Source organism: Pollicipes pollicipes, unplaced genomic scaffold (genome assembly GCF_011947565.3).
Source record: "Pollicipes pollicipes isolate AB1234 unplaced genomic scaffold, Ppol_2.1 Scaffold_5724;HRSCAF=6776_pilon_pilon_pilon, whole genome shotgun sequence".
In the NCBI taxonomy this organism is placed as follows: Eukaryota; Metazoa; Arthropoda; class Thecostraca; order Pollicipedomorpha; family Pollicipedidae; genus Pollicipes; species Pollicipes pollicipes.
Genome location: NW_023596746.1, coordinates 27,171,234 through 27,314,772, shown reverse-complemented (window position 1 = coordinate 27,314,772; position 143,539 = coordinate 27,171,234). Strand labels below are relative to the sequence as shown.

The 143,539-nt window shown below is 52.2% G+C and overlaps 4 protein-coding genes and 2 long non-coding RNA genes across 7 annotated transcripts in view; 2 read left to right on the top strand and 4 right to left on the bottom strand.

The window, feature by feature from the left end:
• The window catches only part of LOC119103501 (kinesin-like protein KIN-14I), a 23,030-nt gene extending 2,282 nt beyond the window's left edge, over nt 1-20,748 (top strand). The window contains exons 2-9 of the mRNA XM_037227076.1: nt 1,505-1,626; nt 11,660-11,858; nt 13,684-13,936; nt 14,708-15,622; nt 17,141-17,404; nt 17,811-18,181; nt 18,865-19,060; nt 20,149-20,748. Coding sequence (XP_037082971.1) covers nt 1,505-1,626; nt 11,660-11,858; nt 13,684-13,936; nt 14,708-15,622; nt 17,141-17,404; nt 17,811-18,181; nt 18,865-19,060; nt 20,149-20,214 — 2,386 coding nt within the window. The 3' untranslated portion in view covers nt 20,215-20,748. The remainder of the gene's footprint in view (nt 1-1,504; nt 1,627-11,659; nt 11,859-13,683; nt 13,937-14,707; nt 15,623-17,140; nt 17,405-17,810; nt 18,182-18,864; nt 19,061-20,148) is intronic.
• A 2,253-nt stretch (nt 20,749-23,001) lies between these two features.
• On the bottom strand, nt 23,002-78,716 carry LOC119103792 (LIM/homeobox protein Lhx3). The gene is made up of 8 exons (XM_037227445.1): nt 78,605-78,716; nt 37,192-37,366; nt 31,750-31,961; nt 31,181-31,349; nt 28,645-28,790; nt 26,207-26,308; nt 25,603-25,728; nt 23,002-25,338 (listed from the first exon to the last, which is right to left on the bottom strand). The coding sequence occupies exons 1-8, from the start codon at nt 78,672-78,674 to the stop codon at nt 25,196-25,198; spliced, it is 1,143 nt and encodes a 380-aa protein (XP_037083340.1). The 5' UTR covers nt 78,675-78,716; the 3' UTR covers nt 23,002-25,195.
• Nucleotides 78,717-86,815: 8,099 nt separating this feature from the next.
• Nucleotides 86,816-87,505, bottom strand: LOC119103421 (uncharacterized). The gene is made up of 2 exons (XR_005094763.1): nt 87,414-87,505; nt 86,816-87,027 (listed from the first exon to the last, which is right to left on the bottom strand). It is a non-coding gene; the product is annotated as an uncharacterized LOC119103421 (long non-coding RNA).
• An 18,783-nt stretch (nt 87,506-106,288) lies between these two features.
• Nucleotides 106,289-108,253, bottom strand: LOC119103742 (uncharacterized). Its single transcript, XR_005094805.1, has 3 exons — nt 108,112-108,253; nt 107,385-107,773; nt 106,289-107,018 (listed from the first exon to the last, which is right to left on the bottom strand). It is a non-coding gene; the product is annotated as an uncharacterized LOC119103742 (long non-coding RNA).
• Nucleotides 108,254-108,341: 88 nt separating this feature from the next.
• Jasper (JIL-1 anchoring and stabilizing protein) lies at nt 108,342-120,461 on the bottom strand. The gene is made up of 14 exons (XM_037226339.1): nt 120,437-120,461; nt 116,760-116,847; nt 116,493-116,563; nt 115,970-116,099; nt 115,312-115,434; nt 114,856-115,038; nt 114,119-114,323; nt 113,479-113,666; nt 112,564-112,757; nt 111,634-111,748; nt 111,258-111,383; nt 110,428-110,554; nt 108,838-108,912; nt 108,342-108,400 (listed from the first exon to the last, which is right to left on the bottom strand). The coding sequence occupies exons 2-14, from the start codon at nt 116,832-116,834 to the stop codon at nt 108,342-108,344; spliced, it is 1,671 nt and encodes a 556-aa protein (XP_037082234.1). The 5' UTR covers nt 116,835-116,847; nt 120,437-120,461.
• Nucleotides 120,462-124,590: 4,129 nt separating this feature from the next.
• LOC119103757 (exocyst complex component 8) lies at nt 124,591-129,964 on the top strand. 2 transcript variants are annotated; one of them, XM_037227398.1, is made up of 2 exons: nt 124,591-124,741; nt 126,994-129,964. In XM_037227398.1, exon 2 carries the CDS (start codon nt 127,091-127,093, stop codon nt 129,182-129,184), a length of 2,094 nt encoding a protein of 697 aa, XP_037083293.1. In that variant the 5' UTR covers nt 124,591-124,741; nt 126,994-127,090; the 3' UTR covers nt 129,185-129,964. The 2 variants fall into 2 exon arrangements, with proteins under 2 accessions (XP_037083293.1, XP_037083295.1); XM_037227400.1 differs by having other exon boundaries at nt 124,597-124,652.
• Nucleotides 129,965-143,539: the final 13,575 nt, after the last annotated feature.

Sequence of the window (143,539 nt, the reverse complement as noted above, 5' to 3'; positions counted from 1 at the left end):
CACGTTGGAGAACAAGTCCAAAGCGTTCTCAAATACACATTGATTAGGAATTCAAGCGTCAAAAGCACTTCCTTTTACCGAAGCTTTCCAATGGCGTGCTGTTTCCGCCAAAGGCCCCGTGGCGTAAGCTCTCCACAGCATCTGTATCCCACTACAGTGTGCGTGAGAGACGGAGGCGCTGATGGTCAAAACGGTTGCATTGATCTGGAATAATTCCACAAGTTACGTTTACAACTCTGAACTATCATAGACGTCTTAAGGTTAGGGCAGGGGCTAAAGAGCCTTTTTGATGCACGCATGCATAAATGCTCACTGCTCACCATTTGTTAAATATGATGCCACGGTTAGTTAAAAACGCCTTGTTTATATGCCACAAATAAAGATATGTTAACTTTTCCGACCCCCTTCTCTCTCTCTCTCTCTCTCTCTCTCTCTCTCTCTCTCTCTCTCTCTCTCTCTCTCTCTCTCTCTCTCTCTCTCTCCTCTCTCTCTCTCTCTCTCTCTCTTCCTCTCTCCTCTCTCTCTCTCTCTCTCTCTCTCTCTCTCTCTCTCTCTCTCTCTCTTCTCTCTCTCTCTCTCTCTCTCTCTCTCTCTCTCTCTCTCTCTCTCTCCTCTCTCTCTCTCTCTCTCTCTCTCTCTCTCTTCTCTCTCTCTCTCTCTCTCCTCTCTCTCCTCTCTCTCTCTCTCTCTCTCTCTCTCTCTCTCTCTCTCTCTCTCTCTCTCTCTCTCTCTCTCTCTCTCTCTCTCCTCTCTCTCTCTCTCTCTCTCTCTTCTCTCTCTCTCTCTCTCCTCTCTCTCTCTCTCTCTCTCTCTCTCTCTCTCTCTCTCTCTCTCTCTCTCTTCTCTCTCTCTCTCTCTCTCTCTCTCTCTCTCTCTCTCTCTCTCTCTCTCTCTCTCCTCTCTCTCTCTCTCTCTCTCTCTCTCTCTCTCTCTCTCTCTCTCTCTCTCTCTCTCTCTCTCTCTCTCTCTCTCTCTCTCTCTCTCTCTCTCTCTCTCTCTCTCTCTCTCTCTCTCTCTCTCTCTCTCTCTCTCTCCTCTCTCTCTCTCTCTCTCTCTCTCTCTCTCTCTCTCCCTCTCTCTCTCTCTCTCCTTTTCTATTGCTCATCTATATCCTCGCGATTGCCCGGCGCATACCCGCAAAGGCGTCCCCGCGCAGCTAAGGCTCGGTGGTTGGCTTCCCGGGCGTGGTTAGTTCCTCCCCACCGCTATCGATTATCCTTCATCCCATAGCCCTGAAATTATCATTTCTGTTCGAAAGGGCTCTAGTCCGAATGGGCAGCCAAATCATGTTCTCATTTTTCAAGTATTTTCGGACCCCCCCCCCCCCCCGCCACACACACACAAACACACAGCCCTGGACCCAAACGGTCAGGCTCTCAGGCCTCCCAGTAAAACCTGGTACATGTGTCACTGTGTGTCTTATCAGGCATGCACCGCTAAGGTCTTTGTACTCCCAGAGTTTTCACATAAACTCAGTATTAACGTGGCTGTGTTGTCTCTCCAGACCAGAACTGCTGGAGTCCTTGTACTCCCAGGTCTCCCACTTGGACTCGGTTCTGACGTCGCTGGAGGGACAGATCCAGGTGCTGGAGGCTGTGCAGAAGTCGCTGCCACAGGATCTGATCGGTAAGTCACCTGAAGCAGGTCGGTCGCATGCGTAGCGCCGTGTGTTGGAGCTTCCTCATGAGAATCATTGACTCCTGTCTACCATCAGCCCTCTTTATCTATCCATTACCGCCTCTTGCTGCTATTTCCTAGGTGATAGACCGCTAAGCGGCGCCGAACTCTTTCTTGTGTCGGCCCAAGTAACAGACAATGGGAAAAATCGGTGGAGCGAAGCGTTATTGGGCCTGATGACTATCTCGATGTGTCTAATTCACGCGAGCTCTTTACATCGGTCCGGGATACTTATCTCGGAATGCTGCCTATTTCTGGAGCCTGAGATGTATCGTCAGCTTGGGATCGTTCTGTGCACGTTCATTTCACTCAAGCAAACACTTCAACAGCCCAAGTCTGACTCAGGCAGGAACAAGGATGAATGAAGTACTTATGCGTACAATACACGGTAGCAGAGACGCTAAAACAAACATTCCAAGCTCAAGGTCTTCGTAGCCGATAAACATGTATCACGTCTTAAGGGGCAACGTATGTGAGGATGGTGCAAGGTGCGCGGCATACGTTTTTATGTCTATGTTTCCACTTCTTTTTCCACGCCCAACGCGTATAGAACTGGACATTGAATAATCTCGCTGTTTTTCACATCGAACGGTGGCCTGCAGCTAGCTTGCGAGGACGTGACCCCGCTTCCATCGTGATGCTCGTGGTGACTGGCCGACGGCGGCCCAGTCAGCGTCTCCGCTGTGCTGTTCTGTGCGTTCTCTAGTGGTCGTTCCAGCCCTGGAGTCGAGTGGAGCGGAAGACACAGTGACCTCGAGAATGTCCCAAGGTCAAGGTAGCAGTTCGACAAAGCGGATATAAAAGTCCGTTCGAGATGTTTGCAATACTTTAAGCGGTGGTCGTTTGCTGTGCATAGTTTGCTCATGGACAATCCCCCCCCCCCCCCAATTGAATAGGAAACCATAGCCATGTAAGTTAATTATTTTAAGTGTGGCTTCATCTGATAATTGTATCAAATTAGTCTCAACCATCATTTAGTGATGGTTGATGACTGATGGTGGGGGGGGGGGGGAGGGGGAGGAATCGATGCGACCCTCTCCTCATGGCGTTTCGAAATTAAGGAAGATAGAGGCTCACGAAAAATAATAGTAGATTGACCTCCACTTGAGTGTTATTTGTTTAATGCTAATGGCAATGTTGCACAGTTTAATGTGTTTTCAGCATACGTTTTCCTCATGTAAGTATCCTTTAATGTCACGCTGTTGGCCCGCCACCCACGCCGTCTGTTGACCACCGTGTAGTGTTTCTAAAGAAATATCGCTTCCTAGAAACCAGGAATGCTAGGAAAAGGCCTGCGTTCGCCACAAATTTTTGGGACCCGCTCAGGGCCCCTTCACAAATTTTGGGATCCAGTGCAGCCCATGACTCACAGCCGCACCATTTTTTTTTCGGATGAGCCACATGATTCATTCACAAATGTGCATAAATGTACTATACCGCAGCATGCAAAATATATTCAAATAGCCCACAAGCGAGTGTGTCATTTAATGATGGTTGATGACTGATGGTGGCAAACCTAGCAGATCCAGTGCGGCCAACGTCACCTTTCTTGTAACTTGCTACCAACCAGCTCCCTCAAGTCTCAGCACTAGGCTAGTACATTCTACCTGACACCTATGATTATAGGTACTAAACAATATTTCGCTGATTTTAGCATACGGCATAGGAATGAATAACGGTTGTGCCATGTGACATCCTTTGTTTCCTGCCTGGGATTTGGCAAAGCAAAGACCGGAATCAGCAATATTGCGCTTGCTGGTTAGGCATTACAATAGCAAACTTTGTGGTGATGTTGCAAATAGCTGCATGAGGTATGTTGCATGCTGTTTATTTTAACACTCTGAAATGGTCTGTTAATTTGTCTGAGGAGAGCCGTGTTTTCTCTTGTTTCCATTCTAATTTGAGCCATATGGCTCACTGATACGACCTTGTTAGAAATGACTGGGTTCCGATAAAGCTCATGTAATTTACGACAAATATGGTTCAACTCATCGCTCAAAGCGACATTTTTTTCTAAAGAGCCCACTCAGCTCGCTGCTCACCCCGAAATGATTGGCGCATGCGCAGTTGAACAATTCAGCTCCAGCCGAACGTAAGTCTGGTTGGGGACAGGTCTTCGGTCCTCTGTTTTTTTGTGTCAAAACACACGCAATGGATGCCTCAGAGGCTGCCAAAAATTGGGCGGGATCGCAGGACATGCCGTAGAGGTGTCCTCAGAAAACTTCAGACGGAGCCAATCTCCAGGTTAGCGAGAGGGTTAAGCTCTTGTTTTGTAGGATGATTGTCACTCCACTGCCACATGATGGATTAATATGTCACAAGATATCTTCATAAAAGGTCAGTAAGCCTCATGGACATGATCCTCCGCTGAGCTAATTCCAGGCTTAGATTGTTGGTGAGTGGCACACATATCAAGGGCTTGCGATATCTGCATTAAAGAAGCTCTTGTTTGGTGCGAGGGTAGTCCCCATCGGGATTCAGTACAAAGGCTTGCAGTCCTAATAATAGGTTTCCGAGATGATTATCGGCCTATTTCACCAGATAATCATATGACGCAATCAACTCTAGGTTTCTCAGATAATGAAAGGGTCGTCTTCACAAGATCATAAAGTCATAAAGTCCGCATAAAATGTATTAATCCACTGTCGAGAGACGGTGATGAATCCCAGTGCGTCAAACTCAGGTCTCGAGTGCGGCATTTGAGTGCGGGTCACCACGACTCTGGCATGGGCCAGATCAACAGTGTTACAGCAGTTACCAACTCCGCCCTGGTCAGGTCGACGTGACTGGTGGCCTGGTCCCAAATCGTCACTTCATTGGCCAGGCAGTCAGCAGCTTCGTTCCCATGATTAAACTGGCACAACCCACTACCCAGTGCAGAGTCAGCTCGCCAATCTGTCGTATAAGGCACACACCAGCCTCTGCACTTTAGCAGAACGGATAAGGATCTGGCCGGATAGCTCGTCTGCAGCAGCTGATGACGTGATTTTGGGTCCGCGATGAGGCGGGTCTCATGGATGCGCTTTAGGTCTGAGACCGGCAGGCTGTATGCAACCCCCAGCGCTTCCAAAGAACAACCAGCTTAGTAGACGCCGCCCCTAAGGTTTTCGGAGGACACCTCCCCGGCATGTCACGCAATCACATCCAAACTTTTGGAATCCTCTGGGGCATCCCTAAGACTTGTCTTGACATCAAAACGTGCCCCTAGCAGCTTTGGTTACAGGGAAGCGGTCGCCTTTTAGGAACGCTGCACGGCGATCCACGGCCGGCGCAAGCCACGGGCGATAATCGGGGATTCCGCGTCCAGGCGCCAGGTGCCGACACTGTTACATTAAGGGATCCTTGCATCATAAATAGGTAAAGAAACATGCCTGCTTCAGTTCTGTGTCGCTGCACGCTGCACTTCAGTTCTGTTCTCATGCACGAAGCCATGCCTAGTCACAATTTAGATTTTCAGGACAATTTGACCTTTCATGGGGTCCATTACGATCAGTTGTTGACCAAGTAACATACAACGAATTGCTAATCACGAGATATTTCTGAAGCCCTTCCATCGGCTCGTTTTTCGTTGTGATGCCCCATCTTTCTTAGTTTGGAAACTCCAGATGGATCGCATGAACCCCCTCCCATCAGTCTCCGTCCGCGCTATGTGAAACGACTAATCGGGGTGACGGTTAAACGATGCGCAGCCCGGTGCGAACGCCTCCCAGCCCTGCGTCTGACCTGCGGCTTCTCCTGCGCCGGACAGCCGCCCCTAGCTCGGACACGCGGCTCCTCCTGAGCCGGACGGCCGCTCTTGTCTCGGACACGCGGCCCCTCCTGTGCCGGACTCGCGGCCTCTCCTGTGCCGGACACACGGCCTCCCATGTGCCCGACGGCCGCTCCTGTCTCGGACACGCGGTCCCTCCTGTGCCGGACACTCGGCCTCTTCTGTGCCGGACACGCGACAGTTCCAAGGATCGAATAGTGTTGCTCCAACGATCGGTTAGCCACCGCTGCAATAAGGTACTGTCGCCGCATGCTCCGTTAAGATACAGAGCACTAAATGCACCATGCGTGAATGTGTTCATAACGGATTAGAGGACAAATGGTAGGGACAGTTGCGATACGTAGCTGCCCAGATGCTACTTTGAAAGGTCGCAATATGTTCCATGGGCGGTACTGAAATTAGAGTTGTGCTAAACACTAAACAAGTTTGTCATAAAACGAAATAGTCGCAGGCCCGAAATCCGACATTATGTATATATATATATATATATATATATATATATATATATATATACATGATTATTACAATACAAACAATCAACCAATATCGCTAAGCACGGCTCGTTACTTGGATAGTGACCCGTCGTCTACTTAACCCATGCAACGAAACAGGTTATACAGTTTTCGATTTTTGGTTGGTGGTTTTGGATTGAGGAGTAAGTATTTCTTAAGCGTGTATTGTTAATGCCGGAAATCTGAATTTTAGGCATTATCTTAAAAACACAAAATTTCAGTTAAGACGCTGCAGTTATAGACAGCAAAAAAAACTGTGATATGAAACAGCATAACAAGTTTCAACCCAAGGTAACACATTTTGTAACAGACAAGGTGTGTACAACTGATAGCAAAGCAATGGAGAGGGATTTTCTGGATGGATTAAGCCCTGTAAGAGCTCTTTCTCCAACACTAGCGTTGCCAAGCACGGCGTGGAATAGTACAGTTGTGATTATGATACAGAGCTGACCAAACATGTTCTCGCTTTTCACTGTGCATGCAAAGCCTTAGGCTTGAACAGAACCAATGCCTTAATCCGTGCTTACGAAGCCTTAGGTTTGAACCGAGACAGTGCCTTTCTCCGTGCATGCGACACCTGAGGTTTGAACCGAATCAATTGTGCTCACCGGCGTTAAACTGGCCTCATGCACTAAGACCCACGCCCTAACCACCGATACTTTTGGTAATGCCAGCAAATGCTACTTAAGTACAAATGGAATCCACGACACGAAAACATTCATGGTGCTTATGACGCATTGCACATCATGCATCCCTGTTTTGTGTAGTTTATGGCTTTCAAAGCTGTATTGCAACGGTTTCTGATAGATTCGGTTCCAGTTGACAATTAAGGCTGGTCCAAATTTCGTCGCTGACCGAAAAGACACCTGTTCATCACAGGATAGGCCAAGGGTAAACGTCGCCAGGCATATACTCGGTCGGGTCAAGGCGCCCGCAACGAACCTTCAGGACACACCATTCATCAACCCCCCCAGAACAATCGCAATGACACCCCGCTGCTATGAACACAGCTGCAAAGTAAATGTCTGCCTTGTAACGTTCATCCGATGGCGACGGTCCGGTCCATCCGATCCGGTGGCGCATTTTAACACTGAGTCACCGCAACACATGTCCGTCATCCGGTCTTTTGTGCGCTAAATTTTCTATCGTATTTCATCACCGAAACATAAACGCATAGCAACAATTATTAAACTGCCTTGTAGCTGCGCCAACCTAAGCTCTCAGAGAGGGCCCAGTGTACTTCACTCAGCGGTGATCCTTAAAGTGTGTATCATCATCATGGGATCCACGTGTGGATTTCCCACAAATCGGATGATTTGTAATCAGTCATAAGCTCCTTGAACAGATGAGCTCACCATCACCAATGCGTAGAGCAAACAACGGAGTCAAATACCGCGGACGATTTTATCCACGCAATAAAATACAGCAGGTAACCGGATAAAAGCCTTCCACGACCACCGTGCGGCTGCTGCCGAGTAACCAGCTATCTTCGATACCACGGGCCAGAGATCAAAGTTGTGAATTCTATAATACCTGTGCTACCGACGACGCGCCGACTCGGCGAAGTTGCCGTGCATAAACAAAACGTTGTCTATGTTCATGCAGAGTGGTTTAATAGGGCATCACCGTACCACATGACGTCATTGGTCGGTATAGAAGGCCAGGTTCGGTTACGATATCTCTCTATCGGGTAATATCCAAACCAATAGTTCAAGACTTGCCAGGAAGTGGTAACTTCCCAACCTCTGGACGCCATGGACGCTGGCTGTTATGACCTTTGAATGTTGCGGTTGCTACTAGCTTGGATGTTGTGGTTCTCTTCTGTCCGGGGACATAGGGCGACTTTTGGATTTTATGAAAGCTGGATGCTGCGATTCTGGGTGTTTTACATTGCATGTTATCAACTCCGGATGTTTCAATACGCATCCGCGCCTGTTAGTCGCTGCATGTTGTGTTCCATCTAATCCATCAACCACAACCCACTAGCACACGTCTGGCACGTTTGCTGAGCGCCTCATCTAGAAAAATAGCGTGCACCCCAAAACGGGAGCCACAGATGTGCGTGGCATCGTAGTGAAAGCCGTGCACGTGCTCCCATTACGCGTGTCGTGCGGCGGCGCAGCGCTCCAGTTGGTGTCGGACGGCGGCGGCACGCTGAGGTCGGGCTGGGCGCGGGCCGTCCGCCGCCGTCCGTCCGTCCGTCCGTCTCCGGCTCCGTGAGTACTGTTAGCTGCCGGGCAGTGGTGCCGGGCCACAGTCGGCCGGGCCGCCGGCCTCTGCCCGCACCACACGTCCGGCCGTCGCCACCGCGAACGGTGGTGACGCATGTGACGGCGGTGCCGACAGTGGATTCGTAGCGTGGTTGGGACACGGAGAGCCCAGTAAGCCCAGTTAACAGATCGGTGGGAGTCGCGTTGGACTCGATGCTGGCTAGCTACTTCGCCTCTCTCCGACCTGGTAAGGTTTTCAGGCTCGGCGCTCTCGTTCTCAGTATGGCCGTCGTGGTAGTTTTTCGATATACTGCATCGCCTCCACACAGAAGTTAACGTGCTTGTTTTAAATCCGCGTGTGCTGTTTCAACAACCACGAATCTCCGTCAAAAGTTAAGGTGATTAGCAAAGGAAATTCTGCAAAGCCTTGCCTTTTACTTCACGGAAGGATTAAGACGGCGCGTTAGTATCTGACATAGAATATTGCTCGGACTTTTGTATTCGACTAGTGTGTTAGCATGCATAGCCGCTTCTGCCAATAAGCTTTCCGGCTGCTGTCAGGTGTTCTTGAGTCCTGAGAAGGTCTGGATGATAACAACACCTGACGACGGCTGAACGTTGGATGTACGCTAACACATCAGAACAGGACGATACCACACGATACGATACGATAGCCTAAGCAATCCCCCCCCCCCCAAGCGTGCTCAATGTGTTTGTACGCTTTGGGGGTTGGACGTAGTGCAAGGGTATTGAAGAAGGCAAAATATTCTAAGGGCATTTATTTGCCCTTGTCGCTCGGAATCTTTTTCAGAAGTTGATGTCGCACAAAGTGTTCCTATTCCCGTCCAAAAGCCTGTCATTCACGTGCTGTACCAGCGGCAATGTATGCGCATGTCATGCTCCCTTCGTTCAAAAGATTAACTTCTTAGCTGATTTCCAAGCGGTCGGTTAAATTGTGTTCGCCCCGTTATTTGCTCGTATAGCCATATGTTTCTGCGTGGGCGACAAAGTCTTGACACAGCTTAAAAATTGTATGGTCGCTTCAATAGAATGTCATGACAACGGGGAAAATAAGCCAACAGGTCCGTAGGAGCGCGCAAACAAAACATGAATCCTACGCTCACGCAGCCACATGCCTCATCCATCCTAAAAATAGAGCACGCTCCAAAATACTTCCACAGACCAAAGCCAACGCCGCCATTGTCTAGTAGCTCGCAGCCAGATGTGACGTCCTGTCCGCGGGCGTGAGACCGGGCACGTGCCTCCCGCGGCGTCGCGGGAGATGCCCGCTGCGGCTGGTTCCCCTAGGCCGCCGTGGCCGCCGTCGGGCGGCGGAACTGGGCCAATTTGGCGCGCCACGCCGCCGTCGGGGGCGCGCGCGTGACGCGCAGCTGGAACGGGCAGCGGCTCGACACTGGCGGTCCGCTGGAACGGGTCACGGCCGGCGGCGCCCGGTCGCGGCGCGAGCTGCCGTGTCACTGACCCGGCCGAACGGTAACTAGCGCAGCCAAGAGAGGGCGTTAGGGGTAAGTGCTTTTCCTGGAGTTCCAAGGTACTGAGCTGGGTCCTGGAACTCCAGACACCTCAAATATTTGTTTCCTTATGCTTTCAGGACAGTTTTCGGCAGGAAGGAATTGGAAATAGGCCTTGCAAGACCCCTGCCAACATGCCACTGGCAACAGGCCGCTGGCAGCATTCCTTGAAGGCCTCTCGGGTTTCTGGCCCTCCTGTTAGGACCTCAAGGCAGGACATAACAGCAGGCATTCCGGTGTAGCTGGAGGATGATATCTTATTACCACTGCAGCTGCATTGGGGTCATGACGGCTGAGGGATGCGATGGTTTCCTAAACAAATATTTCTGCCATAATTATCTCAGTAAAATGCCATAAGCCATAAGTTCAGTCAACACATTTTGTCCATATTAACACTAAAACCAGTGCCTCTTTGATGTTGCAACCACTTCAGTAACAAATTTTCATCGACGAACGTTGCACACATTTAAAGTAAGGCCTATTTGCCCTTTTTCATACAAATGAGCTGGTATTGAGAGAACTAGGGGATAGCTGATTTCATTCCTCCCCATCAGTACGCGTCTTAAAGGAAGGATCCTCTCATTTGCCTGCCAGGACCGGCGATGTTGTCAGAGATCCTTCGGGAAAGCCCTCCTCTTCCCTGAACCCAGCACCAAATCTCGTCTATGCCTCTGCAAGCAGGCCACGGGTTCTTTCGTCGGCCTGACGTTTCCATAATGTCAGCGACCGGGTGCGGTTCCGCCTGTGTTGGTGCGCTGCGACGGGTGTGGATTTTACCTCGATTGATGACCTAGTGGAACGGCACACGAGTATAACACCAGACGGGTATGGATATGCGCTTCGGAAAGTGACTCCCAGGTTTGGGCTGCGGATATTAACAGCATCCATACTAGGAATATCCGTTGAGGACAGCGACACTGCAAACATGGCAGCGACGTCCCGCGCTGCTGACTGAGCCCTCGGTCAAGCCCGCCACTCGCATGCGACGTGCATCTTCTGAAAGCAGACAAGTGGAACTCCCATTCAGGAGCCTCACGCTCGTGAAAGACACGCCGCAGGAGCTAATATGGAGATGGCGGCCTGCAGGGGTAGCGTAATCAGCTGAGCGTTAGACATGGGGTGTCTGGTACAGCATGGCTATCAGTTCACTGCGTTAGAGCTAGTTTTCTCACGCACGGTGAAATGCATCACCAAACAACAGATAAGGAAAACGAATGAGCTGATAGAATTGATTCGTCACTATTGAGGGCCGTCATTTCCTTGCCACACCAATTTGAGGAGTTCCAGTTTTGTTTCTCTCTTTTCCGAGAAAGGTCATATTGGCTGCAAATGCCTTGAGAATTCCTGGCGCGAACGGTCACATCAAGCTGGAGTTGTTCCTCCGAACGGTGACGCGCAGGATGTCTCCAGGCGACCAGCGCTCATGCCACAGCCACAGGTCCACCCGAATACGTGCGACACACTGCGCGGCGCGAGTCGCCGGCACGCCTGTGTCCACTGGCAATCAGTATCTGTCGTGCTTCTGTGGAGAAGAGAAGCAATGCATTGCTTCAGACATGTGTGTCAGTCTGCTGGCGGCAGTCCGATGGGACACATATCTGACCCGCGCGTCTGACCCCATAGGGGACACGCAGCATGACTGTGTGGCGTGGATCCGTCCCGCGCGTCTGACCCCACAGGGGGCGCGCAGCACGACTGGGTGGTGTGGATCTGGCCCGCGCGTCTGACACCACAGGGGACGCGCAGCACGACTGTGTGGTGTGGATCTGACCCGCGCGTCTGACACCACAGGGGACGCGCAGCACGACTGTGTGGTATGGATCTGACCCGCGCGTGTGACCCCACAGGGGGCGCGCAATACGACTGTGTGGTGTGGATCTGACCCGCGCGTCTGACCCCACAGGGGACGCGCAGCACGACTGCGTGGTGTGGATTTGACCCGCGCGTCTGACACCACAGGGGACGCGCAGCACGACTCGGGCACGGCCGGCCACGAGCCCGATAGTCTGGAGGCGATGCGGACGGTGCTGACAGACGAGCAGACCCGACCCGGCTCAGGTCACTCGGTGGAGCTGGAGCCGGCCGTGCTGCTGCACCTGGAGCGGTGCGCCCACAGGAAGACGCGCCGACAGCTGCAGCTGCTCCAGAACGGCGTCAGGTCAGACACGGAGGCACTCACTCGCTGCCGGACTTTTCGATCAGACGCGGGGTGACACATTGGCCGCCGGACACAAGAGGCATACATTCCGCACAGAACATCAGCAGGTACGGAGATTACTCACTTGCCACACAGAATATTGCCAGGTACGGAGATTGTACATTCGCCACAGAGCGGAATTAAACACAGGGAATACACACTCGCCACAGAGCGGAGTCAGACACAGAGAATACACACTCGCCACAGAGCGGAGTCAGACACAGGGAAATGCACACTCGCCACAGAACGGAGTCGGACGCGGAGAACACAGAATCGCTGCAGAACGGACTCAGACGTGGAGGGAGCTCGCCAGAAAACAGAGTCAGATGCAGAGAGTACCCACGCGGCACCGAACAGAATGAGAATAAGAGTTTACATAAGCGTTACAGAGGAATCAGCCTGGACAGCTTGACAACCGATGCTACAAAGAGTAGCTCGGAGGCACACAACCGATTCAAAACACAGTCAGATAATCTGACCATCCATTTCGAAACTTTCCAGCCACATTTCTGCATCTGAAAGTGCGCACCTTGTCAGAGCAATGACTTCTGGTGATTCGAGCTTTCTCCGGCCCACCCTGTGGACGCTTGTGTATTATGACATCTTGGAGCACGCAGCGAACAATGAGGAAGTCATTTGTTTGAGGAATGTCTCCAGAATAGTCGATCGCATAATTCGCAACCACGGGCTGATAACAGAGCCTCATCTGGGATAACAGGCGTCTGCTGTCAGCAAAAGTAATTATGAACGTCCGTGAGAGCCAAGGTAACAGACTGCCAGCGACGAACCCCGCCCTTCACATGCTTCGCGGCAGGTTGTTTCAGTAGTCATGGATGACAGTCGTCACTACCCATTCATGAACATCATGATTGCTTTCTCCCCGCTGTGCGAGCGTTCCACTCACGAACTTTTCTATTCGAGAGCAAGAGGCACGTCACGGCCATCGTGAGCTCCCAGCAGAGCGTGACCATGGAAGGCGTCCTGCCCAGTTATAGACTGGTTTAGTCGATGTTCTGCAGTCATTTCTGGCGCGTACAGTCCTTTGTCTGCTCTAGGATGGTCGTTCTGGATTGTTTTGTTAAGATAACAGCTTTATCCGCGTTCGACTCATCAAATTAACAGATTAATAACACATTTGGATGAACTCAGACGTCTGAACCCTGGCCGCGCCCGTCCTCTGCTGGATCAAAGGCTTTATTGAACACAATTTTCCTACCCGAATGACAAATGTATTTGAAAGTCGCAGTCGTCATCACGTACTGTTCTGCCACTGCCACTGAATGGCACAACAAATGCAGGCAAACGCGACAGATCCATAAGACAAAACGGAATAGAGCGAGCTGCGTTTCCTATCCCGGGATAGCCGTCGTACTTTGAGTGAAGTGACCGTGTCAAGTGACCAAGTGACCGTGTCAAGTGAAGTGATCTGCCAAGTGACCGTGGCTGTCACACGCCGGCGTCGCCATGAATGGGGCTTGACATCGTGCGTGTGACACCGGCGGGTTGATTCTTCAGGACAATTGTCGGTATGCTTTTTTGAAAACTGCATGCTGCATAACGGTTCTGCGGTGCCTTAGGCGTTCTGTCCTCCCAATGTCCAAATCCGCATCAGGCTGTTTTATTTCACACATGAAGTATACGAACCACCAAACTTTTTCTGTCATGTTTCAATAAATAAAGTCGCGTTTTCGGAACTACCCGCTGAGCAAAGGAAAGATGTATGTGTGACTGTGTTACTCGTAGCGTGCAAGTGCTCTCGGGGAGATGCTTATCCGCATGCTTTCAGCTCTCTGGACACACCGAAGCGTCAACAGGTAGCGAGCGAGCTGGAGTCGCTGCACATCGAGTCGGAGCATAGCCTCAACTCGCTGGAGACGCTTGCCTCGCTGGCCAGCTCGGACCGGCTGCTGGACGAGCTGAAGCTGCGTGAGATGACCATCTCGCAGCTGCGCAGCCGCGTGCTGCAGCTGGAGCGGGCGCGGCTCGACAAAATACCCATGGACCCGGCCAGGGAGATCACTCGGCTCCAGAGCAGCGTGGTAAGCACCTGACGCAGGTGATGCTTTTATTCTCGGATCCATGAGCCAGACTGAGTCTTCCCCATATAATTTTATCAAGCAAAAACACGCGAAGCATTTTCCAGTCTTTGCTTCCGACGGCTCACCTGCCGTGAGATGCTCAGCCCTTACTCAGAACTCCGCGGACATACCAACGGCAACCAAACGGAGCTGGCATTTAATTAACTCCACCGCCACGTTATCCAATTTCTCCCTTCAGCTCCGTTTTGCCAATCCACCCATAATGACGCCAGCCGCAAGACTTGCTGCGTACACCATCACTACCTCACTGCGTCATCTGGAACGCGCGATCCGTGTTGAAATCGGCACAAGATCGGCCCCGCTCCGTCACTGCCCAGAGCTGGAGGGCTCCGCCGTTCATGCGTTGTCGTTAACGCGGCCGAAGCGTGCCGGGCGCGACGCAACTCGGGGCGTGTGACACAGCGCACACGCGGCTCTCAGTCAACAATTACCGCCGGCCGTCCGGGCGTCGCCGAACGGTAAAAGTGTGAGAACTTTCGGAGCCGGACGCTCGATGAGTGGTGTGGCGATAGCCTGGCGTTAGTCGCTTGGTGTCGTGGCCGCCTGCCGACGGCGCAGTCCGCAGTCTGCGAGCCATCGCCGCCGAGCTAAGTGGCCCGTCCTGTGGTGTCCGCTCGGACGGCGCAGTGAGGCGGGTTAGACTGGAGAGGCGCCATGACGCTCAAGTGGCGCGGTAGCTGGCGCGCCCACCGCTCCGTGTCCCTGTTGCAGGTGCAGCTGGAGCGGGTGCGGGACGAGCTGACGCTGCAGAACTTTACGCTCAAGTCGAAGCTGGCTGAGTTCACGCAACAGCTCAGCAACTCGGGGGTGCCGTTCTCGCTGGACTCGCAGCCGCCGACGAACGGTGTCGGCAAGCACGACACCCTCGACGCCAGCAGCCTCACCACCAACATATCATCCGGCTCTCTGGACGACGGCGGCGATCCTCAGAACAGTGGCAACCACAGACCGAACGGGGTGGACCACAAATCCACCTACAAAATCGGCACGGAAAGTGGTGAGCTTCGAAAGCTGCGCTTCACGGTGACGGAGCTGCGCAGCCGAGACGCCGAGCAGCGGCAACGCATCTCCGAGCTGGAGACGCAGCAGCGGAACCGGCGGAACCATGACGACCAGCTGCGTGCCCTGGAGGCCCGCCTGGAGGAGACCCGCAGCCGGCAAGAGGTGACGGAGCGGGATCTGTCCGCGAAAAAGGAGGAGTATACGACGCTGAAGCTGGACTTTGACAGGGTGAAGGAGGAGAACGGTCGTCTGAAGGACGACCTCAGCCGGATGATGATGCAGGAGATGGAAAACAGCAGCAAGCTGATGCGTCTCGGCGACTGCGAGAGTGAGCTGGGACGACTGCTGGACGATCACCGCACCCTGTCCGAGAGTCTCCACCATGAGCGGCTGCTGCGGAAGAAGTACTACAACATGATGGAGGAGCTGAAGGGTCGGATCCGCGTGTTCTGCCGGCTGAGGCCGCTGAATGAGATGGAGCGAAGACGGGGCGGAGCGGCGGCCATCAACTGCGCCGACGAGTTCACGCTCTGCGTGGACGGCGACAAGGGCCAGCGCGAGTTCCAGTTCGACAAGGTCTTCACCGACGACACGTCTCAGGAGAGGATATTCGAGGAGGTCGAGGTGAGTTACTGAGGCGACGCACCACATCTAAGCGAGTGCGTCTTTAGTGCCTAGCCTTGCTCACAGCTCTCGCCCATACACAGTCCCATGATATTACCAGCGGGCGTTCCATTGTGTCTGTATCAAACACCTGAAATTGACCCACAAGTATAAGCACCCCATTTAAAAAACACAACAGCAAAATAAGCATTAGCACTGCAGTGGGAATCCATTCTTAGCAGCCTCCCGTTTGAAGAACAACAGAGAAGCCAAAGGTGTCTTTGCGCCGCAGCGGTGGTCATGACAACAACAGTTGTAAACAGCGGCGCTTCCAAAAACGAAACGCAGTAGCGCGCAATCCCTTCGACGCCTTGTAATTTCATCAGCACCTTCAAGCCGTCATATCACCTCATGCGACAAACGATTAGCTGTCTAGCGGCGGCGCATCATCATCCTGATCATCACATACCGTGTCGTTGCCTCAGTCGCAGCATTTACGTTAAACGCCAAGCCCAGCTCCTCAGTGGTAGGACAGTAAACCTCAGAAACTATGTTCGTCCTACATTCGGGTAATTGCTGTAAATTCCTACCTCTCCATCCAATCTTCAGGCAATTGAACTGACATGAGCATGGCAACCACATCAAAGGACGGGATGGAAGATGTGGGGAGAAACACAGTCGCACCACGGATCGTGAGATGAGCAAATGAATTTGGTGTCACCGCTGGTGGCGGCCGCACACGGCTGGTGAGAAGTGAAGCCTGAATATAGTCAGGCGGGCGTGAAGTTAATGACGCCGCGGTACACGGTGCATGTCGCCTCCGTTAGAACAACGCGAAACGCTCCTGCTCCACCGACTTTGCACGCTCGTGTAGTGCTCCGTAACGTACGCGGAAGTAATGTCCGTGTTTTGGAGCTCCGCTGATATGCTGGCGTGTTTGAGACCAGCTCGCAATATGACGAAATTGGTTCTTCTTACAAATTTACAGATCGCGGAGTGCATATTCTTGCATCGGGGAACGGTCACCCATTTTGCGCTGTTTGTGCTTCTCAGCTTGCGCGGCACCAATACTGTCTCTCTTTTACCCGCTCAATGGCGACACCAGCCATCAGTTCATACCGTGCCGGACCCATTCTCAGCCGTGCGCAACGAAAATGCTATAAGCTATGACATATTCTACGGCGCTGTCGTTCGCGACGTTTTCCCTTAGCCTGCCAACTGGAGCCCGGGGGTTCGTACACATCCTCGCTCGCCCAGCGACGATTTATTTAACAAGTCGAATTTACAGTCGCAGGTGTTGCAACGCAGGTGTGTGCTGGCTATGATGCAAGCCGTTTGTGGACACATGTAGAGACGATTAATTGTCAAAACACTATTTTAGTAATGGGCATTATTATCAACTCGGTGCACTACTTGGCAAAACATTTTCATGCGTTCTTCGACGAGCACTCGCAACGCACGCCGCTGTACTCACTAACCTACTGCCTTGCACGTGAGCTAGAGCACTTCATCCCATTTCCCGGCCCCCACGCTCCGCAGTCTCTGATCCAGTCGAGCCTGGACGGCTACAACGTGTGCATCTGCGCGTACGGCCAGACCGGCTCCGGCAAGACGTACACCCTGCTGGGGGACGAGCGGCAGCCGGGCGTCGTACCACGAGCCTTCCAGCGCCTCTTCCAGCTGACGGAGGCGCGCAGCGGCCAGTTCAGCTACGCCGTCAGCGCCTACATGCTGGAGCTGTACAACGACCGGCTGCTCGACCTGCTCGCGCCGCCCGGCTCGAGGCCGGGCGATAAGTTGGAGGTTAGTGCGCCGGAGGTCTAGCATGTGATAGACGGTCGGCGGATCCACAACTGCAGCCACCAGTCCAGAGCCATTACAGCATTGCATATGGTTCAAGTTTGAATACTGTACCAGCAGGCGCAGTTTGCTATTCAAGCGGCTAGTGGAATCTGCTGGCAACAGCGCGGTCGATGCGCATGGAAGCGCGGAGGATTGCACTTGATCTGTTTAGATAATGGTCTTATTCCTTAATGCCTGTAATGGCCAAAGCAACTGCAGTTTTATCGTGTGACATTGGTTCTCGCTTCCAAAATGAAACGGGCACACGTAGACTGCATCCACGCTTACCCGCACACTGGCAAGTGTGGATACATTAAACGCAAAATTTCCGATAATCTAACACCCTGGCGCTTCCAATGTGCCTTAGGTGAAGAAGGACAAGCGAGGCCTGGTGCACGTGCAGGGCGCCACGGTGACGGCGTGCCAGGACGCAGCCCAGCTGCAGCGGCTGTTCCAGCAGGCGGTCAGTACGCGGCACACGGCCGCCACCCGGCTCAACGTGGCCAGCTCGCGCTCCCACCTGGTGATCGGCGTCACGGTCGAGGCCACCAGCCGCGTCAACGGCACCGTCTTCAGCGGCAAGCTCAGCCTGCTCGACCTGGCCGGCAGCGAGCGCGTCGCCAAGTCGGGCGCCACCGCTGACCAGCTGAAGGAGGCCAACGCCATCAACCGCTCGCTGTCGGCGCTGGCCGACGTCATCTCGTCCCTGGCCGCCGAGCAGAGCTTCATCCCCTACAGGTCTGTGACGTCATGACGCCATCCATAGCCGAGCAGAGCTTCATCCTATACAGATCAGCGACGTCACAGTGACGTCATCCATAGCCGAGTGTAGCTTCATAGCCTTCAGGTCAGTGACGTCATAGTGCGACAGTCGTGGCTGAGTGGAGCTTTATTCTCTACAGCTCAGTTATGTCGATCAAAGGTGGCCGGATGTCACCCCTACACAAAAGTAATGATGTTTATAGCCGAGCTTCATTCTTTGCGGGTAAGTCAGTTCATGATTACGTCATCCATGGTCGACAGTAGCTTCATACCCTATAGTTCAGTGACGTCATAGTAACGTTAGCCATAGCCGAGCGCAGCGCCGTGTGCTGTGTGTCAGTGACGTCATAATGACGTCACTCAGCGGAGCAGAACGTCGTGTCCCATAGGTCAGTAATAATGACGTCATCGGTATCCGAGCAGAGCTTTATTCTCTGACCCGTGCAAGCTTGTGACGTCATAGGGGCGACAGCTGTAGCCGATTAATGTTGTCTACTCTACATATTAGTTAGTAGTGGCGTTATCCATAGGGGAGCAGAGGTGAATATTCCACATGTAATTTACGTCATAATGAGCTCGCCTAGAGCTAACGTGGGCTTTGAGCCATATCGGCCTGTGGTTGGAAGTGAGTTGACGCTTGACGAATACGATGTCCACAGGAACAGCAAGCTGACGATGCTAATGCAGGACAGCCTTGGCGGCAACGCCAAAACTCTGATGTTCGTCAACATCTCGCCGGGGATCTACAACATAGACGAGACGATGGTGTCACTCATGTATGCTTCTCGTGTAAAACAAATCACCAACTCGGCAGCCAGAAACGCAGAGAACAAGGAAATCACCAGGCTAAAAAACGTTAGTATGGATTCGCACTTGGCAGGCGCAAGAAAGACCTTCAGCTCCCGTTTTTTTCGCTATTACAAGCATAGATTTCTCATTTTGAGATAATGACCTTCAGTTTACCAGGAGGTACTAATTGAACGATGTTATAAAGCAAGCATTGGTTATAAGCACGACTAAGCGCGGCTTGAAACGTCGAGTACTGTCAATATAGCCGATCTCTGTTTTATAACGTCGTTTAGCCGGTACCTCCCGGTATACATAGGTTAGATAACTCAGTATAGGCACCCAAAATATCGGTTGCTTTAGGTTTCCTCCGGCATTGGGGTACGGAACAGAACCTCGGGCCATCGGCTCCCGAACGTTAACCGTCCTCACGCCGTGACGTCATTACAGATCACTTTTTGTGGGAGCGGCAGACGGGGTGATGGGGTACATTGTGCCGCACAGTGCGGACCTGGAACGCTCTTTATCCAGTGAGGTTACTTTACTCACGTTTTATGGCTGGGTGTTGGCGCCGGAAGGTGAAACATCTAAAATGAGAGAAATCGAAATCATGCAATGTGACTGGCTAGCCAGGGGTGTGGTTTCCTACTCATTCTTCAGCCCACGATTTTGGGCTCCAGCCCCTAACGTTGAGAAGAACTTGGGATTACCCCGCGGTGAAATCGCTTGATTGGCGTATTTTGGGCTATGTTTCGGCATTTTTCACCGCTAAGCCCCTGTCCCTCATTTTGTGAAACTGCGTTCCTGGCCTGACGTGACTGTATGCCTTACTGATCGTATTTAGACGCATTTTTCCCCAATGTTTTTTTTGTATCTGAGCCATATTTCTAATATGCTCAGCGAGGTCACAAGTCTGACATATTTCTCCGTGTACTTTCCGCAAGTTATGATCATGTCTGTTTTCCGCCCGTTATCCCCCGTTTTTACATCATGTAATTGTAATTGATTGCTTCCCTTGTACCCATCGAGTGCCAGTTGTTACTTCCGACTTATGAATGGACATTTCTCGCTGGATCTGAGGAGAAGAGCTCCACAAGCATCTCCGATATCCAGCAAGAGATTTGGCTTTCACTTGGTGATACCTACCCTTTCCACAGATTATCGCGAAGCTGAAGCAGAAGTGCGAGACTGCCCAGTCCTGCGGCGAGGAATTCGATAGCTGACCAAACTGAACCCACGCTCAACTGAACTGCTAAAGATCTCAGTCAACCAAGTTCAGTCGAAGTGAGCCACCGATAATTCACTCGTTGTTTGCACACCAGTTCACGTTTAATAGGTTCACAACCGATTTTGCTAACATAACGGTATTACATATGTGATGACGTTTCGTATATTTCGGTCGAGCAGACTTGATGTGACGACAGGGCGTTTTGACACACGTGCAGCCACCACACTTCAGGATTACGCCCAGTAGCCACGCTTCGTTATTTGACCTCAAACGTGTGCACCCTCTATATCTGTCCAGGCTGGAGATTAAATGTCGATGCCTTGGTGACGGCTCGAGATGGACCGTCCTACCTTGCGGTCGAAGGGGATTTCCTACGCGTTCCTGGGCAATAATTGTGATCCACTGCAAATGAACCAAAGTGATAGCAGGTGTGTGAACGATTTAGATGTATTTTTGCGCCAAGTGACAATGTTTTCCAATGCGCACCTGTAGGAGACTTGTGATTACGGCTCGATGTTGCGTGCACACTTGAAATGATAAATAACAGTATATTTTCCAGCATGAATTCACTGGACAAGAACCAGCCCGAAGGGAATGCGGAACATGTCAAATGCACCTAGCAGAAACAGACGGAGAACACTGATTATATTACTATTTATCACGTTGATTGTTTTTTTTACGGTTCTGTTCATTGACAACGTATCTAGTTTGTGCTTCTTAGCTTTGCAGGCTGAGCATCAGTTCAAACTTGTCCGCAACTTTTATTTTGTCAGCATTAAAATTTTCCTTGAAAGATTGTTTTTGGTTGGCATACGCGTAGTTTGTAAAGCTCCTTATCAGTCCCACTTCACCGGTAATGGGCAGTGCTTGTTTGTATCTCTGAACTTTTTGCGGGCTCAGTAAGCTCTAGCTGTCAATTGGATCAATTATCCTGAGATAATCAGAGTTTAGAAGCCGTTGCTGCAAACCTCAACAAACCACCACTGACGACCTGCCGGGATGAAAAAAGCACCGATTTACGGGATATGATAGGTGCCAAAAATGAAAACATTGCGAGCTATGTGGTGGTAGAAAATTTGCCCAAAAATGGCAAGATATTTCAACAGAACAGCCCCTATTACAACAGACCTCAAAGTTTGGTATTGGTATGTACCCGATAACGTCTGCAGCGTAAGCTTGTGTATATCGCATATCGAAACAATTGCGTTTCGTTTTATGAGCAAGAAGAGCCACAAAATGTTGCCAAACATAGTAGCTTTAATTAGGACAGTGTATAGCAGGTGATAGAAATATGCTACAAAGTACACCACGTGAGTGCTGATGTCACAGATTAATGGTGACGCAGCGTTTTTACAATGACCCTCAGATTAGTTTTTTCGCAGATTATTCAGCCAAGATTCATTTTACCAAATAAAGAGTATGAAGTACCAAATAACAAAGCTTCTTACTAGTCGTAAGAATTGAAACTGGCATCAGCACCTTTCGACGGACATGATCAGCCCGCTACGCAGCATTTTATATCATCGCGACATTTGAGATCGATGGCTTCGAATGCTTCAAACTCGCCGCCGCAACGCGACTGTGAATCGGATTCAGTGCAAGGCTGTAGCCTACCGTTGGTTGTGTTTGTGTCGTGGGAAGCCCACTGGCTTCAAAGACCTAGCCATTCGTCAGTTTTTTTTTTAAGGTGCTCTTTGTTTCTCCTAATAATCCACCATTTTGGGCGTCCCTGGTAACAGCGTTAAAAAGTCCTGTCATGTACGTGACATTCGTGACTATTTCGCAGTGCAGGGATATACGTGACATTCGTCAAGTAAGTTGTGTTCTTTCAACATTCTCTTAAATTACTTCTCTCCACGTAGCCAACCACACCTAGACCCCTAGGCACCCTAAAAAACACACCTGACCCCCAACCCGCGCATTTTCCACCTGTCATTCATACGACGGGTAATATGGAAGGCACATCGCTTCTAACTGCCGAAATTGATCTGACAGAAAACATCCAATACGAAATGGCAACGACCCTGCCGTGACTCCAGGCTTACATCTGTCACTCGACCAGAATGCACGTGCTGCCAGCCGGCGCCCTACGCACCTGCATTCCTCACAACACCAAAAAGCAATTATTGATGAGAGCAGATTTCAGCCGAACTTTCCAGATTCAGTAAAAAAAAAAACAGCCTCCACGGACTTTGGGCCAAATTGAGGAATAGCTCAGTTCACTGAAAAACTAGCTCTTGGCGTATATTAAAACCATCCGATAAGAAAGTCAAACATAAGAAAAGTGGAACGATAAGGTTTAACATTGTTGAAAAGGAATGAAGGCATGATTATGAAACCGAATGAAAAATATAAAGGGCTGGTTATTTTGGACAAAGCAACGTACGTTGATGAGGTAAACAATAGAGGCAGGACGAGAACAGCTATATATATATATATATATATATATATATATATATATATATATATATATATATATATGATGCATAGTGGATATAGTGGATGATATCTTGAACTCTGTGACCAGTATGTGCGGCTCCTCTTCAACCGACGCCACGTTCAGCCAGTACAGTCCACTTAAGTGGTGCGGTGGCCCGCAGAGACCGGGCCCTGGACTCCCGGCTATAGCCGTGTATGCACTGATCCATGAAAGGAAAAGGCGCTGCACTATGAACACTTATTGCCTAGAACGCGTCTCGATTGATTTCTTATGATTTCAGATAAACCAGACAGTCAATGATCCCGCCGTGACCGCCACAGCAGAGAGCGATGAAAACAGCCATCACACATCCTCCCGCTTTATTGTTGGCAAGCATCGTGCGACAGACGTGGCTCGCTCAACAACAAGCTCATGCATGAACATTACACACACCTCAGTACACTCCATGAATATGCTGGAACAAACGCACAATTGACGTCCACTACAGGTATTGCCGACCCACTCATCAGGAATTATGGTGCTGCGAAAACAGAGGACCACTAGGCTACAGTCGACTCCTGTACCTCGGAATCGGTACATGATATGACAGCTAGAAATCAATAGGAGACGCGGGGCGGAGACGCTTGAACAGCGGTCTCCGTCGCACAGGGACGTCCCAATGTTTGCAAGCTTCAAAGCCCTGTGACGCTTCATGGCTACAAGGAGGCCGATGTCATAGTGAATCGATATAAACATAAATGAAACATGCTGATGCAGACGATGACGGAATTCAGGGTGAATGCTTCAGATCCATCAAGTTTCCCAGTTTGTGCTCAATGAATTCACAGACTGTCCGAAGAGGTCTGTTTGATGTATGTAGAAAAAGCTATACTTCCATGACGCACCGACCGCTGTGTAGTCGTTGGATGAAGTCATTCATGTTATAATATAGAGCACGTTATATACTCGTCTGAAACGTTAAAAAAAACAACGCCCACAAAAACATTGTGTCTTGGAAGATATGGCTTCCGTTTCTGACTCTTGCCATCCGTGTGTGCAAACGATGTTTGTGAACGCACGTCATTAAACAGATCGTGTATTTATTTGTTCCGGGCACGTCAGAGCGCATGCTCCGCGCATACGTTCAGTGTTCAATTATTTTGCGTTGTGAACACCGCTATGAGACCTCAGAGGCGATTTAGCTCCAGCCAAATACCATATCGCTGGCTGTCAAAATTCGATTTCGGCAGAAACAATTTAGCGCTGCTAAAATAGGATGTGGCGTTTAGTCACGAACCAAGAACTTGTTATTTGTATGTGGCTCTTAAATTCTATGAAAAGAGGGAGAAAAATACACCTCGCGCATCTTTAATATTAACTATATCTGACTAGACTGTACAGGTCGTATGGATGTCGTGATTGCCTTTGTGATGACGCAAATTGGGTGGCGTAATACGACGTGCCGAATAAGTCACACGCCCTTATCATCAAATACAACCTATAGATGAAATGGTTTCATGAATGAAATAAATAAGGCATTTAATGTAACACGCTTTCGATGACACCACTTTGTGGCAATCCGTTGCATTTCTGGACTTTGCAACCGACTGCAAATGTCAAACCAACGTTCTCTCATAGACAAATCTGCTAATGATAGATTAATTGACAACAAACATTATGTGGTTGTGCAAATTCTTGCGTAATACTGTGGCACTCGTGACTAGTGCTCCATCCCGTATAGTGCCAAATGGGCATTGTGTATGCAGCACGTTGCAAGCACATCTCAGTGTCTGTGCACACAAACGATCGCAGTGTAATGAAGAGCCGGCTAAAACAGGAAAAGATGCAGTGGGCAGCAGCCGCAGTTAACTTATATGTGCGTAGGGTCACACGGTATCAAAACGAAACTCGGCCACCGTGCCGCATCTCTGCGTCCCTGCCGACGGCTGGAGCGCCCCACCAGTGCCGCATGAATCCTAAGGCCATGACTCCGCGCCCGTACCCGGCGCAGCTGCCTGAGCAGGTCTAACACACGACACACATCACAAACAGGCGACAGGACATGCACCGGCTGCTGCTGACCGGGGACGGAGCTGGCAGGCCCCGGCCTCAGCGGGCTACTCCCGCCACGGCGCCGCGCACTTCAAGCGTCCCCTGTGCCGTTTCGCGCCGCCGCTGCCGTCGCCGTGGCAGCGCGCCTGCGGCACCGTTTGCCGCAGGCTGACGTCGGGCGTCACTGCCAATGTCTCCGACTTTTTGCGGCGTGCCGGACCGTGGAGCGCCACCGTCCGCGCGTCAGGGTCTGTTCGGGTGCTGAGTGCCGCGTGTGGCGGCGTCTCCACCTCCCACCTGTCTCCTCGGTGCCGCTGTCGCTCTCTGGAGCGGCGGCGGAGTCCGGCTGACCTGACCTCAGTCACCAGAGGCGGCCGGGGCCCGGCTGACTTGACCCCGGTCACCAGGGGCACGGCTGACCTGACACTGGTCACCAGGAGCTGGGCTGACCCGACTCCGGTCACCAGTTGCAGGCCAGCTCTCAGCGAGGTCTGGCCAGCTGGCGTCAGTAGGGGTGCGCCGGTGGCGCCGCCTCCACCTCGCCCAGCCAGGACTCGGGGCTGGGCGGGAACTCGGGATAGCCGGCAGTGCTGGAGGCGCTGCTAAGCTCGCCGGCCATGTGTGGCGGCGGCAGAGGGCCCGGCCGACCTGTCAATAGGGCTACCGTCAGACCCCTGACCGGCCACCGTCAGAACGCCGACCGGCCACCGTCAGACCCCCGACCGGCTACCGGCAGACCTCCGACCAGCAACCGTTAGCCAAAACCGATTTTGAAATCGCTTATCTCAGTTCTCGACATATCACGTAGGCCACGGTGGTTCATGCATCTCTGGTCCCAAGGGCTCATAGCAGCCGCGCGCCCTCCCCCATCTCGTCCTCCGTGTCCCCGCGCCGGCACCGCTGGCCACGCACCGAGGTGCGGCGGGAACTGGACGCCGCCGTCGCCGTACGACGGGAAGACGGCGGCCGGCATGGGCAGCCGGTGACCGGGGCCCGGAGAGCCGTTCCCGGGCAGGTTGTACGGCGGCGTGCTGGGACCTGGGGAAACGCCAACGCTCGTGTCAGCCCAGAGTGGGGGAGGGGAAGGGGCGACGTGAGACGTGTTGACTGTGGTCACGACGTGGTGCCGTTCGCGATCGTGGCTGGTGCTGACATTCACTCGGCGTGCAGAAGCAATCTGGACGAGAGGAAGCTGAAAGCCGTTTGATCTTGTCTCACGAAGTAGAACATTGGGGATTTTCGGAGCTTTGTCATGTTGCACTGTAGCTGCTCTACATTGATCCTATGTTGATCAGCCGCATTAGACAAATACATACCACTGCTGATGGCGGCTCCGACCAACACTTATTAACTGCGGTATACTCCATCGATGCATGAAGTTTCAAGATCACAAACGTCTTCCACCCTGGTGAAAACCAAGCCTTATGCAGATCAGCGGCGGGATCGAGCCCAGCCCTCCGACCACGAGCCGGCGGCTGAACCACTCGGCAACCGCCCGCCGCCGCGTGCCACTCACCGTGCAGGAAATGGTGCGGGTGTGGCACGTGCGGACTGACCACCTGGCCCGGCTCCATGTCGCACGAGCTGGGCGTGTGCGGGTAGTCGATCGTCAGCTCGTCTGTAGACGGTGGTCACGTGACGAGTCAGCCGACACGGCGGAGCTGCTGCCAGAGCAGCGCGCGCGGCAGCCGGACATCCCGGCAAGGAAGCCGTGCAATGAGCCACGTGCGAGGACGTTAGGTCGGAACTTTCCGCGTCTATGCGCGCGGTGCACGCGACTTCACGAAAATAACAGTAAACAGAAAAAAACAAACGCAAAAAACGCAAGATCCTCTGGTTTGTCGGCTAGCCTAGGGCGCCATATAGTTAAGTAGCTCCCGCTGCTGAAAACGTTTTCAAAGACAAGCTCGTGCAGCAGGCCTATCGACAGAGGCGGAGATGCACGTTCTACCCTGCCAGCTATACAGCCGCCTCCGATCCCCCTCCGGCGGGCCGATAGGCGGAGAGGCGTGAGGAGCTCGCTTGTCGCCCCACCGCCATCGTGCCTTACAAATGGACCAATTTACCAACGGCATCGCTCAAATGTTATACTCTGCTTTATTGGTCCACCGGGTGAAGGGGTTGGCCGAGCAAATCAATTCCACGCGCAGGAAGGCGGCAGCGGTAAAAGCTGCAAATCCCGCGGGACCTCTAATGGAGGGTGACTCAGTCGCTTGCAGGGAGAACCCCCAGTCACTCGTGTATCATTTGACTTAAGCGGGCCGTGACTTCCCTGCGGGGTCAATTGATTGATTGGATGGCCTACGTGGCATGAGGGTTTGCCGGTGCTACGTGCCCCGGTTAGACGTAGTTCTTGCTTTACGGACGTCTCCTGCTTTGTTTTGTATTATCTGTCGACTACGTTATTGTCAGCATGCATTTCCATGACATGGGTATCTATTGCTCTTATGCTTCTCACACCGCTTTCTTCTCGCGTTTATTGGCCTACGTTTCTATCCCACATGGTCCAAACAAAGGTGTTGGAGCTATATTCAGACTAGGGTGCCAACTATGATAAGCAGCCTAACTCGTGACTAGAATCCTACTTTAAATGTGATTTCCATCACCAAGTTTTGAATTTTCTGTGAGTGTTGGTGATTTTTGTTTCGTTGATTTGAACTTCCGTATTATCTTTCTGTTCAAGAGATTAAAATTCTGCCTGCTCTACACTACGAACCCTTCACCTAACATACTGAGGCCCCATGTTTTTTTTCCGCGCTACTGCCTCCACATATGCTCAGTAGCACACCCATTTCCTCTCGCGCATCGTCTCCTCTCCGCACCACCTGCCGCTCTGTTCGCGAGCGCGACCCCGTCTCCGTCGCTCCGCTCCCCTCCGCGGCACCAATGGCCTGGAAGCCCCGCTCCGATCCCGACCGGCTGTGCTGACGTCCCCGGCGACCGGGGCGACGGGCCGCCACGCGGGCGACGACGGCCGGCATGTGTGTCCGCTGGCGGCGCCGCTCGCTCCGCCGACCGGGCCCACGCCAGGGGCACCGGCATTGATCCCTCCCACCGCCCCAGCCCGCCACCCCGGCTGAGCCGCGAATTTATGATGCATCGCCACCATGTCATCCCAGCTCCCCCGGCTCCACCCATTCTGCGTTGCAGTCAATTTGTTAATAGTTTTCCTAATCCCGCGAGATAAAGAGGAAAGCGGCTGGAAAAATGGCCAAAGCCGGCGGGAAGGGAGGGAGGCTCAGGCGGCACTTAACGAGCCCTCGGTGCAGCGCCAGAAAAACGCTCCAGGGTAATCTAACCGAAAGCTAATGCCGCTATATATGGCTGCATTGCGTAGGGATATTAATTTAAGTGGCAGCCAACTAACAAGCACAGGTATAGCTGGGCGAATGATTTAGAGGACGGTATTTAACTGAACATTATAATTATTTTATCCAAGATGTTTGATTATGTGCGCAAATTTTCATAAATAAAACATTTATGTTAGTCAGAGACAAACAGATAAACACACATTTGTACAAACATGTATGCATGCACGCATAAAGACAGACCGAGATGCAGACAGACAGACAGACAAACAAACAGACAGACAGACAGACAAACAAACAGACAGACAGACAGACAGACAGACGGACAGGCGGACAGACAGAAATATTGAATTATCAAAACAAAACATGATACTTGAATGGACTGATGGCCCATTCCACCTGGGAGCATGGTGTAAGACAATGCTTCGGGAGGTTTGTAAGGCACCGGGCGAGAAACAGCACGCCGTCTCTCACCCGGTTGCATGCTTCGGAAGTACCTGTTTGCCCGACTACGTCGGTTCATCCGTCGCTCGTCAGAAGACAAGCGGGGGGACGGACGGGCAGACAATCAGACAATCAGACCATCAGACATCAGACAATCAGACAATTAGTCCGTCCGCTCAGGATGGCCACCGCGGCAGCTCACCGTCGTTGTTGTTGTAGACGGTGTCGTCGTCCGACTCGGACGTCTTCTCGCCCGCGCGTCGTTTGTCGCCCGGCTTCATGTTTCGGAAGTACTGGCCCCAGCGTGACCGGCCGGCATCCTTCTTCAGCCGCTTCTCCTTGGCTCGCCTGGCCAACAGGGACGCGGGCGAGGGTAACATGGGGCGGCTTTGGGGCCTGTCGTGTTCGGGTACTCATCGCTCTTATCTCTTCAGAGAGGCGAACGCTGAGCGAATCGAAAATCGCGTAATTGTCCTAGACCTATAACCATGAGGATCAAGGACAGCGACGATGCGAATGGTATACGAAACGCATTAAATATAATGGTAGGTACATGACATAAGCCAATGGATTCACCCAGTGGAGAATGTCTTTAATGGGATGCTCCACCTTTGGGACATATTACAAAAACGTGCTCTAGTGAAACCTCAGCACCAGTTAAGCCTAAATGATAGCACTGGGCAGTGCCAGTGTAGCGCCATCGAGACATAATAAGGATACAAAGTTCAATTATTTTCGAGCCGAAAGTACGCTGTCAACGCTTTGTAACAGCACTAAACTTCTACCCCGTGGTCGCGACAGCCGTAGTCATGACGACGGTAGAATCAGCTGGAGGGGTGGTTACTGTCAGGTGTTACTGAATGACGTCAGGAGAAACGAACGGTTGCGATTGGCACAGCGGACGTCGAGGGCCAGTTGCCAAGAAGCGCATTGGTCGAAGTTTCAACCAGTGCGTCACTACAGGCTATGTGCTACTCCGTTTCCATAAGCCAAAGTGTGCTTCGAAAAGAGCCACTGCAGTTTGATAGAGAAATCAAAGCCATCGTATAACGTTTCGTTGAACTTGCAGGATAAAAGCTTCATGCTCGCATACCTTTTTGTCTAAGAGAGTTTCAAACTTTCGTAACATAGATTATACAAACATTTGACAAAGAAGTGTGTTGCAAACATAACAGAACGTATTCGTTGGAAAAATCAACGCAACTTAAATGTATAACTTCCATAGTGATGATCAGAGAGTCCCATGAGATTTCTCCCGCAGGATCGGCAACTTCAAAATCAAAATTCTGAACTATTCAGAAGGATTCAGAGAAAACTGGTATCACTGATCAGATTGCACGCGTCTGATCTAACAATAAGTGAAAAGTACAAAAAGGTAACATGCTTCCTTTAACCTAATTCAATTGTCTCAAAAGCTAGAAAAAGCTGGTTCACAGGGCAGTTTTTTTCCAGAATTGACAACCGCAGGGAGTTTGTCATTCCGTTCTGCAGGTATGGCTCTTAAAAAGAGGCAATGCCGGAGCTCGGCGAGCAAGACGCACATGATCTGGCACAATTATAAAGATGAAGGTATTTTCAGACCATCAGACATTTTTTTTTAAATGGCTGTCTCCAATATACCAGCCCACAACGGAATTGCGAACCATACAACCAGAGGATTTTCTCAATTAATCAGTGGGTTTTCTACCGGTACATCTGGCCAAACGAGAGACCGCTCATTCAGCAGAGGACGGCGTTGCCATGGAGACGGATTCAGAGGGCCGGGCTGAAAGGCCGGAAGCCAGAAAACACGCCGCGGATTGATGAAAACGCAGCCGTAGGGAAGCTCCACGACCGGGCAGTGCGATTAGGCGGGCGTCGTTGCAAAAACATCGAGAGAAAATGGAAAACGCCGCCGACAAGCAGAACATCATGCTCGTAATGGTCGCCGAACGAGCGATCCATGTAAATGTACGGCAGGACCTTGCTAGACCTATTCGCTGAGTTCACCATGCGCCGATTGTTAGCTGCTGCCTGACAGCAGAGCCAACCAGTGCCATGCAGCTCTCTTACGTAGCTTAAGGGCCTGAAGGCATGCTTTCCGTTTGCCGCACCAAGCTGACCAAGGTTATGACGGCTTCTCCCGTTGGGGGAGGCGGAGGAGGGAATGGGAGGGGGGGGGGGGGCAGTATGCCGCAGCACTTCCAGGCTATCACATGGGCAGGGTTGCAAGCACACACGGAGTTGCGCCGTCACCAGACCATCGCGCCGTCATCAGACCACCGCGCCGTCATCAGACCACCGCGCCGTCATCAGACCACCGCGCCGTCATCAGACCACCGCGCCGTCATCAGACCATCGCGCCGTCATCAGACCACCGCGCCGTCATCAGACCATCGCGTCGTCATCAGACCATCGCGCCGTCATCAGACCATCGCGTCGTCATCAGACCATCGTGCCGTCATCAGACCATCGCGCCGTCATCAGACCATCGTGCCGTCATCAGACCATCGCGCCGTCATCAGACCATCGTGCCGTCATCAGACCATCGCGCCGTCATCAGACCATCGCGCCGTCATCAGACCATCGCGCCGTCATCAGACCATCGCGCCGTCATCAGAACATCGCGCCGTCATCAGACCATCGCGCCGTCATCAGACCATCGCGCCGTCATCAGACCATCGCGCCGTCATCAGACCACGCCCGCCCAATCCAGCCGGAAGCGCTGCCTGCGCTGGCCAGTCCCACGGCACACTGACCTGTTCTGGAACCAGACCTGGACGACCCGCATGTCCAGGCCCGTTTCCTGGCTGAGTTGTTCGCGAACGTGCCGGGCCGGCTTGCTGCTGTTGTTGTAGGCCACCTTCAGCGTCTCCAGCTGCTTGGCCGTGATGGTGGTGCGCGGCCGTTTGTTGGTCGAGTCGGTCTCTGTGGACACAGCGAGGTGTCAGGTGTGGCCAGCGGTCCTCGCCGCCGACCAGGTGGGGTGCCACGACAGGCGCGCGGCGGCCCAGACAGACGGGCCGCTGAAGACGGCATGAAGACTGTTCAGAAGCTGGAGAACAGCAGCCCACAGGCTACCGCTGACGGCTGCGGGACTGGTGTTCCGGTAGCTAAAGACATCGGGCATGGCCGCTCCGCGTGCTGCAGCTGATCTGAGCACGCGTATTATCTGCTCCGTGCCCGGTGCCTCTCCGTCCCATGCCCTCCCCGCGGTGAGCTGGGCGGCTCGCGGCGTGCCTGCCTGGTCTTCGCGGGAGCGGTTCGGAGAACCCCTCAGGTCCGGTCTGCAGTAGGGTCCCCTCTCCTGACCCGCGGCGCCACCCACCTGTGTCGCCGCGCTGCTTGGCCTGCTGGTAGTCGTCCTTGCAGACGAGCTTGCCGTCCTCGGTGAGGTAGAACTCATCGCCGGTGTTCAGCTGGCCGCTGCACAGGACGCACACGAAGCAGCTCAGGTGGTACACGTTGTCCTGGGCCCGACGAACCACCTGGTCGGGTGGGATGCCGGCGTCGCAGCCCGAGCACTTAGCCCCGTACCGCCTGCGGGCAGCCAGAGGTCAGGCCAGGCCAGGCCAGCTGACCCCGCATGTCGGAACGAAAGGCAGACGGTGGGTGTGAGCACCATGTGGCGAGCTGAGAGCACGCGTGTTGTCGGTGCCCATTGAGAGGAGTCACTTAGGCAAGCGGGCGACGATGATACGACCGTTCACCGTCGGGAACGCGAACTGCTCTAGGAATGTGGCGAGAGTTGAACAGTGCGGTTGCCTCCAACAGACTTAAGTAAAGTTATCTGTCAGCAGAAGATGCAAAATTACGCATCAGCAGATGATGTCACATCACGCATAAGCAGATGATGCAAAATTATGCATTGTCAGAATATGTAAAATTACGCATTGGCAGAAGATGTTAGCTACGCATTAGCAGAAGATGTAAAATTGGCAGTTAGCATATATGGCAAATCACAGGACAGCGCCACATTTCGTCGTAATTCGAATGAGTGGAGAAAACGATGATCGGCAATGCATTTCAGTATCTCGTGCGCACACTCAGTGCAAACTAACGTAGCGTCGTCTTCAGCTGCATGCGCACAGAGGCATGGCAACATTCTACATACAGTTCTGCTTTCGAGTCAGTCATCCCTCCAGAACCGCCTTAAATTATCCTTCTAATGAAGCGCGTACATGGCTAGAGAATACGACATGGCAGGCGTGACACCCTTAACAGCGCTTTAAATGTAGCGCGTACATGGCTAGAGAATACGACATGGCAAGCGTGGCAGCCTTAACAGCGCTTTTAATGTAGCGCATACATGGGTAGAGAATACGGCATAGCAGACGTGACAGCCTGAACAGCGCTTTGATTGAAACGATTTTAAACCGCATTATATTGCTCATTAAAAGAAGCCCGTTTTAACGTTATCGAGGGGCCATCTATTCTGAATGCTCTCCACCCCGGGCTGCATATCCGGTGCGCCTTGAACGCCTTCTCTCATTAACCACATGGTGTTTTGGGATACACTTACCCCAGAAGTTCAGGTGTGTACATAGTTACATGATTCACTGCGGCGTATCCCAACTTCGCATGCAGAATGCGTTGGTTCTGGGCATATTTTTGCATCCTGCGCATCTTCACTTATGCTCATATAAGTTGCTAACCAAGCTGTCGCACTGCCAAAACCGCACAGCAGTATCCACGAATGCGGCAAAAGTCGTCTGAGGAGGAAGTATGCAGGCGGATGCGGGCTTTGCTCCCCCGATTCAAACGTTTTTTCTATGCTTTCCTTCGGGCGCTGTGATAATTCTGTGAAACCCCGGTCCCTAAATGACGTAACTTAGAAGGATTCCTTTCCTTTGGACGCTGCGATAATTATGTGTAACTCTGGTCCCAAAATGACGTAACTTAGAAGGGTTCTGAATGATGTAACGGACCGCCGCGTCGCAGCGGCAGAAAACGAGCTTATGTACACCTCTGCCAAGCTATATCCGTGTGAAAGTACCGAACAGCAAAGGCACGCTATCGACTGAAACTGACACGCGCAGCTCCAATGCACTTCTTTCGTTACATGCATGGTACTACTAATATTACGAGATTGGGCCTATCGCAAAAGCCGTGCAGGCCGATGAGCAAGGATAAAATGATATAGCTTTTTGGTAGGTATGAATCTTTCAACTTGCCAAGCCAAACAGATGTAGCGTATTCTTCCTTATCTGTCATAGCACGCGGTACACCACTCAAGGCCAATTGGATTTTAAATGACGTTTGCTTGCGGACCATTTAAAGGCGAATCCAGTTGAGCTTTAACAACTATCAAAACAGCTTAGAAAGACGAGGTCGTTTAAAGGTTGTCACCGAAAAGCGCACATGGCAGGCGTAGCATCCCGCGCGACAAGCGCATCCCTTCAGAGGTTTGCGTCTGACCGTAAGGCCCAGCCGGCCATTGCAGGCTGTTTATTGATCGTCTTTGACACTTCACTAAGATATGCGCGTGGTTTGCATCCAATGGCCGTAAAGCAGCTTGGGTCATCTATGCAGCGAATAAAAAATGATTGTGTGACCGAAAAAATGACAATGACCGCTGGCGCTTTCACATCTTATACACGTATCATCCCTTTGCCGAAGGCTCTTGTGATCGCTTAAACTTTTCTTAATCTTATGAAATATTTTGCGATTGAATAGTCTGTGGCATATTCACCCACGTTAAGTTCCTGACCCTGTGTAAAGTGTGTTTGAATCTTCTATATCATTACAGGAGAACCACAGATATGCAAATGCAGTTTTGCCGTCGAATTTGTGCAAAGTTTATGCAAGAGGGAGCAGAATACAAGCAAGCAAGCAAGCAGGAGGCGAGAAGAACAGATCAGTTGAGATTGCATACTTGATTTGAAGCTGGTATAAACTCAGAAATTTGGCTGACTGACTAGGTTAACGGAAACTACAGTGTTGCTATCAAATTAACCTTTCTAACTAGCTCAGACAGCAGTTTGTATTTGAAAACTCTGTGGCGTACTTTCTACCAATAAAACGTGCTCTTGCCCTACTGGTCAGTTCTAAAATGCACTGTCACCCACTGGGTTTAAATAGGGTTGTTGACAAAATCAGTAGGAATGCTAGTTTTGTTATGATAAACTAGGGTATCAGATCATTCTATATTTTGGTTACCTTGGTGGAATGGGGGTTCTAGTTTTCATACCGGTATCTGAGTGTCACTCATTCAAGTCAAATCGTCAATGTGACCTGTTCTCCAGAAACCTTGTTTGTGGAATATGTAGCCCAGCGATGTTCTATGGTTTGTTTGTGCATTGCTTGGAAATGAAAGCACAGTATTGTATTGTTCTAAAGTTTGTTTTCTAAGTTGATGTCTTCATTAAGAGTTCGAGGGACAATTTAATAAATAATTTCCTTTGATTGATTTTTGGTCCGCTCAATCCATGTGAGCCGGCAAATTTGATAACCCGGTACGATCCCAATCCGTGTTTTGGTGGAAATTTTCAATCCGATTTAATCCGGCACGCGGATGGGTAAAGAATCCGTAGATTGATTCAACCCGTGAAGTGCTCTGTGACCACCAAACTGGGTGGCTTTAAAAGACGCATCATGCCTGCGATGCCCACATCGGACGTCGTTGTGATTATGAATGAGACAGCATAGGACGCACCTACCCGATTCGACCAGCACGCAAATGGTGCAGGGAGACAAAGCACGGGCACAAGAGCACGGTACTTATGATAAATTATGGACAGGATGGACACCAAGACATAAAGCCATAACGTATTATGACAAAGCATGCACCATAATGGGCAGAATGGACAGTTCATCCCTCACGGCACATGTCGTTGTGTGGTGTTGCCTGCATTACGGGTGAAACCACATTGCATTGGCTTGGTGGGTTGTTACATTTGAAGCCCAAGAAAACTTGTCTTCAACTCCGGCATATTTTCTGATGGCCATGCTACTCCGAGTCTGCGTTGGTCCATGCCGACTCAAACGGCTGCGATACTCAACGTCATTACACCTACGCTGCTTGTTTAGAGATCACATTTCCTTACGTGTGCGAAATTCGCGAGAAGCCGGATTTCTATTCGGCTCAAATTGCGTCACAAACAGCTCTCCGGAGACCAACACGACAGATGACTTCCAAACTTACTCCAAGCATTCGTTGGCTTTCATCAAATGTAAATTGTCGTCAAATGCGCAATTCGCTTAAAAGCAGCGTTAATTTCGGGTATTTCGGACCCAAGCTGCCTTTGCTAATGCACGGACTAAAAAACAACGACACTAACTTGCGAGCTAAAGCTGCCAGTTCCCCAACTGTAGAAATTTAGCTGTCAAAACTGTCAAGGCAAATGTCGCTGGAATTCCGCGTGAAGCGTCTTCGTCAGTGACAGGCTACGTAGGTTAGTGTCTCAAGGAGTATCACGTCACCAAAACCTTCAACATGTCAATTCATATGGAGCTATCGTTGATTTTTCACGTGGTTATCGCAAAACTATGGATCGTTGTGAGGAATCTGCCATGTTGCTAGGCCTTTTTTGACGTTCACGTCTGGGCCGAAGCACAATGGAACGACGTCCGCAAACTTGCAATGCAGCTCGTAAAGCAGCTGGGCTTAGAAAAGAAGAAAGAAACTGAGAGAATATGTAAGGAGCGAACTAATAAATGTCGGAACATACGCACTGCACACAGAACCATCAAATCGCTCGCCGCCCGTGGCGGTAGCAGCCGCAAGACCAGGAGCAGCAGTCTCCGATCCCGAGGAAGGCGAAAGGATCAGCTCTAAAACGCCTCAGGGCGCGCATCGTCAGCCGCGGGGCTGGTTTCGAGCATCAGCTGGACTGATGTTCTGAAGTGGGGTCAGGGACATATCTTCACAGGTTTTACTCCGCCGTACGCGGAGTAAAACATGTAAATGAGCGTGTAAAACGCAGGAAACGCCGCACGCGTCTCTGTGTTTTATGTTTTGATGTGAAGCGTTGCCGAGAGTCGCCATTGTGCCTGAACACTTGAGTACCATGCACAATATCAACGACTTTCGCTTGAGAGTTTGTGGCAACCACGCTTCGCACAAAACCGAATGTAATTACACTCATTCTGAAGGCCATTCGCTTCACTTTTAAACAACGTACCGTTCAATTACTCACCACTTCCAAGTCTTGATATCATTTTCCTAAGGTTAGCGTTGATACTTTTCAACAACCTTATGGTTACGGCCGCAAGTTCGACATATTTCGTGATCATTTCCTGCACGCTGACAGGGGTGCTTTAGCATGCGCATTGCAGGCGTTTAATTGTGTTTGGGTAGTACGAGGTTGAGTAGGCATTGAAATGCGTGCTGGTCACGAAAATAGCGCTTACCGCAGGCATTCAGCAAGGCTATGATGTCATCACATTGACATGGATATAGAACCTATCTCTGGAAGCTCATAGCTTAAGGACAGCATTCAACGCCCTTGTAAACACGGGTGACATGCTTGTTTGATTTGCTCTAAATGGAGCTTCAAGCAAGAAACGTGTGCTCAGACCCGTTGCAGAGCACTCACTCGGTGGGGATGGGCCGCTACCGACCTGAAAAGGTCCTCCATGCGCGAAGACCTGGCCGGAGCGAGCCGGCACTGAACTGAAGAAGTTCTCCTTGCGCGAGGACCTGGCAAGAGCGAGCCAGTACTAACCTGAAGAAGTTCTCCTTGCGCGAGGACCTGGCCAAAGCGAGCCGGTACTGACCTGAAGAAGTCCTCTTTGCGCGAGGACCAGGCCGGAGCGAGCCGGTACTGACCTGAAGAAGTCCTCCTTGCAGAAGACCTGGCCGGAGCGGACGAAGCACTTGTCGGCCAGCTTTGCGCCGCAGTCGGCACACACGAGGCAGGCGCTGTGCCAGCAGCGGTCCAGCACTTTCAGGATGTACCGGTCCACGATCGGTTTCTCGCAGCCGCCGCACTTGGGGATCGTCGCTGCAACGGAGAGGCGGGCCGTGGACGTGAGCTGCCGTCTGGCGGTGCTGCCGTCGGCTTATTCAGAGGGACGCTCAGGCGCGGTGCTGCCCTGGGCGGGTGTGGAGGAACGCCCAGGCGGTGCTGTCCTGCGTGGGCGTGCAGGGACGCTCAGGCGGGATGGGCAAGAGTGCTGTCCTGGGTGGGTGTGGAGGGGCGCTGAATCGGGATGGGCAGGGTTGCTGTCCTGGGTGGATGTGGAGGGGCGCTCAGTTGGGATGGGCAGGGGTGCTGTCCTGGGTGGGTGTGGAGGGGCGCTCAGGCGGGCTATGCGGGGCGGTGTCGCTGTCCCGAGTGTGTTTGAATGGACATCCAGGAGGTTGGGCAAGGGCGGGGTTTGCGTAGCTATCGGATGAGGTTCTGTTTACGGACAACACGGAATTAACGGGACATGCTGCGCTCACTCAGCAGAAGACCACGGAGTTCTGGCGAAATGCTCTGCTCACTGAGCAGAATTCAACGGGGCTTGCGGAATATATGGCGCAATAGATATAGGTTATGCATTTTCACCATCCGCCAAGCTCCCGCATGTTAACGTCACTACGCATGCCCCGCAGTTCACCAGCCACTAGCACTGGCACACGAGAATAGAACAAGTCAAGCATTGCTAATGGCCATCACGATCAGCTGTGCCTCAGAAAACAGCTTATCGGCAAAACGGCTGCGTCTCATTCGTTCAACCAAGCGCCATCTACGTCATCTCAGATATTAAGATGCTGGTCCTTCAATGGCTGGCGTTTCTGAGTGAATCCATCCCTTCAATCCTTGGTCAATGTTTGTACCTTCTTTCCATTTATATCTAGTGTACGTAATGATACATCCTCACAAGTGGAGATGGGTGACCGTATCATTGACATGCTTTAAATGGGTGTCTGATGGATACCATGGTCCGTTTATCTCATAGCGGATCAGAATAACACACAGACGGTAGATATTTACATTCGTCCTTGGATTTTAATGCCTCAAAATGCCCCGTTAAGAGATACCAGTGAAACCATGTGAAACGTCCGCGAAAGGCGTGGTCTTAGTCCATCACACTCACGGACCATTTCGTCGCGCCTTTTCAGCACACCTCCCTGAGTGGCGACACTTTCCTGCGATATAGTCTGACGTTTAAATTAATCAACTCCAACGCGCTTCAGGTACGCGTTCGGGCAGGCCGGCAGCCCCGTCCGGTCAGCTGACTCGACCCGACCCCGACGTCGGCTCACCTTTGATAACGTCGGGCACCCCGCAGCCGAGGTCAAAGGGCAGTCCGGCTGGTCGGGCCGGCGCCGGCGGCGAGCTGCCCTTGAGCGGGGAGGTGACCACGGCTCCCGGGCCGCCCGTCATCACGGTCATCACGGGATCGCCTCGCCGCTGTCGAGCCGCGTCTGGCCGCGCGCCGCAGGCGAACGCCACTGGCGCCGTCCCCGCACCCCTGCCGCTGCCCTTCCCCCCGCCCCCCGCCGCCGGCCCAGCCGGCCCCCGTTTTTCTATGGGGTCCAGGTGGCCGTAAGGGCGAGATTTGATGGCAGCGCGGCCGGACAATGAGCGGTAATGATAGCGTTGAACCGCGGCACGTGCCCGGCACGTCACCTGTCTGTGGGATCGGGGCGCTGTGGGAAAGCTTTGGCGGCTCGACCCGCGCCACAAAGAGCTCCGCCTACGCCTGGACCTCTATCTCCGCCTCTGGACAAGCCTGAGTTTCACGACCGCCAGCTGGCGGCGTTTGAGGGGCAAGGAGGCGCGGCGTAAAAGTTGACGACTGTGATGAGGCCACGTTTGATACGTGGGTGGGACGGAGAGTGCCGACAACGGCTGGACCCACCAGCAATGTTTTTCTTTTTCCATGTTCTAAAACGCTGCGAACATTGTAAATCCAGTGAGTCCATAATATGCCCAAACATGCGCAAACAATTTGAATATGGTCACATTCGAGCTTTTTTGTTCAACTGATCCCGCCCATTTAGAATGGAGAGCCTGCAGATAGGCAACGTTTTGCAATGAGGGTGCTGAGATCAATATTCACCCTATTAAATGGATTGATAGACTAGGTTCGTATTTTGCAGCACAACAGGCTCGACATGCACGTTTATGGAAGAACGTGTTGGGTCACGCACCCACTAAAGTAATATAACATGAGGTTATCGTACCACGTCCACAACTCAATTGAGCAGGACGGGTTCAAAACGGCGACAGCACTGCATTTTGTCCCGACGCAGGTATTTTGGCTTCTGTTGAGTGACGCCATGCAGCAAACCACAAAAGCATGCAAATCAGCATGCTATTATTACGCACATCATGGATGATTTAGCAATGATGCGGTAGGGGCAGGAGGCCCAGACACAGTTGGTAGTGTTTGCTCACGACCGTGTGCCGTGTCATGGATTGGAGTCGGCTGCTGGCCTGGGGTCCGTCATCCTCCGATACATGCGGCGCAGCTAATTGCCACGCAAAATTACCAGATAGGTTGCTGTACCATAAAGCAATTTAGGAAGGCTATAAAAATGACATGTTCAGTGCAAGAGATGAGCATATTTGCTACACTCTGACAACAACAAAACAGCGCTCACAATAGAAACCCTATTTTTGTAGTTTTCCCCTCTGTACGGTTCAAAATATAAAACCACACGTGCACGAAAATTCAGCTCTCAAAATGCTCGCGATTAAGCTACAACAGGAGCCCAGCTGTAAAAGCCCCACGTGACTGCGCTTTTACAAACAAAACGCAGACTGCACAACCACTATAAACCAAAGTCAAATTGTGATTGGCATGTAATGAGAGCTCGAGTGGTGATACGCATGCAAACACGTCAACCCATGATGCTGTTTATCCTTCATTCATTAGCGAAGCTGCACCTGTCCGCAGCGTGAAAAAGCCGCCTCTGTCTGGCGGCGCTGGAGCCTTGCGTGACAATGGCCCGCAATTTAGCGCCGCCGCAGTCGAAACGGCCGATCCGGCCATGAATGTTTCATGTGCGTTTAAAAATTCACTCTCTGATGTAATGTCCATTGTACTGTAAATGAAATATATTGCCGGCTATTACGGGGCTTTGTGGCGATTATCGTGGCGGCTTTGTCGGCGGGGCCGGTGCGACGGCCGGCGGCATCAGGCCGCCGCACGGTCAGCGGCCGACTGACGCCGGTCAGCCGCGCACGGCCGGTATTGCTGCCGTTGGGGCTATCGACTGGTCACGATGGACCGTTGCACGCGGTCAGGGGGCCGACGGGCGCCGCCCCCTCGGCTGAGCTGGGGCGCCGCCAGCGGCGCGGTGCGCGCTGCGGTGGGGCTGCGGCCGCCTCCCCGCCTCTCTGTTCAACTGTCGCGCTGACGTGGCTGTCGGCGTCTCGCGATGCCAGTGGAAGAAGGCAGGTCAAATCCGTGGGGATGTCCTGGCTTGTGGTGGGTTTCTTTAAATGTCGTCCATTTCTCCCGCAAATTATTTAGCCAAATTACTTTTGGAGGACGCGCTCTTAGATGCTTGGATGTCTAGCAGATAGTCATAAAAATGCATGACTTCAGGCGACTAAATGTCTGGTCCATAAACCCGGTCGGGCGTACACCGACATTTGCTTGTCTTTTGAATCATGTAATATCGTGATCCCCCCCCCCAAAAAAAAATCAGCAGGTTAACTGCTGTTCTTAAGGATGGCCTTTGATGTTGTGTGATATAATCAGCAAAGTAAACATAGCTGCGGTGGTGCAGTAGCATGGTTCTGACACGACATCCGATGGTATGCATAAATCAACACAATAAAAAGAGGTCACAGCGACCGTGGAGAGGCACAGGCAACGCCCGTCTCGCCATGGACGACTGTGTCATGTGTTTTGAGGTTGACCGGCCGCTGATTGGCTGTTGCAGCCCTGACGTAGTGCGTGACAGCTGCCTAGCGCGCCAGGCGCTAGCTCAAAACAGGCGTCCAAGTTCGAGCCACACACTCGAAAGTTCATTGCGGTTTTTGCAAATAGAGGCACACATTCTGAATTGTCATTTTCAGCCTTTTCACGTGCCCATCGCCACTTCGCACAGTACCTTTCTCGGCATGACATTGTTCCCGCATCGTCGCAAAATCCTCACGCCACCGCGACGTCAGAGCAAGGATCTATCTACTTCTCCTCTGCTGAACCGAATCCACGACAGAGTTGACGCAGCCGTCGGAGCCGACGGACCCGTCGGAGCCGTCGGAGACGTCGGACCGAAGGAGCCGCCGGAGCCGACGGGCGCGTCGGACCCGTCGGGGCCGTCGGAGCCGTCTCGTCGGCTGCTCTCACGGCCGGCTGCTCCGGCGACGAGCCGCGTTGTGACGCTGATTGGCCGCGCGTCAGATAGAGGCACGCACGGCGTCACTCGGCGCAACAGCGCGCCCGGGCGGCGGGGGACCCCCGAGCCGGGCGGACTGTCGCCGGCCGCCGGCCGACGCCTGGTCTGACGCGCGCTGACAGGCGGACACTGAGGCGGAGCAGGGCTCAGGGCCGCACCGGCTCCGCACAGGCAGCTGACGCTCTTCGCTCGGCAGCGCTGGGAGGCCTGTGAGACTGCTGCCATGCTTTTATTAGTTTGGTGGATGTCTGAGCTGTATTCATTTGCAAGGTGTGCACCCTTCCAGTGGAGTAAGAACACCCGGCAAGAATGCATATTAATGCCAACACCCACCTCAACCTTGAAAAAGTCTGCACGAAAGTCTGCACATGTTCGTGGGCGTGTAGCTCAGAAATAAGAAGGCTTTAGGCCTTAAAAAGAGCAGGGATGCAGGCTGCGGCAAATGATCTTTAATATGTCTATTTCAGCTCAAAAACCCATGAAATGGGAAACAGTTCTTTAAAGAGAATGTTCCACGTTTGAAAATATTGAAGCAAATATCAAACATGATTAAATTGGCTCACTTATTACTCTTTGTATCCTTTTAAGTAGAAAAGACTGCTCAAAATTACCCAACACTACTCAATTTATCTGTTTTGTAAATACGCCGCTTAATACATTATTGTTTGATAACATCATCGTGCCTCGCAGAGCATTGAATGATATCCAATTGACAGTTGTTATATTTGGAAATCGTGCTCAAGAACGCCAGACGTGAACCTCTCGGAGATTATATTTTTATTGGCTTTGGTCGCCGCATGGCTTATGGACAGACATGGTTTGAATAACGTTATTAAATATCATGGATGCCTGGCTAACCTTGATATAGTTTTCCCGGAAAAGTTTCCACATGTACGCTGGTGTGTAGCACGGAAAGCAGGGCGATTTAGGTCTTAAGAAAGGCAGGGCTGTGAACTGCACCAATTGATCTTCAAGATGGTAATTTCGGTGCAAACCCCCATACAAACATGGAGCACTCTCTCTAAGCCCTAGTCTTCACCCACCCCGCCGGCGGTACATCCGCGGCTCTTTCACATCACCGGCCCGGGAAGAAACACTCTGTTCAGCTCTACTCCCAGAGCGCCGCACCGCGCCGCCTGCCACTGCGCCCGTCTTCCAGGCCGTCCGTCGCGCTGTCCGCCGCTGTGCCGATGCAGGCGGGCCGTCGCCGCCCGGAGTACAGCTGGTGGCGGCGCCGGCGGCGACAGACCGACGCTGTTTACCACCACCGCTTCGCCTCCCCCGGGAACAGATGGCCGCCGGCGCCTAATGGACGAGTCGACTTTGTGCCGCGCGCTCGACTTTGTGCCGGCGAGGCCCAGGCCGTTTGGAGCGCGACCGCGCGGCGCGGCGCGCGCCCCCGGGCGCTCGTTACCCCCAGTCGTTAGAGCGCGCGCGCGGGCCGCACGCGCGCCGGTCGCGACGAGGCGCGGTGAGTCACGCGTCGGTTCCGGCGCGACGGCACCTGTTGGCGATCAGCCTGAAGCCGGACGGGACACGGGCCGGGAAGGGCGGCGGGAGGTTCAGACGGCGCCGCGGCCGCACCTGCCGCGGTGGTTCGGCGCCGCTGTCCCTGCTGCGAAGGCAGGCCTGCCGATCGCCAGCCGATCCCCCGTCGCGAGGGGAGGGGGGCGGGGCGTATCGGTGACGCGGCTGTCAGCGTGCTGACGGCCCGTTTTGTCCCCCTAATCGTCCGAATCCTCCAGTGGTCCCCCGTCGCCTTCCCCGGGTCGGCGTCAGATTCTAGATAATGTCCCCGGGCCGGCGATGAATTAAAGATGGCGCCGCCGGCCGGGCTGAGCTGATCCGGTCCATGATCGATGGCCCCGGGTCCGAGAGCTAGCCTGTCGCGGCTGCAGGGCAAGTACACCTCGGTCGCATGATGGATGGGCCGGCGGTGAAAATGCTCTTCACCGCTGGAGTCTGCGCGCCGTCCATCACATGGAAACGTTCTTTGGATCAATGGCTAGGTCTGCCATAAAAGTAGAGGGCAAAGTGTCGAGATAGGTTTTAAGGGGAATGTTTCACATTTGAAGATGATGAAGCAAACATCAGACGTGATGAAACAAGCTCACTTACTACTATTGATATGCTTTCAAGTGGAAAAGACTGCTCTAGGCACTGCAATTTCTCTGTCTAGTAAATATGCTCCTTGATGCGTCATTGTTTGAATACGACACCATACCTTCCATAACATTGATTGAGAGCCAATTGACGGTCGTTATATCTGGAAACCGTGCTCACGAACGCCAAAATATGAACGTCTCGGCCCGCACGCCTTTCTCGGCCTTGATCACCTGATGGCTTATAAAATAACAGGATTTGAATGGCATTATTATGATGTCATAAATGCCAAGGCGACGTTGAAATGCCCTCCCCGAATACTCTCTTCCACTTTCGCGGGCGCATAGCTCGGAAACTAGAGCGGCTTAGGTCTCAGGAAGGGCAGGACTGTGAACAGCACCGAAAGGTCTTCAACATGGCTCTTTCAGTTCAAAACCTGATATCAATGTGGAACACTTCCTTGAAACGTGCATGGAGGCTGGTTGTCAGGTTTTGGAGGCACTTGTATCATTGTCCGATCAAACGCAATTCAGCAGACGTCTCGTGTTTGCGTGGAGTTTTACAGAAGGACAGGCATATTTTACCTCACGATCAGCTAAGCCAGAGACAAATTTGTGTCTTTTATGTACCCCAAACGTTTTGAGTAATCTGACTTCTAAATTTGACTAAATTGACTAAATTATGTATTATTTAATTGTATTATTAAATTATTATTTTATTTGTTAATTATTATTCATTTTATTCATTAATTACTATTATTAATTTCATTACATTCTGACTAAATTTGACTCCTGGGATTCGCGTCACGCTAAGCAGTGGCTGTTGCGCGAGTCCTGACCGCCTACCATCCGATTGTGAGATTCCAGGTCAACGGCAAGATTGGCGGCAAAAGCTTAGCATGCCGCAATATCTGGCACGGTTCGTCCTGCCGCCTGACATCAACTGAATTTAATCGCAGCCGCAGGTCATCACATCATCACAGCTATGGACAAAAAGCCAGTGCTTGGGGCGATTCGAACTCACCCCGCCACGGGTGGCTGAGCCGGAAGACAGTTGCCTAAGCAGCTGAACTATCGGGACGGACCATTAATGTCATGATTTGTCCACAGTTGTCTTGCAGCTGGGCTCTAAAGATTATAGTTTCCTCAGACTTTGCTGCCAGCCTTTAAACCGTCAGAAAATCGCACTAGTATATCATAAGTTGTGGCAACATTCGACAGTGTGACCGATGTTGGAGAAGTCTGTCAAGTCAAATGACCATCCTAGCTCTACGCAGGGATTTATTTGAAAATCACGCAAAAGTTCTTACTGTAGGTAATTTGAATTTTTCCTGGACAAGCCCCCAAAATACCGTTTAGTTCTTCCGAAATGTTAATGTTTTTTTCAGACTCGTTCTTTGTGTATGGAACTTGGCAACTTACTGTTCAAGAGAGTCTTTGTCCAAAAATAGATATCGTGTGATGCGTCAGGGCTTTGCGTTTTTTCTTCAACCGTCGTCTCAAAATATTGCTGGAGTAATACCTTCCACGCCTTCAGTTGGAGCGTGGACCCATTATCCCAACTCTTGGTTCAGCATTTGTGACCTTGGAACTTCGGATATGGAACTGCAAAATCTGGGGGCGAATCCAGCTTTGGGGTAGTTTTGGACGAAAGTATACGCTCACTCTATCCGCAGATTTAACAGAACCAAGCACGCAATATCGACCGCTCTTTCTGTTGGAACGACGAAGCCTGGTGAAATGATTGGTTACCACTGCTGGTTTATCTCTTTGGGCAAGCTGAGCAAGTAAGTCATTCACAACACTTGATACACTTTTCGTTAGGATTTGGTATCATATATCATGCATATATGGTTTTGCCTGTTGCCAAGCGACCCATCAGAGCCTAATATGCTCTTCCAAATGGCCTCGGTTCTTAACAGACATGTCCTCTGCGACTGGGAGCAGTCAACAGCAACGCCGCGGGCAACTGCCACTCAAAACTGAACATCCAGCAGCACGCAAACACCACCCCCAACAAAGCCCGCCAGCCTCCGCGGGGGACGGCGCATCCCCTCCCCTTCGGACCGCCACGCGGCGTCAGATGCGATTGACTCGCGCCGCCGCCGGGCGCGCAGCACCTGCCCGCTCGGCCGTCTGCCAATCACCGACCGGCGCGCCCTTTCGCTCCCCACGCCGCGCGCCGTCCCGCGGCCGCAGCCGAGCGGAAACCGCGGCGGTCGACGCCTGATTAATGCCACCGCCGCCGCGCCGAGTGGACAGCGCCGCGGCCGGATAATCCTTCTGATGGATGGATCGCACTGGCGGCTCCCCGCGCGCCCGCCGTCGCCGGTGCGCGACAACGCGCGCTGCGACAGGGGCCGCGCTGTTAATCTCGGCGGGGCGCAGTCAACAGGCGACGTGGCTACGCGGCCCGCGGGGGCGCACCCGCCGAAATCGGCGCACTTGCGACGGGCCGCTCCCAGAGGGCGGTCGCGGCACTGGCAGCGCGCGACGGCCAACATTTCAGGCGTGCCCGCCCCAGGCGTGTTGCCTGATGCGCGTGCGGACATGGAGAGCTGTGATGGACAGTGATGGACGGTTTCATCGGCGCAGATGGCTCGGTAGCAGATAGCAGCGCGACATCTGGTGCCAGATTGTGGCGAATGCATTAATAATTCATCGTGTTTCGGCCAATAAGTTAACACCCCGCTTATTTTGCGATACGGCTATGGAAATCGCTGTGGCTAGCAATCAGCTAATGCGGGGAGCAGCCGGACCGTCAACGGATTTTTAACTTGCCAGTCACATAGGATTATAATATTCGACTTTCATGTCAGTTGAGTACACAATATACTGATGGAGTCAGCCTGCCCAACTCTCGAGTTTGTCATTGGTCAATTGCTGACAACGTCAGTCAGCCAGTATAGTGCAGTCATCCCCGGCTGAAAGAGCTGAACTCGGCTAAACAGTAGCATATCGAACGGTCCTGGGACAGCGAGGAACAGCTTTTATGCTTTTCCGCAAACCAGTTTCCTGACCGTCCTGGGGCGTTGTAAAATCGCTTGCTTTGCGTTGGTCGAGTGATTAGCTGGCGTGGATCAGCATGGATGGGAGCGGGGTGCTACTAAACTGCAACTTACACACACAGTGCAATGTTGCACTCTGGAACCTGGGGATCTGAACAAAAAGCAGGAGATACTCGCTACCAAAATTATACCTATACTTTTAATAGCAATCAGGAATCAAATTGGTGATTAAAATTGAGGACAACACAATTCTTTCGGAACATTACGCACCGGCTGCCAAGCAGATGTTACTCCAACAAGCTCGTGTAGAACGAGAGCGCATCAAAGCATTACGAGATCGTGCTCCGATGCCCTTCGTGAGTCTGCGGCGTTCATTCCAGAGCACGAGCATTTCAATGCGTGGCGCGAATGCCTCAATTGCCCGTTGGCATTCGAGATGATGCTCAGGGGCTCCAACACCTTAAAATGAGAGAGGCCATGACCTGTCTGGTCTCACTTGTGCAACTCTCATGATTGCCGGTGGACATTCGAATCATTCGAAAACATGAAGCGGAAGGAGGGCCCAATGCTGAAAATAGTAGCATCCCTTATTTTGGAGAGTTTGGTGACAGGCAGTGCGCCTGATGTGGCCCCAGCCGGCTGTACCCCCAGCCAGCCTGCCGAGCAGTGGCACTGTCACCGGACGGGGGACACTTCCTGTGGCCGGCCCAGGCGTGCGACGACCGGTCACGGCCGGCGCCGACACGTGGGGCCGATTACAGCCGCATTGTGCCGGCGGTTAGCCGTGTGATCCGCATCCGACCCGCAACCAGCACCGGAACCTCACCGGAACCTCACCGGAACCGCGGCCGGAACCGTGCCGGAACCGCGGCCGGAACCACGGCCGGCGCCGGCCCACCCGCGGCCGACCGTCGACACGTGACCGCGCCCGCCGGTTGATCACCACCTCACCGCACGGTCACGTGGCCTTGGTTGGCGCGGCCAGCGGCGCCGGGCCCCGTCCCCTTGTTGCGTCACGGCACGTGCGCCACAGAGGGGGACAAATCAGCGTGAAAGAGCCCTGACGGCGGGAGGGGGGAGGGAGCGGCGGAGGCGCTTTGGGGAAGGCCGGCAGGTGGCCCCGCGGTGCGCATGATACGGCTGTGCTCACGCATGGGCTTGTCTCGCCACAGGACGCGCCAGATGCGGTGCGATTCGGAAGGCTTGAACGGGTGAGGGGATGGTGTTCAAGCCCTGTTGCGGATGTTTTGTCGTCATCTTTGTCTTGCTCTCATCTTGTTACAGTCGCGTAAAAAGCTGTTGGTCTGCAGCTGTTGCTGACGGCTTCCTACTGTGTGTGCCTTATTGTCGGGACCGTCGAGGTGTTGAAGCTGTGTGGGCAAAGGCTCATTTTCACGGACGTAAGAGTCAGGCATACAGACACGGACGCACACCGAGACGGACGTGCCTTATTCAGAAAAGGAAACGATTTGTCAATGAACCTTGACATCTGAGAGGGCCTTTTCTCCTAGTCAAAATGTTCACGAACGTGATCGAACCGATAAAGGCCTATGGGAGAGATCCGCAACAATATCCCTAGCCGGGATATCCACCGGCAAGCAGGACTGGTTTGGTCGGCATGGTTTCTCATCATCTTGATTTCTCTACCCGGCGAATGTGGCGTACATTCATCTGGGCAGATGGGGTGAAGTATAGTGTCTGGTCGAATGCCAGCATGACCGTACAGAACCGCCGTTGCAGGAAGCGGCTTTGCGATTCGCGTCCGGTTTATGTGACGAATGCTTTGTATCACGCATGCTACCACTGCATCGCCAAGGTACATTTGCGAGCGCAACTTCGACGAGTTATCTGTAAAACTTGTGATTTGCCTTCCTTGGCCGGAAGTCGGTGCAGCGGTTACCCAAAGGCTTTCGGCTTGATGACTTCATAACTTACACAACCATCTCGGGAAATCTCTTCATCAGATTCCCACACGAGCCTCAGCCGAGCCACGAGCCACGCGACGCCGGAAACCAATCACAAACAGCTCTCCCTTTGAGCTGGGCTCGCCAGGCCGCCTGCCATTGTTCCTGGAGGAGCGGCGTCGTCTCTCGTCGTCACCGACGACTGCACTGATTGAAATGGAAGGGCCGCGGATAAGCAAACAGCTCCCGCGGCGAGCAAACAGGGCGCGCTCAGTCGCCGGCGGCCGGCTATCGTTAAAACACGGCCAGAGCTGGCTGAATAATTGAACGGCCCAGCAACAGGCCGCCGACACGACACGCAGCCCCCCCCCCCCCCCTCTCAGGTGGGCCAGGAGGGGGGGGGGGGCTCAGTCAGCCGTACCGCGCACCTGCATAGCCGCGGGCGCCGGGCCATAAACGGCCGGCAGAGCACGCGCCACTCGCCCCGCCGCCGGTGGCTGGCGAGGGCCGGGAGGGGGAGAGAGGTCCTCGAGCCGCCGGACCCGCGGGGTGGTGGCGATGACCGCGGCTGGTCCGCGCGGAGTCCTGGCGCGGACCGTGAACCGCCGAGCTCGACGCTCGCTGCGACGTCGATGGTTTCGGAGGACCGACTCGCGGCGGGGTAGTCCACGGCCGGCGAGCGATCGGCGCTCGGGGACACAAGGCTAGGGCAGCGACAGCTGTGACACGTCAGTGAGGGTCAGCTGTGACGTCGACAAGGCCATCTGCGACGTCAGCCCCGACCGATGCTCGGATCATAACGCTCACTTTGTGGCACGGCTTATGCAGCTTCAATGGTCATTAGGGCAGCAATTCCTCATGGCTCAGCACGTCATGTCAGCGTATGTATTTTTTTTCCGAAGTACGTACTGGAGGTCTAAAAAATGCGACTTAAAACAACCTATTGTTTGGCAATAAAAGGCAGGGAAGATGGTACAGCACCAAAGGTCTCTTCTGAGGTCTTCGTTGCCTAATGCCTCTTGTTCTTATTCGCAGTGGCGCTTTATTTTACCCCAAATGAATAGTTGCCGTGTTTTCGAACGAGGAGAGAAAACCGTACATGCCAGATGGACTAAACTGAATTCGCTTGGGAACAACGCTCTCAAAATGCCTTCGTACGACGTTTATAGTTTTGCTTATACTAAAAGCATTCATCCGGAACTTTCTAAATAGGTTAAAATGGTCAAAACAATCAAAGGTCAAAGAGCCGGAAAATTAACCCTGCAAATCCGATGCATGGCCATGCGGGATATCGAGGCCCCGGCCATGCCCGCGCCGACTTCTTTCAGCTGTGGGCCTTGTTATGCCTACAATCACGGTAACCATCGTCCTTTGATAACGGCTATGCAGCTTACCTGGTCACGCATCTGTTTACAGCCCCGAGTAACGACCTCTTCTTTCTCGGTCGTTACGACATGAAAACGGCAGGTCATTAGGCAGGCAATACCCTCCCCGTCCGAGTGGCCGTAATGAGATAGGGGGCATGAGTTACTGCCGCGATGTAATCGGCGACACAGTGGCGCAGGTCGAGGCGGCGCGTGGCCCGGCCGCTCCGCGTCCCAGATCGATCGGACCGGACCTGACCGAGGCATTAGCACATGGAACGGCTGGGCACGTGCGCACGCGGTTATTTTGCATTGGCTTGCAGGATTTAGCAGGATGTGGGCATGGATTTGCCGTGACTGAAGAGTGCAGATACATTATGGCATGGTCTATGCTATGTCATGGTAATTTTGGTAGAACATGATAGCATTAATCATTGCTTCCGGCGAGCAATGGGCAGAAAATTACAAATTGCACAATCCTTTTCATTATCTCACCATCTGATAGCATGCATGTCATGCACGATTTCGTGGTCCCTTAAAATGCTCTGGACAGCTAAGGGCTAGTGCATTAAGTATTTACTTGTCTATCGGGAAGGCCATGTAGTAATGGAGTTGAACTACATGCAGCCGCTGGCTATGCGGGGGAAATGCACTTATTTCTTTGTATCGGAACTGGGTCCGTTGCATAACGCGTACTGGAGTGCGGTTCGACGCCCGTTTCACCTTACCTTTTCACCGTTTCACCTTGACCTTTATCTACCAAAAATATTCGCGAAATAGACGGCGTTGAAACGTTCTGACATGCATGCAGCTGTAGTATGCACCGGAGATAGCTTCCCTCCCGGGCTTCCTTAGCTAGCTTAGCTTCCTACTATTATAAAAAGCAGTAGAACTGTCACAGCAACAAGCGCAGCTCCCTCATCTCTTAAGGCCATCACCATCACGTGCGGCAGTTGTGCTTCGGATAATCGCAATATAACGAGAGCAGCCCCTGACACGCACCATGCATCTCACGCCGACTGAAGCCTGTCGGCGCTCCTGGATGTATACGGCACAATTGAAACGCTCCGTATAATTCTCGTTGGGCTGGAGAAGGCGCGTGCCGTGGCGGCCGCCCCACCCGAGCGGCGTGGCGGCGGTCCCGGCGCCGGGCGTGGAGGCGGCCCCGGCGCCGAGCGTGGAGGCGGCCCCGACGCCGGGCGTGGAGGCGGCCCGGCGCCGGGCGTGGAGGCGGCCCCGGCGCTGGGCGTGGAGGCGGCCCCGGCGCCGGGCGTGGAGGCGGTCCCGGCGCCGGGCGTGGAGGCGGTCCCGGCGCCGGGCGTGGAGGCGGCCCCGGCGCCGGGCGTGGAGGCGGCCCCGACGCCGGGCGTGGAGGCGGTCCCGGCGCCGGGCGTGGAGGCGGCCCTGACGCCGGGCGCCTGACATAGTGGTCCCCGGAGTGCGGCGTCCGGGGCACGTCGCGTGACGAGCTCCCATCGTACCCGCCACCGTCCTGCGCTGGCCGCACCCGTCTAGTGCGGCTCAGCCACCATCGCACCCGCCACCGTCCTGCGCCGGCCGCACCCGTTTAGTGCGGCTCAGGCGATGGTCGGCCTGTGTCTGGCGAGGCCCCAATCATAAGTGATGTAAAATTCCCGGAAGACTGGAAGCAGGTTTGAAGTAATTCCGATTTCTATTCGAACACCTTAGCCACAACGCTCAACTTGGCAACCTTGTATAGTAGTGATGCCAAGAAACCATCAAGCGCGACACTGCACCCATGTTTTCAGTCTAAGACCACTCTAGTATGGTAGTTCATATTTACATCTGAACAAAATGAAGCACGTGCGATAAACAGCACATTAATCCTCCTATTAGCGGAAAATGTTCGGCAATTTAGACGATTTACGTCTCCTGCTAGTAGCTGCTCGATCTTCACACGGTTGGTCTTCTAAATCCCACTATCGTGTTTTGCTTATACCGCACTCCAAGAGACTTTCTCGCGGCGTGAGAGCATGAGAAGGCTGTTGTATTCTTCCCGACTTTAAATGAGCCCTTAGGCTTGATGTGAAAACTAGACAGTTGCTTCTAGTGCATTTGCATGGCTGAATATTACTGTATCTGCTCTGAGGCGCTCTGAAGCCCATCAGCCCATCATGGGCTGAGCATGATGGAAGCCCATCAGACACGGTGGCATTGGAGTGTAAAATTTCATGCACATGTGAATGCCTCTTCCAAGCGCTGTCTGCTCTCTATTCATTCCCAAACCTTCCCTCCACCTTTATCCTCACTGCATTTGGCTGAACGGGACGTCGATGCTGACAGAAATTGTCCAGAATGATTAATTCTTCCATTGCTTCACTCATCAGCCTGGTGTAAATAACGTTACCACTTGACACGCTCCTAAAGCTTAAATCTGTCTTTTTCCATGGTTTTTCGTTGGTTTCGTTCTGTTTGTCACCTCGTCTCTGCCAGTATCTCCATCGCATCACTGAAAATGTTTGCTTGTATCATTTTCACTCACCGCAACGGGCGTGTTCGATACAGTCGAGTAAGGCTGGCCCGCATGGGTCATACAAGTGCTGGAGCGACAATGACTTTTTCGTGATCTTTCACGCATAATCTTTCAGCTAACGGGAACGCGGTCACCGAAATGTTAAAGACACGTGTATGAAAAGTTGCGGCATCCCCTTTGATTTATATGGCATCGTTCTTTAAAGGGAATGTTCCAAATTTGAAGATATTGAGGTAGGCATCAGATATGATGGGAAAAGCTTTTTTGTAACTGTTGGTAAACTTTCAAGGTTTAAAAACGACGCTAAGTAGCAAAATTCCAAAGTTTTAAAAATGGGCCCCATTGCGTCATTTCTTGATGGTGTCGTGGAATGGTTCTGTCACGACAACAAAATCTGGCAGCATCTGGTAGCCAGACCTAAAGAATACCTCGAAACACACGAAAGCTGTCGCCAACCGGCCATTCTCATCGCGAGGCCTGTGTTGGGTGGCGGATTAGCGGGTGGGCTGTTCGTGGATTTTTTGTCCTGGTGCTGACTGTAAGAAAAGCTTTGGTGGACTGTTTGACATACGCAACGTAGCGATCGCCAGCTTTTATGGCAGATTATTCATATCAAAGCACGATATGCTGTTCTGCTGCTGTTGCTGCTATGCTGTTGATGATTTCGTTAATACTTTATTGTCGACCCATCGTTGCGTGCAGTGCTGCAGTCCTGGCATTGGTATCATGTGATGTGTACAGTACTTACTGTCCCTATTGTTTGTAACTGGAAATGTGGTGTAATGCGAAAATTAATAAATTTGTAACGTTGCTATGAATTGATTGTCAGACCATTCTTATTGCTATGGTAAAGATGGCAGGATTGGGCTATGAACAACGTTTTTTTTTTGCCTTGGATAATTTATGCAACAGTTAGCCCTGATATAACTATTGTGGTGCAATGACATTCTTGCTGTGGACAGTCTGTTGGCATTGTTAAATCAGTTGTTACCAGTCATTCATAAATTATGAGCTGCTGTCTCATAGGCTTGGCATAGAGTAGTCAGCCAATGTGATACATTGTGCAATGGCACTGCTCAACAGTTTCATTGTGTCACTACCTCAGTACTGCACTTTGGCATGACATAATGAACAAAGATATGGTTTTGTACTGCAATCCATACTGCTTTCATGATAAATTCCAGCATGAGAAGATGGGTCAAGCATGCGTTCTTGTATTGACTTCCCAGCTGACAAATGACTGACAAAAAACACATGATACAATATACAAACCACTTGCGGACAACCAATAAGTGGCATCTCTTGCTCAGCCTGTTTCGGGTCAGCCTGTTATCCACAAAACCCAGACGAGAAAGATGCAAACACATCTTCCACTTCCATAGTCATGCAACATGTTGCAGCCATCAGTCTGATTCACCAAAAAATAACAGGAAAATTTTACATGTGGTGAAATGGCAGCGCAAACACGCTGAGCTTGCACAAGGCTGGAGACATGACAAGTGGATGTGGTTATGGTTGGATGGGCAAAATGCAAGGAAGTGATGAAGCTGCCAGCGCACACCAGGCTCATGATAAACATATTACGTGCTGTCCAGGACACCAACAGCAATACTTTTTCACCTTTCTCAGACCCAGCATCCCACGCAAGTTGCAGTGACTATGGCATTGATTACTCAGGAGCAATGCTCGCCTGCATACAACATTTGTGAAGACAGTACAATGTGCATCAGTAACAATAAAGCAATATTTTCAGAATTATTCAGGGAAAGACAATTTTGCAAAGCCATGCAATTGAGCCTATACTGAGCATGCCCATTAGTGAGCTGCACACGCCAGCCCCTACTGCCAAAACAGTTGCTTATATAATGATATGCAATGGATGAATTGCACGCTGTAATACCTCAACAGGCTCACAATGTTGGTAAAATCATAATGAAGTACCAGTACCAGTATTTACCTTTGTACACCCTTGCAATTAAGTGCTAGTGTTTCTCTCAGTTTGCCAGCATTTCTTTGTCTTGTTCAAACACAAGCAAAAAGGTAGAGGCAGGTATCAACATATCACATTTTATTGAGTCATTAGACTTAAGAATAGCAAAACACTGTTCTCTTTCAGAAGTGCAAACTTTCCACGCACACTCCCCATCACATCAAGATCAATACAAGTCACTGGCACACACCACTAGTGATCACACACATTTCAAGCCCCCGATTCACACTCTTTTGTCAAATAAGTATGACCTCACATTTGCACCGCTCGCGGGACCGTCAACTGCAGGTTTTCTCGCAATTTCCGCACAGATTTTTAGTCATAGCACCGCATTTCGCCGTGACCTTCCTTCAAATCAAAGCCCCCAGGGGGTTCATGGTAATGCGGATCAAGAGGTTCTACTTGTAGAACACAATTTTGTGTTCAAGATTTGAACTTTTGATACCATATGTGTGAAATATTTAGTAAATATACATTATATATACATAAAATTACTTGATATACTGATGTTTCTGTAATGATATACTGATTTTGTGTGATATGATATACTGATCTGTGATGATATACTGATTTTCTGTACTGATATACCGCTGTAATGTTTCTCTTATTTCATAATGCCTTGCTAACCCATAAACCCGTGCAAGGTTCTGTGCTCCGGTACGCAAGGCGCCAACCGAGCTGTCTGTAAGAGAACCGGAGCAGCAACGGTAAGAACAGCAATGAGGGGGCTCAAATCAGCATTTTGGGAGGCGGAGGGGGCTCAGGCACACCGAAAATATACAAAATTACCCCCTATCTCCGCCACCAATCCATTGCCTCGTCGCAAACTCTCCGGGGGCTTCCATTGCCCATTGTAAACCATCCAGGGTTCATGTGCTGCCTCCTTGCAAACCCTTCAGGGCCGTTCGTTGCTCCTGGTAAGCCCTCCAGGGCCCATCCGCTACGCCAAGCTTCACCAGTCCCCAGCCTACGCGGCTTTCCCTCCAGGACCGCACCGCAGGGACGCCCAATTCCCAAAGCTTCCTCCGTATCTCGACGCGCGCCGCCACCGGAGCGCCCCGTGACCCGGCCGCCATTTCGTCGGCGCCGGTGCGGCCGGATCCGCGCCTCCCGCCGCTGCAATCAGCCGACGGCGCCGGCGGTGTCGGCGGTCTGTTTGCCGGGCACGGCAGGTCGGCCGCCGCCCAGAGACTGACCGTCGCCGAGACAGATCAATTCGGCTGGGCTTCGGCTTCGGCCGCTCGCGCGGGGCGCCGAGGAGAGCGGGGGACCTGCTCTGAAGTGGCCGACTTGGAGATAGGTGTCGGAAGACGTGGGAGGAGCGGGTGTCACGTGGGGTCATGCGAACGGGCATAGAGTCGACACGTCCAGCAATGCTGCGGTAAAGCCCGAGAGGTGTCAGAGTTTTCTTATGGAGTTTTGCTGTTAAAGATCGCGACGATGTTAGTGGGGTGACGATAAGCCAAGACTCTGTTATGCAGTTAGTACACCCGCAGCATATCATGTGTCACGTTGATTTATAGTTGTTGACCACGTGCAGTCTAAACTTTGACAACGGAAGCTCTCTGAAATAACTGAAAGCCTCCTGAAATACATGGAAGTGAATTGGCCTGATATGTAGCGTCTTTTTTGGATTCTGTATTCGCCTATGGAACCCTCAAACACTTTGCCTTATTACGTTCATGGAGAGGCTGATTGGGACTGCAAATAAATGATTTCGAACTTTTCTACGCAAGAACGGCGCGCACAGAACGCCGTAAGGACGGCGTCAAGAGCCTCAAGGAAACTTTGAGAAAGTTTAGTGAAATGGGCAGCTTTCGTTGCGAACCAGAGACGCAACTTTTCCAAAATGTCGGCCGGCAGTCCACCGCGCCCCAGCCAGCCAGGGATTACGAGCCCGCAGTGCTGCATGCTGACCCGGCCATGTGGTTCATCAGTAATGTGGGATGTATTGACCAGGGAGCAAGTCTAGGGCAATGAAAGTCACACAGCTTCCCGATCACTTCATAAACTATTGATATCGATTCCGAGTTATGGTTGCTGGATGAAACAAGAAGATTTAAGTGCACCTCACCCTCACAATAACAGTTATGCGCAGTATGTCGCTATGTCTACATACAGGACCCATCTGACTACTGCTCAATTAAATGAAGCCACGCTTGGAAAATGTGGGAAGCCATTTTGCAGTTTTGCAGTGGGATGTTTGCAATTTTGTGTTCAATTTGCGAACCCTGGTTGACTGGTGTGTCATGTCTGTCACGCCAAGCTCCTAACACTGAGGCCTAGGGAAAGAAGAATGTGACTTTGCCACAACCGTATTTTGCGCGACAGCGCACGCTGACTTTGGGAATGTTTTGAGACCTGAGCACTAGCAAAAAAATGCCTAATTTGGCTCGTTAAGTTTTTCACCCGCAAAAGCCCGCCAAACCCGACCCACAGAGCCCGGCTGAAAGCCCACGAGCTCCGGCCGGGTCAGAGGTGGCGGGTCGGCGAATTGAAAAGCTGTTTCTTCAGTGCGTGCCAGCCTCTAAAATCTGGTACAAAACAGTCTTAACGTCTTCTATAGCTGAAGCAAGATGCCCATGCGTCTGTATCTCGTCAGATCTCGACACCAAGCGCCCCTGTTTGAGAGCGACCCCGCATGGGTGGGACTGGGGTGGCGCTGCGGGGTTTTCCACGTGGTGCTTTATCCGAAGATTTAAGAGATCGTCTGATCAAATCTAACACGGTTCAAGCGGGTTAACTGACTGCAGTGCATGACAAAATGGTTTTAGATATGCATGGATTTAGAATCTAAGTTTTGCTGACAGAACGCGATGCTTTCACTGACTAGCCTGTTTTGACATGATTCGTTCTACAACGGTACCGCAAAGTTGTTGCAAAAGGAAACGCCAACTTACTGAACTGTGACCCAGAAAAGACTCAGAGACCCAGAGAATATCATGGACCTCGCTATCTTGACGCTGACCTGTGTCGTTGCTTCCTATCTGCTCAAAAATATTGGAGAAAATTGTGAGCGATAGCCTATTACAGGTTTGTCTACCCGACCTTCCCTCATCCCAGCACGGATTCCTTCTAAGGCGCTGTTGCATCACAAACCTTTCATGTTTTCTTGAACACTGCTGGACATCTGTTTCAAAAAGTAAGCGAACAGATGCAATTTACACTGATTACTCTTCAGCATTCACCAGCGTGAATCGCCTTCGTTGTTACAGCTTCGCTATTCTTTTTGCATCACTGGCCGTGCGTACAGCTGGCTGGAGCCGTACCTCAGTAATCGTTCACAACGCGTAGTGCTGAACGGCAAATAGTCTTACTGGATCCCGGTGCGATCTGGTGTCCCGGAGCGCAGCATTCTGGGACCGCCGCTGTTCGCCTGTTTTGTGGATGATGTTCCTGACCAAATCGAGAGTGAGTGCCCTATGTACGCTAATGGTGTGAAAACTTATCACCGAATCGACGACGTAGCAGACTGTCTTACACTTCAGGCGGATTTGGATCGCCTCTGTGAATAGTACAAAAACTGGGGACTGAAATTGAGCCCTGCTAAATGCCACTACCCATATGCACTACACGGTCACCACTTGGATAGCTACCAGCAGATTCGCGATCTTAGCGTCTTACTGGACACCAAACTCACCTTTGTCAATCACATAGGTGCAGCTGTCTTAAAGAAAAAGGATGCTTGCAAAAGCTGTCATGCCCTCGTCAGGCGCGGTTCAATCACAAGGCTTTGCTTTGTGCTTTCAACGCTCATGCGAGACCATTGATAGAGTACGACAGTGTTAGCAGGAGCGATGCTGCCGTTTCCCATCTCGCCCAGTTCGAAAGACTTTAACACCGCTTTCTCATATGGTCGGGTTCGGGTAGCCTGTGTCGGTGTCCTCCACTGGGTTATGAGCGTCTTCTCGCTTTGTTCAAAACAACATCTATCGAGGCACGCTTCGCTCAGTCTGAAATCTTATTTCTGTACAACATATTTCATCGCAGGCTTGGCTTCGTTCACCTGGCATCACTGTTCAGCCTGGCTACACCCGACCGGCGTTCTCGGCATATCGGTCTTTTCCACCAGCCATTTGCGAGGGTCAACACTGTTAAAGATGGATTTGTCGCACGACTGCCCGCTGTCTGCAATCAATTTTTGCAGCATTTTCCTTTAACCGACTTTTGCATCCGACAAAACCATTCCGATCCGATTTGATTTGCTTAGGTTCGCAGCCATGCGTGGAACATTTTCTTGATGACTTGATGACTTGATGCGCGACTGTGTGCAATGTGTATGTGTGTGTGTGTGTGTGTGTGTGTGTGTGTGTGTGTGTGTGTGTGTGTGTGTGTGTGTGTGTGTGTGTGTGTGTGTTTGGCTAGGTTTTTTGTTTTTGTGTGTATTGTAAATTTATTGCTTTTAAAACCGGAGTGCTTCCGTAATTGCGCTTTTGCGTATGCGGAATGCTTATGTTCTAAATAAACAAATATGCAAATAAACTAATAAAATATAAGTGCTCACTTTGCTGTTTCATATGACTCACTGCTATGTTACCATGGATACCCTGACAAACATGCACTCAAAATTGACTTATGGAAATAAATATGCATCAATTTAACTACAAAAGGTAAAATTGAACAGTTTAGCGAGAGGTAATTTTCTGTCTCGACACTGTAGCTGGTTAGAGAGACTGCCTTCCGATTTACCCATCCGTGGCGGGATGGTTTGGAGTCGGTTTAGGCGCTTCCGTGTTGCCCCCATCGGCCCACGCTGCCCGCGTTGTCCGTCGTTATGAGAAAACCTCTGCCCGGCGTTAACTGAGGAACCCTTCTGACCGGCGTCACTGGGAAAACTCTACTGTCCGGCGTTATTGAGGAGACTCTTCTCTCCGGCGTTACCGGAGAATCCCTACTGTCCGGCGTTACTGAGGAAACCCTTCTCTCCTGCGTTACTGAGGAATCCCTATTGTCCCGCGTTAGTGAGTAAACCATGCTGTCCGGCGTCATCTCACGCTGCTGGTCCGCTGTGGTAAGCGGACACGTGGACAGAGCTTTACCTGTGCCAATGCAGTGCAACTATATTGAAATACCTGAGAACGACAATATCAGGTATGTAATGTGAAAACGCTTGATGCATTATTGCACTGCTTTATTCGTATTTATTCGTATGCATCAACGATGCAGCCTTTGATGAATCTTCATAAATATTTCCAATATCCCTGTTTCCTGCATCTTCATGCCATCGTGACTGATGCATTAATGGACCTTGAACGGCGAGTGCACCGGCTGACGGCAAAACAAAATCCGGCAGCTTTCAAGTCTCACCCCTGAGGTTTGCCTATCACATTCGTGGTTCATGGTGTTATTTTTGCAGCATTATGCCGTTATTCCATAGGCCATTCGGTGTAGTTCTTAGGTATTTTAAAGGTGAGCAGCTGATAATTCCACGCCGAAAACTCAGTTTCCAAGAAACCGTGCTTAAACCAGATAGTTATAGTGCCAACGTCATGCGGCTAACAAAGCCCCGTCACCAACAACAAATCAGTTATACACAGTTGAACCTGTCGGCTAAGGTCCCCAGAAAATAGCTCCGAGCATCAACCACTTACTCCGTCCCGTCGCTGCGCCGACCGACCGACCTGCCGTTCGACCTGCCGACCGACCCAGCCGACACGGTGCCGTCGGTGCAGCCGCATCCACGCCTGTCCGCGTTTTAATCGAACCTTGTATAGGCGGCTGGCGTAATCGTGGCTGGGGAGAATGGTTCCAATCCTTACCAAATATCCTATAATTTACCACTCCTCGGACCGGCCTGTGTCCACATTGCGGTCGTATCGCAACATAAAATATTTCTAGTACAGCGTCGTCAAGCGTGATGGGGCCGTCGGCGCCTTGTAGTGCAAAATTGACGGCCCTCGTTAGTGGCGCGGCGTCACGAGAAACAGCCATCGAACAAACCTGCGTTCCACCGGAATACCCAGCTACGCAACAAGCGTAGGAGCAGGCCGAGAAGACCCACCATGGCCCACGCATTCTTCGCGTAACTTTAACGCCAGGTGTCGTCCCGGTTTGAGTGCCCGGAAAGACCCGAGTTTCGAAAAACACTAGCTCATTCGCTTTTGGAACGTTACTTCGTTTATGATGCTGCATACTATCGGCGGATTCGGAAGGCAAGCTTAACTCTGGCTCAACGGAAGGCAAGCGACTAGTGAGGATGGGTTGTGTTACTGCGTGACTGTAGGTGCGCTTGACTCAGCCTAACTAAGTGCACATGGCTGGCGAGTACCTACCTACCATCGATTGACGTTGTGCGGCATGGTGTGATGGCGTGTCCCAATCAGTTGGAAAGAATGCATTCGCGATAACTGCATGGTTGCTGGCAGAAATACCAGGAATGAAGTGAAATGAAATGAAATACTAGAAAGGTTACGATGAATTACTTGCGGCTGTTTCTCCCGGCTTTTCCTTCAATCTATAATCTTTCAATTTTTGGGTGAGATACATATTTGATATCAATCTCTCAAGTGGTACGTGTTCCGACCGACGGCGTGACTTGCGTGTGGTTTTTAAGGCCAGTACAACCGGCCGCGAGATGCATGACCCGTCTTGCTTCATCTATCACATCTCTCGGCTCACAGCTGCCTCAAATGCTTCCGGCTCACTTCTACCACTAACGTTGGTCAACTGCCATATTTAACGTTGAAGTCAACAATGGGATAAACCGGCTGTTTGAGCCTCCTATCTTCGACGTCGGTTGGTTGAACAGTAGTATCGGCCTCCATCCTTTGAAATTGGTCGGCTGAGCTGTAGCATAGGCCTTCCATCTTCAACATTGGTTGGTTGAGCAGTAGCATAGGCCTCCAATCTTCGACATCGGTTTATTGAGTCAATGGCATCCGCCTCTAATATTCGACTTCACCGAACGCCTCCCCGACATTGTTGGCGTTCGCTCTGGTCGCCGGCGCTACACCCTTATCTCCCAGCCCATTCCTATCACCCGCACAGCCGCCTTCCACTCGCTCTTCACGCCGACACCGCACCCAACCCTTTCGGCGCTGGAGCCGTTGTCGACGGCCGGGCGGCCACCCCTCTCAGCCCGCCATGACAGCCGATCCTCCCCGGCGCCGACCGGCCGCCGGTCTGGCCGGCCTCGGTCGCCTGGCGGCGCGGCAGCCCGCCGAGATGGATGGGGTGCCGTACATGGGCGCCACCGTGACCCCACCGGCTGACAGATGGGCCCGAGGCGGTCGCCGCAGGGGAGCGTCACAGATCCCGGCGGCTCGGTGATGCGCGCCTCGCGCCGAGCTCCCCCTCCCCCTCCCCCCTGGTGCGACGCGCACGCTTCAATGCCCGGCATAAAAACAAACACGGCGTGGGATAATGGCATAAAACCTGCTGCCCCTCCAATAAATAAGTTAAGCCGAAATGTGATATATTACGGTGTTTTGCATTAGCATGAGTGTTGCGTACAGGCTCATTGGACCCCGGCGCGAGCGAGCATGCGCTTCGCGGAGGGCGGATGGGCGGGGGTGCTGGCGCGCGGCGGCGACCAACCGCGACGAGCCGTCGCAGAATCAAGCACGCGAAACACTGCGCCGAGCTCTGCGATGTGCGACGGCTGCAGGCAGCGATCCAGTCACCGAGTCAGTCGGTGACGCCGCAGGCTCTGCGGTCCCGGTTGCCTGGCATTTGACTGAGCCAAAGCCGCGTGCGGAAATCAGGGGCTTCACACGCGTAGGCCACCGAGCACTGGCAGAGCTGGCTTGCGATAATAGATTGGTTAATTTGCGTGAGCCTGTTTCGGTCTACGCAAATAGGCTTGCGATTCCGCATCTTGCGGCGCACGTAAACGTGTTGGAGCATCCATTTCGGAGCCCGCGGGCCCGTGCAGTGTAAGTTAGTGAACATACGGAACTTTCAACTAGCTGCACTGCCAAAATGGATAGGTTTGGTTGACTTTTGTTAACGAAGTCCTGAAATGATAACTCAATATGGGCATCATGGGTGGTTAAAGTGTATTTTTTGTCGCCGACCAAATTTCTGGAAGACAAATTGTCGTCAGCAGCATGATGAGACATCATATGACGAAACGGTAATGAAGTCCATACCCAGTAGCGTCATCAGAAATCAGTCTATCACCGAAAGTCTTTTTCGTCACCGCAATTTATGTCATGCAAACAATCGAAATGTAAGCTGTGATAAAACCATAAGCCGTGAATGTTTACGCATTTTGAAACACCTTTCACAGTTATAAGTGAGCTTTTTGCAAAGGGGGCGATGATTCCCGCATTTCTCATACGATTGCTAACAGTCCTACCCCACACCAATTTTACTGACCCTACCTTGCTTAGGTAGGTATGCAAGAGGTGTTCCAGAATATGTGTTAGAAAACGTAATGCTTGGTCTTTGGATAGGAAGGTTTTTAAGAGTAATTTAACTTGAAACTTAAGCCGTCAGTACCTTGTCGTCATAGCGCGAGACGAAAATGAAAATACCAGTAATGAATCACGCCTTGCCTGCGACGTCATTATCATCAGCCAGGTTCAAAAGCGTAACCAAAAGTTACATAATTCCTCGCTCAATTTGCATTATGCGAGCATGCGAGCTGGTGGTTATTTGCTTTGGCCAATTCGACACATTCGTGACTTATTTAAAAAACGCAATTCAGAACAAACTGAGCCATTATCGGACCATGTGTTTACACGCCGCAAATTAAGCATGTTGTAGTTGCAGCATTGCTTTACAATCTTGGCAACATGTCAAGGCGTTGGATAATTGCCTAAGGCTGCTATGGTAGGGAGTAACACACGAGATCATGATATCCAAGATATGATAACCTGAGTTAAACGTAGTGCATTATAATCCGACTATGTCTCCCGAACAGAGCCAGGCAGCATCATGTGCACAGTGCAGCCACACGTATGGTTTCCATTGGTCCAACAGCCAGTGCAGCCACAACAGCCAGTGCAGCCACACGTATGGTTTCCATCGGCACGACACATGTAGTGAGTCATACATATAGGTAGGATGTACAGAGTCGCGTCCCCAGCCGCGACAGCTGGAGACGTAACTAGTTTAAGGAGGGCATTTGTATGCTTGTGTCGGAAATACCCGACGTGTCCGCTCACAAAAAGGATGTCCGCTGGCAGGTGCTGGCAAACCGACGCAGCCCACGTGCAGACAATCGAGCGAGACAATGCCGCCAGACTCACCCTGCTGGCTATCACCGAGCGGCCGCACTTATAGCGCGCGCCATGTGTGGCAATGGAGGAATTATGCTATCAGGACGGCGAGCACTGTGCACAGGACACTTTCCTCGCACCATTAGGTACCATTACCGGTGCACCGGCTCACAGAACCAGCCGGCCCCGGCCCCATTTTCTAATTCAATAATACCCTGCAATTATTCAATGCCTGTCCGACGCCGTAGCCTCCCATTGACTTTATGGGGGGAGGGGAGGGAGCGTGGGAGGGGAGGGGATCGGAGCGGGCTCCCTGGGGATTAGCGTGATGTTAGGCCACCGCTGTGGAGGCGGATCCGGCAGCCCATCGCCTTTAGCCCGGCTGGTGGGTCACGCGATCGCGGCGCCGGCCCGCGCCATGGACAACAGGCACGGGCGAAGGCTGGCTGGGCTGGGCGGATGCCAAGCGCGACGAGGTCGTTCCTCTGAGTGGAGATGCTTGAGTGGTGGAAGAGGAGGAAAGAGCCTGAGTCTTAGAGGAGGTTTAATTCATTGTAAAGAGGCGATGGAGACGATGCCACGCCACAAAGGACGCTACAAATGTGATGGCACTGATAGTGTAATGCTTAAAGCGTATGTGTTATTCGCTGGGCGTCGGAGAAACCAGAGGTACTGGGCTCGATTCCACGAGGTACCCTCCCTTCCTGCAGGGTGAAAGGCTCGTGACACTATAAAACCTTAGCAGCCGAGTGCGTCGTAAAGCCCTAAATGACGACGACGACGCCACAAAAAGCGCCGTGATCACGGATGCACAAAAAAAACACAATGACAGATGCTCCCTGACGCTGTGTGAGGCCTTGCTTGCTGGAAGGAACACAAGTGGACGTTTGCATGGCGGATATCACACAGAAATGGAAGTGGAATAAAAACACCTTGCCTAGTGCAAAATGTCAGGAATTTTATTTCGCTTAGTTCTGGTTATTCCCGCAGTGTATTTCCGCAGCTCATAGTGTAAGTGCCAAGTTACAGGGTAGGGAACAGCATCGGGAACATGTGTGAGAGCTTCACCTGAGGCTGGGACGCGGGTTAATCTGCATCCTGGAGAGGCCCCGTTTGCTACGATGACGAAGCGGACGTAACGCAAATTTTGACAAATTCGCAACACTCCAAACCAGACACAAGTTACTGGGTTATTCCACGAAAAGTCGACCACGGATAGGTGAATTTTAACACGACAACACTTCAAACCTGACTAGGACAGGGCTGTTGGGTAATCATACGGCCAAGATGCGATTCTGGAAGTTTTAGAGCTATACGCGTGCCGATAAGGAACTAGGGGCAGATGAAGATGCGCGATGACGTCACGGAGCCTGTTTTTCAACTTGTGGGGTATGATGTTGGAAAAAGCATCGGAAAGTTGAATGCCTATATTCTTTCTGACACCTGGGTCAATATAACATTGGTCAACTAGGTATATGCAATGACCTAGCTTGCTATTCGACCCCATTTTCTGAAATACATGGTCCTTCGATTGTTTAGCCGCTATGCAATTGAAGACCAAATTGCTGCTCTTCGGCTTAAAACGTGATATCGATGGGATCTCTTCTAGATCGACAGCAAATTGAATTTGAACATGAGCCGAATGGTCGATTTTGGGTGGCTGGGCGCGATTGGTTCACTGCGTCGGTACTGTGGTTGTGACCTTGAAACCAATGGAAAGTCTGGAACAGTGTCTAAATCGAGATTGCATTTTGATCGACCTTGCGTACTTGTCATCTATCTCAAGACACGCAGAACAGAGCCAAATTATGTTTCAACGGCGTGGTGCGCAGTCGTATGCCATCAGTTACAAATTCGGCCTTTGTAGCACGTTAGCCCATTGATCTTTGTTCATGTCAGTTGTTATGAACACAACAAACAAGCAGGATAAAATCATTGTTTTTGCTCTGCACCGTAGTTGTTGTACAACTAACTCCTTTCAGTAAATGTTCCGCGCTGCATTCATTCCTCACGGGAATACTTTCGTTGCTTGACCAGTTACGTGCAATGATGCAACTGCAAACTGGATTTGCTTCCCTGGAGTTGACAACTGTAGCTGCGCGTTCCCACCTGCGTTCGTGAGTTTTTTAACCGTCAGCCGATGCAGAGGCTGGTTGGCTGGTGGCGCGCCGCCGTGCGGCATCCGCCAGTGTTCAAATTAGATTTGCAACCGATCGAGGAAAAAATCCTATCGATTTCCTTTTGAGTCTGAACGGCAGTAGCTTGGTCTTCAATTGCATACCGGTTAAGGGACAACTAAGGCACTATAATGTTTAGGATATGCTATCAATGGTCCAACCAGGTCACTGTACGTAGCTACCTAGCCTTAAATGTTATATTGATGTATGTTTCAGAAAAAAATATCGGCATTCAGCTTTCCGATGCACTTTTGACCAGCATCGTATCCTGCAAACCATATTCCTATTCCTATATATTCAAACTATTCCAAACTATATTCCTAAAATAAGGTTCGCGACGTCGTCGCGTATATTCAGTTGCCCTAGTTCCTCATCGGTTCGTCGCACGGCTCTAACACGTGCAAACCCTGTTTTGGCCGTAAAGTTCCTCACCAGACGTGTTTTCGTCAAATTTGAAGTCATTCTGTGTCATCCTCCGGTCGATTTGTTGTGGAAACGGGCACCGTTTGTTGACGCCCACCTCCGTTGACATTGCGGGCCGGCCGCGCGTACCCAGGTCGGCGCTCGGGACCCGCCTCTGCATCGATTGCAGCCGGCGGTCGAGGAAGGGACGGCGCTTTCAAATAATGCATGTGGCGCGCGCCGGCTTTGACGACCGTCATCGCCCGCCGCAAGATATAAAGCGGCGGCCGCTGCAAACACGAGGCCCGGGTCCCCGGAGACGTCCTCCGGCGGTGGGGCCTTTACGACTCGTCGTCAGCGTGGGGCGCCGCTCGTAAAGGGCCGGCCAAGTCGCGCCGACCGCGGACGGCCCTTGAACGGTCCTGGCACGGCCAGGCGGGACGGAGGCGGGACGGCCGCGGAACGGCCGCGGGACGGGCCTAGAACGGTCTTGGCACGGCCAGACGGGGCGGAGGCGGGGCGGAGGTGGGACGGCCGTGGGACCGCCCTGGCACGGCCATGGGACGGAGGCGGGACGGAAGCGGGACAGTCGCGGGACGGCCGCGGCGCGGCCCCAGAATGACCATAAGATGGCCGACTGAAGGACAGCCAGCTGCAGACGATGATACAACGGTCGCAGAACAATGAGAAGAACAGCAATGTGAGTGCATTATTCGAAAGATCATTCCATCAGCTTCGCCACGGCAACGTTTCTCTCAGAACGGGCACAGAACGGCCCGAAGACGGCCAGGGCTGATAATAATTGCAGACTGAAGAACGACCAGCTGCAGTCAAAAAAATAGTCACGGCAGTGAGCAGCAACGGAACGGTTGCAAAACGGACACAAAACGGCCACGAAACGGCCACGAAACGGCCACGAAACCTTTACGGGACGGCCAAGGAATGGCGGGTTGAGGGACGGCCTGCCGCGGGCCACCATACAACAGTCACAGAGCAGTGAGCAGTCACAGAACGATCACAGAATGGGCACGGAACAGCCGCGGCATGGCTGTAGAGCGGAAGCGAAATTAATTTAGAAAGACGCAGAACGATGGCAAAACGGTAAGGGGACAGCATGAAGCGGCCATCGAATGGGCTCCTACAAAACGGCTGATCTGGGAAAGACGATCTGGGACTGGCTGAAGGATCAGGGAAAGGTCAGAAAATAGCTCAATGATCTGGGTGGAAATCCTGGGGGGAGATTGTCCATTCATTTTCGCATACACTCTTTTCAGAATTGCTGAGAAACGCGATTTTGCAGCTGAAGCAGCGGCCACATGTTGAATCAGCTTTATTTTTTAGTTTTCCACTACCGAAAAACCGTTCCAACAGTTTTATTGCGGCAGCCTTTCTAAGCATTTTCTACACTTATTTCCGGCAGGACATACATGTTGCTAGGTGTGAAATGCCATAACAGTATGATTTTGGCATTCTGACAGCAATAAATTTCCATCCCCGCGGTTCTGTCACCGCAACATTTCTCGCCATTTTCCACCAGCGCCTACTAGCAACAAGAACATATTTGCTATGAAAATTATGCTTCTTTTTCCTTGGGTTAAACCATATTCACGGGATGCTGTCCCTAGCAAGCCTTTTGGTTGAAAAGTTTTGTCACGATTGCCACCTTTATTTCGTTGTTTTTACACACTAAATTAACAGATGCCCTCGAGGGATTTTTGCCGTCATCCAGAAGTGTTTCGAAAGCTGTATCCAACGGCATTGCTTTTTACCGCCTGCTTGGTAAGTAAAAGGAGTAACTCTTTCAGCGTCCTGACATTTCTTTTTACCCTCCCATCATTTCAGCGCATTCACACCCGGACATTGGTATCTGTAAACCACCAGATACAACCGACCCAAACCAGCTATATGGCACAGGGCACGCTCCAGTGTCCAGTGTCACTCGCAACCTGGTAACAATGTCGCATCGACCGCGGCGGCGTGGTGCGCGGCGCGCTCGGCGCGCGGCGGTAATGACGCGCGGCACGCGCCGCGTCCGTCACCGGCCGCCGCGCGCCCGCGCACCAGAACTTACCGTCGCTGCATTATTAATGCCACTAAGAGCAACCCATCATTTGCAAATGAGGCTATTATTCGGGCGTGTCAGAGGCCCGGGTCGCGCCGGGGCGGGGCCGGGAGGTGCGACCGCTCCGTGTTGACTTGACGTCGCCGCGTCGCTCGCACAGTGATGAATTGAGCGGCCCGTTTTGTCGGAGCCTCCCGCCAAATGGCGCACGCATTACGCAGCCGACGGCGAGAATGCCGACTAACACACGCTAATTTTACGCCCACTTGCCCGCAGGCGCGCTGGTGGCTTAATGACGACCGCGGTTATGGCACTGTTTTATTCAGGATGTGATGTTTAAGACTGGTGAGGGCGGTAGTCTGCTGGACGGCGCGGCGTGTAAACGGAGAGTTCTGATATATCTCTACGGTGTTTGAAATGCAGTTTGCAATGTGCGAGTTTTTCTCAAGTATTTCTGCGTACTTTTTTGATTACAGCATCTGTACTCCATATATGAACCATTAAGCTTATTTTGTGTCACAAATGACGAGCAGAAGGGCGAGGCCTTTGATCACCATCAGTTTCCAGGAGCGAGTGTGTGACAAAATGTCTCAATACGCTGGCACCGACACAATTTCTTTAAAAAACCTAGGCGAGCTGGTTAGCGCCCTGGTTCATCGTATCTCTTTACACAAATACTTAGTTGTCACGCATGCTTAGAGATATCTCCTCACGTATTTCTTTAGACGCAAAGTAAACACTTTCTTCTCTTCATTGCGATAGCCTGCTTGCGATACCCAAGCTTACAAAGGCGATGGAAAGTAAGTTGTTTGAACACACAAAAGCACACAAGGCAGCGTTTTAATTTTCCTCATACCGCAAACCAGTTTCACGACTGACCAGCTAGCTTTCATGAAATGAGTCCTGTTTGAAATGAGGCTCAGCATCATGCCGCCGTAAGCCAACGAATGGAGCTTGTTTTCACATGGAAAATATTCGGTTATCCCATGTTTGCGCTTCCAAATCCGCCTCTTGTATCAAGTTTGCGATGATTTCCCAGCGCTGGCTCCCTCCGGACGGCACGCGCCCTGGGTCGAAAATGGAGCGCACCGTGCGTCCACCGCCGCCGCTCAGCGGCGCAACTTTACAAATCTGCTGCAACCGCCGCCGGGACAAAAGATCGTCGCGTGGGCCGCAATTACACGCGCGTTTCGCGCCGCTCCCGCCGACCACCGTCCCGACGCCGGAGGGGGCGCCAGGCGGGCGCACGTGACCGTCGAGGTGGTGCCACAGCGCGCATTGTCGGTCACGTGCCGGCCGGCCCCGCCCCGCGGCGCCCCCCGAAATGTGACCCGGCCGCCGGCCGGTGGGCCGACGCCTCGGCGGCGGAGGCGCGTGCCGCCGCGACCGTCGGGCCGCCTCCCCCCCCCCCCCCGCCCCCCAGGGACGCCGCGGGCGCAGCGGCCGGCGGCGGCGCGCCGGCGGAGATGAGACGATAAGTGGCGCCCGCGGCGTCTGGCACGCCGGTCGATGGGACGAGTGGCGCGGTATGCGAGGCGCCGACGGCTGGCAAGGCTCGGGCTCAGCTGAGCCGGCTCAGCCCCCTCCCCCACCCCCAACCACATTCCCTCACCTGCGCTGTTCCGTCTCGGCCGAGCGTCTGGAACAGCCGCCCGTGCACTCGGCCCACGTAACAACGAAAGCTACCAGTGATGGTGAAAACTTTGGTAACGCTGTGCAGGATGTTGTACGGGCATGAATGTGCTGAAAATGTGCAAGGGTGCAAAGGCCTGATGTGAGAAAGCAATGAAAAATAAGGCACATAACTTATTTCGACCGGTATAAACTTTTACATTGCCAGTCATCAAGTTAAACCCCTCGGCAGATTCGGCTTGGTAAATTTGCAACAACTAAACTGATCTTACGGCACCAAAATGTAGATTTGTTGGCCGCTTCTGAACGAATCGGAGACGATTGCGATTGGAGCTAAAACTTTGGCCTGGTCCAGCCATTCAAATCTTTACATAGAGGTTTTTAATAGAAGTATTTTATTCGAATGAACAGAATTTTGTATGCATTACCAAGTTATGTAATCGGGTAAGTTTGCGGTTCCCTGGCGCATTCTCACGCATTGCCAATAACATGCCAGGTGAAAGCATGTCAGGCCACGGAGGCAGTCATTGTCGAACGACAGCTCAGAATGCCCTTCATATTGGTACCACCTGCGCAAGTAACAGAACTAAGAGCGATAGGGCCCGGCAGAAACTGTTGTTAAAGCACTCACACCTTCGTAGGGAGCGGCGCAGAATAACAGCTCTACGTTTGCCTGAGTAGAGTTCCCAGAACGGCTCGCGCAGCATATAGTAATGCATAATAGCATACGTGGAGAAGGTTGGAGCCTTTTTTTAGCCAAAAAAAGCGGAGGGGGTAGAGCCGGCAGACCGACCACTTCGTAAAGGATAAGTGGTAAAATGAGCAAATGTCTGGGCAAGTTGGTGCGGCTGCTGCTTTATACGAACCATACCACATTCTCTCCCACGCGTTCTTTGATTTACCATAGGCGGGGCGACATTTTACGAATCACTGCAACGAGCATCGTGTGGCAAAAGCTAACGTAGGGCTACAGTAGATACACTAATTTACGGGGCGGATAAATAACATTTACGGGACGACTATGGCACGACTACGGCACGTCAAGATAAGTAAATAAGGAAGTTAGATAGGCTCGATAGGTAACTTGAGGAGCTGGGTGAGCACCATGGGGCCAAACCCTTACCCCCGGAACCGGACGCAGAACTGGGCTAGCTCCCTGGCTTATATCCACCTCATCAATACTGGGAACCCGGCCGCAAAATAGGGCCCTGTATGGATGAGGCTATGATAAGAATAAGTGAATCTGCACCACAGTCAGTCCCACTGTATTAAGCAACACACATTTGTCGCAATGGCAGTTGTTGCAATCTGATGTGAGGAGCTTTATTGTTTTACTGTTCATATGACATATGTTTTACTGACTGTTAGTTTTATAACAATTAAGTTTGTGTTCATGGGGCGAAACATTCATATTTAGTGCCAGCTCAGGAGGCTATAGTGAGTAAACATTACAATTGCATGATCCTGGAGTACGCACCACCGTGCACACCACCGTGCGCACCACTAACATACACCATGAAGCGCCGAGATTATCTTGCCGAGATTATCGATCGAGTCGGTTACCTCTGTCGTGGTACGGGCCAGGTTTTTCTGCCGTTCGTGAGCCGTCGGCCCGTGACACCGTCCGTCACGACATGACATTATGACGTCAGCGGCGACAGCTGACGCCGCCCACGTGACGGACGTCACGCCTTCCGGCTGGGGCGCTGCCGGCGAGACCGTGGGAGCCGGCAGACGCGGCGAGCGGGCGCCCGCCTGGCCGCTGGGACGTCACCGCGCCTGTCGCCCATCCACTGACGACAGCTGAAAGCTGTGATGTTTTGTACTGCCCTCAATGGCAGGAAGGGTGACTGTTGCCGCGTGCGCTGGACATGTTCGTGAGTGAAGGGAAATGTTAACCCGCATCTTAACGGCCACCTGAATGCACCCCTTAGTGCCGTGCATGTCACAGCGCAGCGAGAGCGGGGTGATATGTTGGGTGGCTTGGGTGGCGGTGGCTTGATACGTTGGATGACTCGGTTCGCGCGGTCACGTGTGGTTCCCACCTAATTCTGGTTGCCTATCGTTTGTGCTGATGCGCTAGGGGGGGGGGGGGCGGCGGTTGCTGGTGATCTTTGTCTGGTAAGATAACGGTGATTACTGGCGATCTTTGCCTGGTAAGATAACGGTGATTGCTGGTGGTCTTCGTCTGGTAAGATAACGGCGATTGCTGGTGATCTTTTTCTGGCAAGATAGCGGTAATTGCTGGTGATCTTCGTCTGGCAAGATAACGGAATGTCCGCGCGACCAATCGAGGCAATTTTCATCTAGTGTGGCGGGCGCACACAGACACAGGTACAAAACGTGGTGTGTGTGCACGACGTGTTGAATCCCCGTGCCATGACGGTTCAGCGGGCGGTGTTTGGCTGATGAAGTTTTCCACGTGTGCCGCGATGATGTCGATGCATGTAGAACGGGAAAGGGAATGAAAGCAGTTTGAGACATGATTCAGACCGTGTAGGGACTGTGAGTGAAATAAAAAGACGGGATAGCGACGATATGCTTTGATATCGAGCTACTTTTGGAAATGCGTCTCCAACCCACGCCCTCACTGGTGATGTCGTATATACGTGACATGATCATCAAACGGTGAACGTCGTGAAGCGGATTTCCGAATCTAATGGTTGCTTATAATGTGCGCGGGACCAACTAGTTGATGTGCGCGGAACTAACCAGCTGATGCTTGCGAGACCAACAGGCTGATGTTTGCGAGACGAACCAGCTGATGTGCGCGGAGCCGTTAGATGGATTTGAACTATGGACTGACCCGAACCAATGCTATGCGAACAGGGTACACGTGTTGGTAATGGAACCCTTCGCTTCGGTTTTATCTATTATACAGGGTGCGTCAAGGAGACGGCCGAACCATGCTAACCGCACACTGTGTATTGCGGCCCGCACGGCAGGGGGTTCGACTTTAACCCGGACCGACCACGACATGCTTATTTTCTTACAGTCGTGCGGCGGTATAGTTTCGTAAAGTTAGCTTTTTTCGGGGGGGGGGGTTAGAAAAAACAGCTAGAGTTACCTCCTCCCCAATACAATAAAAGCATGCTTCTGCCGTATTTGAACCACTTTCCTCTCAAAGCTGGGGAAGAGAGAAGGGAGATGGCCTCAAGTCTTTCCTCCCCACCACGCGCCAACTGAATAAGACACTTCACCTCATGCAGTCTTACATCGGTCCCATGATGCCTCTGCACAGCAAAACGTGACCTAGAATTAAATCATCTTCGTCTTGTCGTGGTTTCTGCGGCCATACACATTTCTATCAGGCATTATAAAGGGAGGCGTTCTTTTTATGGACCTCTTGTTAGCACCGCTGTCCGGGGGTCAACAACGAGCAGGGCAGCGGGGCGCCGCCGGGCGGGCTGCATGCAGTCCTGCTAGGCTAGCCCGCGTGACGGATGTGTATAGCGGCACAGTCTTTACGTACCGCGCAACGCCCCCCCCCCCCGTCCCCACGCGGCGACGCACGAAAAAAGTTGGGCCAAAACCCAACTGCACGCCAGTCCTGTGGTGCGGAAGTCAGCTCGCGATTGCTGACCGTGCGAGGTCAGCACGCTCTGAGGAATGCGCGCAGGTCGTGATGCACGACACACGCTTGTCTCTCGTAATTATACAGCCATACACACGGTACCGAGGTGAGGATTTCGCCCAGGAGGGGCCAAATCGGGGCAACGCGGGTCGTTTTAGACAAGAGACCCTCTCATTGTCGGTGCAGGGGCCATGTTTTTGGATTGGGGGACCTTTTAGGTTCGGAGTTCCATTGTGCTGCCTCAAGGTTCGGTTTGTAATGTTTTAGAAGACCTGCGACGTTTTAAAATGTCAAAACTTTACAAGGGTTGCCGGTCCAGAAAGGCGGCTCCTTTGGGTCTCTATATCTGTAGGGAAAATCGTAAGTCCAAAAGCCCGCTTGGCTACGTCATTGACTACACATGACCTCCGCGCTGTTCCCCGCATGACCTGCTTCACGTGTATTTTCACCCCTTCACCCTCTAGTGTCCTTATTATCGGAGTGGCACAGGCACACATTACAGAGTGCAACGAAAGGATTAAGATAGTTGCAAGGATCACCTTTATCACTTTTTCTTTGCCAGCTAAGTGGGGTGCTCGAGAGAGCAAACCACACAGGAGTAAACCACACAAATAATGAAGATGCACGCGTGATGGTTATGTCAACTGATCTTATGCCTTTTGGTTGTGTTGTCCCACGTCACTTTCAATGTTTGCTATACACCTGATACGTTTTAGTTTCAATGTGGGACTCAAACCACAAAAGATTCGCTAATGACTAGAATCGAACATAAACTGTCATGCGTCAGAACATTCTGGTTTTGGAACCGCATGTGTTTTATGAAGCTGCATTCTTTGTCAACCCCCCCCCCCCCCCGCCCTCACGGACTCATTCAGGCAATCGACCGATGCTGATCCAGGAGACTACCAAAACATGTGAAAAGGGTTCATTACCAGTTAACCGGGGCTGTTGTATACTGTCCTGCTGACATGAATGGCTCGTTATGAAACGCAGATATAATGTTCACCGAACGGGAAGGAACTGTTTGTGTTCATCACACGCAGACGAGAGAAGGGCTGGATGGAAACTATTCGTTAATTTGCCACTTTTGCAGTCATGAAGTCCCCGACGTAACAGCGGGAAGGTTAATTTTACATCGTTGGGCTCTGCAGAAGTGGCATGAGCTGCGGACTGTTACAGCACGATACGTTAAATAAACCGTACGATGACGTCACACGAACCGTTCAAGATTGTATAATTGTGTTTAAAATTGCAATTTGCAGCTTGTTGAGGGATATCAGTAATAACCGCAGCAAAAGTGACTCATGCTTAGCGGAATTATTAAGTGTCTACACAGTCCATACAGTTTTGGAGCCATTTGGGCCTAAAATGTATCTGCCTTCGAGCCACGGACCTTCACAAGTACATATATATAAAAAATGCATTGGTATAAGTTCGCGCATATAATACATGCCCACCCCTACCAATGATCATTTGCACATCCCCCCACCATCCCTTAAGCAGTGGTTTACGACACAGTACATTTTTCAGGAAAAAGGGTTCTCCCGCATCCGCACCAGTCCGACCGCTGCTTCCAATCGCTTCTGTACGCTGACCAATATCGACGGGCCTATTCTGTCCTGCACCCGGCCCTGGTCCTGCCCTGAATCCGTTCTGAGCTCACTCACGGTCCGTTCCCCGCTCTGGCGCCGCGCCCCTCTTCGGCCCACTCTGGCGCTGCGCCCCTCTCTGGCCCACTCTGGCGCCGCGCCTCCTTCCGGTCCGCTCTGGCCGCCGCGCCCCTCTCTGGCCCACTCTGGCGCAGCTCCTCCTTTCGACACACTTTGCGCTGTGCCCCTCTTTGGTCCGCTCTGGCCGCCGCGTCCCTCCCCGGCCCGCTCTGGCACCGCGCCCCTCTCTGGCCCACGTCTCTTTCCGCCTCACCCTGGCGCTGCGCCCCTCTCCGGCCCGCTCTGGCCGCCGCACCTATCTTCAATCCCCGCGTCCTGCCCTGCCCTGCTCGTGTCCGTTTGGCGGCCGGCCGGGTCGGCGGCCGGCCAGGTCGGCGGCCGACCCGGCCGGCCGCCGCTCCGGCCGTGGCCCGCCGGATCGGAGACGGCTGAATTAATCGCCGAAATGGCGGACCGACCCCGGGACACCGAGCGACAGTGCGACGCAGCAGCCGCCCGGGCACAATCAGCAATAGCGGCCCGTAATTCGATCAGGGCGCCTAATAGGCACGGATTCTAATCTATGTGAGTGCCGGCATGAAAATAATATGGTGGATTAAAAAACGAGCAATTGCAAGAATGGCATACAATTAAATTACGGGCAGGATATATTGGCGGGACGCTCTGCCGATGCCCCAGTGACATCCGCGGCTCTGGCCGGCTAGGTCCGGCGGCGGGGCTGGCGGCGCGAGGAGCGGCACAGGACCTGCCGCGGCCCACGGCCCGTCTCTGGTGGTGACGGTGGCAAGGTCCATCGCTCGTGGTGCTGGTGGTGAAGCAGGCGGCTGGTGCAGTGACTCCTTGGTGCGGCTGGTGCTAGCGTGTTTGACAGCGCCGGGATTGGTGGGTTCGCGCGTGACTGAATCACGTGAAAGAAGAAAGAAACAGTGCTGCCGGAATGCACGAGAAGAGTCTTCGAATTCCCTGTGACGCTACGGCACTCTTTTTGGATACTTTTTGGTGCAAATAGGAAAGATTACTATGGGGATGTGATCTGATCTGAGCATCTGTGTTCAACACTGCATGTGTCCACATCCTTAGCTTTCGCTCGGCCCGACACCAGGCTTCTTTTTGGCGGTCCGCGGTGCAGCATTGTTGGTTGCCTTTTTACGTCAGCTTGTAACGTAAGTAATGTCATTGGTAGTCTAGGATTATACAGCTATGGTCATAACTGGTTGGCACGCAGAAATATTGCCTGTGTGCATGCTTGATCAGGTTTTGTTGAATATTAAACATGCATCATAATTTAATATTCCTTTTGAAAGCTGGCTAACCTACGTAGCTGCCTGACTTTAGAATATGGGACGGACATTAGCTCATCGTTCAAGTATATAAGCACATTAACATCGACGCATCGGTTAATTCAGCACAAGGGGACAGGAACTTCATTGCACTGTCATTTGTTCAAGTTGGTTATCTTCCGATCCAAGTGATCCAATACAGCAATGTAAAAGCTGTCAGCCGATTAACAATAGCGACAGAAAGCATGCGAAGGAGCATCTTAAGATCTTGAGGCAAACATAGAATATCTGAGAATCTTAGAAGATAAAATCGCGTAGCACACTGAAAATGATGTCATAAAATGGCGGTATGATATTTAGCATGAAGCGTATCAGATCAGGCTATCGCCACGGCAAAAAATGTGATGCCTGAGCCCCAAAATATATGATATATATATATATATATATATATATATATATATATATATATATATATATGTGTGTGTGTATATATATGCATTGTAAATGTTAACAATAAATGGTTATCGCTATGATTTCGTGCCGACAATGGGAAAATCATACGATGTTATAGTTTAACTAAATCGAGGTAAAACTTAACTCTAAAGCAAAAAACCATGGTTGCAATAATAAAGCAAGGGCCACGAATGTGTTAACAAATGCACGGAAGGCTTCGAGAGTTAGTTGGCTCTAGACCACCGAATTATTGCCATGTTCTAGCTGCAAGTCTGCTAGCACTTGCGCCTCCCTGGTGTCAAAAACGGGACTCCCTTCCAATGCGGTGGCTTATTTGGTTCTAACAGTGGCAGAAATCCCGCAACGCAGTGCTGGCGGAAGGTGAGGTGGATGCGTCTCGCTACTGGACACCTACTCCGCACCAACCAGGCTGGGTGACCCGTGTCCGGCGGCTCTACCGGCCGGTCACGGATGGATGACCCGTGTCCGGCGGCTTTACCGGCCGGTCACGGCTGGGTGACCCGTGACCGGCGGCTCTACCGGCCGGTCACGGATGGATGACCCGTGTCCGGCGGCTTTACCAGCCGGTCACGGCTGGATGACACGTGCCCGGCGGCTTTATCGGCGGTTCACAGTTGGGTAGCCCTTGCCCGGCGGCTTCCCCGGCCGGTCACGGCCGCCATCACCTAGTACGCCGTGTCCAACATCCAGACGCAGAACGTGCAGTTGGTCTCGAATGGAGCGCTGAGGTTTGGCTGCACAGTGGCGCCGACTTGCAATAGGTGGACAAGTTACGCGCGGTGCCGTGTCAAAATATGTTTTAAAGTTCTGCTTTGTTCTGTTTCGTTTTTTGTCAATAAATGTCATATCTGTAATATATCGAACGATCGAAAAAACGCGCCTTTGTAACGGCCGATGTTGGCCAACCCGTCTGTCACCATGCATGATTGTTGAACTTATACTAATTGTTGAGATCATACTTATTGTCCAACGCATCCTTATTGTCGAGCTTAATAAACGTTGATTTAGCGGTTAGCCGCCTTGGGGGTGGGTAGGCTTTTATGGCTTCTGCATGCATTCTGTTAAGAGTCTTAAAATAACCCGGAAACATACCATTCCCGGAGTTTAGAAAGCGTATTCTCTGTCTGCATTGCCTATTTCGTTGCCTCCGTACACCAAAGTCTGCATGATTCGTCATGTCGTGGTCAAACACATGTGGACGGCACCCGGCTCCATTCCGGCCTTTTAATGGTCCAGGTTTTTAGCCGACACCGGGTGAGGTTTCCTTTAAATAACCAGTTCCGATGTGATCTGATTCAGCCCCGGTTTGTAGCAGAAAATGCTGATGCATCATTGCATGACATTGAATTAACAGCACTTACGTTAGCCCTTTGAAATGCCAGGTTTCCTAATGATGGGGTGTGTCATTCCAGCTATGCGCAATACGACAATCACAAAGGCGACCAAGCACCGTAAAAGCAGCATCGTTCCCCAAGTCAAACGGCCGAGCTGCGGGTGTCTCAAACCAGGCGGTCCCACGTCCGGTCCCAGAACGTGATGAAGTGACCCGTTGCGACTACCGCGCTTTGGTCGTACGCTCCTCGCCCGGCGGAGCTTACCTTCGAGCGCCTTGTTGCTGGAGAGCAGAGCAAGCAGCACGTCGGGTGGGGGTCGCTCCAGGCCCGTCATGGCCGTCTGCGGTGGGTCGGATCGCCCGCAGCGCGGTCGGGTCAGGTCACTGCCGCCGGCCGCTGCGCCGCCGCCGCCGCTGCGCCGCCGCTGCCGCCGCACCGACCACCGTCGCCGCCGGCCGCCGACCGGCCCCTAATTTGCCCGAGTGCTCTGTTGCGCCGACCAATAAAAATGGGCCTGTCAGGTCTCCGGCTGCCGTGCCATTAGTCTTGATTAAAACCGGGGAGAGGAAGGCTGGAGCCGGCGGTCACGTGGTGTCTTGGCCCCGCCCCCGGCGCCGGATCGAAGGCGCTACAAGATGGTCGCGCGCCGGCTGCGGCGCCGGCCGTCGCCGCCAACCAATGACAGCACGGCCGTTGGAGGCGCGCGCCGCCTGCGCCCATCGGGGGCCGGCTCGTCGGTGTCGACGGCGCCGCCGCCTGTGGCCGGCCGACGCGGGCGACGACGGCCGCCCGCCGCCACCCTGCCGGCCCGAGACGGCGTGGCTACCGCGCGGCGCTCCTCAGGCTCGCCGTGGAGGGTCACGACGCTGGGATGAAGTCCGACAGGAGATGCACACGTGTTGGGCGTCACGCTCCCTAGTGGTGATGCGAGATGTGACCAAGACTTTGTCTGAGTCGTTGCCATAGTGCATATAGGCGTTGCGTCCAAAACCTGATCAATTTGGTTCTGAGTGCAAAAGCCGAGAGTTGCGGAATGGTTAAGAGCGCGTTAGCATGTTATATGTTACGTCCGTCTGCGTGCTTTAACGGTGTCAAATGCACTTAAAAGCTGTTTTTTTTAAATGTCCATGATCCACTGACCACGACCGCTCAAGTTACCATATATTCTTTGGCGTAGAAAATTACGGTAGGCCGTTAAAGCAGCGTACTTAATGCCCTCTCCAAACATAGACAAACAAACAGCACCTACGTCACAACGGGGCACTTGCTCCTTACCAGAGCCCACTGGCCAATCATTGGGATTTAGCTGATCCCTGTGTGTATCAGCTAAATGCTGATCTGATGTGTGATTGATTGGGTGAAAAAATAGAACCCAATATCCGAAATTCATGAGCTGCGGAGGACATCGATATCCACCGGCAAGAGGCCAACAAATATGTGTTATGTAACCACAACAAACCACACGGGCGTCCTGAGATGCATGCTGCTTCTACAATACGTACTCATCCCAAAGAGGCTTTTTCATGGCTCTCTTGTGTACCCAGCAAAAAAAAGGGTGGAGAAAATTGGCAGACAGGGGAAGAAGAAACGACGTGCTCAAAACTTTGACTGAGCGCTAGTTGCCAACTTTCTTGCTTCTATTGACTTAACAAACACCTGCCAACGATATTTAATGTGCACCATAAATCGTTTAACAAGAGTTTATTATGTACAAGTTATTCGCGAAATGCATTAAACCTCGCACAACGAGGAGCTTCAAACGTCATCACAGAATCAAAAACAAAATTTGAGCGGTTTTGAGCGCGTCGCCAAAATGTTAGATGATGGTATGAGTTTTAACTGATAGATGAGTTTAAGTCATTTTTGTTTATGTAAAGAGCATTCGAGCTTCTGACATTGAAGTTTCATGGTGTACGTCCTCCTTTTTCGAGATAATTTCGTTTGCATTTGTGAAAAAGTGATGAATAACGTTGGGAACGTACCTCAAAAACTTTCTACGCTGTTTTCCTTAATGTTATTAATCTGAAGAGCACTATCACCACCCTGGCTGTTGTTTCGTAGTCATTTCATTCAAGGACCAGCAATAATAAAGATCCAGCAAGAGTTGATCTAAGGAGGGCTATGGATTTAAACCTTGGTGGCTCACATCTGAAAGTTTTTGAAGGCCTTTCTAGCGCTGCTTGCCCCTATGACAATGCTTGCCTAATTCTTAACATAGGCGAACGGAGCAATGCAACAGCCTTCACTTTTTTGATCTGACATGATCCATCACAGGCCATACGCGCCGGTATTATTGACCAGTGCCCATTCAATGGAGTTTTCTTATAGCTACCTAACGCCGTATTTCACATTGTCATAGCGTGGTTAGTTTAGGATGGGATCCATACGGAGGGGTCTAGCAAGTGATGATGCTATCCCTATCACCTTATATGTATAGTCAAAGATAGCATTCATCGTTGTTTAATCACACCTATTGGATGCAATTTGATAAGAGCTTTCCAATGCTGTGTTCACATGGCTCCAGCTTGCTTAGTATCCGAGATCTTAAGTGGGTTTCTCAAGCCCCCTGTTGGGAGACAGCAAAAAGCGCTCGTCGGGCGATAACTACGCTACCCACCGAAAGGAGCTTTCAAAGGGTCTCAGAAGCAGAGTAGACGATACCATGGCTGTTGAAAAGACAAGACGAAGTATAAAGGCTGCTCTGAACGTGCCATAACGGTTTTGGGAGCATACGCCACAACCTGTCGTATTGTTTTCTTGCTATCTTGGTTTGGCATGCGAATCAAGATATGCCGTCCCATATTTGACTATTGATACTCTTAATACGCATACACAGCCTGTTAAAAATTCTGAAGCATGTGGCTTTTGTACGCGCGCTGTGGAAATCGATGAGTAGTTAGATAGTGAGCAATGCTGCTCAAGCTACCGAAGTCTGGACGAAGGTAAAAAGTTAATCTGTTAATCCATCTGAAAACTCCGCGTGACTAGGTGGTGCAAAACGAGAATCTCGTTATGCCTTAATACATAATTCATGCAGTTTTCAGCGGTGCTCTCGAATTAGTGTTTATTTCGTCAATAAGGAAGGCTTTACACAGACTTAGCCTGCCCCAACACGTCCAGTGATGCACTGTGATCGAGGTTTCAGAGCTAAAAGAGATCATCTACAACTCATTTGCAATAGTCGTGTGCGGAACAAAAGAGGACTCAGGTGCGGCGTCCCAGATCGTTGAATAATAAGGCTGGGGGATGAGAGGCAAAAGTCTTATTTCCGCCAAAGATGTTTTGCTGTTTTAGTTGCTCTTGGGCAGTTTTAGCCTAGGTTTCAGTCCAAAATTGGTGGAGCAGGGGGCCGATAGGAACAAGAATAGCATCCCTCATCTGGCCAAACGGGGGGGGGGGTTGCTAAATAGGTATATTATTATCAATGCAATCTCTGTCGGAGTCTTGATAGCGCGTGTCTACGAATGGTCTCGGACAGGCATGCATTCGAGTCGAATTTATTTCAGATAGATATATTTCAGTTTTTTCAATTCCCCAATTTTTTCTCCGCAATGTTTTATTCGAAAACAATTTAATTCCTGGTCATGAAGCAGCTGGTAGAGTACGACATCATCTGAGCTGCACAGCCATAACAATGGGATGAACTGATTCCATCAGCAAGAGCATCGGTCATTTCATCATGTTCCTGACATTCAGAGGCATGCGTCACAGAAGACCAGTCACTAACGGAGGATGTCACAACTCAATGACGTGGGAATCAGACCCAGCTTTTTTGCACTTAAATTTGGTCTGCCCTGACCTTTGATCTCGTTCTTGAAGTGATTGAAATGTTCATATTTGCTGCTTAGCTAACTGTTAAGCTAAATCGTATCTGGGTTACCATATGTGACACGCATTATCTTGCATAATACAGGAACCAGAACGCTTCTTTCACGTTACTTGAAAACCCAAACACAACAAATTATAATAGCTTAGAAATGCCCTAAAAGGAAGCCGTCAACTCGTATGGCCCAAACTGGTGCATGAGCAATCATGCAATCATGCATCAGTTTATGATCAAAGCAGTCTTTCATCTAGTCACGCAAGACTGCTTGCGTGCCTGTGGGACCAGTCCCTCCCCCGTGATGACTTCGAGGTCGCTCGTGACAGACGCATGAGACCGAGCGTCTCCAGCGTGGACAAAGTGCAGCCCAGCAGAATATGCCCCGGGGGACCGGGAACGCGGCCACCAAATTGCCCGGCGTAATCTACCACGCGTGTTACAAATGACACCCGCTCTGGGAGGCTTCGCGCTTTCGCCACGAATAACGCTGGTTCCGAATCCGACGTCGACGATGGCGATCGGCGAATAGAGAGATTTTGAGCGAGGAATTGGCGGGAGTGAGACGATGTCATCGGCAGCGGTGCGGCGCGGCAGAGTCCAGTGCCCCCTCATGAAAAGCGTGCGAAGGTCCTGGATATGTGAAACAATGGTAAACTCGAATGCACTTCCGTTTCTGAAAACTCAGTCAGTGAAAACAGTCAGCTATTTCCATGCCTTTTTCTTCTCAGCCAGATATTTTTGCGCTGTTACTTGAGCGTTTCTAGAGCATGTGCTGCTAACACCCAACATTCTGCCTGCATACTCACCTCATATTTAACATTTACGGTGGCATAGGTGACACAAGATGTCCAAAACATGTCGACCGTCGTCTGACATCATCTCTTTCAGATGTTTGCCGCGGCTGTTCCCAAGAGCTATATATACTGCAAATTAGTATTACAAATTGGAGTTCAATCAGTACGGCGGCTCGGGAAATACAGCATCTGCACTAGGTACGAGTCACATAGCATGCGTTTTCGCATGAGCACCTGCAGGTAACACGCTGAGCAAGTAGGTTGGCAGGATACATTTTAGAGGCTTGAAAACGCTTAAGGAATTGACTTTGACATCAATTCCTATTTAATTTCTCATCCTAGTAGAATACCGTGGTGTCATATGGTCGGATAGCGTGGGATGGGCTTAGCACTTTTGAAACTTACCGGCACGGCCTTCTAGAATTGAAGGTGCGTTGTTTCACTTTTACCTGGTCGTTTCAGTCCTTACTATGGAGTGCGTCGTCTCACTTGAGTAGTTTCTCGTATACTAAATGACGAATATACTACAGTATTTCGGCTGCTTCGACTAAACTTTCCGTGATTGGTTGTTGTTTGTTTGTTTTTTACATATTCACCGTATGCAGTGGGTTAAGTGCTGTTTAAGGCGGAAAATGTGCATGAATAGCAGGCTTTAACTGTGTAGCCGGACGTGTGAATGATTCGCCAAAGCCTAGTGGGATTACTGGCCAAATGAGTTACTTTTACCGAAGCTGGTTCCATAACATCTGACACACAGGGATCAGACAACATTTAACACAGTTTCACCCGGGCTGAAACGAAACACAATTTCGTTCATCATAGGCCCAAAGCCACGTCTTTGGTTTCCGCAAAACCATGTTTTTGCCTCGTTCCAGTCGGGTAATGTGGCAATCTCTTCTGGAGACGCTATAGCTCACCTAAGAGAGCAATCCCGATATATCTAGACTTCTTAGCCACCAATCCATGCAGAGCTGCACTGTATTTTCTTACTCACTGAGAGCCTCGATGGCGCAACAAACCTTCGAACAGTATAGTTGACACAAGAGATGGTGGTAATAAAAGCAGCCGTCTACCGCTCGTGCAAGTGCTTGTGAAGAAATCGCCCGTAACGTGAACACCTTCTTCCGTTTGGCTCCTTAGTGAATTATAACGCCAAAAAGGGACAAGAAAACATTGATACGTGTTGACCATGAAACTTGCCTACATACGGCTTGACCACTTTAGGCCGGCCAGGGATTGTATAACTCAGATCGACTTCAACGGCCAACGTGGGATGCGCATCTGGCTGAAGAACGTGCCACAGTGGGAAGCAGTCGAAAGTACGATTTCGCTCGTTCATCGATCTTTGAAGGCAGTCAAAATGTACAGCGAACATGAAGCGAGGCACCCAAAAGCTGGGCACCTGGGATTTCAACCATGCATTTAATTTAAGGTGTTGTTGGAACATTTCGGCAACTTGCGTTTTTTACTTGCCGTTCGGTTTTTTGTGTTTTTGTGGTCCTGACCGCAGTGACACTGCATTATAAATCATGCTTTTGTATTTCCCAATCGCTAAGATTTCAGGCAGTCCGCTATCTCCGCGTGCACCTGTTGAAAAGAATGGGATGAAGCTTCAGCGATGCTTGTTGCTTGTCTGCTAGTTAGGTTTTCATGGAATAGCTATCAACGATTGCATTCAGTACGGTTTCTACTATGTTTTCTATGGCATGATTGCTACCGTAATTTCCCTGCATTTAGCCGTGCAGCAGCATGCCTTTGACACATCACGCTTACGATAGCATGTCAAGGTCAATACGGTTAAGTTTCTGACGCAACTCCTGCGTTTATGAACGCGGACGCGTTTTGCAGAGACAGAGAAAACCTACGAACATAAGCCACCAATGTCCCGGCGCTACAGCCCAGCAAGGACGAAGCTGAGGTTTTTCCAGGTCTACGGGAGGCAAAATGTCTTCGAGCAATGGCTGAATAATGATGCACAAAGGACTTTAACCTACTACGTAGGCTACCTACTACGTAGGTTACCTACTACACAAACTTACTACACAAAGCTAATATTTTAGCTTTGTCATGGACGCTAGGATGCAATGTGCTTGTAACCCCAAATTGTACGCGGCGAATTAATTTTCCGTTGCCTCGTACTTTGCCACATGCAGCCTCCAACCACGGCTCCTCAGATGTGAGGTGGCAGACTGCTGTGTTAGGACTTTCACTCTTGGGTTTCCACACTGGGTTATAGGCTTCCGGCGCGACCGGCTGGAGCACTCGGAAATTATCTATGGCAGTCATATATTTCGTTGAGACCTGATTGTAAGTTCAATATGGAAATGTATGCAACTAGATACGGAAAATGCCTCTACTGCAAGCCTATAAATCAAGTGTAGCTATCCGGGACGGCTTCCGAGAAAACAAGGGAGACATCGCGGCATTTCTAGCGATTTTTCCGTTCAGGCCCGGAATCTCCGCCGGTTACGCCCCAGCGTTTTGTGTTCGACCTTGATTTAGGAAAGCTGCGCTGGCCGCTCTGCGTTTCATTGCTACTGCATCTGCGGGCCAGCGTTAAGATGCGAGTCAGTTGTAGCCGGTGCCTGCGTCTGCATTGTGTAGTCCGTTATCCCCGTGCATATGCAATACCGGGTTGCTGGGCTCTGGATCCGCTTTCGACCCGCGTTTTTCAGCCGCTTCGCAGTTCGAAAATTTGCGAACGGTTGAATACACTTCCAGACAACCGGAGAGACCAGTTGGACGAGCAGTCCGTTACCCCGCCGATTGTCTGTTGCTACATACATTTTCATGAATAGACGCGGTCCATCTAGGCAGCAGCGGTCTAAGTCATGCTCATCATGCAGACGGCTCGCGGTGAAAAGGATGCCGATAAGTGACTTACTTGGATGGCACGGATTATTTTAAACCCGACGGAGTGCAAAGGCAAGGCGCATATCTTAAAGAATTACCACTCGTCGGCATCACCGTTGATCAGTAACATGCTAACCGCTTCCTTAGGAAAAATATATTGAAACGGATATATCTTAAACCGTGACCACACCTTAAAAATGTGCCACAAAATCGACCAGTAGCATGATAAACATTGTCATAAGGGAAACGAATATAGCTTAGAGCACTTTGCAAGCATATTGCATTTGGAAATGTTCAAACTATTTTGCAACGCAAATTGCTGTCGCAAATCTCTCGTCAATGACGCCAGGCTCGGTGTAGCCCGCGCTATGAATTTCAGGTCGCTTACAGTTAAATGCGGTGAAGCGAGAAAAACAAACGTTTGAGCGGCGCCGGAAGGCCTCCGAGTGGCCATCGTACCGCGCCACCGAGCGGCCCGGTGCTTGGCCGTGAGCCGCGATCAATGGTCACGACCCCCCAGCGGCCCGCCGATGGGGTCGCGCCGTACCGCGGCGGCCGTATTTCAGCGTAAATGCACGTTAAAGCCTCTCGCGCGGCGCAGAGAGCGGCAGGTACAACAGTCGAGCGGGTATAAAAGTCGCCGGGCGGCGGGCCGCCATCAGGCCGACCGCGGCGAGTCGGGGGAGGGGGGGGGGGGGGGGGCTCCATACCGACCGGCCACCGCCCACCCGTCGCCACACAGCGACACCACGCTGCGTCACGTTACATAACCGCGGGCACGCTAGCCCAATGGTTTTTCATGCTCCCGGCGTAAACGAGGTCAGTTTCATTACATGGTGCAGCCGACAGCGATGAGACGCCGGAGTGATAAATAACAGGGTTCGGCTGTACCCAGTGTGTACGGTTCGGCTGTATCGAGCGTGACCGACGTGGTTCTCATGCCCGCTTCCGTTCTGCGCACTGTAAGAACGGTCTCCAGGAGACCAGCGGACACGCAAACGCCAGTGGATGACCGCCAGCAATTTATTGAGACTAAAAGTCGGCATAGAAAGGCAGAGCCTGAGCCCAAATGACAGACGGGCCGCATCTATTTACACACAAACTGGCAAGCGAGTCTTAAACGACTCGCGCCAACATGCTCACGCCAATGATAATAACGCACGCGCACTTGCGCCGGACAGGGCTGGGCCGCCGGAGAACCAGCTGCTGCAGACGTCCTGAAACAGGAGGCACGTGACAGAACTGCAGAAGACGACGGCACTGAGTCAAGGTTGACCAATGGCTGATCACAGTTGGTTGTTTGTACGGTTAATACCGGGAAGCGAAACGAAAGCCAAATTTTTAAACGAAAGCCTTTTTAAGTCATTGGAACGATTTTGGGAGGTCTTATCCAAACTGAGGCTATTATTAGCGACCAATGGAGTATTGCACCGACCTGCAATAAGCCAGAAGGACCTGGTTAGAGCGGAAATCCGACCGAAAACATCTCAAAATGGGCCGCCACTGCAAGCCCATGACTGACAAAAGGGCACAAAAGAAAGTAACACGGCCGCACATACCTGGTTGCCGGACGAGATGACGCCAGACCGGATACTTTCCTTACCGCTGCTAAGAGCTGGACCTGTGACGTCGAGAGCGTTTACGGGAGCCGGAGTAGGACCGCGACCGCCGACTCTTCTTGCGGGACGCTGAGCGGGAGCGGCGTGACTTTTTTCGGCGCGCCGAGCTTGAGCAGCGAGTCCTTTTGCGCGACGTCGACCGCGATCGGCGCGACCTCTTGCGCGAGGTAGAGCGCGAGCGACGCGCCTTTTTCCGCGACGGGGAATGGCGCGAGCGCTTGCGCGACGAGGAGCGCGAGTGCCGCGAGCGCCGGCGCGAGCCCGAGCCCGAGCGAGAGCGCGAGCGTGAGCGGCGCGACTTCTTATGGCTTCGCGAAGTGGAGCGCCGCGAGCGCTTCTTGGAGCGCTCGTCGGACGACACGGAGCGACGCGAGCGCTTGTCGGCGCGCGCGCGCTTCTTGTCTTTTTTGGCGGGGGGCGGCGACGGCCGACTGCTGGACGAGTCGCTGGAGGCGCGGCTGGCGCGGCGGCCGGCGGCGCCGCTCCTGCGCCGCTCGCGGCTGCCGGAGCGGCTGCGGCCCGGCCCGTCCGGCGAGCGCGCCGGCGGCGGCCGCGGAGAGCTCTCGTCCGCGGCCGCCGCCGGCCGCGAGCCGGACGACGTGGAGCTGCTGTCCGAGCTGCCGGCGTCGTCCTCGGGGGGCACGGGGCTGGCGGCGGCGGCGGCGGCGGCGGCGGCGGCGGGGACACGGTCCGCCGCGGGCGGCGGTGTCCGGGCGGGCTGGCTCTCTGGAACACAGCGCACGGTGCGAACATGCCACATCACAACGTCAGCGCAGCCACACTGCCCGCCACACGGACCCGGTCCCAGGAAGACGTCGCGGCGGATGGCCCGGGACGTGACCTCACCAATACTGCGCAGCCGCAAACATTGCGTACAGTGTTCCGCTTGCAGGTTTCACCCACGCCACGGCGAGCCCTCACGCGGGCACGTCCCAGAGGACGCCCCGTCAGCCACACACGGCGGCCGCCCCCGGCCGGCCTTCCGCGCTCACCGTGGTTGCCCGCGCGCTCCCCGCCCCCGCCCGGCTCCTGCTCCTGTTCCTGCTGACGCAGGCGCGCCAGGATCTCCTGCTCGCGGCCGGCGAACTCCTGACGCCGGCGGCGAATGGTGGCCGCCAGCTCGGCGTCACTGTCGCCGGAGCCGTCGTCGTTGGCCGCCTCGTCGGCCTCGTCGTCCGACTCGGAGCCGCTCGAGTCGCTGCCGTACATGGCCAGGCCCAGACCTACACCGGCCGGCGGGCGAGGAGTCAGCTGGGGCCGCGCACCGTCGGCAGACGGACGGGCGGGCGCGCCGGACGCCACCGCTGCCCGGACCGCACCCCACCGGGAGCTCACCGCGCGCACAAACACAAAACGGCCGGCGCTACGGTGACAGTTACGTCACATCCCGAACATGGAGTTTGAACGCCGGCTCTGAGATAGGCGGCATGAGAAAACCTGGTACACCGTGCTTTGTTTGCTACTGCTGAAAGCTGAATAGACGGCGATGCTGCGATTCGTTTCGCTGTACAATCTGACCTAAGGCTAAGTCCGCGTTGAAAATTTGAGCGCTTCGGCTCGGATTTATGACGGATTCATGACGTAGTCTGCCTTTGTAGCCTATACCGGAGGGGATGCCCACCAAACTTTATAGCGGAGCTTAACAATGACAAACACGAGTCACAGGCCACAACTAATCCATCGATACGACCCCATATGTTATGTGCTCCAGGCAAACAAAACAGCATATACCATTTAAAAGTTACACTTACGGCGCCACAGCCAGCGCCAGAGATGACTATATTGAAATGGCATTAGAGGCAAGCTGCCAACAAGTCAAGCAGTTCCTGTCTACATTCAGCCCCGGAGGGGACGGGCGCTACCTAAACAACGGCAAAAACGTCGAGATCACTTACCAAGTGGACGATTTACAGAGGCCACAGCCTGGGCTTTCTTCGACGGCGCTTTACCGTAAGAACGGGAGGTTAAGTGCGGGAGACGACAGAGGGCACGGGCCGCTGTAAGACACGACCTCCACAATTACGGAGCAGACACACAGTCGGACAGCGCTGAAGATGGCACAGACCGGCCCAATGAATCCAGCCAGCGCCAGCAGGCGACAGGCACACCAACGCTCTGACAGGGGCGACGTATATTGTCCAAAATCCGATGTCCAAAGTGGCAGACAGTGACTTTATCATACAAGAGACAAGCACTTGCAAGCCAACCGGGTCCAGAGCCCGAATACCTTTGGTTTTCTCTCGTTCCAGCACCTCCCCGGCGATATCTTCCATCTCTGATGATGTCACATCGAGTAAAACCTCCGTCAGCACGCGACGCACCATGACCAGCTGAAAACAAACCACAAATCATCGCAAACTCCTTGCGATGACCACAGCGTAGCATGCGAGCCTTTATAGCACACAAGATATCCCCAGCGCCATCCGGCGGTTGAATTAAACACTCCAGCTTCTGCAAGCACTCACCATGAACCCTTGGCGCTCCTCCGCCGTGAGGATGATCTTGGGCGGCGCGTGGTCAGCGCTAGCCGGCGCGTCGAACCGACTGCGCCTGGTGGATGCAGGGACGGGGGCAGGAGCGGGGGCGGATGCGACGGACGGGGCGGCGGTGGGGGCGGGCGCTGAGGCGGGGGAACCGTCACCAGCAGCCGACGGAGTCTCCTGCTCCGCCTCCGACGCCGAGTCATCCGACGATGAGTCCTGTAAAACACGCCAGTGCGAGTGCCGGTTGAAGTTTTTAATGTCATTCATGTCAAACGAATAACGCAGATATGCACGAATCGTGAGCAGAAGACTAGTGAAACCCCATAGAACCGCAACGCAATAAAAGACAAGGCACAAGTCTCGCGCCACACGCCTCACCGGCCAGGCGCTTCACTAGAATCTACCAAAACAGCCATCCACACAGCCATCGGGCTCTGAGCATCCGACCGTTCACCCACGATCAGCTGGACCACTCGTCGCCGGGCGACTCACGAATTTGCTGCGGGCCGGCCGGAGCGGGTCGGCGGGCGCCTTGAGCGCCTCGGCCTCCTGCTGACGTCGCTTGCGCAGCAGCTCTTCGCGCGCCCGCCGCGCCGTTTCGCGCTCGCTCGCCTTCTTCTTGTCCTCTTCCATCTTCTCCAGTCCCTGGCGGATCCAGATGGGCAGCGTGCGCCGCTTGGCCGCGTCTGCGGCGAGCGCGGGACGCCGGTCAGACGGGGCGGCGCACGCGATACAGCAGGGGCCGGTACAGGGGAGACAGGGCCCTGGCACGCGAAAACCGACACGGCGGGAGCGTGCCGGTTGCGGCGGCATGGGACAGGAAGGCGGTGCAGGGGCCGGGGCGGGAAGGCGGTGCAGAGGCCGGGACGTGGGCCGGGGTAGGAGGGCGGTGCAGGAGCCGGGACGTGAGGATGGTGCAGGGCTGGAATGGAGAGGGGGGCCGTGCAGGGGTCGGGACAGGAGGGCGGTACAGGGCTGGGACAGGAAGGCGGTGCAGGGGCTGGGGCAGGAAGACAGTGCAGGGGCCGGGGTAGAGAGGCGGTGCAGGGACCGGGAGGAGGGTGGTGCAGGGCCGGAATGGGAGGGCCGTGCAGGGGTCGGGGCAGGAGGGCGGTACAGGGGTGAGACAGGAAGGCGGTGCAGAGGCCGGGGCAGGAAGGCGGTGCATGGGCCGTGCAGGACCGGAACTGGTGGGCGGTGCAGGGGCCGAGACAGGAGGGCGGTACGAGGTTGGAACAGGAAGGCGATGCAGGGGCCGGGACAGGAGGGTGGTACAGGGGTGGGGCACGAAGACGGTGCAGGGGGGCTATGCCTGGAGCCGGCCAGCAGCTGAGCACGTACCGAGCGCTGCCGGGTCGGCCACGTCGCCGCTGCTGTGGCGCGTGCCTGGCGCCGACCGCTGCGGCCCCTTCAGGAACGGCGGCTGCTTATCCACGTCGGTCCAGTAGCCCTGGTACTGTCGACACAAGTCCACGCTGTGCTCACGCTCAGCCTCCAGCGTCGCACCACACGCAGACGCCACGGTAACCTCCCCGACCCAAGACAAATGGCCTGAAGAGGCGTACCAGTGAAGGACAGCTAGCGCTGACATAACTGAAAGCTCCTGACTATGCAGGCATGACATTTGAGATAAGCCTACGACACTCCATCTGCCTGCAAACAAGCTTACTATCCGTGACACCAAACCAGCTACCGTGATTTATGGCCATACACCAATTCCTTGATCCCCGACAACACAATAACTGCGCTGATCGTTAACTGCCGTTCGGCGGCGGCGAGCGGCGGCCACACACCGGCTGGCGCTGCTGCGACCCGTGGTTGTAGTCGATGGTGAGCTGGTCCGAGTCGGCTGTGGGGCCCTGGCTGCTGTCGCTGTGCGGCTGGCCCCAGCCCCAGCTGGCGGCGGCCGGCTGCTGGCCGCCCCAGTCCCAGCCCCAGCCCGAGCTGCTGTCCGCGTAGCCGGCGTAGTCGGGCATGGCCATCTGCTGCATCGCCGCCACGGCGCCCGTCGCCACGTCCCCTGTCGACGCAGAGGCGTCAGCGGACGCGTTTCAGCCGACACCAGCACGGACTAGCCGAGGCAGCCTGTCTCCCCTCTTCCAACCGACTGACTTGTTCCCGGGCGGGCTGTGAGAGGAGATATCGGCGCACCCACACAGAAAGGGCAGGCCGGCGTCCGCCGCCGACCGCGGGGTCGAAGTGAAGGCAAGCACACACAAACAAGCACTGGCATGCATAGAGAAAAGGCCAGACCACTCTGCTGCCCAATCAGAGAAGCTGTACATCAATAGAATGCATACTAGTCAGAAATTGTCACTCAACACAGACAGCCCAACAGCATGCTGCGTTAACATCAACATGTTCTCAACATATCTGATTCTACAGCTTCCCTGAGACGTGCAGAGGAACTAAGCATATACTGCAACCCTCTCATTCACAATGGCCCGACAGGCCATCTAGTCATTGGGGCTTTACGACGCACCCAGCTGCTGAGGCTATATGGCGTTACCTGCCTCTCACCCTGGCAGGAAGGGCGGGCGCGCGGGGAATCGAACCCCGTACCTTTGGTTTCCCGACGCGCAGTATAACCACTACGCTACCGGCACCCCCCCAACAGGCCATCAACTAAATTTTTGTTTAGTTCTCCCCAGCCCGCGCTGTGCCCCACCCCTGCCGTGGCAGCCGGCGCTGGTGCTGACCGTTTCCGTTCTCCTCGCGGCGGTCATCGTCCAGCTCCATGTCGGCCTCGCCGCCGCCGTCCGGCAGGCCGGCGCCCTCCGGCGGTGCCGGCGGCGGCGGCGGTGGTGGCGGCGCCGCCGCCGCCGCCGGCTCCTTGGACGGCTGGTCCTTCATCTGGATCCATTGCTGGGCTAGCTGAGCCCAGTCCACTGGGGGCCACCAAAACCAGGCTGGTTTAGCCAGTTGACACTCATCCCATTCATTTGACGATGGCCAACAGCCGGCATGTGTATGAAGAAGGCGTTGCGCGAGACTTAAATGTGTTGAAAAAATTATGCACATAGTGTGACACTTGTAGCAATTAAATAATATGGGCATCATGGTGAAAAATATCAAAATGTTTACCCACACCAAATTACCATCAATGTAGCATGAGAGACAAAAATGCCTTACACCTCAACAGATGAATCTATCGGCAAACAGCTTGGGAAGTCTTGTTAAGGCATGTTGGTTGATGGGAAGTTTGATTTGCCTGCATGCATGTGGCAGCTGTGGCAGGAATCATTAAAGAGGAATCAGGAATTCCTGTCCATGTAACCAGGTAACACCAAATCACTTATATAGTTACCATCTTCTGTATTGTATTTCTGATAGGTGGACTGCTGGAATGCCCAGTGGGAGTTCCAGTTCTCCCCATCTCCCTGAGCACCAGACCACATCTGCAAGAGGCAGCACAAAAAGGCTGAAAGATTGTCCAGTTATGTCATGGACTGACAATACATGAAATCTTCCAGCATGACAGGAGCTAGGCTCACACAATTTGGGGGTAGTCATTTGTCTGAAATGATTATCATGGAATTGATCAAAATGCTTGATTTTGTGGCCTAAAATAACAAATCTGACTGCAAGATAGTGCCTAAATCTATGGAAGGTCAAAATGAAGCATATACCTAGAGATGAAATGACATTGCAAACACATCTCATTGGCACCTTTAATCTGTGTTGTTACAACAAGCCAGAAAAGACAAATGAATTCACAGCTAACATGAAAACTTACCATGAGTTCTTAAGGGAGGCTATCAAAATCTGCATACTTCCCACACAAATCACTTGATAGTGTGTGTGATGCCCTGAAAATCAAAATGCAAGATATGATTATCCTGTGATTTTTACCAAAAAAAAAACTGGGAACATTTAATCAAAGACACAGAGGACATCTGATTCATGTAAGTAACAAACACCAAAAAGGCACATGACCAACATGTACAAAAGTGCAATGCTTTAGAACACCTTTGCTAATTTTGTATGAACAGCAACACTTACATGATAAAGGACCACCATCGCTCTAATGTTTTTATCAGAGCTTATTATACCAAAATATGTGGTCAATTATACAGTAGCTGAGTCATGTCAATCCAAAATATCACTCAAAAAGTAACACCAATACCAGAATGCTCAGTTGAGCTCAGAGTACATCTGGAGAATAACTAACATATATTACAATTTAGCACTAATGAAAATAATCAATACAATGCATGTCATACTGAAACAATACAGGCAGGCACTTAATCAAATCCACGTGATGATATGAAGACCATGAACCAGCATCCAAACCTGAGGGGGAATTTCTGGTCATTTCCACCCAGTCCACAAATACTGCCCTCAGCATCCTCAATGTCGGTGCTGTGAATGTGACGTTACTGCACAGGACCTATCTTAAAGTGTGTTTGACCAGAAAATGTGTAAGAAGCATCATGATTTTTTGACACACTGGTTATCTATGCACAAAATTATTGACAAAACCCTGTGGTTTTCATGATCTTGGTTTGAGGTTTTACAGTGCACCACAAAGTTTCATGATCCAATACATACTACACATAACTACATTTCCTGCAGACAGGATTTCCATGCACAAATGTGCCATATCCCATGTTATCCATGACATGCCACAATGGCCCATCTGGGACTGGGTAAGCATACAGAGTGACAAAAACGTGCAAATCACTGGAAAAATCAATGGGGCTATAATTTTGAGGCTGACATATGCCCATTAGGTGAAATCCATACAATATGCAGGGGCCTCATGTCCCAACCCAACATCCACTACAAAATGATGTCATACTTCGTTGGTGGGCTCCCTCGAACCGAATCCTTTGACCAAACTCACAAACGACGCAACCTCCGCGCAATTAATCTCCCATTCCCCCTAACGAAGGCGGAACACGCTTAACAACCCGGGCTTGCCGACAGAGCGCCATATATGTCCAAAAATAGAGGTGGAAAATACTGGAAGCGAAAAGCAACGCAATAAACAAGTTAGAATTCGCAGCTTATGATTTCAGCCCAAAAGGGAATTTAAGCACCAAGGCGAAAAAACTATTTTTGCATGCAGAAAAACGCAATGCATTCCTATCACGTCACTGGCCGCATCAGCTGTATGCGGCTTCTGGGCAGGCACCTGGGAGCAGGGGTGCACGCATGCGGGTGTTCAGCAAACAGGACGTACCTGTTGCGCAAATTTATCAAAAAGCTTGTAATTCAGATCCATAGTGTCATTTCTAGTGCTCTTTTTTAAAAGCTTATCAAGTACCAAGTTTGCATTAATTGTTCTCGATTTCCTGAATGCGTGTTTTCCCGTTTGGAAGTTCCCTACTTAAAGGTAATTCCAACATTTCGAGGTATAGCTCGTCGACTCTAAGCTTGGGGTTTTTGTTCATTGGTGTTTTCGGGCGCGTCGACTGCAATGGTCATTTTGCGCGCAACTCTAAGCTCTGAGCGTTATTACGGATCGTTGCGATTAATTTGGCCAGAAAAAAACGAAGACCCGATGGCGCTTCTTAATAAAAGCATTGTTTCCGGCTAAAATGTGGGGTACTGAAAAACGCGGAAGTAATAGCTGTCTACTTTTCCGACGAGTAAAAGCACCACTGCGACCGGCTGCCGGCCGGCATTTCACCCACCGCGATTCGATGGGCAGAATATCCACAATGGCAATCAGTTACAACACTACGCTGGTGCCAACACTGGCGGAGATATCGCAAAAATCTGTGCCAAAATAAGTATATGTCGGAAATCAATGAGAACAAAAGTTAAACCGACTTTTTCGGTGCGGATTACATCGACCAACCACACATTTTTGGTCATTACGACTCGAGCCTACCGCGATCTGACCAGGGTAGGGCTGTCGTAAAGCTGTTTTGCTGAGGCTGTAGCTGTCGTGCCGGCCAGCGCACACGACGGCAGCTGCTGCCTCTGTTGTGGGTTTCTCGGCGTGCTGTTAACAAAGGGTGCAGATGGACATTGCCGCTTCCAAGACCACATTGAGGGAGTTCCTGGAGTTGGTCAAGATCCTTCGGCTATGTCAGCAACGTCACTCCCCCCCCCCCCCCGCAGCCTGTCTAAGCCCACCATTTCCGTGTAGGTGTTGGTCCTGTATTGAAATGAAACGCGTTTGAAAAACCTGGTTGGCGCCGGCCGGCGACACTGGTGGACGGCCCTGATCAGGGCGACTGCCTCAACCAAATCGGGCCGACCAGGATGGTGTGCCTGGTGGTAGAGGCACACCACGCTGGCCAGCGCCCGGCCGTCCAGCGTCACACGCAGTGTGCACGCAGATCTGACCCAGGCGCGCTGGTGCCCACCACTGGTCCATGGCAGATACTGGAGCAAATATGAATCAGGCGGAGCCGGCTTCACTTCTTAATGGCTGAGCCGTGCCCCAGCGCCGAGCTGACCATACCGCCAGGCTACATGGTCCGCGTGTCCGTGCCCACCGCAGTCGTTGCCAAGAGTCGGAGTGACCTCGAGGACAACCCGCGACACTTCTGTGTTTGGATGAGGCGGCAACACCAAACGCTGGCTGAAAGGTCGCTATGCACGGTCCAGGGCAGCCTGGTCAGCAGCGCATGCATAACGCATCAGAAAAACATCGTGGAGGCCAAGCTGGCCGACGAGGATGGTCAGCGCCGCCGACCCGGGCAACCAGAGTTTACAAATGCGCGTCATTTAAATACAGAGCCAACTCGTTCACAGAGATGGTGAGCTCAGGCAGGCGGCAAAGGGTGGGGGGGGGGGGGGGGGAGATGATAGTGACATACTGCATGTGGGGAGGTAAGGATGATAATGAATTCCAGCATTCCCGCCATGTGGGAATCCGGGAGCATAGCAGTCTTCTGAAGACGGCTATACCTAGCCGAACCCACTGTAAGCAGTGCGCCCAGGAGCCCACAACAGAGGCAACAGCTGCCATTGTGTGTGCTGCCCGATTCGACAGCTACAGCCTCAGCAAGATAGCTTTACGACAGCGTCAGCCTGCCGTCACCCCAGGCAGGTAATGGCAGGCCCAAGTCGTAATGCCCCACAAATGTGTGGCTGCTCAGTTTTAGCCCCACTGAACAAGTTGGTTCAGCTTTGTTTCCCATTGATTTCCAACATTTTGGTTACTTTTGGCACAAGCTATGCAAAAATTCCGCTAGTGTCGGCACTAGCTATTGTTGTAACTGTTCGCCATTGTGAATATCCCACACATCGACCTGCTGTGCAATCCATTTGATTAAAATGACAATGAATACCAACAGAAGACCATGCCATGTATTTAAGTTACATTTGATGCAATTGATCTATATGTAAGAATCAAGGCTATGGATGGCAGAAAAGCACATCTTGGGTGGGGGTTTGGGGGTACATAGTGGATGTATCACAACAGAAAGGACACACACAATTCAGGCATGTCTACTGACTACTCAAGCTGCCTTTTCGCCGCTGCTGACCACAATTCACCAATGAATTTCCAACAAAAAACACTATGCGGCCAAAGATCTGTCAGTCGGCTGCTGGCGGTGCTGCCGGCTTCAAGAAAATTGAAAACCATTGCTTCCGTATTTTCACCACTCAAACACTTCGGGCCTTGAAGCAAACTCAATGCTAACAATGTCAATGGAGCTATATATGTGTTGGCCAAAAGGCTGCAATGATTTGTATGTAGCATCAAAAGTTCCAAAATGGGTAAGCCTATGGGAGCAGCTACTTCACCCAAGGTTTCAGCAGCATATCAGAGGCACAGGTGCAGACAGATGGGAGACCCTGGGAGTCCAGCCTCCCATTAGTCCCCTTTGTTTTAATTTAACACATGGTTGGAACATGGGGGGGGGGGGCAAAGGGGTCACATCCTCCCCTAAATCTTCCACACATGGGACTTTCCCCCATCTAATTTTGCCTGTAGAATGCATTTTTCACACTAGCTTGTTCAAATGCCATTTTCACTGTTCAGGTTAGGTTGTTCCCTCCAGATTAAAGCTTGATCCCTCTAATTTTGGTTTGTCTCCTCTCCCAGTATCACGGAAGTTGTTACATCCATGTTTTAGCCTCATAGGCAACTCCTTTGGTTCCCTTCTGAGTGCCCATTGAACTCTGCCACCACCCACCATCCCCTTCCCTTGTAAAAATATTGCTGCAGCCCTGATCAGAGATATCAGAACATATAAGAAAAGAAGTCTACAAGGAAAAACCTCAAGATTATTTTACCACATGACCCTGAAGGGCAAGTGCTGTTTGTTTTTGGGAGTTGCCGACCAGTGGCTTTTCCAGCTTGGGAAGGTGGGGGGGGGGGGGGGGGGGGGGGCAGGCAGTTCCCATTCCCAGACATAAATGTGGAGAGGTGTTATATTTTTGGTCATTGTAGTTGATAACATTGGTTTTTAACCACACTTCGTTTGCATTTGTTCCCTGTTTTTGTAGCTTATAATTCAACAAGTAGCACAAGGCATTACTGATTTCATTCTCCACATCCCAGTTGCCACATCTGCTATGAACCAGGAGCTGTTGCGATTCATGACACTTCAACATCAAACTGGAGCCGCATGTTTGTGACCATGCTTGTGAATGTTCACTAACTTCATCCATAAATTTACCATTTGTTTGTACTGCTTCAGCTTTGGATGCAGGCAGATGACAACCCATACTGTTCCTGGATGGCTGCACATTTCTATACATGATGACTGAGATGAACTAACCAAAATGGTGCAGCAAGAGAAGACCTTCATTCAACTTGGTGGCAGTACTAAAAGCACATTTATATGAAAAAGATACTTTTTACCCAATTTATACTCTTTAGAACATTGATTTTCTTGTTTCATTTTTAATTGGGAGAGTATGAAAATAAGCATGGTATGTTAAAGAGTGTTCCACATTTCACCGGGTATTTGGATTGAAACAGACATCTTGAAGACTTTTTAGTGCTGCTCACAAACCTGCCTTTAAGACCTACGCCCCTCTCGTTTAACAGCTACACACCACCAAACAGGGAGAGAATTTTGAGAAGAGTATTCACAAAGTCACCTTGTCATTCATGACATCAAAATAACATTTAATTCCTGCCACCCCAAAAGTCATGTGTGACCAAGGCCAAGAAAAATATATTTGCAGAAGCATTTATATTTCATATCTGGCATTCTGCGCATGACTCCAAAATATAATGTGATGATGTGATCAAACCATGATGCTTTGAGGGGCATATTCCCTAAACCGAGAATTATGCTGTCTCGACCAATCCTTTCCACTTAAAAAGTAAAACAACAGTTTTAAATGAGCTTGTTACATCATATCTCATACTTTCTGTGATATCTTAAAATGTGAAAAATTCCCTTTGGGTTCACCAAACACCAACAATGACTTGCATTTTAGTCATACCATTCCCTCCATATGCCTTTAATAGCAGTTGTCAAACATCCATGTGACAAGGTAGGAGGACTGAGCTGCAAATGGGGAGGCCTGAGCATGCCCAACCATAGGGGTTCCTTAAGTTGTCAGGATTACTGATAGGCTAGGAAACTATCATGCTATGGAAGGGGAGTTCAAGGGCCCTGAGGTATCAGAAAAAGACACTTCTGGGGAATGTGGTACCAGGAGCTTTTGTACTCCAGGATCTTGGCTAGAAAGAATGAAAATCACTTTTCCCAATACAAATGATGCAGGCTGCCCCAGAGAGGACAAGAACCATCCCAAATGTATGTGCATAGTGCCTAGGTCTAGGTGCTAAAGCAGACAGTTTTGTTCATTGATGGCCAAGAGGGTGTTTGGCTTTTATAAAGATAACTTTGTCTGATTTCCAAGGAGCAAACACCTCAAGCACAGAAAACTCGAAACAAACAACTGCAGCTATGCCATAGCTGGTCAATTCAGGGAGTTTGTGTGGACATCCATCCTCAATGTTTTACACTGGTGTGGATGAACTTGTACAAGCCTATGCTGTTACAGAATGGTGGTGACAAATCATGTGAGCTACTTGTGTAGTAACAGCATATACTAAAACACAATATGTGATCGTTTTAAGTACCCACCACACGCCGAACATATAAATAACTCGTGGAAAAATATCTAACGCCCACCTTAGTGCATCAGGATATATTATTCCATGACGCACACCTGTACACACCTATGTATCGAACGAAAGACAAAGTTGTATGAACAAGTAATCGATTGAACATAAGGAGCCACACGCCACTTTCCACCTTAACCTTTCTTACCCTTCTAAAACAAGTATTCGCGCGCCGGGTGAAACATCCGACACCTCTCCCTCACCGCCTGATTGCACGATATCACTGCCAGCAGTTTATACGCGTCAATTTGTGCGTATTTATTCCAGCACGTATGAAAATTCCACTCCCCGTAAAAATGTGCTATAAAGCTACCAGATTAGAAAGTTTTTTTACCACGCACACGTATTGCCGTCCTGGAAGAGCCTGAGCTTGTTCCATGTCTCATACTAGCAGTTAGTCGGCATCTGATGTTCAACCAAACACTCAGGTCCAGTGAGAATAGCACTGTTGAGGCACTGCATGTAAGCGAAGAAGTTGTTAGTGACGTCATCGCCGGAAACATGTGCATATTTGACATCAGTACGATGATTACACTGGACCTCCAAGTAGTCAGCAGGTCAGATGTTCGTAACACCTTTAACGCCCACCTGGATCGCCTTGTCCGCGATCGCCACCAAATGCGTGAACTGGGCCATGACCCCGTATAAGATCCTCCGTCCTGTCAAGCAAGTAATGAGTGCTTTGCCTGCTGTCTTGCTCTTTGCTTGTGTGTGTTGTGTTTTTATACCTGTTGATGCCAAGATCATGAACCAACCTGGTAGTGCGAAATAAACTGTATCATTATTATTATTATCGCAATACCAAACATACATACCACAACAATCGCACACAAAAATGCTGCTGTGTACGCACGGCCCTCCTGATATGGTCTTTCAAGCTTGCTTGAAAAAGTCAGAAGTTCGCAACGATGGTAGGCACTGTGAGCAAATTTTATTTAGTCATTTTTCAAGTCCAATGGAGTGTGGGTTTCTGGTTTGGTTCCCGCCGGTCCTGATTTGTAACTAGGTTGTGACCAGGTCTTAGTCTGAAACAAATTTTAACTTGTAAAATGAATTATGTAAGTAAAGTAAGCATAGGCGTGGGGATGTCCCTGAAAGTGTGGAGTAAGACAGGGGCGTCCCCAAATGCTGGTTCTCCCTGGTGCCTTACCTCCGGCCCTGATGGGGGTAGGGCCGATGCGACCCACTAATAAAGTGAGTCACATCGACCCTGCTGGTTAAGCTCCCCTTCTATATCGTGATAGTTTCTTGAGGATACCTCTCCGGGTGTTGTGCAATCGCGCCCGAATTTTCAGTGGCCCATGCGACACCTATAGCGCGTGCTTTCACGCCAAAAACGCGCCCCTAGGGTTTGTTGCTACGGAGCCGGGGCGTCACTAAAAGTTGTCACTTGGCAACTTTTAATGATATTATGGCATGTATCTTCAGTTTGTGTTCCAGTATTTTTTCCCATTTAGCGCCGTATTCTGGATTAAGCAGCTTATTTATCAAGGCCATTTTAAGACCGTCTGCCTGTACTGATGGATCGCGCACCCTCAGTCCTCCGATGAAAAGACAGTCTTTCATCACCGACCGTTTAATCCTATCTCGAGATCGGCTCCAAGTGAACTGGTATGCTATTGTTTCTCTCTTCTTCAAGGAAGTGCGACTTGGCTTTTCTAAGACAGCCATAATATATATAAGCTGCGAGAGAGCCTCTAGCTTTATCGCATGTGCCTTCCCGTATACAGTTAACCCACGCCCGAAACATGGATTAACACGCGCTCGGGCGGACTCAAATTCTCCCCCCCCCCCCCTCTCGAAGGTTTTTCCGGAATGGTTTCCGAACGGCGTCGCAGAGTTGCGCCAAATTTTGCATACCTGTAGACAATTGAATAGCGGATCGTCTGGCATGACACATTTATACGTACTTCGTAACGTCGCTGACCTGTGACGGGTCAAAATCAGGCCATGGTTTCAGCGAAGGCCATTTCTAGAGAATCGTTTAATCTGATCCAACAACGGAGTGTTAGACGGAGCCATACATCTCTGAGTCACTTTCTTAGGCAACACGATAATTGAATGAGCAAATTACATTGACCTAGGGTCAGGTATGTTGGTCAGACCAAGATCAAAACTGACTTGTTTTATTTCTCTAGGGCGGTTTGTATGAGGCGGTTTCCGGTGTCCATTTCGAATTTACTGATAACAGAAACCACATTATGCACCTTCCATGGACTTCTTAAAGGCCACAATAGGCCACTGACCTAAAGTGACCCACGTCAACATTTTGCTTTTAGGAACATACTGCCTAGCGTAATCTTAGTCGCTTATTCAAATGCGAAACTCAAAGCAGTCTTGTATGATTTTGGTCACCATGACCCTCAAAACTTCAAACAAGTTTATTAACCTTGAATGAGCATGTGCATTTTTGCTTGTAACAGTGATCTAGGTCCTGGGGGTCCTTTAAAGACCAATCTGGAATTTGACCTTCTTTGACCTTATTTGACGCGAAGGTCATGACCTAGGAACCTCAAACTTTGACCAAAGTGAGCTCATGTACAGGTCAGTGCACCCTGTGAATTTGGTGTATAGCTCTTTTAGTTCCTGAGATCTCAGGGGGTCAAACTGACGCCCCACGAGCGAAGGGTATCCAACCGGCCACCCGGGCGTGTGCTAAGTTTGGCTTTTAACCTTCAAATTTTTCGGATAGTTGATATTTGCCAGGTCTACGCATGTCGGGGTGAGTTTTATTCCAAGGTAATCCAGTGGGTTAAGCTCCCACGATACTTCGATCTCTGGACAAATTTCACCTAGTCCGTTTCAGTGCTGACCCCTTGCCAGATGCCAGACCCCTTGCGTCTTTTGTCTGTTCAGGGATAGGCCCGATGTATCTCGATAAGTATCTAGACATTTCAAACATGCCCTAAAGGATTTATCGGAACTATCAATGATCATAGCTATATCATCGGTATAGGCTGTAGTCTACATTTCTGCGTCACCGATGGTAAGCCCGTTAATGTCGCTACAGCACCTGATTTTACGTACCAGTGGTTCAAGTGAAATCAGGAATAGCAAGCAGCTGAATGGACATCCTTGACGGAGGCCTTTGGCTATCACGGTCTAACAAGGCTCTAACATATGGCCGTTTATCTGCACGCGAGCGCGGCTTTGAGTGACTCCAGTTTGATCATACGTCAAGTTAATCCACTTTTTGCTATCACGTCCGAAACCTAGTGCCTTGACGTGACTTTTCAGATAACCCCAGCCGAATCATACGCCTTACACCAATTGCAGAACAATATCAGTCCAGGCGTATTGTCGATTTTTGCATAGCGAATTATATTGATAATTAGCCGCATATGTTCGCCTATACGCCTACACGGGAGAAAATCTGTCTGATCTCCGATTATTGTTCCATTCATTACTGTATTTGGTCTTTACGCCAAAGCTTTTGTTAATATTTTGTATGCAACGTACAGCACTCTGATGGACCGAAAACATTTAATTTGTCGTCAATCTTTGTTTTTTCGTGTTAAAACGGTTGTGCTGTTTTTAAGGATATTCGGAAAAGTTCCTACCCTAAACATTTTGATCATAGCAGAAGAAATGAGCCTTTTAAGTCATGCTAAACCATTTTGTAAAACCGTACGGCAAATCCATCTGGACCCGGACCTGTTGAGGTTTTCCTCGAGAGAAGCGCTGCTTCTAATTCATCTAGAGTCAGCTGACCCTCGCAGAGCGATGCTCTAAGGTTGTCCAGGTGTGCTATGCCGTCTAAGAATTGTGCACGTGCATTTAGGTTCTGGTCGGGAGCATATGGCGCTTCGAAGTAAGTACGACTCTCCTTTAACATTCTTCTTAACATCATCTGATACATTTCCTTCCTCGGTAAGCTCCAGTTTTAATGTCTTAAATGTTTGCCGTGCATTGTTCCTTTTGTTAAGGGCACGTGAGTATTTAGTGCCCTTTTCCGCGAATTGTCTCAAGTTGGTTCTGCAGCGGAACATGTTACTTTTAGTCAGTGTGGCAATTAAACTGTCACGTTTCTGCATTAGCTTAGTAACTATTTCAATCGTTAAGTCGTTGTTCACTGCGCTGTTTACTCGAGCCTCTATTTATTTGTGTCTTTGTTCGGCTTCCTTGTTATGACTAGCGTATTGTATCCAGCCCCTCAGAAGACATAGGAAAGTTGCGAGTAGTGTGGTCATTGGCATTTCTTCGTTTTCACTGTCACTTATTGTCTGCAATTTGTGACTTAGTTCGAGTCACAAACGTGTCGTCACCGAGCAGAGAATTGTTGAGTTTTCGTAATGATTTCCCGGCTGTCACGTGACTTACGCTGACCGTAAAACCACACATGCAGTGATCAGACAGATGCGCGTCTACTACTGATGGTAAAGGTGGAGGGTCTTCTTCCGTTAAAGATTTGCTTACCAATGGCGCCAGCTTGACAAGTGTTGTTTCTGGAGCGCCCAGACGTTCGCTATTATGAATATAATAGCTTGAAAGTGAGAGCGTAGGTGTACCTGTTTCATGATTATTTACGATATTTGCTACATTAAAGAAGACGATTTTTGCACAATGCTCTTTTGTAACATAAGATACATATGTCAAGTTACACCTCCACGTAATCTGAACTGACCAGACTGCCCCGCTGTGTAAAAACGCTTCATCACCTCAGATCATGTGAACCCTTAATCATTCAGGGCTCGTGGCCGTTCAGGCACGGTTGCCGGTCTTGACTAGAAAGCCAGCTCTCTTCGTGGGGAGAGCGTGACCTCCGAGCGCTGTCGTCGTTCGCGGGCGGCGGGTCAGTCTCGCGTTGTTTTTCTTCTAGCTGCAGGGTGGCAGCCATGCAGCCATCTCACAGTTGACGAGAAGTGTCGATGTTTCTCGATCTTGCCCAACTGTCAGCCTCTTCCTGCTACGACGCCTCCCACTTCGTAAGTCTAGGTGATTTCTTTCACAAAAGACACTTGTGGACTCGGGGTTGAACAGGATGGGTCATGCCAGGTTGTTAAGCCTTCGTCGTAAAGCTCTACCGTTGGCCAGAAATTCCGCGACTGAATGGCGGGGTCAGGGACCACACAGCAAGCACCGCTTAGCATGGGTGCTGATCCCAGAAATCCATTCAATCAAATGGTTCGGACTAAATCTGTAAGAGGAATAATATGTACACAAGTGTGCTTGTCATTGCTGACGCATGCGGTGATTAACGGATTTCATTTGTTTCCTTCTGGTACCGAGCACCCGACTAAGCGTAACGAAGCAGCTTGTGACGGCTACACGAGGTCCGATACTCCACATAGCTCAGGCTGCCTCGCTGTGTCCTCGGTCGTCGTCTGACACTCCCGCTGTGTCCTCGGTCATCGTCTGATGCTCCAGCTCAGGTTGCCTTGCCGTGTCCTCGGTCATGGTCTGATACTCCAGCTCAGGCTGCCTCGCTGTGTCCTCGGTCACGTCCGGGGATGTTGCCGAGGTCAAGATTATTGTGAATTCGTGTAGTTGCCATGACCTTTTTTGGATACCATTGCCCAAGAACAGGTAACCAGGAGTATCCCTTGCTCTATCCCAGCAATGCAATAAACCGTACGTTAACACCAGAAAACATAAAATCAAGTCGCGACACTGCCAGTTAGGAAGAGGAAACAAGCATAAATAAGCAGGCGAAGAGGTGGTGCAGACCCGAAGGAATTGTGTTCTGCAGAAGACAAGGACAAATCATACATGATAAGGCTTAAATTAGTTATTAGTCAGCTTATTAGTCAGCTGATGACGGCCCGTTGTAACCGCCTAATAAGCTACAACCACTCATTCACAGTGTAAGATTTGTACAGTCACACAAATCGGAGGGGTGATTACTTGATCATTTTCGTGCTGGGTTTTGAGATGGATGTTCAGGGAGGCCACCCAGCTGAGCGGAGCTTGTTGCTGAAAGAACTCCCGGAGCCAGCGCCGTGAATTGGGGTACATGTGCGTGACTATGACTATATCAGAACGTGACTACCTTTACCTTCACCACTTCCCCCGACGCGACGTGTACGGGCACTGTTTCGGGTGGAGGAGGGAGCTACTCACTCCACTTCGAATGTGCGTTCTCTGCCGCGTAGATGGCGCTCCGGTCGCAAAGCAGAACAACCATTCTCAGGACATCGTGGCTGTCAACCATGCTGCTCTCAAGAAGGCCTTGACCCCCTTACTCTGCCCCAAAATCCAAGTACGTCGCCTTATATTATCTCATCACCAGAAGGTAATCAACCGCAGGGAGTCTCCAATGCGTCTGTGCCTTAGGTGTGCTTAAGATGTTGATGAACCATCACCATTCGCAAAGTCACACGGATTGTTACTGGAACGATCGTTTTATTACAAGTGTTTTGTCATGTTTTGGGGTCTCATTGCGCGGGCGATTTCAGCCACGTCACAAAATGTTGTATCAGTTACACACGGTCATTCCAGTCATTTATTTTAAAATGTACAATGATGTGCGGCTCAATCCGCGGCAACACGTCTTCTGATCCCCCAATGCGCTCTGCTGAATGCCACGTCACAAAACACGAACGAAACGAACGCAGCCCACCTCTGCTGACAGGAGGGGGGGGGGGGGAGCGTTTGGCCAGGAGGCCCTTGGCCGTCTCTCCCACCAGGGCCGCGGCCTCCACCGCTCCGACGGCGTCCTTACGATGGGACAATGGCAAAATACAATGAGCTGGTACTGGGAATGGTGGACCGACCCCATTCGCGCAGCCCACGGACGCGCACCCACACTGCCTGCCGCTTGCGCCGGCGCCAGCATACACCGCCGGCACACGCGCATCGTGATAAAACACAGCGCCTTTGTAACAGCCTGGCTCGCCCCGCCAGGTTCGGCCGCCGGCAGCCCACACGACGGCCGGCGTCACCTGGGGCGACCGAGAATGTGACACGCCCCAGCCGGCCGCCGACGTCAGGGCCCGGGCCGGCGCCGAGGGCCCCCCAGACTCGAAGGACGACTACTGAGTCGAGGTCGACTCCGACTCCTCGGCGGTCGACTCGCCGGCGTCCGGTCGGCTCTCGGAGCTGGCATCGGCAGCCTGCCGAGGAGGCTGAAGTCAGGCGAGGGCGCGCCAGGCGAGGGCGCGCCAGGCGGGCGGTCGGCGGCGGAGCAACAGCACGACTCAGCACCTTTGGTCGATGCTAATGCCAATGCCCCCGGCTCGTGACTGGAGACAGCCGCGCCGCATATGAATACTGTACACTAGTCACGATCCGTAGCCCGTCTTTCATGCCGACCTTGCCACACACCCCCGGACCGGACATCACCACCGACCCCAACACCTCCCCCCCCCCCCGCCATCCCGTACCACCTCATCAATAGCGCTGGCCCCGCTCCACACCGGACGACGGCGGCCATCTCGCCGCGCACCCCGTCACCGGCGCGCCCTCTCCCCGGGCCGTACCTCGTCGTTAGTACTGGCGTCGTCGGCCGGCCGGGTCGGCTCGTCCTCCGAGCTGGCGGCCAGCTCCTCGGCCGTGCCCTGGCTGCCCTCGGTGGCGGTCCCCTCGGTGGCCGTGCCCTCCGTCTCGTCCAGCGTCTCGCCGGCCGCGTCCGAGGCCAGGTCCCGGTCGGCCGGCTCGGCCGGCTCCTGCGCCGCCTCGGCGTCGGCCTTATCCTCCTCGTCGTCGTCCGCCGGCTCCGGTTCCTTCTCCTGCTTCGGCTCCTGCTCCTGCTCCTGGTCCACCTCAGGCTCCGACTTCGGCTCCGGCTTAGACTCCGGCTCCGCCGCCGCGGCGGGCTCCGGCTCGGCGGCGGGGGTGGCCTTTTCAGCGGACGGCTCGGTCCTCTCTCCTGGGGAAAAGTGAGGGGCTGCAGTCACATCCGACGTTTGTCAGACACTCGCGTAGTGCTCCGGGCTGGCTGGTGCGGAACCAGGAGAACGTGACCACCCCACGGCACCTGGGATTGGCTATATTTGCGCGTGTGTTTTCACTACTTCACCAAGAAGTACAAAACCGGGATACCAGGATATTGTCGGGGTCTATATCACATCATGTCGCGCAAAAATCAAGAAAAGGCTGCATGAGGAGGTTCATCACAACACAGGTCCACCCACACCACCGCGGTCGCCACTCCAGGTCCGCGCACGCCTGCAGCTCTCACTAGCCACCGGCCGGCGGCCCCCGCACCTGCGTCGGCTGGCACGCTGGCGTCACCCCCGGCCGGCTCGGCAGCCTGATCTGTGGCGGCGTCTGCCTCCGGCTCGGCGGCGGCGTCGGCGGCGGCGGGGGGCCCGGCCGCGCCGTTGCCGTTGGTGTGTGGCGGCGCCGGCGGCCAGACCTCGTCCTCGGACTCGCTGCTGGCCTCGCCCGGCCGCTGGACTGCAGGCGACACACACACATACTCATACCCATACTCATTAGTCGGCGCCGGCGGCCAGACCTCGTCCTCGGACTCGCTGCTGGCCTCGCCCGGCCGCTGGACTGCAGGCGACACACACACATACTCATACACATACACATGGCGGCGCCGGCGGCCAGACCTCGTCCTCGGACTCGCTGCTGGCCTCGCCCGGCCGCTGGACTGCAGGCGACACACACACATACTCATACACATACTCATTAGTCGGCGCCGGCGGCCAGACCTCGTCCTCGGACTCGCTGCTGGCCTCGCCCGGCCGCTGGACTGCAGGCGACACACACACATACTCATACACATACTCATTAGTCGGCGCCGGCGGCCAGACCTCGTCCTCGGACTCGCTGCTGGCCTCGCCCGGCCGCTGGACTGCAGGCGACACACACACATCTCATACACATACTCATTAGTCGGCGCCGGCGGCCAGACCTCGTCCTCGGACTCGCTGCTGGCCTCGCCCGGCCGCTGGACTGCAGGCGACACACACACATACTCACATACATACTCATTAGGCGGCGCCGGCGGCCAGACCTCGTCCTCGGACTCGCTGCTGGCCTCGCCCGGCCGCTGGACTGCAGGCGATACACACACATACTCATACACATGCTCATTAGTCGATGCCAGGCGGACAGACGGGGGCGGAGCAGTGCCCGGCTACCTGAACACCCGAGAGGTCCACTGCAGTTGGACAATTTCGATGTTTTGGACATCCACTCAGAGTAAAAGTGCCTTACTCACACAAACAAATACGGGCTTAACACGTGCCCAGGTGGGGGGGGGGGGGGAAGAGCAATTCGCCCACCCAACCACCTCACGAAAGTTTTTCCAGGGTAACTTCCAAACAGCGCGGCGTAGCTGCGCCACGCTATGTGGAGCTGCATGCAATTGAATAGCTGATCTTTTGGTATGTCAAATTATGTGAGCCTTGTAACGCTGCTGACCTATAGCAGGTCAAACTCAGGCCATGGCTGTCAGAGAAAGCAATTCATGCAATCGTTCAATTTGATTCGACATCGGAATGCTAGACGGATTTACACCATACACACTTGATATGGTGTCTTAGGCAAATATGTATAATAGCATAAACATATGTGATATTAAAATAAGTTATGTGCTTTCAAAAGCTTTTGATCACAGACACGTCAACAGACATCCTACTCGGGCTCAATGAAGGCCCGAGGTCACTAACCTAAAATGACCCCGACGAAACTTTCTTGCCAGGAACACATCTCCTATTCGGCGCCAAATGGTCTCGACGCCGAAGCGACCCTAAACCCCAAACCACCACCGAACATACCTACCAGCGTAATCCTTGACGCTTGTTTTAATTCAAACATCAACAAAATATCGCAGGCTTTTGGTCGCAGCGACTTTCTGAAGGCTAAACAAGATCTGAAATGACAATCAGTGACATTATGCTTCGAAGAGAACATCTGGGGTTAAAAGTAGTTACATATAGAAGAGAACATCTGGGGATGAAAATAGTTACATGTGGAAGAGAGCATCTGGGTTAAAAGTAGTTACATGAGAAGGTTTAAAGGTACTTCAGACAACTTGACAGCAGCTTGACCTCATATTATTGAACTTATCTGACATAAGGTCATGACCTAGGGACCCTAAAATTTGGCCACAATTTGACAAAATTAATTCACACGCAGGCCGATGTAGCCTGTGAATTTGGTACATCTAGCTTTATTAGTTTTTGTTTGGGGGGGATCGTAGAGGGTCTAATTATCCCCCCCCCCGCCCTCCCCCCACCTCTCCCACCAGACCGCGTTGCATTCGACCGGCCACCTGGGCGCGTGTTGATGGCCCGGCCCACCATCAGAGGCCCGGCCATCACCGGTGCCCGGCCGGCACCGGTGATGCATTGTGAGCACTGCTGGCGAGGCGGCCGGCCCGCTGGCCGAGCCAATCACAACATCAACCATCAATAGAGCGGCACTCTGCCCGAGGCCACCGACACCGCAGCTAGCACAGGACAACCGGCGAGGTTTGACGCCCACACACGGGACGCAGAGTGGAGCGGCGGGGCCACGGGCGGAGCGCCGGGCCGCTCCCTCCGCGCGGACGGAGGCCACACTCACAGAGCGGGTCGCGCACCATCCTGATGACCTTCTCCTCAGGCATATCGGCGGTAATCTTGCGGAACTGGGCCAGCTGCTCGTCAAAGTACTCGCGGAACATCTTGCCAGGCGGGACGACGAACATTTTCTGTAAAAATAGGCGTGAGTGTGCAGTTCGCAGCACAGTAGCGACAGAGCGCACAGTGGTGCCCAGCACGCTGGCCCACACACGAAGTTGTAGCAGAAAACGGCCTAGGCTTGGATAAGGGAGAGCGCATAAATGCCATATATTTACTGCTTCTGAAAAAATTCCGACGCGAGGAGACATAAGTGAAGACAAATTGACGAGTAGTGGAAGTAGCTGAGCGGGAGGATGATGTTTAACACACGTGCATTTTGCCACGTGAAAAGGCAGTTACATATGACCCGATGACTCCCGTCGCTGTCGCTGGGGCCTTTACGACACACTCAGCTGCAGTGTCTTGATGGCGCTGCTTGCCTGTCACCCAGGCGGGAAAGGCGGGTACCACGAGGAATCGAACCCCACGCCCCTGGTATCTCAGACATGCAGCTCCGCCACTGTGTCTGCCACTGTATTGGTGCGCCGGCCTGACGGTTTTTGACGATTTTCGTCCGACTATCCGGTCTGACAATGACTGGTGCTGAGAAAAGCTGTGGCTGATGGGAGGCGCTTATGCCTCCCCCCCCCCCCCCCCCCAGCACGCAGTACGCTCGGCCTCAGTACGCTTGCCAGCGGTGCGCACCGGTGGCCCACTGTAAGCACCGCTGGCGAGGCGGCCGGCCTACTGGCCGAGCCAAGCACAACATCAGAGGCCCGGCCTCAGGCTCACTTTGAACTTCTGGTAGCACTTGTCGGCCAGCTCTCGGATCTCAGAACTGCCCGTGTACTTCCTGCACTTGCGCACCGTTTCCACGATCTCGGGGTTCTTTTTCAGCATCAGCGGCGCCATGTTCATCTGAAGCGCGGCAGGAGCAGAATGGTCAGGGAAGAACAATGGTGTACATCAGTACGGTGGGGAGAGGTGCTTTGTGTTAGCAGATCTTCCCTAGATTTGAAATTTAGCATTTCAACACAGATAGGACTTCCTAGAGGTTTATCAGTCTCAACTAATGAAGATCTTACACAAACAGGGTCGGCATACTCAGTCTCAGGCCAACACTATCCTCCGTAACATCACGCTTTACGCCTGCTTCTGCCGCACGTACCTGCGAGAGCTCCTCGAACACCTTGATGCACTTTTCGTGGTTCTGTTCGTCGATGATCAGGTTCAGTTTGATGTGGTAGTCGAGCTCGATCAGCCTGGCCTCGTCGCGCAGCCACCTGCGACGACCCACACAGCCCGGCGGCCCGTCAGTGCCGCGGCAGCCTCGACCAGCGCCGCGGGCCTCACACGAAACAGCGGCGCAGAGGCAAGGCTTCACCGGTCGGAGATGATGATGATGATGATTGGGGTTTTAGGGCGCGTCGACTTCTAGGGTCATTTCGCGCCCACTCACCGGTCGGAGAGGGATGCCCACGCGACCGACGTAGCGTTCATGGTATGTAACTGAATACCCGACCACCAATAATAAGCTCGTGAACTACCATTCAGCCAGAGCCACACCCATCACACACGCCAGTCCCTATTAAGACCCCATGTGCACAATGTTCTTATGGGTGACGGCAGGCACGACCAACGGCTCATTCGGAGGACACTTCATTTACACACTGAGTGTGCTGCATTGCTCTAATGAGAGAAAGCATATCATCTGGGCTCGATTAACCATTACAATCTAAACATGGTCATCAATCCGCAATACATTCACTGGAAAGCTAGCGTATCCGCCTCGGCAGCACAAGTACTTAAATTGGGACCATACAGAGAAGATTGGCATGGCCGCTAACGCACAATCGTGATGGGTCATTCAAAAAAGCTAGCTGCCATAGTGAGCCATTCAATGAAAAATATCGAAATTAACATGCCGACCTGGCGCCGTTCTGACACAGCAAATTCTGTGCAAAAAAAAATAATACCTACATGAAGTAAGTTCAGGTCTCACGATCTTTCACATCCTGAATCCAGAGCCACAAAGCCAGTTCGCCCTATCCTCCTCCCCCCCCCCCCCCTCCGCTCCGGTCAAGGACCGTCTTCGCACCAGAGCTTGCTCTTGCGCATCTCCTGCCGCTTCTCATTCTTGAGCTTCTCCTTGACCTCGGCGGCGACGTCGCCGCGCGCCAGCAGCTTCTCGCGCAGCCGCTCCGGCACGCACTCGCCCCGCTCCAGCTGGTGTCTCAGGCGCGCCAGGTTGATGGCCGTGGCCGTGTCCCACATGATGCGCGCCTTCTCCGACTGCCGGCACAGGCGGGGAGCTGTCGTCGACGCACGGCGCGCCAGTGCAGACATTGTGTGGCGCCAACGGCAGGGGGCGCGCCAAGCCGGTGATGTTTCCCTCGCCGGTGAGGGCGATGAGAGGGGGCGGGGTACCATGGGTGATTGCAGGAGGCTATTTTTTCATGAATTCGCAGAGCGTGGGATACGAACATGGCCCCGTGAGACACAAGTATGAGTGACACATCGGAAAACCGTTCACTTCGTCAGCCAAGGGAGTCGAACACCAAGGCACACTTCATCTGAATGACAACCGGGATTTAGGATCGCAGGTTTAGCTGGTCAAATAGAATATCACAGGGAATGGGAAATCTACCAGATACGACGGATTCTCCAACAGAACAACAATCGTTTGCTACTGAAAAATTGAACGAATATCGCGTATTCTGTAGCTCTGACATAGCGCGGCTTGTGCAATTGAAAACCTCAGAGATTGAATACCCAGCAAGAAGATTGTGCGATCAAACAGCCCTGAGACGCGCTATGCTAACCGTAAGTTCATCCAGTCCCTGACCCCAAAGTTGCTCCGAAGCATACGCCCACACATACACACCCATGCGCGCGTACGCGAGCACAAACATACACGCACGCACACGCAAACACACGGACACAAATCGCGCATATGTGGCGTCATCCGCCCAGCGAGCGCAGAAGGCTCGCCGTCTGTGCCAAGCACACCTACCTTGAACTCCTTGGGCCGTTCCCGGTCCGAAATGTCGATCTCGAGCATCTCGCCGCACTTGGCCTTGACGTACATGACCTTCCGACCGTCGTCCTGTTTCTCGACGGTGGCCGAGTCCACCACGCGGATGATGTCCTCGGTCTCGTGGCACGGGTACGGCTTGTAGCGCACGTCACGGCGCTCCGGCTCTGTCGGGCACACCCGGGTCACACGCCTGAACAGTGACGTCGCACCACTCGGGCTCCGGCTCCGACTCTGTCGGGTACACCCGGGTCACACGCCTTAACAGTGACGTCGCACCACTCGGGCTCCGGCTCCGGCTCTGTCGGGTACACCCGGGTCACGCGTCTGAACAGTGACGTCGCACCACTCGGGCTCCAGCTCCGGCTCCGGCTCCGGCTCCGGCTCCCGCCCCAGCTCCGTCGGGCACGCCCCGGTCACGCGTCTGAACAGCGATGTCGCACCACTCCGGCTCCGGCTCCGGCTCCGGCTCCGACTGCTCCGGTGCTCCAGTCCAACTACACGGTCCGAATACTAGGACAAGGGCGGAACACTGGACTCGACAACAGAGAGCAGGCACACGGGGGCCGAGCGCGGCGTGCGACAGGAGGCGGCCGGCGCCGTGGCTGAGCCGGCTCACCGGGCGGCTGATCGTCGCCCTGGCCGTCCATCGGCTGGCCAGCGGGGTCGGCCAACGGGTCCTCGGCGAGCCCGTCCCCGGCGCCGCCCTCCTCCTCCTCGGCTGTGTCCATGGGCAGCGGCTGTTCCGCCTCCTCGTCTTCGTCGTCCTCCTCGGTTTTGACGGCGGGGGCGAGCTCGTCCTCGTCCGGCTCGCCGCCGGCCGGCTGTCAGACGAGAGCAACACGGGTCGCCGTCAGGTCCCGGAGGTGACAATGCGCGGCGATGCCAGGGCAGAGCGGCAGGCGACCCCGTGAGGCAACCGCCGCGATGGATTGTAGCACCAGACAGTGTGGACGGGTGTGTGCCATATCAAACTGAACATCCTTACGGCGCACTTAACCGTCCTGCACGCACGCACGCACGCACGCACGCACGCACGCACGCATGCACGCACACACACATACACGCACACACACACACACACACGCACACACGCGCGTGCACGCACGCACGCACGCATGCACAGTGATATTTCGAAAGGCAACGAGTTGAGGATCCAGCTATCACGGGGACAGGCCAGTCCCCGATCGCTGATTAGGTACGCCAACTATACGAGCATCCTGAACTTGTCGCTATATTTTCCCAAGCGACGCCCGAAGTGACGCACCGCTCTCGCCCCGGAGCGGCCGCTTCTGCTGTCACACCACCTATTCCGACCGCGAAGCACAGTCCGCCTTCCCAACTGACCGCACCCACCTGGGCGGCCGGCGTCTGGCGGCGGCCCGCCGCCGGCGACGACTTCTTGCGCCCCTCGTCGTCGGCGAAGCGCTTCGGCTTGATCTTGCGGCCGCTGCGGCTGAGCTGGGGCTCGGCGGCGGCGGCCGCAGCGACCGGCGCCTCGCCGCTGTCCAATCGGCGCCGCTTACCGCCCGGCTCCAGCTGGCGGGCGGCACGACTAGCGTCAGCGGGCGGCGCGGCTAGCGCGAGCGGGGCGGCCTACAGGCGCAGCCCCGCCCGGCGAGCAGGCGGCGCCGACAGCGCTGGCAGACCGACGGCGAAAGGGTCTACACGCGGCCTGCACGCCTGCTGACAGCAGCGCGGAGCGAGAGCCGACGGGGTCAGAGAAAGAGAGAGAGAGCACGACGGGTCCGCCGCGTGACGACCTGACCGCCTAAGCCGCACGCAAGCGCGCATGCAGAGCAGCGAACGTACCGGCGTTGAGGCGTCCTCCTTGCGCTTGCGGCCGCGGCCACGCTGTTTGGGTGTGGAGCCGGGCGCAGCACCGGCCGACACTGTGCGGGGCGTGGTGGGCGCCGGCGGCGGGTATGGCCTCGCCTGTCGGACATTCCAGCTCCAATTAAACATGCACAAAACGCACACACGCCAGTCCAATATGGCACCTGCACGTTCAATCAGTGTTCAGCTTCGGAAGTCTGCATCGCGGCACAGAACGCGACGAATAGGCTCCGGACGGATGGCCCGTGTAACGAGTAAGGCACCCACCCATGTTAAAGACGTGGGCGGATGTGGTTTCACCAGGAGGATCCCGGCCCAATCGGCAGAGCCCCGGTAGCGCGCGCCCTGTACGCGCCACACGGAGCAACCGACCCGGCATCGCCGCCAGATCCCGCCCCGCACAGCTGGTACGCTTCACGGCAAAGGTTTGACGCCGATCGGCCAGGCCGCTTGGACAGCGGAGGCTCTGTAGCCGAACTAGTTTATCCAAGCAGGGAGTCTTCCCTTTACCCAGTTTTCCGACCACATTGGGGGAATGGACAGGTTTTTGGAGGCGAAGCACTTAGAAGCAATGCCTCACTGAATGTAAGGATGACCCCAATGCCCCCCCCCCCAAAAAAAAACTAGCCAATACCTCCATGTCCGGAGACTCCTCAATTTCTCTCATGGCATCAGCAAACCCCTTTCTCTTCAAATTTGCAGACCCATATTTTTCCTTGCTTTGGGCATTGTATCTAAACAGGTCTTCCACCTTGACTGTTGCACTGTGGAGGGACAAAGGTAAATATAAGTAAATATCTCAATATGTTACTCGTTTTTATCTGACAAGGCACCGAAGCATGCATACAACAGCCGGGACGACGAGTTTGAAAAGTAAATGGCAAATGTCACTTAAGTGACTAAGACATTATGCCTGCATCTTACATTTCCAATGGAGACCAAAGGTATCTATCAATATAAACTTCCTTCCAATTTGTGACCCTCTGAACTTCAGGCAACAATATCCATTATTCCAAACACCGTGATCTGTAGCACAGCTGGTAACCTTTCATCATTTTCATACAATAAATTTTAAGCCTTGTTGTGCTCACAAATTTACGTTTTGCATTCACAAATCTCCACACACGACCAGATAGTCAGGCCGCACTTGTACTTACACTTCATATGTCCCAAAGAAGAACACAGAATATTTCTTAGGCTTCTTCCCGTCATCAAGTGCGGCGGTAATCTGGATGAAAAAGGACATCACTCGTAATGCAGGTCACACCTGACTGCAATGCACAGGTAAATCACTATGTACGACCCCAACGTACCACAAAAAACCAGGCCGAACTTGATGTGTGATTGTCCTCCAATGCAAAGCTCGGTACCGAAATCGTGTTTGACAAACAAAGAACACAGAAGAATAAATAGACATAACATACCTTGGCGGGCCATGCTGGATATCCTCTTATCTTGGCAAATACCAACGCATCTGGTTCAAACACGTCCCCCTTCATTTTGTCGCTGTCTCTGAAAACAGTCACAAACCTTGTGACAAAAAACAGGCACATCTAAAAACCCCAACATCTACAATAAATGGTAAAAACTCCCCTTTAAATACCACCATCCTGGTGATTTTATCAAATGGTGTCTAGAGTAGATGGAAATGGAATGCAGCCTTGCCAATGAGAAATTGAGGCATTTCTCATGTGTTCTCAACAGCAGCACCTTTGAACCTCTACATCGGAAGATGCCTATTTAGCGGATGCACATACATTTGGAGGTGTGGAGAAACCTTTACAATGTAGTACTGGGCTGCCATGCAGTATGTCAACTTTCTGCCACACTCCAGTTTGCCATGTGGCACATGATTTTGCATTGTTTCTTAACGCCTGCAATTACTCCGTTTTGGTGTTGTAAACTGCACCAATTGCTTACGTGTGAAAAAGGATAATTAAATGTCCAAAGCATATTTTGTGGCCATGCAAACTTATTGCATCAGCATTTAAAGCAGCCAATGAATTAGACAAATCCAATGGGATTGTTTCCATCCGTTACCACCTCCGAAACAATTTTGGGCTTCATTTCATCACAGATAACATGAAAATCGGCATCCATCGGAGCCCGGTGCTCATCTGATATGCGGCGTCATCCCTGACGTGAGCCTCTCGCCATCACAAGACTGAGACCTGCCCGGCTGGTGCCGGTAGCTAAGCGCGCCGCATTCTCGAATCGTGTCGGCCGATCCCGAGCATACCCCCCCCCCCCTTCTCCCCCAGAGGGGATCAGGTACGCAGCAGAGCCGAGCCAGACCACACCGGACCATCAGGGGAAGACCGGCACACCTATCACGACCTACGCCGCCGCGCCGGCCGCCCTGTCCTCTCACCTCAGCTCACATCTCGTGAGCCTGCTTCACCAGTCACAGGTCATCCCAGCTAGAGGCAAGTAGCAAATGATGGAACAGCTCAAACCCACCCACCCTGCCACGGGTAGGCTGGGCGCCAGGCGCTCTAATACATTGAGCTATGGGAGTGGGAGCTATGGGGGTGTTTTATGGTCAAACAGGAGCCAGGCAACACTGATCAGCCAATCACGAGCAATTGCGGCGTGGGCTGCCAGACCGCCACATCCATGCTCAGTGAGGTCAGCTCTCAAGCAAAGCACATAGCTGCACCAGAATGTTCAAGAGCTCTGAAAGATTAAATGAACAGAACAACCAGAGGTGATGATGCCAAACTTCATGTTACAGCACGACTCTTAGTCCCCTTCAGTTGTTAGCATTTATCCCTCACATGAAGTGAACAGCAGGATGAATTCCCACTTCCCATGTCACCATTAAACACAGCCATGATCATGCCAGTCCATGAGATCCAATCCAACACTGTTGGACCTATCAGACCTCTCAGCAGTGCGACAAAGCCCCATGAGAAAGATGTGGGTCATTGTATGCTCCACCATGTACCTATTTGTACAAAAGTCTTGTGTTGAATGATGCCCAGTATGCATATGGATCATGTCATACCATTGGAACACCAACTTGCCCCTTTTGCCCATTATGTGATGAAATTTGATATGATGTAATTGTAGATCCCATATAAATATGAGACCCCATATAAACCGGCCACAATAATTGATATAAAACCTAACGCATCTAATAAAAACATGCAAACAAACATTCAATAAAATATAATGCAATGCAATCGGCTTTTACACCTGTGTCTATGAACCAATTGTTTTCCATGAAGGGTCATGATTTGTGTTGTATTAAATCTGTTTAACTAATGCATACAAATATAAGAATAAGCATTCTCATGACTGTGCAATACCCCACATGGCTTACACAAACAATAAACTTCCATGCAGCAGTGTGTTCAAGAGCCATTACCTTCAACCTAGTCTAAAAAATATTGTGTAGAACCACCTACCTCATGAGAAAATTGATCCCAACCAATGCCTACATGGCAAAAAGAGCAAAATGCACTGAATTGGGGAGACAATTTTGCTTTTCCAACTAGCTTTAAAGCACCATTTTTCTTGAAATTGCATTTGCAACTCCATAACTCATGAAACATTACTTCTGTTTGAGCTCAGCATGGCTGTGAATGTACAACTTGAGGCACTCAGATTTATGGTGTACATTCTCTGAAATTATTGCTGCAATGCCAATACTAAGCCAGACATTTTTTGCACAATCTGGTCCTCAAACAATAAGATGTGTCCTATTGAAATGAGTAATTTGAAATGGATACCCTGATAGTTTTGTGTTCTGAAGCATCATAAACTTTTTGCATTCAAGAGTCCAAAGTGAAGATGCTCACCTAATTTTACAACTAATTGTGAGCATATATATATATATATATATATATATATATATATATATATATATATATATATATATATATATATATATATATCACAGCAATGATGGAGAACATGCATATCTTATTCAATGTTACACCTTTTAAATAAGTCATGTCTCTGTAAAACCAAACAAATAGGTTACGCATAATGCATGCGTCTTAACTTGCCAGTAGAACACAGGTGTGTCAAGAGCAGCCACTGTTTGGGTGTTGTTCAGTTGAGAGGATGACAGGACTTGTTGATATGTCTACAGAAATGGCTTGAAAGATGAATAGCTGAAGGTTTATCTGCATCCTCACCCTTATAACAAAAGGAAATATTTTGTTTTCATAGGTTTGAAGAGGTTAGTGATTGCTGAAAACCAGACATAGTTCTTACCTTTTAATACAACAAAAATAACATTTCCCATGCTGTCAAACCCAACTACTTTATTTATGACACATGCTAGCTTCAGAGTAGGAGGTAGGAATAGGAAAAAGGGTAGGTGCATTTGTCAGTGTAGGTTTAAGGGCTAAGGTTATGTGGCATTGTCAATGCAGGCCCCACAAGTGCCAGCAAAGTCTCAATCTGCAGAATCTAGTATAAAACCCAGACAAGATGGGATTGGGCATATCACATGTTTACACAACATGCACACAATATTTGTGTACACCTCTACAACCTTCAGAATTTAGGCACAAAGAAATGAAACTAAAACCATTTCATCTCACAACTGTCAACCAGTTTGCTGAATCTGTGATGCTACCAGCAGTATGTGAGTTCTACACTGGCAAAACTGGTTAGATTAGGTATGGCCATGTTGTGTGGAGTGGCATTGAGTGGCAAGTTATATTAAGTAATGTTAAGTTACATTAGATTTCATTCCACCACTCACATCACCTATCACATTGGTTTAAATCATCCCCATTCTTGGTTCTATAAGTACAGTAACCTCTGCTTTGCAGCAGCTAACATTGAGATAATGATATTGTATGGCTGCATACTCATTGAGTTTATAAACATTTGCAATGCATTATGCTCGATATTCGCCAAACAGGGTTGACTCTTTAAAATGATCCCACAAACGCAGCAATAAACTAGGAAACCTAGCCTGTAAGCACACCAACGCTTCCATCAATACGTTTCGGAGCCGGAGCGCACGGATATGCATACATCAGCAAACACCTCGCTACCAACCTTAGCACGGGCACCTAATATCCAAAATGCGCGGAACCCACTCGGACTCCTGCGGGTATGTACCTAATAATCAACTCACGCACACCGCTCTGAAGTCCACAATTTACGCAAATAGCACCCTCCCACCCACGATAGATACCGCGTCGTGCGCGCCAATAATCTAATGGCGCATGCACGCCGCAAAACCGTCTTTTACGCCGGAATCACTTGCCACTAAAGTACTGCTTAAAAAGGGGACGCCGAGATGACGATCTAGGTGTTTCATTTTGCACAGCTATTTACGATTCGTTAAAAAAGAAGTAGTTAAACAAAATGTTGAATCGATACGTAAGTCAACCATGCTAATTTCATCACCAGCACATATTTCCAAACGTTGCTACGCATTTAAATTATGCAAATTGTAGTATATTGTTTCTTTCTCAGCATGTGTGGTCCCTGATCCTCAGCCTCGAAGATGCTTACAAGTTCTTCAAGGAAATAATCGCCATGGCTTCTGAGGTTTGCTCCGTCAGGAGGAGGACTAGACCTAAGAAGAACTTGTGCATGAGCCCAAGGGTCATGCAACTAAAAAAGGCTAAGGAAAGACTATGGCGAACGCACACGCGGACTCAAGATGTTCTGGACCATGCCAGGTTTGTGCGTTGTCGCAATGACCCTCGGAAGTTGATGCATACGGTGGTCACGTCTCGGTTGGACCACCACACACACAACGGCGAACTACCGCACGCAAAGCCGACAGGGAGACTCCCCACCCACGCGCCCGAGCAGCACCTCTTATACTGCTTCCAAGGCTTACACCCGCAACACGATCTGCTTGCGACTGACCGGCGCCACCGTAACGCACCGCCCCGAGCCGTGATTGTTCTCCTCACTCAGATATGAGTCATTGCCCCACTCGCCTTACATGCTGACACACTGACCCGGGGCATGGTCCACCTCTACAGTTGACCAGAAACTTTCGGGGCGGGTATGAGATGAAATTAGTAGCAGACCTCAAAAGAAACCACAAGGCCTTTCGGAGGTACGCCAACTCGAGACTACGCGCAAGATGTAGGGTAGAAGACCTTCTTGACGATGATAGAGTGTTGACCAGCAGAAACGAAGGGAATGCCAATGTCCTCTGTAAATTATTTGCCAATGTTTTCACGGACGAAGTGACTAGTGCCTGTGTTACCGTGCAACTTCACTGGACCATTTCTGGATGACGTGGCCATCTCTGTCCAGGCAGTGGCAAACAAACTGACCGCTCTGAAGGCCTCGAGCGCCCCTGGGCTAGACGATGTCCATCCAAGGCTTCTTCGCGAGTCCGCAGATGTCCTGGCAGCACCCCTCAGCATGCTTTTCCGAAAATATTTGGCATCCGGAAGGTTTCCCCTGGAATGGAAGCTTGGCGAGGTAGTCCCGATCTTAGAAAAGGGTAATCGACAATCTCCAGCGAGCTACCGCCCAGTGAGCCTTATTGTCATTCCCTCCAAGATGCTCAAAACCTTCGTCCGTGATGCCCTACTTAATCACTTCTTGGAGTCTGGACTTCTTCATGCAGCCCAGCATGGGTTTCTCCCTAAGCGGTTCTGTACCACCCAGCTGTCAGAGGTCATGGAGGATTGGAGCGCCGCAGTAGAGGATGGAGAGTAGGTGGACGTGGCGTACCTGGACTTCAGCAAAGCCTATGATTCCGTGCCTCATAACCGTCTGCTCTCCAGGCTTCATGCTTACGGTGTGAGAGGTAATTTGCTACGCGGGATCAGGGTTTTTCTTACTCACCGGATGCAGAGAGTGCGGGACCAGGGCTCAAAGTCGGACTGGACCTACGTCGTCAGCGGCATCCTGCAAGGGTCAGTACTTGGGCCAACGCTGTTCATAATTTTCGTGGACGATCTGACAGAACAAGTGCGAAGCGTGGTCAAGATGTTTGCGGATGATACCAAGATCTACTGTCGTGTCCCGAGGCCCCTGACTAACTCACCTGTGCAGGCTGACCTCGACGCCCTGGCCAAGCGGTCAAAGGAGTGGCTGCTCCCTTTTAGTGCAGCAAAGTGCAAAATGATGCACATCGGGAACTGCAGCCCGAGGCTGACGTACTTCTTGCACGGTGCCGAAATCGCGGTCGAGTCCACCGAGAAGGACCTCGGGATCTTCGTGAATTACCGGCCCCAGTTCCACGTGCAGACGGTGGAAGCGATCTCCAAGGTCAACCAGATGCTGGCGGTTGTGAGGCGGTTTTTTTTTGTCAATATCGACGCTCGCACATTGGCATTGCTTTTTAAGATCTTGGTACGTCCGCACTTAGAGTATGGCAGCGTCGTCTGGGCCCGTTCGGCAAACTGGACCAGAAGCGGTTGGAACGGGTTCAGAGACGAGCTACCCGGCTCGTCTATGAAGTGAGGCGCCAGCCATTCCCTGAGAGATTCGGACTCTTCCAGTTGCCCTCGCTGTGCTATCGTCGTCGTGGGGGAGACATGGTAACAGTGTACCAGCTGTTTCCCGGAGGTATGTCGCTGTCGGAAGAGGAGTTCCTGACAAGGCACAACTCGGAGGTGACGAGAGGACACCAATGGAAGCTCAGAAAACCTCGAGTTAGGACTCTCGTCCATCGTAACTCATTCAGCACGCGGGTTGTCAACGACTGGAATGCTCTTCCACACCCGGTCGTGTCGTCGACCTCAGCTGGAGAGTTCAAGTCTAGGCTTGATATGCACTGGGCTTACATCATGTACGACGTCCCACACTGGATTTTCCCATAATTTGAGACTGCCTGGTTACCGGACCGGGAGCCTGACGAGACCGGGATCTACAGGCCTAGTGGCCTTTTATAATTCCCGATCACCATAAGGTAAGGTAAGGTAAGGTATGCAGTAGGTAATTTGTATTCTATTTGGCAAGTAAAAAGGCGAAGAAGTACTCTTCTGTATCGTTATATTTGATTTATCCAGCAAATCTAGAAAATGCGTGTCCAGCATTTCGTGCCCAGTACCGTACACAGCTGCTGTGAGAACGATTGACCCCAGAAGCTGCAGAGCGGACGCACTCGACCGGATACGCAAGCCCGACTCGGTGATAGAGACACGCCCGTCTTCAGGACAGAGCTACGCCTGTTTTCAGGGCACCAGGGAATGACACATTTGAGAAGTGCCAAGGCCGTACCCGTTCGATCGGCCGGGTGCCGGCTGGACTCGGCCGAGCGCCCGCGGGCTATCGAATTTGAGGACGTCTGGCCCAAGGGAGCATCGGGAGATGACTGGAGCTAACTGACGTGCCCCTCGGCGCATCGCAGCACTTGGGTACGCTAAGGAGTCTCCGCCATTGATGCAACTGAGGACGGTAGTTTACACCTCCAATTTCAGCGAACTGTCCTGCCATCAAGGTCGTCACGAAGGGGAGGCGACCCATTTTCACCGTAACCAACCGTCACCAAGTCGTCGTCGGCCTTAAAGCAACTCCTCCCCGTGACCACGCTCGACCTCGCCGGGCACGCAGGCCTGTATCCCGCGGCATGGTTTAACGTTTGCCAGTATCAACACCGCTGCAATCCAACCGTTGGAATCTGGTAAAGCGCTTGGACGCCTGTCAGAGATCAAGTATGTTTGACCCGAGTACTGCAGCGATCCAACCGTCGGGACTGGGCACCTTGCTCGGATGCACGTCTGTGGACTGCGCTGTGCTGTGTTGTGCTGCTGCTGCTGAACTGTGCTGTCACATCTGTGCTGCTGTGTACCAAATGATATCAGGTCAATTTCGATGAGCCTTTCACCAAACGAAATATTGTTTGATTGCCATCAGCCAACCCGTTAAAAAGTGTGTTTTATATTATTAAAACGCTCCCGTTGTACCGTCTGTCCGACTTCGGCGACGTGCTCAGTGGTCTCAGTCACTCAATCGGTAACATCTGGGATCCATCATCAAGAGGTTGTGTGTTTAAAGCCGGAGCGTTCTAAAATTGTTCTATCAGTTCACTATGAGGTGTGCTAAGTTTTATGCTACCAGCATATGCATGCTGTCAGTGTTACAAGGTGTATAGCTTCTTCGAGATTTTGGCAAAAATGCTGAGAAAAGCGCTCGTTAAAATTTCTCAAATACTCACTATCGTAGCGCCTGCGCCACGCTACCTTCAGTTACCGGCTGCCAAATATTAGCCTAAACTAGCAATTTAGTATACCATGCACATCTAGTGTGTCTTTCAAAATATGCCGTAGGTTTTTGTACTAAACTTCGTTCTACCCAGTATCTATTACACCCTTCCCTGCATTACACCCTGCAAGCTATTACTCTGCAAGAGAAAGGCGTCTAACAATAAGGTTGGGGGAGCATGAATATGTTTCCACTTTTCGAAGTTTTTATTTGAGTTGTGGTGATTTCAAGTGCTCTAAAGGTCTCCATTGCACAGGTAGTTATTGCTTCAATTGTTCTGATGGGTTGTGCATGGAAAGCTGTACGAAGTGAAACTCATGATCCAGCGTGACCATGCCCGAGGCTACCTAACCATGCCCCAATCTGCAACCAAGCATGGGGTGGACAGAATTCTGTCTCAGATAGGATACTCAAAAGTCTGTTAGGGTCAGATTTTGTTTGTCTTAGTTACCTCCTTAAACATTTTTCTGTGTGATCTGGTTTGCTTCTTTTGTTTTACCAAGAATGTGTATTATAGGACACATTCTCATTACTTATTGGTTCAATTAAATCATTTCAGCCCAATATGTTGATTAACCACTGCAAACTGAAAGGTTTGCCCCATCTCTTTCCTAGTGTCATCTTACCAAAACCTGCCAAGGTTCCTGGTCCCAACCATTGCAGACACCTAGACAGTTAAGTCATGTCACATCAAGTGGAGGAGCAGTGGCATTTGAGAAATATCAATATACAAACACTGTAAATCCGGGCCTTATTTGCAATGTGCTCTACCCTTATTATATACCCACCATCCAGCATTGTTTCCTGTGTAAGACAGTGGAGCGGTAATGGGTTGACGGTGGTAAAGCAGTAACATCTTTGTGTGGCCTTCCTGGTAAAGAAATATGGTAGGAGCAGGATATATCAATAAGATATGGTAAATGTTCACACAATCTGCATGTGTAAACCTGCCCTCATCCCACCTAGGCACCCAATGCCACATGATTATGCATAAAGCGAAAACCTAACAGCATAGGACCTAACTTAACTTAGTTCATTCAAGCCTAAGCCAATACATGTCTGACCTACAACCCTTCCCCTTTCTAATCATTTTATCCTGAAACATACTGTAATTACACCAGGTATTGAGGAACATGACCTGATCTTTAACTGGTCATTATGAAAGTTGGGAAAGAATGTAGTTTCAGTAACTCTCATAGTAACCTCATGTGTTGTCCATTTATTTCTTGACAATATACTTTCATATCTTCACTTCTGCTTCTTGCTCATAATTTGTATCTCCATTATTTAAAGACCTAGCATCATGCTCATCCCTGTATGTTTTACATTTTAAGATATTTTTAGATTTAATTTTTGCCTATCTTTTATTTTATATTTCACATGTATATCCTTACCTCTGACATTCATCCACTTTTACCATTTGTGCATTCTGCTGCAGGGTACCTACCAGGGCCAGGGACATTTCTTGTATGTTAGTTGACTGTGGAGTGTGTAATGCATTTACCACCTGATATTTGAATGTGTGTTGTGCAGTGGCATCACCAGAGTTGTCAGCTGAGAGATTAAGAAAAGGTGTTGTTTAGATTAAGTCATAAAAAGTGCATAAATGCCCAACTGCCCACACATGACTTATTCATTGTTTTAACTTTCCATCTTTCCTGGTAGTGGTGTTAAGTTGGTAACAGTGCTCAGCTGTTGACCTACCAATCTTGGGTTCTGGCCCCTGCCACATCACCACTGTATCCCTATAAAGGTCCAGTCATGAGATGGCCCTGAAAGTCAGTTACATGTCAAGCTGGAATAGTCATTCTCATGCCATGTCATCATGGCATTTCTGTCTTTCCACTGTTAAATATTGAAATATATTATTAATATTATAGCTCTGGGTCATGCGTAAATGTGTAGATTGTGCATAGATATATAACATGTATGAATGTATTTAGGCTCTATTTCTGCATGTTTATCATATGCCCTTGAATGTATAGGCCCTATGGTGCTATCATTCAGGTATTTTATTGATGCAATCAGCTGATACATTTATCAGGAAACATTCATGCAAAAGTATGAGTTACCTGTAGCAGTTATCTTTGCAGCATTAACTTACCCAAAGCACTATTTGCAAGACCATAACATTTTATTGCTCTGGGTTTTTATTCAATGCACCACACTATGATAGCAAACTTCATCAACTAATGATAATCTGATTGCCATTACATCCTGCAAATAGCAGAATCATTTGCATTATGTGAAAATGCTCCTAGATGGCTTGTGTTGAAATGGGGTTGTTTGACATACATGAAGTGTCAGGATGGTTTGTTTTGAAACATGTGCTTTACATCAATGAAAAGAGTTATTCACATGCTGTAAAGCCCATCCTTTTTGGCTTAGTTCAGTGCAGTTCAGGATAGTAAGAGCAATATCTACATCAGTGCTAAGCCCATGTTGTCATGACTCCTGACATCTCCCATGTTGCATACTGTTCTGACTGATGCCTGCTCACTGGCCCAGTTGCAGACTTCTGTTAGCATTGGAGACTCCAGTGAACACGCCGGCAGCCAGCCAGCCTGAGTTGAGTCGGCAGCAGCGTGACAACACCTGCGTCAAAATGGCCGACAACAGTCCGCTTCTGGTGAAACAGCTGACAGCCGAGGACTTCAACCCGGCGCGCTTCGTGCAGGACGTGACGCAGCAATGCGTGGGCGGCCTGGAGCTGCGCCAGCATCGCCAACTGATTCAGCAGATCGCTGAGAGCACGAGCAGCGAGCTCAAGAAGAATGTTTACCGTAACTACCAACAGTTCATCCACACGGCCAAGGAGATCCAGTACCTGGAGGGCGAGATGTACCAGCTGTCGCACCAGCTGACGGAACAGCGCTCGCTGCTGTCCTCGCTGTGCGACGCGCCGCCGGCGACCGCCGCGCTGCAGGCACCGCCGCCGGCCGGCCAGCCGGAGCCGGCGCCGGCGGCGCGCGAGCCCGCGCCGGACGATCTGGAGGAGCGCCGCCGCCAGCTGCTGCAGCTGATGGACCGTGTGGAGGGCGCGGCGCACATCCGCGAAGTGCCCAGCCGCTACCAGGTGTACGAGAGCGACCTGGTCGAGCTCGACCAGGACTCGCACTCGGCCATCCAGCGTGTGCACGGCTACCTCTTCAACGATGCGCTGATGATGGCCGCCTGGCTGCCGGATCGGCGCGGCCGCGTGCGCTACAAGTTCGAGGCCATGTTCGCGCTGGACAGCGTGGCCGTGGTCAACATGCGCGACGTGGGCAGCCTCAAGTACGCGTTCAAGCTGCTCATGTTCCCGGACACGCGCGTGTTCCAGTGCGCCTCGCAGCAGATCAAGGACGAGTGGCTGGACATCGTCGACCGCACCAAACGCAACAAGATGGAGGCCGAGCGGCGCCAGCAGTCGGCGCGCCAGAAACGCAGCGGCGCGCCCGCCGCCCCCGCTGCCGCCGCGGCGCCAGACCCAGCCGAGCCGGACCCGTCGCTGGAGAAGCCGAGTGACGCGGCGTCGCCCGACGAGCCGGTCCTCATCCCCGAGTGGCTGCTGGAGGCGCCCGAGGACTTGGACGTGTTCTTGGCGCAGCGTGAGTTCGAGGCGGCTCTGGCGCTGCTGGGGCGCGCGCGCGAGCAGTTGGCGCCGCTGACGGGCGCCGACGCGCGGCTGGCGCCGTTGCGCGCGCAGCTGACGGGCCGGCGCCAGCAGCTGACGCAGGCGGTGATGGCTGAGCTGCGCGTGGAGGCGGGCCGTAGCCTGCAGGGCGGACCGCGCGCCACGCGGCGCGCCCTGCTGCTGCTCATCCGGTTGGGCCACGCTGGCCAGGCGTGCCGCCTCTTCCTGGAGCGGCGCTCCGCCTTGCTGCGCCACGAGCTGAAGCAGGTCAAGATCTCGATGATGACGCAGCTGTTCGTGCACCGGCTGGCGGCCGTCGTGTTCGGCAGCCTGGCCGAGACGACGCGCGAGTTCCTGCGCGCCTTCGCGGCGCACCCGAACTGCTCGTCGGCGCTGGTCGTGTGGGCACGCCAGGAGCTGGGCAACTTCATGAGCACGTTCAACAAGCAGGTGTTCACGGCCAAGGTGGCGCTGGCCACGCTGGCCGAGTGCGTGTCGTCGATCCGCTCGCAGGCGGAGCGGCTGCGCGAGGCCGGCCTGGACGTGCGCCAGGAGCTGGATGCGGCGCTGCTGCGGCCCGTCGAACGCGCCGTGGCCGACGCGCGCCACAAGCAGCTCGAGGCAGTGCGCCTGCGCGCCGCCGAGGACCGCTGGCGGCCAAGCAGCCTGCACAACGCGGCCGGCGTGCAGCGTTTCGCCGCCGAGATGAAGGGGCTGGGCCTGCTCGGCGCCGAGGCGCTGGTGGACGAGTCGTGCCGCGTGCCGCTGACGGCCAACACACTCCAGTTCTGTCGCTCGTTCCTGGCGCTGGTCGGCGAGCTGGCGCGCCTCAGCGAGGGCGACCTGACGCCGGCCGTGGAGGAGGCGCTGGCGGCCGTGCTGCTGGCACAGCTTCAGCACGGCCAGCAGGCGCTGCGCCACGACAAGTATCGCCACGAGCGCGCCACCATCACGGCCAACGGCCGGTTCTTGCTGGATGAGCTGCTGCGCGCCGCCGAGCTCTGCTACCAGCAGGTGACCGGCCGCGCCTGCCCGCCCATGGCGTCGCTCCGCACGGAGCGCAGCAAGTTTCCAGACAACTGAGCCCGGCGACGTATCCCAGGCGACCCAGCCCAACCGCCTCCAAGACGGTGGGGACATGTTGAGGGTGCCGGTAAGGCACTGAACGCTTCGGGCCGCTGCGAACTGAGCCCAGGAGATCCAGGACTTGACGCCCCGTGTAGCTGCAGCTTTTGTTGATGACGCGCCGCGTGTTGGCTCGCATAGCCGTCTTTCCACCGCGCGGGACGAGAACCGGGGCCTTGCTGAGGCCCCGGAGGTGAGGCCGTGGGCTGCACGAGGGCTGACGCGAGCGCCATCTGCGCGGCTGGCCAGCTGGACCGCGCGCCGCACCGCCGGGTACATCGGCGCCGCTTATCCGTGTATGCCTCCGAGACGTGGCGTAATGAGGCTGACACGCTGCGGCGAAGAGCTGGCGGTAGAAATACGCTGACGCTTCGTACCCATGACTTGCTTTCTTGTGTTCTGTGTTACAGTATTCCGTTATCGTGATACCATACTCCTAAAAAACAACGTAACTTGCGTAATCGATCGTGTGCTTAATCGCAGCATTGCCAATAAGGAATATTTGGGCCCCTGCAACGTTTTGGAGTTTCCTTTCTTTTAAGCGGTCGTGGTTCATTCAGTACCGTTCTCTGTTGTGGTGGGTGGCGCGTGTTTACCACCCCACCGTGCAAACTAGAGCTCCGAAGGCCGCCAAACAGCGTCTGTCGTGTGAGCGTGTCGTCGGATTATCCACAACACCGCTGCCGACCGTCCACGACTGGGCGGTCTCGGTCTCGGCCCGTGTGTCGGGACAGCGGGTCGGTGGCGGCGCATTGGGCCGCACGGCGCCGCGGCGGCGGCCGTGTGTCTCCTGGCAGCAGCGGCCGTGTGTCTCCCGGCGGCAGCGGCTGTGTGTCTTCCGGCGGCAGCGGCCGTGTGTCTCCTGTTGGCAGCGGCCGTGTGTTTCCCGGCGGCAGCAAACAGCTCCTGCGCCGTTGTTGACCTGATTAGCGCCGGTTGCGGCGTTCGTGCGTGACAGGGACGGCGCCTGGGCGGCGGCGGACGCCGCTAGTCCCTGCGGGATTCGGACCACGCTCAGCGTGTTTATGCCACCTTTTGTTGTTGCTGTTACGTTCGGAAGATGTGTTGGTTTTGAACGCTTTTGGGAATTGAGATTGATTTAGTGCTGATTGGGAATTAAGTTCCACCAGGCGGCGTGGTGACGTCGGAGTTAAGCCGATAGTTCAGCACATAGACTTTTTCATGTCATTAGCTTATGGTGCTAGATTATCATTATAGGTTCTTTATAGTATTTTGGAGCGTAAAGCGCATGTTACGAAAACGCGTGTCAGCAATACATATGTCGTATGTTTCTGTGTGTGCAATGTTTCCTGCCCGTTCAAAAAATTACGAGACCAGCAAAAACGGCCAGGGCGACCACCGCAGCCGCTGCAGCTGCTTTGAATTATCTCCCGCTGTAACAGAAGAAGCTTTGCGATCTCCCACCCAAGAGACGACTGCTCTAAATGTCATGACGCCGTATTGGGCTCTCAAATCACGGGCTTATCACCATGGTGACGGGTTCAGCAAAGCATTTCGAAAAAAATTGCTCAAGTCTTTACCGATGATATTCCTTGATATCATCCCTGGCTCTTGGCTGAATCGGCCAGTGGTTGCTTCGCTCCTCATTTTCCTAAGATAGCTGCGGCTTTCCCGTCACCTGCAGGGTCAACGGGTGTCAGGACGTGCCTTGAGGTGAGGGCTATCTGGAGATGTGCCTTGTTGCTTGCTTCCTTGAAATCGCGGCAAGGGCTGTCACATTTTACGTCGCAGGACGGGTTTGCTCATACCTGCCCAAACGTCAGGGGCAGCTCAACTTTTCCGCGTTCTACCGTCGGATGGAGAGTGGACTATAGATTGTCCGCGACAGCTGTTCCACTCTCAGACTACCATTTAGGAAAACACCGAACTGGCCCTGGCCAGTGGTGTGAGCTGCCGGCTGGGCCGACCTGGTACCCCCGGTCGGAGGAGCGGAAATACGTCGCAAAGTGGCGGTGGCGTAGGGCGGTATAGAGGCGTTCATGCCGGACTCGGGGTGTAGTTGGTGCAGCTGCCGCCGCCTTCTTCGAAAAAAAAAATAAACAGGCAGCCTCGTGTCGGGTCTGCGACCTGTGTGCCGGTTAAGCCGCCTGACCGGACCAAGAGCCTGAGCGAAGCCGTAGCCAGGGTCTGACCGGAGCCGGAGTCTGACCAAAGACGGGGCCCGACCGGGGCCGGAGCCGGGGCTAGACCGAGCCGGAACCTGACAGGATTCGGAGCCTGATAGGAGCCGCAGCCTGACCGGAGCCGGAGCCTGACTGATCCGGAGCCTGACTGGAGCCGGAGCTTGACCGTAGCCGGAGCCTGACAGAAGCCGGAGCCTGACAGGAGCCGGAGCCTGACCGAGCCGGAGCCTGACAGAATCCGGAGCCTGACCGGAGCCGGAGCCTGGCCGGAGGCGGGGCCCGACCGGAGCCGGAGCCGGAGCCAGACCGAGCCGGAGCCTGACAGGATCCGGAGCTTGACTGGAGCCGAAGCCTGACAGGAGCCGGAGCCTGGCCGAAGCCAGAACCTGACATGAGCCGGAGCCTGGCCGGTCCCGGAGCCTGACCGGAGCCGGAGCCTGACCGGAGCCGGAGCCTGGCCGGTCCCGGAGCCTGGCCGGTCCCGGAGCCTGACCGGAGCCGGAGCCTGACCGGAGCCGGAGCCTGGCCGGTCCCGGAGCCTGACCGGAGCCGGAGCCTGACCGGAGCCGGAGCCTGGCCGGTCCCGGAGCCTGACCGGAGCCGGAGCCTGACCGGAGCCGGAGCCTGACCGGAGCCGGAGCCTGGCCGGTCCCGGAGCCTGGCCGTCCCGGAGCCTGACCGAGCCGGAGCCTGACCGGAGCCGGAGCCTGGCCGGTCCCGGAGCCTGACCGGAGCCGGAGCCTGACATGAGCCGGAGCCTGGCCGGTCCCGGAGCCTGACCGGAGCCGGAGCCTGACCGCACAGGGGACGGCAGCCGCCCTCTGGATCGCACCGGTCGGGCGACCCTGTGCGCCCCTGCACTCGGTGCTGGCGCTGTTCGGCCGGCCGGCGCTACACCGAGACGGGGACATGTCAGCATTCGGTATCTGTTCAGTCTTAATTTGTTCTGTTGGGCAGGTCTCGTAGCAGGAGCGCAGCAGCTCACACGGAACGATATATTTATGCCCACTCGCGGCGAGACCTGACCAACAACTCCCCGCTAACCCTTGGGTCACGGCCCGAGTCAACTGGTACAGAGGGCAGCACTAGCAAAAACCGAGCACCACCCGCTGTTAAAAAACGTCATCGAGAAACGTAGCAATATTTGCCTTTGACGTCAGAAGTCCAAAGCGTGTGTAGGTCGTTCTAGAGAAGTTAACGATATGCAAAGAACTGGAACAATGCAAGTCCTGATCACAACATGCTAAGCAGAATCATTCACATTTCCAAATCCAACCACTGCTTTATCAGGTCCACGGCGAATTCGACTCGAGCATCACAAAATTAAACGCCGGGCGGCTCAGCCCCCAATGGCAACGATGCCGCCATGCCACGAGTTGGGGCCCGCACAGCCTCCCATAGACTTCGACGCAGCCTCCCCCGCCGACACGGGCGCAGGCTGAACCCTGGACGGATCTGATGAAACCAGCGGTGACTGTCGATCAGACTCTTCAGCATTCGCGAACTGTGGCACCATCTCCGGCGCCTCCCGCAACGACGACGCATCCCCAGACGCAGACCATCGCACCCTCTCCCCCACCGGCCTCGTCGGCAGCGCATCGACGGATGCAGGCGCCCACGCCGCGGACGAAGGATCAGGGGCTACTCCGGCACCCTTTGGTTCCGCCGGGTGTGCAGTCTCTACCCGCGTGCAGTAGCTGTTCGGAATGCCGGCTCCGGCAGGCGTCCCAGACGTCTACCTCACGCGAGACTGGTCCAGTCCGTGCCACGATGCGTCGCCTCCGCCACTTTGGTCTGGAGAAGCTGCGAGCCCAGACGTGCGCGCTAGGGCCGAGGCTGCGGTGACTGCCGCCAGCAGTCTTCGCCGACCGCTCCTGGTACTCGGAGACAGTCGACTGGCCGAGACGGGGGAGGTCGAGCCGGGTTCTGAGGTTTCGACCATGCAACAGCTCCGCAGGAGATCGCCCAGTTGCTGCCTGCAGAGCAATGCGGTATGCCATTGGAGATCTGACCAGCCCTGTTGGCCAGCCCTTTTGCCAGATTTTGCCCGTCCTGTAAGCTTGCCTTCAGACTGTTTTTGACAGCTTGGACTGCCTTCTCCGCTGCCCCGTGACTTGACGGATGGCAGGGAGCAGTACGGATGTGACGAATCCTGTTCTGTCTCAAGGATTCCCCAAATTCGGCCGAAGAGAACTGAGGGTCTTTATGGGACACGATCTGTTTTTGAATCCCCAATTTGGCAAACACCGTTCCCAGCTCTTGCACTGTACGCCCGGCTGAGGAAGTGCCACGAAGCCACGAAGAACATACTTCCTTGGAACGGTCCGGCAAAATCAATGTGCACTTGTTTCCAAGGGCCCTGCGAGGGCCCCCAAGGGTAAAAACTTGCCTTAGGAGGCGCCGCCTGCTTTTCCACGCAAGCACAGCAGCCCCTGGCCAGAGCCTCCAGCTCAGAATCGAGACCGGGTGACCAGACACACTTTCTGACCAGATGTTTTATTTTCCAGATCCTGGATGACCAGCATGCAATTCCTGCAACACTCTCACTCAATTTACGAGGTACCCTAATTCGTCCACCCCAGAGCAGACAGTTTCCATCAGTTGGCAGCTGCCTCCGACACTGTCTAAACGTTCTGAACTCTGGCTCTACCACGGATGGCCAGCCAAAACGGACGTACAACACTCTCTCCAGGATTGCGCCTCGTCGAGAGGCCGTATCCACTTCTCGTGCAGACAAAGTCGGACCTTTATCCTCCTAGTGGCGCACACAGAACACCTCTGCTTCTTCCACGACGTCTTCTCCAGACACGTTCTGCGGCAGCCTGGAAAGAACGTCAGCTATTGCCATGTTCTCACACTCGCGTAACTCCACCTCGTAGGAATGTGCAGCCAGATGCTCATCACAGCTCTGCATATGCGCCGCTGACAGGGCATGGAGTTCAGATGTGAGTCAGCGCTCTTCGTTTGTAACAAAATGGAAACACCTACCGAAGAGGAACTGACTGAGTCCCCTAACACTAACCAACACTCCGACCGCCTCCTTTTCAACAGCCGCGTACTTCTACTCTGTCGTCGTAAGTACCCGAGACGCGAAACAGATGGGCCGCTCCATCCCGTCCTGTAAAACGTGCACCAGAGCTGCCCCGACTCAAGCGCTGATCGCATCAATGATCAGCTTCAGGGGAAGTCTGATCGAGCCGTATCAGTGCTGTCCCACTTGTCAGCATGTCCTTCACCTGGTCCAAAGACGTCTGGCAAGATGACGTCCACCACTACGTGGCACCCTTCTTGAGCAGCGCGTATAGCGGTGCTAGTACTGAAGCAAGGTTTGGGATCAGATGCCAGTAATAGCTCAGTGATTCAAGCAGTGATCTCAGCTGGGTGACGCAAGTTGATTTGGTCATGTCAAACTGCCGCCAAATTGTCTGGCACGGGGCGTAGACCATCAGCGGAAATGATCCAATCAAGGCGCTGTGCCTCCTTCAAGTTTAACTTACACTTTTTCCCTCTCGCGCCGCATATCGATATCCTTCTTATGCTATCTACTCTCTCGAATCTAGCTCTATATTAGTCAGAGAGCTCTCTCGCCTAGATGAGATTGCGATAGATCCTATCTTAGATGCGTCTTGATCTTCTATCTTCTCTCTCCTATCTCAAGCCTCTCTCTCTAGCGCTCCTCGAATCTCTCTCTCTCTATATATATCTATCCTCTCTCTCTTCATCTATAGATATATTTATTATCTCTTATTATCTTATGCTTTATCTCGCTCTCCTCCTCTCTCTATCTCATCTCTCGCATCTATAGTCTATATCTCGCCTTCCTACGCTCGCCTCTCTCTCTCTCTCTCTCTCTCTCTCTCTCTCTCTCTCTCTCCTCCTCTCTCTTACTCTCTCTCTCTCTCTCTCTCTCTCTCTCTTCTCTCTCTCATCTCTCTCCTCTCTCTCTCTCCTCTCTCTCTCCTCTCTCTCTCTCTCTCTCTCTCTCTCTCTCTCTCTCTCTCTCTCTCTCTTCTCTCTCTCTATCTCTCTCTCTCTCTTCTCTCCTCTCTCTCTCTCTCTCTCTCTCTCTCTCTCTCTCTCTCTCTCTCTCTCTCTCTTCTCTCTCTCCTCTCTCTCTCTCTCTCTCTCTCTCTCTCTCTCTCTCTCCTCTCTCTCTCTCTCTCTCTCTCTCTCTCTCTCTCTCTCTCTCTCTCTCTCTCTCTCTCTCTCTCTCTCTCGAGTGGTGCCCCATGCTCTCAAGCCTTCCTGGGGCTCTGTCCAGGCGTCCGAGAAGACCTGCATCATCCTCACTTGTCACCAATAAGTCATCAAGGTACGCCACACATCCGTCTTTACCCTCCATGACGTGATCAATGGCTGACTGGAGGATGCCGCAGCACTCACTGACGTCGAATGGCAGTCTGTTCATCTGCAGCCGTCCCACATGCGTGATGACTGTCGTGATGTTCCTGGAGTCTGACCCTAGCTCCTACTGCAGGGAAGCGTCCCGTAGGTCCAGCTTGGCAAACATCTTGCCTCTGGCGCCAGCGAAGACCTCTTCTGGAGTATGCGTGGGATGCCTCTGTGATACCATCTGGGGGTTAACAGGTAACAGGTAACAGGTCAACCGGTAATTCGCACAGAGACGCACCTCGTTTGCCTTTGGAAAAGACACCAGCGGAGTACCCTATCCGGCATTGTAGCTGCCATCCACCTTCTCGGCAATCCCTTCAGTGATCCAGTAGTTGAGCTCCTTCTCCACAGCTGGTCCGAGGGCAAAAGGGACTGATCTGGCAGGATATTGGATGGGCTGTGCACCCGGCTTTAATTGCAGGCGCGCTTTCACGGACAGTTTTCCCAGATCCTTTGTTAACATATTTCTATGGCAATGTAGCACTTAATCCAATGATGCTTCGATCATCTTTACCTGCCCATGCGGCCTCGGATAGAATTGGAAAAGCGCAATCAACTCCATTCCCATTAAAGGCTTGTGTGGGGCAGCTCACTCACCACCAGCTGAAGTGTCTTCTGCTGACCGATCTCCTGTGTCCTCTCAACCATCACGTCAGCATCTCCATCTTAAGGAGCCTGCTGGCCAGTGAGCGATGCCCTTCAGTTGGCATAGCCTCAGCCTGAGCCTTGGAATGAATGTCTTGACGCTGACGATGGTTACGGGCGAGCCAGTGTAAACGACAGACTCCATGTCTGGCCCATTCACTGGAAGCTTGGCTGTCGGAGCCTCATCGACATCGACCACGAGTCCACACCTGCACAGACCAAAGTCCACCAGTGTCAACGGACAGTACGCGCTGGGACTCAGACAACTGTCTCACCTGGTTTACTCCCAAACCGTGGCCATATGTTTTTTTCCTACGTCCCGATTCAGATGTCCTGACTCCCCACACTAAAGGCACCTTATCCTGGACTTGACTTAACAATGAGCCTTCATGTGGCCAGCCCGATCTTACCCGAAACGCTCCTTTCAGAAACTTGTCACAGAATCTCTTAGGGGTCTGCCGTGGCTGTGCCTAAGCTATCCGTCAGTTGTCTTGCTTGGAACCTGGTTAATGTGCTGGGGCTGGGCTCTCGCCGCCCTGCAGCAGGGATCCCAGCTGTCGAACGCGCTGGGACACTCTCGCTACGCCGGGAGTCCGTCAGCGTTAGCTTGATCACCTTTTTCAGCCGCTTTCAGCAGAAGCTTTCCCGAAACTGACCGATACTGCCAGACGCACACCTGTCCCGAAGTTCCCGCTCCTGTTTTGCAACGGAAAAACCACACCTTCGCCGTTGAACACATAGTCTATCCCAGAATTAATCAAATTATTATCCCTGATTGCACACGTACGCTATGAAACGCCATCCGTTCAGCGATCACATTACGCTTCTGCGACAAGTAAGCCTTCAGCCTCTGCTTACATCGGTCGAAGGCGTCAGACAGAGGGTCAGACGGCTCCGGCAGAGTATCTCTGAACGCAACAAGTGCAACATCATTGCATATTTACGTCGCCTGTCAGCGGTATATTGGGCCACCATATATCACTCAACTCCCCTAGACCATATCTCAAAGTCCTCACCAGTCCGATGTGGGTCCACGGCAGGTACCTGTAACGCCATACCGCAGCACTGCTCACCCCACTAAACGAGCCGTAGGCTTCCACAAAGTGGCCTCCCGAATCTGCTCACGAGTGAGCCGGGTTACCCTGACCTCGAGTCTACAGTCGACATTCACCGCAGCCTCAGGGGTAGCTCACCGGCGCCGCTGCACTGTTCACTGGCGACCCAGACACCTTGTTCACCTGCACTCCGGCCGGCCGGTCTCGGGCGGGTCGGGTCAGCTCCTGCCCGCGGGCGCCGATCCGCCGGACAGAACAGCTGACCACCGGCCAAAACAGCTGCTTTCCGCGGACAGAACAGCTGACCACCGACCAAAACAGCTGCTTCTGACGGGTAGAATCCCGACGGAGGACACCACCGGCTTCACCGGTACGCCGGTAGATAACCGAATTCCGACGCAGGACACCACCGGCCCCACCAGCACGTCGGTGGATAACCGAATCCCGACGGAGGGCACCACCGCCTCCACCAGCACGCCGGTAGATAACCGAATGCCGATGGAGGACACCACCGGCTCCACCAGCACGCCGGTAGATAACCGAATCCGCGGGCTTTATCAGATCCATCGACCTCGCGCCGACGACTCCACTCCTCCATCCCGCAAGAAGGCTGCATTCGACGGCTGACGCTGCTCCTTGCAGTCACCAACGGCCAGACTGTCTCCGTCCGCAGAGCTCGCCGTCTACCGTCCGCCGTCCGATGCTTCACGATCGCTGCCACATCTCCCAGGCTCTTGACCACGTTCGGTGACACAGAGACCACACAGGTCCGAAAGCTCGTCGCCAGGTGTCCCGTCTTAACTTCTTCTGATGGGCAGCCCTCATAGCAGGAACGCACAGCTCACGCAGAACGATGTATTAATGCCCACTCGCAGCGAGACCTGACCAACGACTCCCCGCTAGCCCACGGGTCACGGCCCGGGTCAACTAGCACAGACGACAGCACCTCCTGCGTGATGAGGGGCTGGATATGTTGTGCTTGTTGGAGACATAGTTGCCGAAAAAATCCGACAATTCTATCGTATTTCCGCGCTATCCCCCCCCCCCCCGCCCCACTGTCCGTCTTGACCGATCGGCAGGGGGGGGGGGGGATGGCGTAGTTTTATCTCCGGGACGCTTATCGTGCCGAGATTCTAAACGTGCCATCAGCTAGATCGTCACTCGAGTGTCTTTGGCTTACGGTGTGCGAGGGCGAATGTTCTGCAGGAGGCGTGGCCTACCGACTGCTCTAACCGACTGGTGAAAGCTTGAAACACCCTGTTAAGACAAAATGCGTGCATACATGAAGCTGTCATTCTGCGAATTCAACGAAATATGCTGTGGCTTTGATTCCTCCCGCATGGCGTTTACCACAGTGCCTCTTTTCGAGACATACTCTGATTTTGGGAACAGAAGTATCACATGATCCGTGTGACACAGTGATTCAAACTTCAAGAAATCAACTTCTCGGTAACAGGCCCTCGCCCGCAGAGCCAATCGCGAACGTTCTTTTTCGCACCAGCGGAAGTGCGCGGGTCGTCGTCATGGCGACGGTGGTCGCGGCGGTAGTGAAAAAGCGTAATGCTGTTACAAGGCGTTGACAGCGTAATTCGAACTCGAAAGTAACTCAAATCGATATCCCTATTATGACTTGACGGCGATGGCATGGCAATAACCAGTGCTATTATCAGCTGTAACTAATCCCGAGGTTTCGCTAGAGTATGTTTTTGAAATATGCCCCAAAGGTTGGACACTTTCTTTTAAAGGGAATGCTCCAGATTTGAAGCTATTAAAGCAAACATGACGTATGATGAAATAAAATCACTTACAATATAGGAGTATTTCAAGTCGAAAGCCTGCTCTAGATGTGCAAGTTTCTCTGTCTAGTAAATATTTTCCTGAAGACATCACTATTTGATCACATCATTGCACCTTGCACAACATCGATTGAGAGCCATTGACACTACTACACCTGCAAATCGTGCTCACAAACGTCAGATGTGAACGACTCGACAATGATTTCTGTATTGGCCTTGATCATCGCATGACTAATGGAATCGCAGGAATTGAATGACGTTATGTCGTCATGGATGCCTGGGAGGCCTTGAAATTATCTCCCCGAAATAGTCAGCGCATCTTTTCGGGAGTGTAGCTCAGAGACTAGAGGGGTTTAGGCTGCAGGAAGGGTAAGGCGTTGAACTGCACGGGATGATCTTCAAAACAGCTCTTTCAGCCAAATGCCCATACAGATGTGGAACACTCCCTTTAAGGCAAATTAAAGCGCTCGGGTGGCATGTATGGATAAAATGCGCATCATCCGCATGCATGACAAACTTGCAGTCGGTGAGGTGAGATGGAAAGTCAGTTGTAAATAAATAAGGATAAAATTTGTCCCAATATCTAGGCATAGACCGTAGCGTGACTCAGCAGCAAAACAGCATTTTCACCGCGCACACATGGTATGGCATAAACTCCCATTGGTTCCAGGACTGGCCTTGTGATCACAGGTCGGTCTCGGCACCAATGGGAGTCAATGCCATACCACCCGAGTTTCGCCAGGAGCCTGCCATGCTCGACGCTGCCGGGAGCTTCGTATATGTCAATCGTCACTAGTGAAATAAAATCACTTTTTGTGTCAAGGGAGGAAAGAAGTCATTTTTCCCTTGTCAAATTCTTCCGAAATATGTACCACAGCGTGGCCGCCATGGCCGTCTCCATCGAGTGTCCCGCTCGGAAGCCATGTTGTTGATCACATAGCATGGATTGGTGGGATAAATACACTATAAGTGGATGCTGTGAATGTCGCACTACTCGTTCACTCAATATTGCAACAGTTGACAGGAAAGAAATCGGTCCATAATTGTTTGGACTAGTTTTATTACAATGGTTGTGCAGTTATGAAACAGTGACTAATTTCCAGTCGGACTGTACAATGCCAGATACGCTGGAACCCTTTACAACACGTCACAAGTGGGTCCAGTAGTCGAAAACATGAAGCGCAGCACCGGTACACTAATACCATCATCGCCATATGCCTTAGACGCGCCCATGCCTCGGGACGTCTGGCTCAGTTCCGGGCGTGTCGCCGGTTCAACACAGTAGGCGCCGCTGCACACCACGGGCGGGCGCGGGCTCAACGGCGGCACATCCGGCTGCCTTGCGGCGTTGCCAGCCGCAACGCTCGAGCCAACAACAGCATGGTGTGCGTCGAGGCGACCAGCCAGTTCGGTCCGCTGCGCAGTTGCAAGACGAGTTGAATTCGGCTCGTTGGACGAGTTCATGAAGCGTCGGATATGTCTCTATGCTGTTTTCCTGGAGTACCTGCGGGATGACTCGAGGACACATGTGCGGATACGGTGCGGAGCTCGCTGTCGCACTGCGACACGCACGATATCGTGCGCCGCGTCGCTACACAGGTTCCTGTCGCACTCAGCACGTGCCTCGTCTCGCTCGCGCATCGTGACCGTGACTCGTTCATTGTCCAGCCACGGGCACGGACGATGTCTCGTCTTGATCTTGATTAGCGACATGTGGCGATTGATGCAGGGTAACCCCGCTACAATCCCGCTACCCATTTGTCATTTACGGCAACTGAGTCCTAGACCGAGCTCAAGTTTATCATTTAAAGATCGCGACGAAGCGCGTCTACGTTTAGTCCGCGTGCGGCACGCACGGTCACTTAGGCTGGACGTCGCCGGCCGCAAAACACCGAAATGTCGTCTGTGGTGAGATCGCGAACGCTTTCCGAGCATGGGACGAATCCCGCCGTAGTTAACACGTCCGAGGCTCTCACGGTGCCGTGATCCAGCGGAGGGCCCGCTCGCGCCGGTCGATCGATCAGCTGTTTCGGTCAGCTGGCGGTCTTGTGGCATCTGAATACACCACTGTCGCACTGGTCGACTGGTCAGTCGGCTCGAGTCGGTCAGTCGAGTCGACTGGACTGGTCGACGGCTGGACTGGTCGACATTGAGATCCTTCAACAGGCGGTGTTTTTCCAGTTCCCAGGGCGTGGACTAACAGGCGCTCTGAGTTATCCATAATGAGCAGGCCGGGACGATGGTCCTGCTGAGCAGTCGGTTCAGCAGTTCATAGCATAGAATAGGTCGGCTGAGAAGTTCATAGAATTTATTGCACAAACATGTTTACACCTTTGTACGTTGCAAAGGTGCCAGAACATACACACTGAAAAACGCAAGGCGATTGAAATGTACTTCTTTCGTAATGGCGAGCGGGGGGGGGGGGGGATCGAGTGAGAATTTACTCACAGGGTCGGCTACTTCAAAATGAAATTCGGAGTATTTAGAAGGATTTCGAGAAACTGGTATTACTGATCAAATCGTACGCGTTTGATGTAACAATAACTGAAAAGTACAAAAAGGTGGAATACTCCCTTTGAGTGATTATGCACCAGCAAGCCAAGGCAGTGCTTGTGAGTAAACTTTACACAGTTTTGCCACTATCTGCTGTTCACTTTATTGTTTGTGGCTGAAAGCAGAGCAAGGTGTTGCATGTAACACTTTATGATACCAACAAAATGTTACCATCCAACAGTACTTTCACTGGATGCTACGTTACACTTCTATCCATGTCATATGTGTCAATGTCTAGGGAAATAATTCACAACATGGTTGACCCAATTATCTCCCAGGTGATTTGCACGTGAACTCAGGATTGATAGAACCATATTCAAGTTGTTAAAGGTAAAAACATTTTAAACCCGTTGGCAGTATATTTGCATGTATAAACGTATATATGTATTTATACTTATGTACACAGGTATATACATAGGGAAAGATATACGTATATATGTATATATGTATTCATAATGTAAACAAACTTGAACTTATAAATCGACAATTAAAACATCCATGTTTAAACGGTTCATAGGGAACAAATGTTCAGATGATTGAAATGGATGTTCCAAGCACGAACAATTTTAGCTGTCGTTTCAAGTTTATAATCAAAACAGAGAGAAATGCAGCATTTAGCGAACACTGCTAAAATAAAAAATGAGACACACAAACAATCTGTCTTCAATGTTTTAGTTCCAACCTTCGACGTAAGATTCAAGGGAGTGTTTCACATTTGTATGGGGTTTTGAGCTGAAATAGCCATCCGGAAAATCATTCGGTGCAGTCCACAGCCTTGTCTTTCTTTAAGACCCAAGCCCTTATAGTTTCTGAACAACACTCCCACGAAGATGTGCAGATTTTTTGGGAGACTTTTCCAAGGTCACTCAGACATCTATGACGCTATAATAAAGGCATTCATGTCGTGCTATTTCATGAGGCATACAATGGTCAAGGCCATTTGGATGGAAATGTTGAGTCGTTCATACCTGACGATCGTGAGCACGAATTCCAGATATAACGGCCGTCAGTTGGCTCTTAATCAATGCTATACGAGGCACGAAGACGTAATCAAGTAATGACGCACTGTGGAGCGTATTTACTCAACAGAGGAATTGTCTTGTCTGGAGCAGTTTTTCACTTAAACGTACGCTTATAGGTATAAGTGACGTTTTTCATCAAATATGATGCTTCCTTCAATATCTTTAACTATGGAGGATTCCCTTTAAGATAACCCACAGTTGTTTAATGGGATGTGGCATGCTTTTCTTGCGAACTGCTAATAGTGTGAGCTGTGTTATGCGCATAATACTACCCTATCTAAGTAGTGAAAAGTAGCAGTGTGGGTAAATAAGTCAACTTGATACGGTCTCCTTTATATCATCTGGATCAGTTTTTGGTTCCACTGAATAATCTGTATTCAATGGAGCAGATTTCGTTCCGCAGTGACCGTTCTCTACCATCAGTCATGTTGATAACTGCAAAAAAGAACACAAATGTCCCTTTTTAGGAGTTACCCCCACGTAGTTATGCGTCATAACACGGATCAAAAGCACGCCATGACAAGACTGATGCATAAATAGGCACCTAACATAGGCTTGTGGCAAACATACATGGCCACCATTTGAGGGCACTGGCCAAAATTATATTAGAAAGATGCACAACCCGCGGGTATTGCTACTGCAATATCCGAACTGATATTTTATATGACTTGCCGCTTAAAGGGCGTGTTCCATCTCTGAACGGGGT

Excerpts from the sequence above, each read along its gene's own strand:
- LOC119103792 (XM_037227445.1), bottom strand. The coding sequence starts at position 78,674 with ATGACGGGCCTGGAGCGACCCCCACCCGACGTGCTGCTTGCTCTGCTC. Across the intron at positions 26,309-28,644 it reads CGTCTACAACAACAACGACG|ACGAGCTGACGATCGACTAC; the intron begins GTGAGCTGCCGC and ends CACCGTCTACAG. Across the intron at positions 25,729-26,206 it reads CCCGCACCATTTCCTGCACG|GTCCCAGCACGCCGCCGTAC; the intron begins GTGAGTGGCACG and ends GCGTTTCCCCAG.
- Jasper (XM_037226339.1), bottom strand. The coding sequence starts at position 116,834 with ATGAAGGGGGACGTGTTTGAACCAGATGCGTTGGTATTTGCCAAGATA. Across the intron at positions 108,913-110,427 it reads GATGGTGCGCGACCCGCTCT|TCCAGCGGCCGGGCGAGGCC; the intron begins GTGAGTGTGGCC and ends TATCGCCTGCAG. Across the intron at positions 108,401-108,837 it reads GCCGCCTAATGAGTATGTAT|CGGCCGGGCGAGGCCAGCAG; the intron begins GTGAGTATGTGT and ends CCTGCAGTCCAG.
- LOC119103757 (XM_037227398.1), top strand. The coding sequence starts at position 127,091 with ATGGCCGACAACAGTCCGCTTCTGGTGAAACAGCTGACAGCCGAGGAC.